The 138,509-nt window shown below is 41.7% G+C and overlaps 1 protein-coding gene and 3 pseudogenes across 3 annotated transcripts; 1 reads left to right on the forward strand and 3 right to left on the reverse strand.

The window, feature by feature from the left end:
• Positions 1 to 17,839: 17,839 nt before the first annotated feature.
• Positions 17,840 to 18,613, reverse strand: LOC122738971 (annotated as a pseudogene).
• Positions 18,614 to 19,033: 420 nt separating this feature from the next.
• LOC122738972 lies at positions 19,034 to 21,647 on the reverse strand (annotated as a pseudogene).
• NLRC5 (NLR family CARD domain containing 5) lies at positions 21,278 to 119,919 on the reverse strand. Of its 3 annotated transcripts, none has more exons than XM_043988811.1 (49): positions 119,683 to 119,919; positions 95,281 to 95,437; positions 93,940 to 94,246; positions 91,656 to 91,721; positions 84,585 to 84,653; positions 81,613 to 83,356; positions 80,430 to 80,513; positions 80,072 to 80,155; positions 76,906 to 76,989; positions 76,124 to 76,213; positions 75,524 to 75,583; positions 71,513 to 71,581; positions 70,902 to 70,985; positions 69,713 to 69,796; positions 66,465 to 66,554; positions 63,215 to 63,280; positions 62,095 to 62,166; positions 61,224 to 61,298; positions 60,345 to 60,428; positions 56,113 to 56,202; positions 55,130 to 55,177; positions 53,592 to 53,678; positions 53,006 to 53,089; positions 51,087 to 51,170; positions 47,659 to 47,748; positions 47,315 to 47,374; positions 46,180 to 46,263; positions 45,251 to 45,334; positions 43,772 to 43,861; positions 43,324 to 43,389; positions 41,613 to 41,696; positions 40,106 to 40,189; positions 39,114 to 39,200; positions 37,805 to 37,885; positions 35,392 to 35,520; positions 32,052 to 32,135; positions 31,663 to 31,746; positions 30,259 to 30,342; positions 29,812 to 29,895; positions 28,860 to 28,943; positions 26,887 to 26,970; positions 25,813 to 25,896; positions 25,555 to 25,632; positions 24,995 to 25,078; positions 24,815 to 24,886; positions 24,384 to 24,467; positions 23,898 to 23,981; positions 23,383 to 23,466; positions 21,278 to 22,842 (listed from the first exon to the last, which is right to left on the reverse strand). In XM_043988811.1, exons 3-49 carry the CDS (start codon positions 94,232 to 94,234, stop codon positions 22,767 to 22,769), a joined length of 5,682 nt encoding a protein of 1,893 aa, XP_043844746.1. In that variant the 5' UTR covers positions 94,235 to 94,246; positions 95,281 to 95,437; positions 119,683 to 119,919; the 3' UTR covers positions 21,278 to 22,766. The 3 variants fall into 3 exon arrangements, with proteins under 3 accessions (XP_043844746.1, XP_043844747.1, XP_043844748.1); XM_043988812.1 differs by lacking the exon at positions 119,683 to 119,919 and adding an exon at positions 106,847 to 106,982; XM_043988813.1 differs by lacking the exons at positions 21,278 to 22,842; positions 23,383 to 23,466; positions 23,898 to 23,981; ... (4 more) ...; positions 25,813 to 25,896; positions 26,887 to 26,970 and adding an exon at positions 28,103 to 28,736.
• On the forward strand, positions 87,711 to 89,264 carry LOC122742234 (annotated as a pseudogene).
• Positions 119,920 to 138,509: the final 18,590 nt, after the last annotated feature.

The raw sequence follows: 138,509 nt of genomic DNA on the forward strand, positions 1-138,509 counted from the left end.
ATTAGATATCTATATATACCTCCAACTTAATATCTCCAAAACAGAATTCATTGTTCTTCCCCCTAAATACTTCTCTTTCCCCAACTTACCTAATTTTACCCAGGTTCTCAACCTTTGAATCATTCTTGACTCTTTCCTCCAGTTTCTATACCCAATAAAGTGCCAAGATTTGCCATTTCTGCCTTTAGATTCATCACCTTTAACCCCTACTCTCTACTGACATAGCCACCACCCCAGGTCAATAGCCTCCTAATTGACCTCCCTGCCTCTTGTCTCTTTCCTATCCAATCCATTTTGGACATCATCAACTGCACAGGTCTGATCATGACAACACTCTGCTAAAGGAGCTCCAGAGACTGCTAACTGCTTCTAGGATCCAGTACAAACATTTACAGTCTTTTACAACTTGACTTTATCTCATCTCTCTAGGCTTGCTGAACAATAGTATTTTCCTACATTCCAGTGCAGCAGACCTTCTGACTGTTCCCTGTACATGATACTCCAACTCCTGTCACTGTGCCTAAGTTGGCCCTGATGCTTGTAATATCCTCCCTCTTCACCTCTGCCTCTTAGAATCCTGTCACCCTTCCTTCCAGGCTCAGCTCAAGAACCACTTGCTATTCTAGACTTCTGATCCCTTCAGTGGCTAGTATCTTTTCTTATACAAAATAAGTGAAATATTTCCTTTATGTAGGTTTTTGTAGCATATTTTCTGGAATACTTCTCCAACTTTTCACTTAGACATTGCAGGTCAGGTTTCCAGAGGCTTTTTACTTTAAGTTCAAGGTATTCTGTAGTTCCATGATCCTAAAACTATACATCATGAGCTCCCACTAGTAAGCCCACTTTTAGCAATCAGCCAGTAGTCACAAGTAGCTCAAATAAAAGCTTTTACCTAGGAAAGAACCATAAGAATAGTTGCAATAAAACATTCCCTCCATAAACCTGGGGCACATTCTCCCAGGAATACACACATATGAGAACTTATGTGACCAATTAAATTCATGCCTCTGACACTGGAGGGATTTGATGCCCTTTATCTTCCCATGGTGTCCTCATGTTTCTCCCTCTTGGGAGCATTTCTGCTGGGGAGATTATTCAGTTAGGTTTCCTGGGGCTATTTTTCTTCACTGCTCAACTCCCAACAGTAAGGGCTAGCTGTTTTCTTTTCTTTTCTTTTCTTTTTTTAAGTGAGGCAATTGGGGTTAAGTGACTTGCCCAGGGTCACACAGCTAGTAAGTGTTAAGTGTCTGAGGTCGGATTTGAACTTGGGTACTCCTGACTCCAGGGCCGGTACTCTATCCACTGCACCACCTAGCTGCCCCAAGCTAGCTGTATTCTTGATTCTGTCCACTACATTATGACACCTCACTTTCTTTTATCCAGACATCCTATAACTGCCTATTCATTTCCCAAGAGCCCTATTCTCTTTGGATGCTGTATTCCCAGCTGAGGTGGAAATAGACTAATGGGTCATCCCAAACAAAGAATATATTTGTTTGTTGTTGTTCAGTTGTTTCAGTCATGTCTGACTCTCTGTGACCCCATTTGCGGTTTTCTTGGCAAAGATACTGGTATGGTTTGCCATTTCCTTTTCCAGCTCATTTTACAGATGAGGAAACTGAGGCAATCAGGGTCAAGTGACTTGCCCAGGGTTACACCGGTAGGGTACTTACTGTCACTTGCCAGTTGTGTGACCTTGAGCTGATAATAATTTTTCCTCTCTAAGCCTCAACTTGCTTCTCTGTAAAATGAGATGACAACACTCCTATTACTTAATTCACAGTATTATTATGATGAAAGTGATAAGATGGGGGCAGCAAGGTAGTGCAGAAGATAGAGTGTCAGGCCTAGAGTCAGGAAGACCTGAGTTCAAATCTGACATTAGACACTAGCTGTGTCTCTTTGAGGGGGGCCAAGTGGGCAGGGATATATTAGGAAGTATAGATGATGTAAAAACAAAAGATAGCAATGAAAATTTATTTAAAGAAAGCCAGATGTGGGTGGGGCATAAGGGTGGAGAGAGGAATTCCCAAAAAAAGGGAATAAGGAGGCTCCAACCCAGTCTGGGAGGGAGCAGTGTGCAACAAGCCTTCTCAGGCTATAAATGGCTCTGTTGTTTATTCCAGGAACAGTTAGCAGTTCATTAGAGTTTATTGGCATTTTGGACTTAGGCTGGGAGGAGGGTTAGGCTTGAGAAAGGTAAACAGGAAACCAATCCACAAAAAAGAATGAGAATATTTCCATAGGAATCCAGTGTCATGTTCCTTAAGAAGCCTAGAGATTCCTCTTCACTCAATCCTAGAACAGGTATTGGTCCTATAAATGACTATAATCTACTCTCCATTCAGAATGGAATTTAGGAACTCTGGAAACAAAGACACTCGGAATGAAGGAACTTTTGATGTTGAGTCATTTCAGTCATGTCTGACTCTCCATGACATCAGGCAAAAAAGGACCTTGAATAGTCACGTTGGCTTTTTGGACCTCAGTTTCCTCTTTTGTAAAATGAGGGTGTTGGACTATAGAGTATCAAAAGTACCTGCCAGCTCTAGCATTCAGTGACTTAATGACTCTGGAGGGTTAGGTTCATGAGAGTTAAGTATACTAAAGTTCAAAGGAAAGGGAAGATGGAAGTTAAGGGGCCCAGGATTCCTATCTTCTCTCCTATAGGAACCATCCCTGTCCAAGAGTCCAAGCCTGTCAGTACAATAAGTCCCATTAGGATTGGTTCCTGGGTACACCACCTCCAGAGGTGTGGCATCTGGCCCTGAGGACTTTCCCCTTTGAGTCAGGTTGGGGGCACACCGATGACACCAAAGGTTAGGACCCAGTCAGCAAATTGAGGCAGGAAAAAGAAATAAGCAAGAGTGACATCAGGGTTGGACGTCTTCTCCAAAGCTAGTCAGGCAAATGCTTCTGATAAATGTCTCTTTGTCCATAGAAAGGAGCAGAAAAATGTCTCCCAGAATTTAGAAGTGAAACCTTGATCCTCCATCTTACTCCACACAGTTAAGTAATACAGATGTTCCCAACAACCCCAAAAGACCTGGGTTCAGATCAGACACTTATTAGCTGTATGACCCTGGGCAAATCACTTAACCTTCAGTTTCATTACCTATAAAATGAAGGCGTTTAAACAAGACAGGCTTGAAGGTCCCTTCCACCTCTAAATCTATCATCCTATTCATTTCTCAGACAAGTGGTTCTTCAGTCTCCACTCAAACTTTAAGCAGATCACTGGATTGAAGAGCTCTTTTCTATTGACCACTCTACATATGGCCAAGTTCTCTCCTGTAATTCTCAACTCTTCTTCTTGGGTCAGGATTCTTTTTTGTTATTTTCTTTCCTGCTAAAAACTTGAAGATTCATTCTAAAGTTACTTAAGACCTATCAGTGTCAATCTGCCACCTAGTGGTATTTATGGAAATTACATCCATGCCATTGCCAGCTTCCCAAGAGCAGAGTGCATTCATTACCTACCAGGTTCAGGGCATCATCCAAAGGTCATCCTTAGAGCTTAATGGCGCCTCAACTACCCCATGCAGTTGAAGACTAGAGCTCTATAGTTTTTCTCTTATCTTTTCAGGTTTATATCCTATTTACCCATTCAATAAAAAACTCACCCCAATGTAATGTTCCTCTTCAAGAACAAAGGACAGGGGGGGCGGCTAGGTGGCGCAGTGGATAAAGCACCGGCCCTGGATTCAGGAGTACCTGAGTTCAAATCTGGCCTCAGACACTTGACACTTACTAGCTGTGTGACCCTGGGCAAGTCACTTAACCCCCATTGCCCTGAAAAGAAAAAAAAAAGAACAAAGGACAGGGGCAGCTAGGTGGTGCAGTAGATAGAGCACCAGCCCTGGAGTCAGGAGTACCTGAGTTCAAATCTGACCTCAGACAGTTAACACTTACTAGCTGTGTGACCCTGGGCAAGTCACTTAACCCCAATTGCCTCACTTAAAAAAAAGATTTAATATTCTTAGTATTATCTGCAAGACTTCATAGTAAATCTATTTTCCAAATTTTGTTGAATATGAATAATATTTTAATTAAATAAATAATAACCTAAAAGAGTTTTAACATAATCATATATAACTTGATTTCAATGTTGGACTCTTTATTTGAACAAAGGTTTGCAGTTTTTGGCTCAATATCAAATAAAATCTTAAATCTGCCTCTGCATTGAGTCTATTTATGCATTTCGACTTAAAACAAATGTAACCCTCAGCTCAAAGCTCATTTGCACAAGCCTGTCATCATTACTGGAGACTGTTTATTTAATACTCTATGATTGTAAAGGGAGGAATTGATGAGAGTTTGAGAGAAGAGAGATCCTGGTATTCTGGCTTCCAGTTTGGAGAGGAATTCTGTTCATATTAGCTTCTTACCAGAGTCTTTCTCTCTCTTCAGGGTCCTCTGCTTGAAGAGAATCTAGAACTGTTTGTCTTCTCTCTCTCTCTCTCTCTCTTTTTTTTTAATGTATAAGGTATTTTATTTTTTCCGTTACATGTAAAGATAGTTCTCAACTTTTGTTTATACAAGCTTTACAATTTCAGATTTTTCTCCCTCCCACCCCTCCCTCACCCCTCCCCTAGACAGCAGGTAATCTGATATAGGTTATATCTATATATCTCTATACATATATATATATATATATATATATATATATACACACACACACACATATATACACATAATAACATTAATCCTATTTCTGCATTAATCCTGTTACAAGAGAAAGAATCAGAGCAGTGATGCAAAACCTCAAAATAGAAAGAAAAAAAAAAACCAACGGTACCCAAAACAAAAGAAATAATATGGTTCAATCAGCATCTATACTCCACAGTTCTTTCTTTTTTTTTCCTTGGATTTGGAGATCCTCTTCTATCATGAGTTCCCTGGAACTCTTCTGTACCATTGCATTGGTGAGAAGAATATAGTCCATCACAGTAGGTCAACACTCAATGTTGATGATACTGTGTACAATGTTCTTCTGGTTCTGCTCATCTCACTCATCATCAGCTCACGTAAGACCCTCCAGGTTTCTCTGAACTCTTCCTGCTCATCATTTCTTACAGCACAATAGTATTCCATTGTATTCATATACCACAACTTGTCCAGCCATTCCCCAATTGATGGGCACCCCCTCAACTTCCAATTCCTTGCTACCACGTAAAGAGCAGCTATAAATATTTTTGTACATGTGGGTCCCTTTCCCCCTTCCATGATTTCTTTGGGCAAAAGACCTAAAAGTGGGATTGCTGGGTCAAAGGGTATGCACAGCTTTATTGCCCTTTGGGCATAATTCCAAATTGCTCTCCAGAATGGTTGGATCAGCTCACAGCTCCACCAACGATGCATTAGTGTTCCAATTTTCCCACAGCCTCTCCAACATTTATTATCTTCCTTTTTTGTCATTTTAGCCAATCTGATAGGTGTCAGGTGGTACCTCAGAGTTGTTTTAATTTGCATCTCTCTAATCATTAGAGATTTAGAGCATTTTTTCATATGGGAATAGATAGCTTTGGTTTCTTCATCAGAAAACTCCCTGTTCATATCCTTTGACCATTTCTCAATTGGGGAATGACTTGGATTCTTATAAATTTGATTTAATTCCCTATATATTTTAGAGATGAGGCCTTTATCAGAAGCACTGGCCTCAAAAATTGTTTCCCAGTTTTCTGCCTCCCTTCCAATTTTGGATGCATTGCTTCTGTTTGCACAAAAAATTTTTAATTTAATATAATCAAAATCATCCATTTTGCATTTTATAATATACTCTATCTCTTGTTTGGTCAAAAACTGTTCTCCTTTCCAAAGATCTGATAGGTAGACTATTCCTTTCTCTACTAATTTACCTATGGTATCACCTCTTATGTCTAAATCATGTATCCATTTTGACCTTATTTTAGTATAAGGTGTAAGATGTTGGTCTATGCCTAATTTCTGCCATACTATCTTCCAGTTTTCCCAGCAGTTTTTGTCAAATACTGAGTTCCTATCGCAGAAGCTGGAGTCTTTGGGTTTATCAAACACTACATTACTAGTGTCATTTACTACTGCATTTCCTGAGCCTAGCCTATTCCATTGATCTACCACTCTATTTTTTAGCCAGTACCAGATAGTTTTGATGACTGCCGCTTTATAGTAAAGCTCCAGGTTTGGTACCACTAACCCACCTTCCTGTGAATTTTTTTTCATTATTTCCCTGGATATTCTTGATTTTTTGTTTTTCCAGATGAATTTTGTTATTATTTTTTCTAGCTGTATAAAATAATTTTTAGGTAGTCTGATTGGTATGGCACTGAATAAGTAAATTAATTTAGGCAGTATTGTCATTTTTACTATATTAGCTCTGCCTATCCATGAGCAATTGATATCTTTCCAATTATTTAGATCTGATTTGATTTGTGTGAAGAGTGTTTGGTAGTTGTGTTCATAGAGTTCCTGGGTTTGTCTTGGCAAGTAGACTCCCAAGTATTTTATATTATCTACTGTTACTTTAAATGGAATTTCTCTTTCTATCTCTTGCTGCTGGACTTTGTTGGTCATGTATAGAAATGCTGATGATTTATGTGGATTTATTTTATATCCTGCTACTTTGCTAAAGTTGTTAATTGTTTCAAGTAATTTTTGACTTGATTCTCAAGGATTCCTTAAGTATACCATCATATCATCTGCAAAGAGTGATAGTTTTGTTTCCTCCTTGCCTATTCTAATTCCTTTAATTCCTTTCTCTTCTCTGATTGCTAAAGCTAACATTTCTAGGACAATATTAAATAATAGGGGTGATAATGGACATCCCTGTTTCACCCCTGATCTTATTGGGAAGGCCTCTAATTTATCTCCATTGCATATAATACTTGCTGATGGCTTTAGGTAGATACTGTTTATTATTCTAAGGAAAGCTCCCCCTATTCCTAAACTCTCTAGTGTTTTTATTAGGAATGGGTGCTGTACTTTGTCAAAAGCTTTCTCTGCATCTATTGAGATAATCATATGATTTTGGTTGGTTTTCTTATTGATGTGGTTGATTATGTTAATAGTTTTCCTAATGTTGAACCAGCCCTGCATTCCTGGTATAAATCCCACCTGGTCATAGTGTATTATCCTGGTGATCACTTGCTGTAATCTCCTTGCTAATACCTTATTTAAGATTTTAGCATCAATATTCATTAGGGAAATTGGTCTATAATTTTCTTTCTCTGTTTTTGCTTTGCCTGGTTTTGGTATCACCACCTTATTTGTGTCATAAAACGAATTTGGTAGAACTCCTTCTTCACCTATTTTTCCAAATAATTTGTATAATATTGGAATTAATTGTTCTTTAAATGTTTGGTAAAATTCACCCATAAACCCATCTGGCCCTGGGGATTTTTTCTTAGGGAGTTCATTAATAGCTTGTTCAATTTCTTTTTCTAATATGGGTTTATTTAAGGATTTTATTTCCTCTTCAGTTAACCTGGGCAGTTTGTATCTTTGTAAATATTCATCCATTTCATTTAGATTGTCAGATTTATTGGCATACAGTTGGGCAAAATATTTCCTAATTATTGCTTTAATTTCCACTTCATTGGTGGTAACATCACCCTTTTCATTTTTGATACTGGTAATTTGGTTTTCTTTCTTTTTTTTAATCAAATTAACCAATATTTTATCTATTTTATTGGTTTTTTCATAAAACCAGCTCTTAGTTTTATTGATTAATTCTATAGTTTTTTTGCTTTCAATCTTATTAATTTCTCCTTTAATTTTCAGGATCTCTAATTTAGTGTCTAATTGGGGATTTCTAATTTGTTCTTTTTCTAGCTTTTTAAGTTGCATGCCCAATTCATTAATCTCCTCTTTCTCTTTCTTATTCATGTAAGCATTTAGAGCTATAAATTTTCCCCTAAGCACTGCTTTGGCTGCATCCCATAGATTTTGGTATGTTGTCTCATTATTGTCATTCTCTTGGATAAAGTTATTGATTGTTTCTATGATTTCTTGTTTGGCCCATTCATTCTTTAGAATGAAATTATTTAGTTTCCAATTGATTTTCATTCTACTTTTTCCTGAGAGGGGGAGATTCAGATCCCCCACTAGTATAGTATTATTGTCTAATTCCTCTTGTAACTCATTTAACTTCTCCTCTAAGAACTTGGATGCTATACCACTTGGCGCATACATATTTAATAATACTTCATTATCTATAGTACCTTTAAGTAAGATGTAATTTCCTTCCTTATCTCTTTTAATGAGATCTATTTTTGCCTGCACTTTGTCTGAGATAAGGATTGCTACCCCTGCCTTTTTTACTTTAGCTGAGGCATAATATATTCTGCTCCAGCCTTTTACCTTTACTCTGTGTGTATCTCTCTGCTTCAAATGTGTTTCTTGTAAACAGCATATTGTAGGGTTCTGGTTTTTAATCCACTCTGCAATTCGCTTCCGTTTTATAGCAGAGTTCAACCCATTCACATTCACAGTTATTATTACTGACTGTCTATTCCCCTCCATTCTATTTACCCCCTTTGTACTTTTCCCCCCTTCTTTCACCCTATTCCTCCTCACCGAGGTTTTACTTCTTACCCCTGCCTCCCCCAATCTGCCCTCCCTTTTTATCACCCCCTTCTCTTTTCTTTACCCTTTTCTCCCTTGCTTTTGTCCTCCCTTCTATCAGTCCCCCTCTTTCCCTTCCCCTTTTGTTTCCCTAAAGAATGAGTTAAGTTTCTTTATCCCAATGAACGTATATGTTATTCCCTCTTTGAGTCAAATCTAATGAGAATAGGGTTGAAACAATGTTCCCCCCTCCTTTCTTTCCCTCTATTATAATAGGTTTTTTCCACCTCTTCATATGATATAATTCATCCCATTCCACCTCCCCTTTCCTCTCCTCCCCATAGACTCCCTTTTTAACCCCTTAATTCTTTTGTATCATCACATCAAAGACAATTTATATTTATACCCTCTATATAAAGTCCTTCTCTCTGCCCAAATACATTTACAGTTCTTAAGAGTTATGAGTATTATCTTCCTGTGTAGGGATATAAACAGTTTAACCTAATAGGGTAACTTTTTTTTTCCCCTCTGTTTACCTTTTTAAACTTCTCTTGAGTCTTGTATGTCGAGATCAAATTTTCTATTCAGTTCTGGTCTTTTCACCAGGAAAGATTGAAAGTCCCCAATGTCATTAAATGTCCATCTTTTCCCCTGAAAGAAAATGCACATTTTTTCTGGGTAATAGATTCTCGGCTGCAATCCAAGCTCCTTTGCCTTCCAGAATATCATATTCCAAGCCTTGCGGTCCTTTAATGTTGAAGCTGCCAGGTCCTGAGCAATCCTGACTGTGGCTCCATGATATTTAAATTGCTTCTTTCTGGCTGCTTGGAGTATTTTCTCCTTCACCTGATAATTCTGGAATTTGGCTACAATATTCCTTGGAGTTTTCCTTTTGGGGTCTCTTTCAGGAGGTGATCGGTGGATTCTTTCAATGATGATTTTATCCTCTGATTCTATGATATCAGGGCAGTTCTCCTTAATAATTTCCTGGAATATGGTGTCTAGATTCTTTTTCTGGTCATGGCTTTCAGGCAGTCCAATGATTCTCAAATTGTCTCTCCTCGATCTGTTTTCCAGATCAGTTGTCTTTCCAATGAGGTATTTCACATTTTCTTCTATTTTTTCATTTTTTTTTATTCTGCTTGACTGATTCTTGGTGTCTCATGGATTCCTTATCTTCCAACTGTCCCACTTTAATTTTTAAGGCATTGTTTTCTTCAGTGAGATTATGCAGCTTTTTTTCCATTTGGCCAAATGAATTTTTTAAGGCTTTGTTTTCTTCAGCTTCCTTTTCCAAGCTGCTGATTCTTTTTTCATAGTTTTCTTGTTTTGCTTTCATTTCTCTCCCCATTTTTTCTTCTACCTCTTGCAATTGATTTTTAAAATCCTTTTTGAGCTCTTCCAGGAAGGCTTTTTGTTCTTGCGACCAATTCACCTTCCCTTGTGAGGCTTCAGATGTAGACAATTTGAGGCTATTGTCCTCATCTGAGTTTGTGTTGGCTTCTTCCCTGTTGATACAGAAGCTCTCAATGGAGAGGGCTCTTTTTTGCTTCTTACTCATTATTGCAGCTTATTTATTTATTCTTTAAGTTGAGGTCTGCTCTGGGGGCACCAGGGTCCCTGTTTTGGGCTTCTTGTGCAGGGGTATAGGTGCTGTGTGACCGGGCTTTTACTCTGAGGCCTTTATGGTGTGTGGAGATCCCCCGCCCTGCACTTCCTGTCTGGTTGCGCTCGGCCAGCCAGGCGCCAGACCCTGGCGTCTGATCCCGCCTGACTCGTTCGTCTCCCTCCCGGCTGGTGCAGGTAGGTTTTCCACTGTCCTTCTTGGCCACCAGATTTTTGAACCAGGTTCCGGGAGCCTCAGTTGTCCGGCTGTGGCCCGCAGCTCCTGCTGACTTGCCCCGACCCCTCGGCGCTGGGTTGCTGCCCTGCGCTGGGCCTCCCTTTTGTCCGAGTCAGACCGACCTTTTCCTGAAGTCTTCTAAATTATCTCTGGTTGGAGGACTGTGTCTCTCTGTCTCTTTGCAGGTTCTGTAGTTTTAGAATCCGTCCAGAGGCTTGATTTAATGTTGGTTTTGAGGGAATAGAAGGAGAGCTCAGGCAGCTTGCTGCTTCCTCTCCGCCATCTTGGCCTCCCCTCTCTCTCTCTCTCTCTCTCTCTCTCTCTCTCTCTCTCTCTCTCTCTTTTTTTTTTTTACAGAGCAATGAGGGTTAAGTGACTTGCCCAGGGTCACACAGCTAGTGTCAAGGGTCTGAGGTCAGATTTGAACTCAGGTACTTTTGAATCCAGGGCTGGTGCTTTATCCACTACCACCTAGCTGCCCCTGTTTTCTCTTTTGAAGCCAGAAAAAGAAGATCAAGAGCTCTTTGCTTTTAAGTACTAACCAATTCCATTCTTCATACAGGTGTGAAGCATTGGGTAATCAATCACCACCAATGATGAAAGTCATGTGCAAAGGGATTTGAGATAAGAGTTAAAAAAAATGACATGAAAATGCTTGGTTATACAAATGTATAGTGGAAAATGGTAAAATAATTTTATAAGCTCTCTTGCTGAGAGAAAGAAATTAATTTTTAGATTTTACCCTAAAACTTACGAGGCTGTTTATAATCCAATGTCCAGTGATAGCAATTAAACAATATATATATATATTTTTTAGTGAGGCAATTAGAGTTAAGTGACTTGCCCAGGGTCACACAGCTAATAAGTGTTAAGTGTCTGAGGTCGGATTTGAACTCAGGTACTCCTGACTCCAGGGCCAGTGCTCTATCCTCTGTGCCACCTAGCTGCCCCAATTAAACATTTTTTCATCCATTGTTAATTTAGCATCTAGAAATGTCAAAGATGTATCAACAAGATTGCAAATCCAATTTAATTTATTGAAATTTTCAGGAAATACTCACTGAAAGTCACTTCTAAAAATTTCAGATGATCACAGATTTCTTTTCTTGACAGTTTGATCCAAAAATAGTTCCTATTACAATGAGACATTATGCAATGTCACAAGGCACTCAGTACTGTTCTCGATAATGTGGTTCCAAAATTTTAGTGTCTTAATCATACTTTTTACTTTCTCTTTGAACATTGAATATGTTTGCATTTGGATCGTGTATTGATGTATTGAAGTTGTTAATTTTTGAAAGGATGTCTGCTAAATATGCTCATCTTCGAAGTCATGTCATATCATTTGTACACTTACTGTGATGAAAAGGATGGTCAGTGAAGAAGACAACTCTTTTCTCAATTCAAATATATAACTCTGGCATGGGAAAGCCACCTAACAACTCCATTTGTTCAAAGTAGAACATGTTCACTGCCCATCTCTGGTAAAACGGTAATTAAGAGTTAGTAGATCTTTATTTTACAAAATTAATTATTTTAATAGTCAGTTAATATAATGTTTTTAACAAATATTTTCATCATCTAACATACTTTTGAATTTTTATGGAATTATTAATGCCCAAACTTGTTTGTGTTGTACACTATATTCACATTAATTTTTTAATACATGAAACAATGCCCCTAAATTTCTCAGTCATTGATTTTTGGCCTATCTGTGCAAATTACACAAGAAGACAAATTGGCTTCTTTTCCTGTGGATTAATTAGATAAAAATGCCTTGTCCATTTGTATTTCCTGAAAACTGATGACCAAATAGCATATTCTCTTCTACTTTACAGAGGCAGATATCTTACAAGTATAAATAAAATGGCTAATTATAAACATCAGTTGCCTTATCTTATTGCAAAGTGTAAATGATACTTTAAAAAACTGGTTCCTAGGGCAGCTCAGTGGCACAGTGGATAAAGCACTGGCCCTGGATTCAGGAGTACCTGAGTTCAAATCTGGCCTCAGACACTTGACACTTACTAGGTGTGTGACCCCGTGCAAGTCACTTAACCCCCATTGCCCTGCAAAAAACAAAACAAAAAAAACCTGGTTCCTATAATAACCGATTAAAAAACATTAGACATGTTATGTATCCAAAGAGAGGGATATTTTTAGAGACAGGTATCTCTCATTTTTTAAAATAATGAACATTTGGGGCAGCTAGATGGCGCAGTGGATAGAGCACCGGCCCTGGAGTCAGGAGTACCTGACTTCAAATCCGGCCTCAGACACTTAACACTTACTAGCTGTGTGACCCTGGGCAAGTCACTTAACTCCAATTGCCCCACAAAAAAAAAAAAACAACCAAAGGACAAACAACAACAACAACTCCACCATCTGGCTCTCCAATCAGAGGGGAGAAGGCTGAGGGACTTAGGAAAGTAAAGAACTGAGTTAGCAGCATGGTGATGAGATCTGAAGTTTATCCTGGGAGGAGCATCTTATCCTCTGGAGTTCAAACCAAGCAGAGTTGCAGATGGAGTGTGGAGTGGAGTTAGAAGCTAACTTTTTGGGGGCAGCTAGATGGCACAGTGGATAGAGCACCGGCCCTGGAGTCAGGAGTACCTGAGTTCAAATCCAACCTCAGACACTTAACACTTACTAGCTGTGTGACCCTGGGCAAGTTGCTTAACCCCAATTGCCTCACTTAAAAAAAAAAAAAAGAAGCTAACCTTTCTTTGGAAAGAATGAATCTCTTCAGACATGATTTTCTTTTCTTGTACCATTGGCAAATCGACTACACTCTCACTGAAACTCCACTAAATGACTGATCTGTGCTGCCAACCAGTTCATTTGAAAATCTAACAGTTTGATTAGTAGTAACATAAGTGGAGGATAAGTTTAAGTAGGAAAACAGCCTTATTACTATAACAAAAGGCAATATAAGGTTTGTTTCTACAGAGTGCTGTGATGGTTCATAATAGCTTCAGGATGACTCTTTTTTTTTTGTTTTAGTGAGGCAATTGGGGTTAAGTGACTTGCCCAGGGTCACACAGCTAGTAAGTGTGTGTTAAGTGTCTGAGGCCAGATTTGAGCTCAGGTACTCCTGACTCCAGGACCGGCTCTATCCACTGTGCCACCTAGCTGCCCCTGGATGACTCTTGATACATATGGCCAATGATCATAGTTTTCTACTCTGACATTTGCACTACAAAAACATCTTGATCATGTGCTTAAACAACTAATGGGGTATGATTATACAGTAATAGGGGAATGAGGGAGCTACTTCAGTTCAGTGTAAATAATGCACCAGGACATCCAAACCTTGTAGTCATTTGGAAACAATTTGATGACAGGTTCAGAAACTGTAAGAACATACTATCCTATTTAGAAGTGGTAAGAATTTGATGTAATCACTGTATAAACACAAAATGTCTTATATTCACAATCAAGATGCGTCCAAATTACTGGTGAAACGAACCTATGATGCTTCAAAAATGCCCATACTTGTTGTTACAGAAGAAAAATATATTTGTAACATGTACAATTTTGGGGGGCCTTAAGGTGCCATTAAAGAATTTTTAGTGCAAATCCCTTTTACACATCCCCTAAATGTTCATGAATCACTAAATAGGAACCACAGATCTAGTTCAATCCTCTCCTTTTAAAGAGGAGGGAACTGAAGCCCAAAGGGAAGACTTAACTAAGGTTCATGGGATTTAGAGCTGGAAGGGAGCTCAGGGATCCTTTAGTCTAACCAGTAGGGTATAAATTCCTGAAATTGTCTCACTTTGATATTTGCAACCTCAGCACCTGGGACAGTTCCAGGCACTGAGTAAGTGCTTAATAAGTACTTGTTGATTGATTGAACCTATCCATTTTACAAATAGGGGAAACTGTGCCCCAGGGAGGAGACATCATTGGAAACTGGAAGGGATGTTAGGGATTATCTAACCAAAGCCCCTCACTTAACAGATCATGAAACTGAGAACCAGAACAGTTAAATGGAATGACTGTAGTCAAACAGGGAGGAAATAGTGGAAGTAGATTTGAACTCAGGTTCTCTAACTGTCATGATCCTCCAAAATCATTTTGGAAGCTTCTATTATAATAGTACAGTGTCATCCAACAAGTCATGCACAAAGCCACCGGAACTGACTCTTCCCCAGGTTCTGAGAATTCAAGGAGATGCTTCCGTGCCTTCTAGTAGTCCTCAACCCTGGAAGATCTCAGGTACAAGTCAAAGTCAATTGCGTAGGGAAGACACTTTTGAATTGTATGGAATAAAGCAAATAGGGGTCAGGTGGGAAAGAAATTTCTCATGGTCTCCCTTAATTGGCAGGAAGCAAAGGGTAACAACCTAGGGTGTATTGGGTGGAGCTCCCTGCTATGGGACCTAGGAACTTGATTCTATCTGTCCTTTATCCTTTGAATCCCCCTCTATAAGATAGACAGTGCATCAGTTTCTGATTCCGTTCACTGGGACTCCACCTTCAGTTCCTGGGATCCTCTTGCCTTGGAGACCAAGACTGACAGCTACAAATGTCCTACATCATTTGCCCAACATCGCTTGGGAAAGAAATCTAGAGCCATGGGGCAGCTGGGAGGTCCCCCTGTGGGAAATGATTAATTTCAGACCCCTCTTTTATTTAGACCCCTGGTTTATTTCATTAGCATTATTTAGTTGACTTTGAATTCACAGGGGGCAATGATTATAACTGTTGTACTTGTCTAATGATATACAGTTAGTCGATCTAGTGAATCCACTTGCTTAACCAATGCCTGATGAGTAAATGACCAAGTCCAGCGTGGCAGGGGTTTGGGGGGGTGACTCGATGGCATGGAAAGTCCCCCAGCTATTTTTGAATTGTACCTTTACCCTTGTTTTCCCTTTGCTGGGAAAATGGCCCCATGGCACTTGGCCATCGGGTCCTATGAGTACTTGACCAATGGGTGCAGGAGCTGCCTGCCAATCTATTTACCAACCTATTGCACAGCATAGGGTAATTGAAAGACCATCAACTCTGCTCATATTTGGATATCCTCTACAAGCTGATTTATTGTAAGCACAAACTGAAGATTCTCCTGGAAGGTCAAGATATAGGTCAATCAACCAATGAGACTATGTATTTAACTTTGCCTCTTTAGTATCATCTGGGTATCAAGCACTATGAAACTAAGGCTTCAGAGAGCAGGGTCATCTCAGATCATAAGGAAGATTTGAGGTTCACTTCATTAGAGGGGACCATTGATCCTTTAATAAAATGATATTGGCTCAGAGCTCCGCCTCAGTTTCTTTTATTGTAGATTGGAAAATTTTGGATGCCCCCCCTATACCCACACACATATCCAGCCTAAGGTACATTGCATATTTACCCATGGCACATTCTTTCCCCTGCCAACCCATATCCAACACAATTCAGTTAAATTTGACTCAACAATTTTTTTTGGCGGGGCAATGGGGCCTAAGTGACTTGCTCAGGGTCACACAGCTAGTAAGTGTCAAGTGTCTGAGGCTGGATTTGAACTCAGGTACTCCTGACTCCAGGGCCAGTGCTTTATCCACTGCGCCACCTAGCTGCCCCATAACAATTATTAAAAACTAACTATGTTGGGGCAGCTAGGTGGCGCAGTGGATAGAGCACCGGCCCTGGAGTCAGGAGTACCTGAGTTCAAATCCGACCTCAGACACTTAATACTTACTAGCTGTGTGACCCTGGGCAAGTCACTTAACCTCAATTGCCTCACTTAAAAAAAAAAAAAAACAACACACACAAAAAAAAACTAACTATGTTCAAGGCACTATCAAAGTCAAAACCATACAGAGCACACCCACTTAATCAAGGAAATGGAGGTCATCCATTTCTACCATTATCTTTGTTTTGAATTAATTGTATTCTTTGGATGACTAGAACAAAGGAAGCACATTTGTGAGAACTTGTGAACTATAGTTTTGGGTTGATTGTAAGATTTAGAGGTAAAGGGTCTTAAAGATCATCTACTCCAACTCCATCACTTTATAAATGAGGAAACAGGTCCAGAGAGGTTGTGACTTGCCTAAGGTCACACAGGTGGTAAGTGATCTACCCAGGATTTGAAACTTATTCTGAAAATCTAGCTTGCTTTCCACTACATGATGGAGTGCATCCTCAGAGTATCTTAAACCTAGAATAGTTATTGAAGGTACTTCTTCCCCAAGGTTAATCTTTAGGTGCTATACTGAAAAATTATTGTTAAATTATATATTTATATGATGTAATTATATATCATACATAATATAATATATTAATTAATAATATACTATGTTTTGTGTCTTTCTTCTCAGGGCAGAGCTTTCTGGATTGATGAGTCACAAAACCCACTACCGTTTATGTAACAGGCTCCAAGCCAGATCATACTTCACATACCGTCCAGCTGTCTGTTGCATCTTCATGCCATCTGTTTTTCCTGCCCAGCTTTCCACTTCTCCCTAGAGACTATAATCAAATTGGTACCATTGCTACATCTGGAAAGGAAATGTCAATGCACTCCAATCACCACCCTTGTGACTTCCTAGACCAATTCCAGGACAGATGTTGTCTCCCTCTATCAGAATGTAAGCTCCTTATGGTTATTCTTTCTTGCTTTTGTATTTGTATGCCCAGGGTTTAGCTCAGGGATTGGTATAAAGTAATGGCTTAATTAAAGCTTTTCATCCATTCATCCATTCATCCATTCATCCATTCAGGCAACATTCAGGAGTCTTTTGGGTTGGCTTTACCTCCTGGTGCTGACATCAAGGTAGGTGAGAACAAGCTGCTAGCTGCTGGCCATTCGTTGTTTTGTTTTGTTTTGTTTTGTTTTGTTTTTTAGTGAGGCAATTGGGGTTAAGTGACTTGCCCAGGGTCACACAGCTAGTAAGTGTTAAGTGTCTGAGGCCGGATTTGAACTCAGGTACTCCTGACTCCAGGGCCAGTGCTCTATCCACTGCGCCACCTAGCTGCCCCCATTCATTGTTTAAAAAAAAGAAAAAAGAAAAAAAAAAGAAAAACCCAAACCAGATAGTTGGTGTATACCAAGTTCCTTGCTATATTACTTTCTTTTTTAAAAAAATTAATAAAGTATTTTATTTTTTTTTCCATTACATGTAAAGATAGTTCTCAACCTTTGTTTATACAAGCTTTACAATTTCAGATTTTTCTCCCTCCCTCCCTTCCCTCCCCCCTCCCCTAGACAGCAGGTAATCTGATATAGGTTATATATATATATATATATACACATAGCTATATTACTTTCTAACTCTTCCCCGTGCGACCTCACCGGTAGTGGGGTAGCGTCTGTAGTAGGACTGTTCTCTTTGTCATGAACCCCTTGTGTCAGACTAGCCACTATGCCTCCAAGTACCTTTTCCCTACTTCATCTTTGGTTATATTGCCTCCTGGTATATTCTCCCCCCTATTCTCAACCCCCCTTTTCTTTTTGTTATCATGACATAGAGATGTTCACAATAGGATATTGTCTGACCACCAAGAGGCAAGTGGTGACAGCAGCATCCTGCAAGGTACCATCCAATGCAGACTTAGGAATTGAAAAGTTTGTGCTCATTTTCTCAGCTACATTTGAGCTGGACAATGGGTCAGCAAAATGTTTGAACTAGGCCATCAGGTCTTGAGCATTCTTCTCAGGTTCTTTCACGGATGTGTTAATCTGGCTGGTAGGCTTTGGAACCACTGTTGGCTTTGGGATGGATGGAAGGCTGTCTGGGCTCTCTTTCTAGCCTTGTAGGGATGACTACATATCATGCATATTTTTGTCTAGAATCTTTGAAGGGAGGAAACTTAATGATGAAGATGGCTTGGGTTCTATCTCTCCAGGTACAGACATGGCCATGGGGTGTGTTCTGCTTATTCCCAAAGATGCCTGTCTACTCTTGGTTGAAGTCCCCCTCATACAGGGAAGATGAATTGAGAATTTCATTTTAGCAGTTGAATGTCATCCTTGTTGGTCACTTCTGACTATAAGGTGCCTTTCTCTACCAGTTTTAGGTCCAACAGTTCATCAATGGCTCTTGAGCATGGACCATAGCTACATTTTCCCTTCTAAGGTGGAAAAAAACATTCTTTCCATCCTCGGTTAAGTATGTCAATTTCTTGTTAGGGTTTTCCTCATCTAATGCTGTCTGTGGATCTGGCTGCTCTGGATCCTCTTCTGTTTCTTGGCACTCTCCTTTTTTTGGCATTTTCAATTCATTTGTTTGAATTTGTAAAGCTTTTCTTTTCTTTTTTTTGCGGGGCAATGAGGGTTAAGTGATTTGCCCAGGGTCACACTGCTAGTAAGTGTTAAGTATCTGAGGCTGGATTTGAAGTCAGGTCCTCCTGAATCCAGGGCCCATGCTTTCTTTCTTTCTTTCTTTCTTTCTTTCTTTCTTTCTTTCTTTCTTTCTTTCTTTCTTTCTTTCTTTCTTTCTTTCTTTCTTTCTTTCTTTCTTTCTTTCTTTCTTTCTTTCTTTCTTTCTCTCTTTCTAGTGAGGCAATTGGGGTTAAGTGACTTGCCCAGGGTCACACAGCTAGTAAGTGTTAAGTGTCTGAGGCCGGATTTGAACCCAAGTACTCCTGACTCCAGGGCTGGTGCTCTATCCACTGCGCCATCTAGCTGCCCCCCCCCATGCTTTATCTACTGAGCTAGCTAGCTGCCCCAATGTAAGCTTTTCAACAGTGAGCTTTGTAACTTTGATGGATGACTGTCATGGAATATGAGGCTTTTTCCCCCAGAAATGAAGTAAGATACTTTGTTAGCACATGAGACAGGAGGTTACATCCACTCACTCAAGGAAGAAGCACTTTTGGACACACGGTTTTCTTGAATTTGTGAAAGTAGAGCTTTGCATGGAACACTTTGGCTTGGACCTTCAGAAACTTTGCTATCCGCTCAGAAAGGTCTGGGTCAGACTCTGGAGACACATTTTTCATCCCCAGCCAAGCACTCAGCATTGTCAGAGTACTTTATGTACTTTATGATTAGTCAGGTGTCAGAGGTAGAGCAGCACCAGCTTGTCTCCACTTCCCGGTAGAACTTACACAAAGGGCTCTGCAAGGCCAATCTTTGCAGAAAAGAGAAGTGGAGGCTCTGTCACTTGCATCACTTTCCTTGCTTGAGTTTGTCCTGGGAACCCTGGAAGTGAAAAAATCTCACCAGTTTGTTTTGTTTTATTTTGCGGGGCAATGAGGGTTAAGTGACTTGCCCAGGGTTACACAGCTAATAAGTGTCAAGTGTCTGAGGCTGGATTTGAACTCAGGTCCTTTTGAAGCCAGGGCCGGTGCTTTATCCATTGCACCACCTAGCTGTCTCCGTTTGTTTTCTTCTCATGACAAGAAGTGAATCCTCTTTTGATGTAGTTCAATCACTTTGAGAAGATTCATGTAGGTTCAAGTCTCAATGGAGTGGAATAGCTCAAGCTTGGTGTCTGGGGGTTCCTCTAAGGCTATAACATGTTTATCTCCATTTTCCTCCTTTTGCCTTGATAAGGGATCGTTTTCTTTTCCAGTAGTAGTCCTGCTGCATCTCATTCACAACTGACTTGTCTTGACTTTGGACATGTTAGTCATAACATTTTCTGGAGTAGCATCTGTATCCTTCCGTGTTTCTAAGTTCCTTTTGTCCTTTCTCTTTTTCAGTTGTTGACGATTGAGGGGAAGGAGCAGGAAAATAACAGGAAAGGAAAAATGAGATCACCTGGCAGTCCTATACCTCCACCTGAGTCTGTTGCTTCAAGGCATCCACTCAGTCCTCCATTCTTCTGTTTGTCCTGCTGGTGTCAGAGCAGTCTAGTAGCAGCTGCAGCAGCCCTAGGTCCCACATAAATGGGAGGAGAGGGGAAGGGCATAAAGGGCAGGAGAAGGAGGAGGAGATGGAGGAGGAGCCCTGGGTTACTCTTTGGATGGGGACCCTCTACCCCTATGCACAACCCACAACCCCATCTGGATTGGGGCCAGTTAAATCAACAAGTATTTAACAAGCACCTATTATGTTTCAGACACTGCCCTAAGCACTGGGGTTACATAGAAAGGCAAAAATGCTCCCCATATTCAAGGAGCTCACAGCCTAATGGAGGAGACAACATGCAAACAATGATGACCAAACAAAATACATACAGGATAAACTGGAGATAATTTCAAGGGAAAAGCACTAATGTTAAGGGGAATTTGGAAAGGCTTCATGCAGAAGTTGAGATTTTGCTGAGACTTAGAGGAAGCCAAGAAAATCAGGAGATAGAGATGAGGAGGGAGAGGCTCTAGAAACTGTGCTAAGGATACTCAAATGGATCTGGGATCTCATGATAGGGATGTTCCCTCCAACGATGCAGATTGCAATCCATCCATATTTGAACATTCTGTGTAACTCTTGTCATATGCTCCCATAAATATGCCACTGGGGGCCTACCCAGGGTACTGGGGGCTTTCTTTGACTTCCCTGTGTGTCTCAAGAAATGCCACTATATCACATGCAGTCAGTTAGTTATCCCTTGATCCAGCCCCACGACTGGTTCATCTCTGTCGATCCTATATTTCTTTGATGACATTGATTTATGTGTTGCTGACTATTTACACCCACCATGCACCTCTCCATCTTATCTGTGTTTAATTCTTCAAAGGCAGTAGTTTTCCATGCAGCAAATATAGTACGATGTTGCTCCTCAAAAGATGGTCCTTTGTTACTAGGGGAAGTCTGGAATCTAGGACCCAAAGATGTAATGTAACAGTGTCTGCCTTTAAGGGTGTCATCCTTGCCTACAGCAGCCCTTAATGAACTTCCCTTCTCTGAATTCCTGCCTCATAATGTGCTACTTACCACATATCACCTTGTATTTTTCAATTGTGGTTCTGTGTGTCTTATCTCTCAAAGAACAACCATCACAATTCTGACTTTTCACGACATCTTAATGTTTATTAACACATTAACACATTTGAGGTAGGTATTTCAAATAAAATATTTAGAGCTGGGGAAGAACTTGGAGGCCACCCTGTCCAACTCTTTCATTTTACAGATAAGGAAACTGAGGCCCACAGAAGTTAAGGTAACTCTGGGCCTCCGAATCATTTATCAGTGCACTTTTCATTTTAGCAAGTTAGTTCAAGTAATATAATCTCTATTTTATAGAAGTAGAAACCTAGCTTCAGAGAGGATCAAAAAGTTACAAAACAAATTAAAGGGGTCCTGAAGCCAAGACCCCTCCTCTCAGAACCAGTGTAAATCCACATGCCTGGAGGGTTTTTTGTGTACCCTCATACCTCATATTGCACTGCCCATGCCTTTACAAAGAAAGGCAAAAAATGCCTTTCTCTTGTGGCTGACAGCTTCCTGAGGAGGCAACATGAAAAAATGATGTGCAAACAAGATATTCAGTAGTTGTAGAAAAAGGAAAGGAAAGCCCAGAGGACCCTCGTAGGAAACCTAAACTGGTAACGTTACACCACTGAACAATAGAATTTCAGAGGTAGAAGGTCATTTAATCCAATCCCCTCATCATAGAAGGATGTCTTGAGCAGCACCTGATGAGAGAGCTGGGACTAGAAGCCCCGGCTGTCTGGACCCTGTGGCTGGTGCTTTTTTCTATATGCACACTGGCTGCTTAGGTCCCTGCTATCCCACCTTCCTCCCCAGCCCAACTGAAAGGTCTAGTAAGGAAGCTGGCTGGAGTGTTTCCCCAGTTCAGTCATCCTGGGAATGAAGTATATACATACTTAAATTTTTAAAAATACAGATATAAAAGAACTCAAACTGTTGCCAACTGATGCCAACAGGAAGCTGGTTATGCTTCTCTCCCTGCAAATACAGATTGGATCATAAATGTAGAGGAAGAAGAACACCTCAAAGGTTCAATTCCATCATTTTACAGACAAGGAAACATGAGGCTCAGAGAAGTGAAAAGATTTGCCTAAAGTCACAGAGATAATAAGCCTAAGAGGCTAGATTTGAACCTGGGCCCTCTAACTCCAGAGAGCCATTGCTTTCTTTCCAGAGTACCACTCTGGTCTCTTAGGGCTCTAAAATGTTCTAGTTAGAAGGGAACTTTACAGATCATCTACTTCCACTTATTTTACAGATGGGCACACTGAGGGCAGAGAGCATGAAACACTTGCCAAATTTCACACCAACTGGCAATGGGCCTGCCCCGTTCAGACCAACCCTTCTTTGAGGGATATTGTGGGAAGAGGAGGGATCTGTCTGGGAAGTCTCATTCCATTGACCCCACATCAGGGACATTCCAGGACAAGGAGAGGCTGCCCTGGGTACCCTGAGTGGGGACAGCAGCTGAATCTGGCTGGTTCCCCACTCTGCAAAGGGAGTATACATCCACCCTGCATGGATTGGTGAGCCTAAGGGAGGAGCCCTGGGCCTCTACTGGCGATGGTCAGGAGAAGTTCAGTCTGGGATCCTGCCTCTGGAGCAACTGGACTACATCCTTGGGGACTGGATTTTTCCACAGGCTGCAGAGAAGATGGATAGGGAGGGAATCAGAGGCCACAGAGCTCTTTGTTGTATTCCCCAGAGAAAATAGGGCCATAGGTTCACAGATTCATGCCTAGAAAGGAACTCAAGGGACATTTAGTCTAACTCACTCATTTTATGACCCAGAGAGGTTATAAGGGACTTAGTCACACAGCTAGTAAGTGGCAGAACCTGGACTCAAACCCAGGGCCTCTAATTCCAAACCTTGGGTACTTTACACCATACTTGGTTTCCCCATGATGCTGGAAATGGGGGCTATCCTGCTCTTCCAGTGGAGCCTCCCAGCTTGTCCCTTCTGCCCCATTTCTTCCTTCTCTAAGGCCGCATCATTTTTGGTGGAACCTGGCTTTCCCTTCTTATTTAGCTGAGTCCCTGACTTTTCCCATGGGAACTCCTTTATATTTGTTCAAGGTGGGAAGGCAGGTTAGCGCCATCTCCAAGCTCCACAAACTGCTTCACATGCTGCCCTGGGAAAAAGGGAAAGGAAGGGCTCCTGAGAAGCTAGAACCCATGTTTACCATATGACTTGAATTCCGGAACCCTCGGCTAGCCCCTTGGCCAGCAGCTGTGCTCCCAGGGAACCGATCTGATTGCCCTCCAAACTTTCCAACGGATGAGAGAAGAAAGAAAGAGATAATGGGGTGAGGTCAGAGGCACAGGTAAGAGAATGAAGTTATTATTCCCTCCCTTCATCCCAGACCTGGGCCTGGCTAGGAAGGATAAGGCTTTTTTTTTTTCTTGGTGGATTCCTCCTTGAGCAATCAATGCCCCTCCCCAGAATCAGGACACTCTGTTGGGATGAAGAATACCATCACAGGGGACCTCCCTAAGTGCCAGGGCAGAGAGGCTGTGGGAGAGTGACTCAGGGAGGCTGCGAGATGACCTTTGTTTAGAGGCAAGGGGATGGACTTGAAGACCCTTCATCCAGCCTATCCCAGACCCCCTGCTCTTTCATTAATTCTTCCCTGCACCTCTCTCATGAATTGGACCCTGCTTCCTCTTTCTCTCTCCCTTACAATGTCCCCATACTCACTCCAATTTCTTCAACTGGTGCATCTGAGATAGAGCATGGGCTAGCTCAGTGGCCCCTTCGTTTCCAAGGAAATTCCAGGCCAACCTGTGGAAAGCCTCAAAGATCAGGAGGAAGACGGAGGGAGGAGGGGTACAAGTGCTGAGGGGGGGAAAGGAGTCTCCCAGGATAGGAGAGAGTTCTGACACAAAGGGAGGAGAATGGATTTGGATTGGGGGGAGAGAAACCTAGGAATCAGAGGCTCAGGAGAACCCTGCATCCCAGGCTTACACTAACACCATAACAATCACTCCTATTGTATAAGAGTTTGCAAAGCCCCTCTGTATTGATGACCCCAATGCATTCTTACATCTTCCCCAGGGAAACAGGGCAGGGTTTATTAGTCCCACTGTATAGGTAAGAAAACTAAGGCTTAGAGTGACCTGACCAAGATGCCATTAGGGACAAGAACCAGTCCTAACTTTCTAGCCATGGGTGTTTTGTACTCACAGGATCTCCTGTAGGCCATGACAGAGAACCAGGCTGCTGACAAGAGGTTTGGCCATTTGGTCGTTAATCTTGCAGGATGTGAGGCTGAGAGAGGATAGGGAGATTTGGCTGGGAGAGCCCTGAACAGAGACCCCATCAAGCTCCCCTAGGTCCTGCCCAGCCACCCTAGTCATTGGGAGTCGGAGTTGGGAATGGCCTAAGGTGGAGAAAGCTGTAATTAGGGAGAGTCCAAGGCAGGTGAAGCTCCTGGCATCCCTGAGGGGCTACCCCTGTGAGCTAGGCAGGGGATGGGGTTATGGTCCTTGGACCTTGCCCAGAATGAGAGAAGCGGGGTCCTTGACCTCATGCCCCATAGAAGGCAGGTCTAGGCCTCTAGGGGAATAAGAAGGAACACAGCCTTTCCTCTAGGAAAACAAGGCAGGGGGACTTACTTAATCTTTCTGAGCTTCAGGAGTCCCTTTGAGAGGGGTAGAATCCCTTCGGCACAGATGTTTTCCGCCAAGCTGCCAGGTAGATGAGAAAGGTCAATGAGAGGCTTCCCCAGCTATACCTCAGCCCTTCTCCTCTCTCTCTCCCTCCTTCCCTTTCCTCCCCAGGCCCTCTTCCTTTACCTGATCTCTTCTATCCACTGGCATCCGGCAAGTGCCTGGCCCAGGCTCAGTGTTCCATCGGGGCCAATACGGTTGGAACAAAGACTGGGTGAGTAGAAAAAACAACGTGTAAGAGCTACCCGGGGGGCAGCTGTGGGTATAGGGACATCTGAGTGGATGAAGAAAAGCTGACAGACTTTCCCACTTCCAGCTCTCCTTCAGCCTGAACATTTACCCACAGATGACATCTCCCAAACAAGGTGACCCCTTTGTGGAAGTTCAATAGACATGGTTCTTCTGCCGCCTCTGAGGTTTCTCCCCTCCCTGGCAACCCCGCTCTTAGGCCCCTGGATCTCTCACTGCTGCACCCCATGATAAATGGAAATCACCTAAATCACTATTTCACAGAAGGCCAGTCCGGCTGGCTAGTCTCTCTTGGCCAGCAGCTCTGCCCACATCCTTCTGGCCCCATACGCTACCCTCTGCACCATCCTCCCCAGGAGTCGATGGGTATCCCTCCCTTCCTCTCCTCCCCCATTTGCCATACCACCATCGTCCCTCCCCCCAGCACAGACACTCACTACAAGACTCTCAAGTGATGCGGCAGGTTCTGGGCCAGCCTTAGGGCCATCGGGTCTCCCATTGCATTGGCCCCTAAGCTGAGAGGAAAGAAGCGACCGAGGTTACACAGGTTACACTCTGGTCCCTTCACTCTGCCCCTATCATGAGGATCCTGGATCACAAAAATCAGGAGGGATGGGAGAAGGGGAAGACTGGGCTAGGGACGCCGGTAAAGGAAATAATCCTCCCATCCCCCATTTTCAGGGGGCAAAACTCACTGTAACTCCTCCACTTGGACACAGAGCGCCAGTGCCTCAGCTAGCCTTCTGCCTCCCTCTGGGCTGATGCCATTCCACGAGAGGCTAAAATGTTCCCCACCCCCGCCAGAAAGAAGCCATGTCACACACATATGAAGTTATATTGCATAGTTTGGAGAAGAGAGGACCCAGGAAACAGAAGTCACTTCCTGTTCTACTCTCCCCCATCATTCCATCTCTTCCCCCCCACCCCCACCCCATATAGAGGGATACCCTCCCCCATGCTCTTCTTTCACATACATGGAAGTTACGCCATAGGTACCCTCTTCCAAGTTATTTCAGATCCACACCCCAGGACCCTTAGAGATATCCATCTTAGCCACATCCTACCCACTGAGGACCAACCCCAACCCCAACAAAATTTTCCCAGGCTCCTTAGCCAGATTTCAGTCTTGAGTTTCTGTACCTAAACCAGGCACCTATACTCTATGCCCTGTGTCCTCGTTTAGATCTCAGTGGAGCTCTCTTGCTGAGAGTCAGTCTGTCTAAGTCCTGGGGAAGCACCAGGATAATAAAATAGAAAGAACATTGGATTGAGAGTCAGAGGACCTGGGTTCAAATCCAAGTTCCACAACTTACTAGCTAGGTCAGTCATTTGGCTTCTCTTGGCCTGTTTCCTCATTTGTAAAATGAAGGGGGTGGATTATGGAGGACTCTAAGGTCCCTTCCAAATCTAAAACTATGATCTTATGAACCCAGAGTGGTCACCAACTTCCGACTATCTGGAAATGCCTGGTCCCTGCTCCCCAACTCTTTTATAATAAGCCTTTTGGTTTCTGGTCTTGGAACACTGCATGTGAATTCCAGTCTGCCACCAGAAGGAGGTCTCATGGATGTGAAGGGGGGGGGCAAGGGTTTTGGGAGTTGGGCTGAAGCTCCAAGGCCATGTAGCTGCTCTATGAGATTGGATTCCTCTCCTCTCCTCCCTCCCCACAACACCCTGGGGAGATATTCATCTCCTCATGAGCCATAGCAGTCCTGATTTGGGGGGATGTGGTGGAAAGGGGAAGTGTTAATATTTCCCAAGTTACTCACTCAATCTTTCTGAGCTTCAGCAATTTGGGCAGGATAGCTGATAAATGCTGCACCCCAGCATCTTCAATCTTGTTATGGCTCAAGCTTGGAGATAAAACACAGTATTACTCAGGCAAAGACATTCCATGGAGTTTTAGATTTAGTAGGCTTCTAATTCTATCCAGCAGATGTGTGCTGTTGGTTACCAGGGAATCTGGGCAAGGCAGTGGGGGGATGATCCAGTGCAACCCACGGCTGGAAGTACAAAGCAATAGCTGACATCCATGTAACTGCTAATGTAAGGGTTACGCATCACTTTTCATTGGAATAGGTACTAGACCTATGATTTTATTAGTATACAGCATTTCCAGAAAGAAAGGAAAGGGGGGAGGAAAGGAAGAAGGGAGGGAAAGAGGAGCATTTATTAACTGCTGCAGGTACAGTGCTAAGTGCTCTACAATTATGATCTCATTTAATCCCAGATGAAGAAACCTCTTCTACTATAGTAGATCAGCACCTTTTGTGCAACTTAAAATCTTAAAAGAGTTGCCAAGAACACTGAAGGGTTATTTGCATGTGTATGTGTGTACATGTATGTGTGTACATGTATGTGTGTACATGTATGTGTGCACATGTATGTGTGCACAGGTATGTGTGCGCGTGTATGTGTGCACGTGTATGTGTGCACGTGTATGTGTGTATGTGTATATAGATGACATATCATATGACTATGCTACTCACGGGGTATGACAGCACCATGTATGCATGTGGATCAGTCAATCAATGAGTATTTATTAAGCATCTGTAATATATCAGTCATTGTGCTAGGCATTGTGGATACTCATGCAAAGAATGAAACAATCCTTACATGCAAGGAACTTGCATTCTACATATATCTATATGAATATAAATATGTATATATACATGTCTATGTGTATATAAACACATGTAGAATGAGAGTTCCTTGCATACAAATACACATCTAAACATATACACATACATCTAACTATAAAGTGACTACAAACATATGTGTGCATATACATATAGATGTATATATTCATGCACATGTATTTATACATGTATGCATATGTATAGGAATGTGTATATATATACATATATGAAATAGTTAAGTACAAGGTAGTTTGGGAAGGAAGGCACTAGCAATTGGGAGGATCAGGAAGGGCTTCATATAGGAGGTGGGCTTTGAACTATATCATATCGGAAAAGAGGAGCTCTCCAACTTGGAGGTAAGGAAGCTTTTTGTTCCAGGCATGTGGACAGCCAATGCAAAGGCACAGTGTTGTGTGTGAGGACAGAGAGAAGGATAATTTGTCTGGACTGGGGAACGCTGGGGCGGGGGTGGGGGGTAGGGAGTGTCCACAGAAGCCGGAAAGATTGTTTAGGACCAGATGGTGAAAGGTTTTAAAAGTTAAAAAAAAGTTACAGAGTTAAAAAGCATTTCTATTTGATCCTTGAGTCAGTAGGTAACCCAGAGGGTTGGCTGAATAACAGAATCAGGTGGCCAGTTCTGCATTTAAGGAAAATGACTTTTGTAGCTGGGTGTAGATGGACCAGGTGGTGAGAGATGAGGCAGGGATACTACTTGGGAGGCTTCTGCGATGATCTAGGGGAGGAGATGTGGCCCCAAACTAGATTGATAGCTGTGCCAGTGCCAAGAACAGCATTATTGTCATCTCTGACTTTTATTGGTGGTGATTTTTCAGTCATGGACACTCCATGAGTTCCCATAGTCCCTTAACACCGAAACAACATTCCTCTGTTGCTCTTTGAGCCCCATTCCCTTATGCTTGCTCTTTAGGAGACTGAGCTTTCCATTCATTTTATAAAGATCCCAGGGGTGTTCAGGACTCCTACAAATGAAAAGATGTGGGAGGTGATGAAAGGGGAGACAGGAATCAGAGAAATGACTGTCTTCTGTCCCACACTTGGCACTTCTGAGTTTGAGAGGCTAGAAAAAGGGCAGATAGACTTACTTTAGATCTTCTAAGTTGGTAGCATCCTTGAGAGAATCTGACAGGTAGAAGCAGCTGTTGCTGCTGAGGCCACTGTTGCTCAAACTGTGGAGAGATTTGGGAAAACATCCCCAGCAGCCATTAGCTCAGGGCTTAAACTTGGGTGGTAAAGTCCAGATGAGAAGACTGGGGGTAGGGCAGGAGTTTGAGGGTAGAACAAGCTTCTTCATGTGGGTTGGATGGGATGGACATTACCAGTTTTCATGATGTCAAGATAGTGGATGGACCCTTGGGGGCCAAGGGACAGATGATACCAGGGCATTGAGGGAGCCCTTGAAGGGTGGGGTGGAGATGCAACCTGACATCCTCTGTTCTCATGCCCTAAGAAATGCAGAGGCAACCTTGCAGCTTACTAGATAACTTCCCAAACATTCACTGGAATAACTTGACTCTGTTCCTATTCTTCTCATTGCATAAATTCCTAGAGACCATAGCCAGGGGTGGAGAATAGGGCTGTCTTATCAAGGCAAATTAAGGGTATTTGGAGATTTACAGCTTGAAGGGATCTTGGGATCTAGTACAACTCCCTCATTTTACAGATGAGGAAACTGAGGCATCAAGAAGTGAAGTAGGGGGGCAGCTAGGTGGCACAGTGGATAAAGCACTGGCCCTGGATTCAGGAGGACCTGAGTTCAAATCCAGCCTTAGACATTTGACACTTATTAGCTGTGTGACTCTGGGCAAGTCACTTAACCCTCATTGTCCTGCCTCCCCCCTAAAAAAAGAAGTGAAGTGGCTTGTTTAAGGTCTCACAGGTGGTAAGTAGGAGTCAAATCCAGATCCTCTGACTTCAGATCTATTTCTGCTTCTGCTATACATGGCTACCTCTGGTCACTAAAGACTATGGGATTAGTGGGGTGAAGGTGGCTGCACTGAACTACTTGGGGGTCTAATAAACACAGGATGAACTTACTCAAGTCTCTGCAGGAGAGGCATTCTCTGAAGTTTCTTGGCTAGATTCAATGCCAGGTCATCATCCAGTTGCAGAGAACTGAGGCTACAGGGAGAGGAACCCAGGACAATTCAGATTGAGCACCTCAAGGAAATGTGCTGATATGATAATTTAAATGCTGTTTAACCAATATCTGTTCTGGAAAGAATTCTGCCCTTTTAGAAAAGTGTTATAGCTGAGAGTCTTGCAATTCCAAATTCTAGATTAGAGACAAATTGTAAAAGTTGTTCTTGCTAAAGGAACATTTGGATTGCAATTTCAGGGCAGAGAAGGCTTAGGGAAGGACAGGACCAAGGAGTTAGTCCACCTAAGAATAGTTTATGTTGAAGTGAGATAACAGGGCAGCATTCTCCCCCTCCCTCACCTCTACCTTCACCTCCACTGCCTTAGAAACATCACTCTACTTACTTCAGACTCTTAAGTTGGTTCTTCCGTTCCAGAGCTCCCATGAACATCCTGGTGCCTTCTACACCGAACTTATTCTTAGATAGACTGGAAAGAGCCAAGAACAAAGTAGGGGGTGGTCATGTCCTTGTACCACCCCCTACTCTGGGTCCCCAGAGGCCATCTCTGGGCTCTCTTCTGCATAAGATTTCTGGCTCTGGACCACAACTCCTGACCTCCTCCCAGAACTAGTCCACCTCTCTGGGACCCAGATGAAGGGAATGATACTGGCTGCTATGCTCTTGGGTCCATAGCAGCCCCAGCAGTATCTGAGGATGGCAAGGAGACTATGGCTGGGCAAACAAGGGGACTGTAGGCCTGGTACCTTTTGTACACTGGAATCTCCAATAGCAGGATATAGTGGGAAGGCAGGCTTAGATCCCAGAGGATCAGGGATATGGGCAAGGAAAGGGAGGGTAGAAGATCACATCTGGCCAGTATCTAGCAAATACAGTTGGCCTGTGTCAGCTTCCTGTAAACTGCTCTTCAAAGGACCTTCTAGCTAAAAGCTATGGACAGTGGAGCCAGAAATGAGAGGTTTGATATACAAGCATGTAGAAGTAAGGAGGGGCAGGGGATGAGTGTTCTCTTTTGAGAAATGGAGAATTAGGGGAAGCTGGATGGTACAATGGCTAAAGCAAAGACCCTGGAGTCAGGAGGACCTGAGTTCAAATCTGGTCCCAGACAATTACTAGCTGTGGGACCCTGGGCAAGTCACTTAACCCTGATTGCCTCCAAAAGAGGTGGGGAGATTGAGGTCCAATGAAGGGAGAGACTTGTCTAACAAGGTCACACAGCCTTCACAGACATTTTCTTTTTTTCTTTTTTTTTTTTTTTTAAGTGAGGCAATTGGGATTAAGTGACTTGCCCAGCGTCACACAGTTAGTAAGTGTTAAGTGTCTGAGGCCAGATTTGAACTCAGGTACTCCTGACTCCAGGGCCGGTGCTCTATCTTCTGCGCCACCTAGCTGCCCTGACATTTTCTTATACAATGTTTTACAACATTCCTTTGAGACAAGCTAAAGATGAAGAAACTGAGGCTCAGAGAGGTAAAGTCACTTGCTAAAATGACACAAAGTCACAGCAGATCAGTGATAGAGTAGATAAAAAGTAGATCACAAGTAGATCACAGTGACAGAAAGTAGCACTCGGGTCTTCTGATCCCTAGGTGCCTGAGCTTTTTTGTTCTACCACTTCCACAAACTGTGCCAAGGAAAGACACAGTGTCAAAGTCTGGGATTATTTTAAATACTTTCGGTTGAGTCTCAGAAGGTTCCACTGACCATGTTTTCAGATACTCCTTCCTCAGGACCTGCCCCCATCAGCATGGTGACCATACCTTTGTTAGGACCCATCAGCACAACTTACTCTAGCTCTTCCACAGTGTGGCAGTGACTCAGCCCAGATGCTACCTGGGATAGCCCCTCAGGGCTCACCATGCTGTCTGTCAGCCTGGCAAGGAAATAAGAACAGTAATGTTTGGTTTAGTGTTCACTAGCATGGGGAAAGGGGTTTGGGGAGGGGTAGAGAAGGGATCAGGGAGCATCCGAGGGTCATCAGGAACTGGAGAGAAGACTCTCTTTCCCTGAATAGACTGTCCCTTCCCAACTTTCTGGGATCATTCCTCTATAGACTATCTAAGAATCAGGAAGTACACTAGATGACTTTCAGTTCAAGTGTTTGGGAACAGCAGTATAAGACTGAGGGGGCTGAGCCAAGCTGTACGGGAAACATCATTTAAAGTTTTCATGTTGTACCTGAGGTTCTTCAGCTCAAGGAAAGACAAAAGCAGAGTCTTGAGCAGCTGGCTGCTGGTGTCACACAAGTGAACCTGGGACCAGCTGCGTGAGAAAATAAATTGGAAAACATTAGAGCTAGAAGTGATGCTGGAGGTCATTCAGTACAAACCTTTGTTTTAACGGATGCACAGTTCTTTTCACCATCCCACCCTTGCCTTTGTTGATAAAAATGTGCTCATGCCCAAGTCAGCTGCATTCTGCCTTCTGAATCACAGACTTTTATGGCTGAAAAGGACCTTGGCAGCCATCTTAGACTAACCCATATCCAAAGGAAATTCCTTTTAGAATGTATCCAACACATCCAATGGGTGGGGAAGGGTCATCTAGTGCTTGTTTGAAGAGTGGGGGAAATGACCATGCCTGGAAGCAGGTCATTCTTATCCTGGACAGAGCTAGTTACTAGAAAGCTTTTCCTGCCCCCAAACTTACATTTTCCTTGTTGTAACTTCTCCCATTGCTCCTAGTTTTATTTCTACAGGCCCCAAAAGAATAAGTCTAATCCCTCTTCCATATGATAGTCCTTTCAATGACAGCCCTTTAAATACTTAAATTGTCCCTCCTGAGCCTCTTCTCCAGGCTAAACACCCCAAGCTTCTCTGATCAATCCTTATATAAGATGGGCTCAAGCCCCTTTACCATCCTGCTGACAACATGTGATTTGACCTGGGCAGAAAACACTGATAATATCTCCTTATTCCTGGAACCTGTGACTCTCTCTCTCTTTTTTTTTTTTTTAGTGAGGCAATTGGGGTTGAGTGACTTGCCCAGGGTCACACAGCTAGTAAGTGTTAAGTGTCTGAGGTTGGATTTGAATTCAGGTACTCCTGACTCCAGGGCTGGTGCTCTATCCACTGCACCACCTAGCTGCCCTTCCATGACTCTCTTAATGTAGTCCAAGATGGCATTAGCTTCTGATGGTTCCCCATCACATTGCCAAGTCATATTGACCTTATACTTCATGAAAAAAAAAAAACACCCTGATCTTTTTCAGAACAACTGCTATCTGTCCATGTGAAGGTTATCTTTTTGTACCTAAATGTAAGGCTTTTACCCTCTCTTGAATCTCATCTTACCTAGATTCAGCACAATGTGCTAGCTTGTCAGCAGTCAGTTAACATATTTTAATCATCTACTATATTCCAAGCTCTGTGCTCAGTGCTGGAGATATAAAATAAGGCAAAAGACTCCCTGCCTTCCAGGGGCTTACAATCTAATGGGGGAGACAACATACAAACTGATATAGAGATATACACACATATATGTATATGTGCATATACACATACACACATATATGCACATGTATGTATATATACATATATATGTATGTGCATATATATACATATACACTTAACTGCCCCCTCTGTTGGCTTTTAAAACCCTTTTCTATCAGGGGCAGCTAGGTGGCACAATGGATAAAGCACCGGCTCTGGATTCAGGAAGACCTGAGTTCAAATCCAACCTCAGACACTTGATACTTTCTAGCTGTGTGACCCTGGGCAAGTCAATTAACCCCCACTTCCCTGCAAAAAAAAGAAAGCCAACAGAGGATTTTATATTTGATCCTGGAGGTGACAGGGAGCCACTGGAGTTTATTGATTGGGGTGGGGTTAGATCAACACTTCTTTTGGGATCCTGACTGTCATCCAGTGTGCTGGCTAGCCATCCTAGCTTTGTGTCATCTACCAATCTAAGGATCATGCCACCTATATCTTCGTCCAAGTCAACGATAAAAAGGTTAAACAACATAGGGTCAAACGTAGGTCCCTGAGGGTACTCTATTGGAGACCTCTGGCTAAGGTGACATTAGACTATTAACAATTACACTTTGAGTCTGATTCCTCAGCTAGTTCCAAATCCATCTAATTGCTTTTAACATCTGGTTCACTTTTCTCTGTCTTTCCCACAAGATAGTATGGCAAATATTTTGCTAAAATCTAAGTGTTCAGTTGTTTTTCAATTGTGTCCTCTTTTTGTCTCCATTTGGGGTTTTCTTGGCAAAGATACTTCAGTGGTTTGCCATTTCCTTTTCCAGATAATTTTGCAGATGAGGAAACTGAGGCAAACGGGGTGAAGTGACTTGCCCAGGGCCACGCAGCTAGTAAGTGACTGAGTCCAGATATGAACTCAGGAAGAGAAATCTTCCTGATTCCAAGCTTAGTACTCTATCCACTGCACCACATAGCTGCCAAAATCTAAAACGACATCTACAGCATTCTCCCAATTTGCTAGAATTAGTGACCCTGTCAAAAAAGGAAATGATGTCAGCCTGGCATGACCTGTCCCTGAGGAAGCCATGCTGGCTCTTCTTGATACTGCTTCCTTTGATAGATATTCATTGACCATCTCTTTTTTTTTTTTTTTTTTTTAGTGAGGCAATTGGGGTTACGTGACTTGCCCAGAGTCACACAGCTAGTAAGTGTTAAGTGTCTGAGGCCAGATTTGAACTCAGGTACTCCTGACTCCAGGGCCGGTGCTCTATCCACTGCGCCACCTAGCTGCCCCCCATTGACCATCTCTTAAATGATCCATTCTAGAATTTTCCCAGAAATTAAAGTTCACAGGCCTATGTGGTTTACAAATTCTGTTCTCTTCCCTTTTATGGAAAGGGTTAATGTGCTCTTCTCCATGGAATTAATTTTCCCATTTACCACGATCTTTTAAAAAATTATTTTTTCAATTGACAAAATTTTTTTTTCACTCCTATGACCTTTCAGATATCACTGACAGCAGTTTTACCACCTGAGGATATACCTTATCTAGGTCAGGTAACTTGAATTCATCAACTGGATGGTCTCTTCCTAGCTCCTCATTCTCAGTTAGTCATTTCTGTTCTGTCATTGCCAATGCCAAACAAACAAACAAACTCAAAACAAAACCCAGAAGCAAAATGAGATTTGGGCAGTTCAGCCTTCTCTGTTGTTGGTTATTATTGTCCTATCCCCTTTGGGATGTGGAAGTAGACCACGTGGGTCTTCCTGAACTTAATCAGTACTTTTATTATTTAATTTTTTTTTTTTTGCAGGGCAATGAGGATTAAGTGACTTGCCCAAGGTCACACAGCTAGTAAGTGTCAAGTGTCTGAAGCTGGATTTGAACTCAGTTCCTCCCAAATCCAGGGCAGGTGCTTTATCCACTGCGCCACCTAGCTGCCCCCACTAGTACTCCTAATCTCTGATACAACACAAGGGACAGACATTTGGAGCTTGTACCAAGGTCACTGGCTCACCTAGACCAGGATTTTTGACATAACCAAGGAGTAGAAAGATAAATGGGGACTGAGCCTTAGAGATATACTCACCTAAGCTCCTGTAGTCTGAGGTACTTTTCAACCACCTGACTGATGACAAAGGTCTGTCTGGCTCCTGGGTCATACTCGGCCAGTTTATAAGGAAAGGTCTGGCTGGCTCCTAGGTTACACTGGGCCAATCTGTAGGGAAAATGGGGGAAAGGAGATTCAGCTAAATTACACAAGATGCCTACTTTTTGCTAGGTACTGGGTATACAAAGACAAAATGATAGTCTCTGCCCTTAAAAAGCTTACATTTCTTTTACATAAGGTCTATAATCCTATGTCTCTCTTCAGCTCTTCTCAGCCTTAAGAAATTATTTCACTTCTTAGAGGAGGTGATTTACAGAAACACCTCCACGGGAAGGGATCATATGCAAATTCAGGAAAGTCATGGGTTCATTATGGGCTTCATCACTTAGCCTTGGGTCCATGAAGTTGTTTTTAAAAAATATTTTAACAATCGCATTTTAATATAATTGGTTTCCTTTGTAATCCTGTGCATTTTATGCCTTAAAAAACATGATTCTGAGAAGGGGTCCATAGGTCCAGCTTGCTAAAGGGTCATGACACAAAAAAGGTTAAGGATCCTTCTCTTAGTGGGTTTTAACATAAAGTTCAGGGTTGCTAGGACCTGTAAGCTCCAGATGAACATGTCAAGTTAAGTCTTTACTAATAGGATGTTAGAGGGGAAATCCCCCAACATGGACTTTCAATTATGGTCACCAAAGACCCTCTGGAATTTCATTTGAAAGTGAAAGGGGGCCAAGAGTGTCCAACTCTGCTCTGGGGAGGCTGGAGTTGATGGACAATAAGAGCCCAGCAGTTCTGGTTGCAAGGTTAAATCCAATCAGGTGTCCACACTAAGTCCTTAACCAATATGGTGAGCCACTGGGCCTGGGAAAGAGAGGATGAGGGAGCAGTAGGCTGCCTAAGGAAGGGCAAAGTGGCCCAAGCTGGAAATAGAGCAGATCAAAGCTTTGTGTTGATCAGCAATAGTATCCTGCCATGAATTGCTACTGTACTTCCAGCTGGTGAATAGGAGGAACAGTAGAAAAGGTAAAAGAAGGAAAAGAAGAGAGGTAGGAGGAATAGGAAAAGGAAGAAGAAGATGAAGAGGAGGAGGAGAAGGAAGAAGAGAAAGAGGAGGAAAAATAAGAGGGAGAGAGAAGAAAAGGAACAGGAAAAAATGGAAGAGAACGAAGAGAAGAGAAAGGAGAAGGAGGGGAGAGGAAAGAAGAGGAAGAGAAGGGGAAGAAAAAGAGGAGGAAGAGAAAGAGAAGAAGAGGAGGAGAATTAAGAAGAGAAAGAGTAGGAAAGGAAGAAGGAGAAGAGGGAAGGGGAAGAGGAAGAAAAACTTGAAGAGGAAGAGGAGAAGTAGGAAGAGAAAGAGGAAAAGGAAAAGGAGGGGGAGGAGAAGGAGAAAGAGGAGGAGGGAGAAGAAAGAAGAAGAGCAGGATGAAGAGAAAGAGGAAAAGGAGAAGGAGGGGATGAGAAAAGGAAGAAGAGATGAAGGGAAAGAAGAGGAAGAAGAGAAGAAAGAAGAGTAATAGAAAGAGAAGGAGAAAAAGAGAGAAGAGAAGAAATAGAAGGGGGAGGTAGATTTAGAAAAAGTTAGAAGTGACCCAGGCTGAAGATGCAAGCAGCTTCAATAAAAGTGTATCTGAATTCCTGCATGATAGGCCCCTCCAGTGTTGTTAAGTGAAACTGTAAGTTTGGGACCTTTCTCTTGTAGATCTCACAATGCCCTTGTTTGTATCACTCCAATTGACTTGTCTTATCTTGTATTGTAACTATTGTGTTTATGTTATATTCACCTACCAGACTATAGACTCTATGAAAGTAGAGTCTATGCCTCATTTAAACTTTGTATTTCCCCCAGAACCTAGCCTAGAGCTCTGCACAGAGCAGACGCTAAATAATTGTTTGTTGAGTTGAGTTGAGTTCCTTGATTTATAATTCTGTTCTATAGGCTGCAACTTCATCAGTGCATGCAATTGCCCACTAGGTGGGGACAGAGAGAATATGGATGGCTCCGTGCAATCCATCCCTGTTCCTGTGGAAAGAACTCAAAGTACATGCCTCATGGGTCAAGAGAATCATCTTGATATGGGCAAAATAGCCATCAGCTCTGCCCAGGGGATAGACTTGTCTATATAACTCTGAAACAGGGCACTTAATAATGCCATGGTATATATCAAGTTAATATTGACTTATCAAGGTTAATAGATGAAATGATCCAATCTCCATGCCATGGGATAAGAAGGACTTCTACTGAGTCCTGGGATGAAATTAACCATGGAAAGGGCTCTTGGGGCTTTATTTACCCCTGGGCTTCAGTCCATCCACCCCAACCCCACTCACCCTAGACTCAGTCTACCACAACATGGAGATGCTGAAGACCCACTGGACTACTGGAACTTACCTGAAAGTTGTGGCTGCAGAATTCTTTGTTTGCTGGGGAAATGCCTCTTCAATATGGAGGAAGGAATGTTCTCTGGAGATGCTAGGGGGAAGAGGGTTATGCCTAAGAGGAAGGGATGTAACTGGGGGCAGCTGAAAAGGTAGAGGGAGGAGAGTCTTCTATCTGGACCTTTATAGTTACATTATTATAGGATCACAGATTTTAAGTTAGAAGGGACCTCAGAGGTCATGAAGTCTAACTCTTCCTATTTTATAGATGAGGAATTGAGACCCAGAGAAGTTAAGGGACTTGTCCAGGGTCATACAACTAGTGTCTGAGGCAAAATTCAGATCCAGGTCTTTCTGAGTAATCTACATGTTATGCCATGATATCAGTGAAAATATATCAAGGATTAGATGACCTTGAATGCTGCTCCTAAGTAGCTCTATAAGTAATTTTTTTCTTTCAGTGTATGATCCTTGACTTCCTAGAATCATGGAATAATAGAGTTGGAAGGCACTTTCAGAATCTTCTAGATCAGGGAGAAGTGACTTGCCCAACATCACAAAGCTAGTAAATTATAGAGCTGGGTCTCAGTCCCAGGTTTTCTGATTTCAATTCTTTTCACGAGAACTCCTTGCCCACTCTCTCTATCTTTAATGATCAGAAATTCTAATTCAAAAATTTCAAATAAAAAAATCTCAAATTCAATTGCAAATCAATCCATTTTCTTCTTTAATAACGGTGCCACAAGAGGGTAAAGGGTTATTTTGTATCATCTATAATTCTCAATGCTCTTTCTGTTTGCAGTTCTCCCCTGTCCTCCAAAGAGAAGAACTAGAATCAGAGATGGAAGAGGCTTGGTAATTCTCTAGTCTAACCCCATCATTTTACAAATGAGGAAACAAAGACTTGTCCAAGGTCAATTGTTCAGTTGTTTCAGTAATATCTGACTCTTTGTGACCCCATTTGGGATTTTCTTAGCAAAGATACTGGAGTGGCTTGTCATTTCCTTCTCCACCTCAATTTATAGATGAGAAAACTGAGGCAAACCGGGTTAAGTAACTTGCCCAGGGTCACACAGGCCAGATTTGAACTTCTGAAGATGAGTCTTCCTGACTCCAGGTCCAGCACTTTACCCAGTGAGCCACTTAACTGCCCATAAATAAATCCAAATTCTCTAGCTCCAGATCCAGCATTCTTTCCACTGCATCATTGCTAAGGCACTGTCATTCATGGAACCATCCCCAAAGCTGACAGGAATGAATTTACATGGTGGGGTCTGATGTTAGAAACCATGGGTCCCTAAGTGCTTTCCCTGCTCCCTTACCTTATCTTGGTGATGTTGCCTGATGCCTGGACACTTGCCTGCAGCAGGGTGGTAACACTGGCTGTCTTTACCCATGGCTCTTCAACACTGTAATTAGAATCAGATATGGACTTCTCAGAACCAGAAGGGGACAAAGGGAACCTGAAGCCCATTTAACACTTTTTTAGTCCCTTTTTTGTTCTTGTCTATTTTCCTTGGACTTAGGTCACAGAGCACAGAAAACTGAGAAACAACTCTTTGGTGGTAGGAGTGGCAATAGAGTAGTCAAAGGAGATTCTAGGTTCTTCAAAAAAACGTGTTCTACTCATGGTGGGAAATGTTCTCCACATCCAGAAAAAAGAACTGTGGATTCTGAATGCAGATTGAACCATACTGTTTCTACTTTTTCTTTTCTTTTTTGATTCTTCTTTCATAACATGACTAATGCAGAAATGTGGTTTGATTGTACATATATAACCTATATCAGATTGCTTTATGTCTTGGGGAGGGGAGAGGGAAGGGAGGGAGAGAGAAAAATTTGGAACTAAAAATCTTATGAAAACAAATGTTGAAAACTATCTTTACATGTAACTGGAAAATAATAAAATACATTTATGATTTAAAAAAACTGTTTGGCTCTTCTCAGCAGTCCAATGATCCAAAACAATTTCAAAGAACTCATGATAGAAAATGTTCTCAACATCCAGAAAAAAGAACTGTAGGTTATGAATGCAGATTGAACCATAACGTTTTTACTTTTGGACTGTTTTTTCCCTTCTTTTTTGAGGTTTTTCCCCTGTGCTCTGATTCTTCTTTCACAACATGACTAATGCAGAAATATGAAAAAAATCAAACTAAACTGTTGTAGGTGCACCAATAAAAAACTCCAACAACTCCAGATATCTTGGTTCTGGACACTACAAAACAAGTCATGAGCTTCCATTTCCTGTATCCCACCTTTGATATACATCAAAGGGTTTCCCCAACTTAACTAATTCTGTGTGCAGACATACCTGATCCTCAGTATCCCTGATGGCATCCTTACTTCATTCAGGAGAAGTTGTAGCCCTGGCAGTGATACTGTATTATTGGTCAATCTAGGAATAGAGAATTTTGGAATGAAGCCCAAACCCAGACTGAGTGTAGGGGTTGAAGAATGGAAAACAAATTTTTCCCATGAACATAATAAGGACTGCCCCAGGGAGCCAGAGTCACCTGAGGAGAACTGAAGAGGGAGGGGGATATTGAGGCAGTGGTATATCTTCCTTGATTAGTTGGATCTGGCCCCAGGATGGGACAGTACCCCAGAAGGAATTCTAGTTGTTAGACAATAGGAAGAAGGATGAGAAGTAGTGGAGAAAGCACCAGGCCATCTCTTTAAGACATCCCTTGCCCAATCTTCCAGTGACATCACATGGGACGTTACCAGTCACAAAATAATAATGATGACAATGCCCCTATGATTGGATACTGCTTTACTTTTACCTATAGTGTTCTTTCACATACTATCACATATAATACCATTTTATCCTTAAAGCAATCCTGTGCATTAGGCAATGCAGGGATTATTATCCCCATTTTGTAGGGGAGAAAACTGAAGCTCAGCAATAGTAAGTCAACACTGATTGTGATTTTTTACTTATTGGCAGGACCACCGGAGTTCAATTTTGGGCTTGGATCCTTTAGCTGATGATGGTACAATCTATGGAAACCTAAAAATATCAGTTGCTCAGCTGATACTTCAGGTAGGTGGATAGCAGCTGGAACCCTGGACTAGAGCCACTATTCTGGGGTGCCACTGCTCTGAGTGTATGGACATAGTTGCTCCTTTAGGAAGGTGATCCCAGCTCTGCTACTTCTGTGACTATAAGCAAGGCCCTTTCCCTTTCTGGACCTCATGGACCTTAAAGATCATTCAGTCCAGCCTCCTCATAAACTGAGGCTCAGAGAGGTTGAGTGATTTGCCCATGTTCACACAGCTAGTAAGTAGCAGAGCCAAGATACCAACCAAGATTCTCTGACTCCAAATCCAGCAACATTTTGGGCAACCTGGCAAGGCTAGATCTCAGGATGTCTTCTGGGGACAGAGATCTGGGACTCAGCCCCCGCGGGACTCAGCCTGCTTTCTCCTCCTCCTTTGTAAAGCGAGGGATGTGGACCAGGTGATTTCTAAGTTTCCCAATAGTTCTAAATCTTTTGATCCCAAGGATACATTAGGTATCAGCAGCAGCAGAGCCCGCACTAGTGCTCAAGGGTTCTGACTCCTAGTCCAGAGTTCTTCCTACTACACCACATTGCTAGGCACACCCCATTATATGGCATAAATCCAATTCAATTCACCAAATATTTATTCAATATACTGTGCGCAGAGCCAAGAATGAGTTACTAATAAAACATGACTTTAAGATATCACTGATGTGTTTGGAGCCTATGAAAGCTTCCTAACTGGGAGCCCTTCCCTTCCTCTCAACTACTCCCATTCTCCCTTGCTCTGTTCAAAGGTTGGTCTTGGTGGCTTACATGAGATCAGTCAGCTTCAGCCCTTTCTCCATCAGTTTGGCCAGCCCAGTGATGTGCTGCTGCTGGAGGTTGAATCTGGTCAGCCTGAAAGGGGAAAAGGGGAGGGGGATCATGGTCAGGCTTATCAGAGCGACAACTCTGCAGCCTGAGAATGAGCTGAGTGTTTATTAAACTCCAACTGTTTCCTCAGCACTGAATGAAAAGTTCACTGTGGGTAAAGACCTGAACTAATGTAGAGAATGGGGCTGAAGAAGGCAGGAAACAAATGGGTCCTTGCCCTTGGGGAATGCAGAGGTTCCTAACCTGAGATCTATGAACTTGTTTTCTAAAACTATTTTGGTAAACATATTTCAATGTAATTGGCTTCGTCATTTTCTGTGTTTTATGCATTTAAAAACATTACTCAGGGGCAGCTAGATGGTACAGTGGATAGAGCACCAGCCTTGGATTCAGGAGTACCTGAGTTCAAATCCGGCCTCAGACACTTAACACTTACTAGCTGTGTGACCCTGGGCAAGTCACTTAACCCAAATCGCCCTGCAAAAAAAACCAAACCAAAACCCAAACCAAACCAAAACAAAACAAAAAAACATTACTCAGAGGAGGGTGCCTTAGGCTTCACCAGACTGCTAATGGATTCATGGTATAAAAGGGTTAAAAACTTCTGATCTAATGGAAGAGGCATCAAAACACTGACAAGACAAACACATGAAAAAGCTAAGATGACTATGATCAATATGATGATGATTCATGATGCCAGAAAGTGCCATTCTGGAGAGGTGATAGGTTTAGGGTGTGGAATAAGACACATATTTTTATACATAGTCATCAATGGTATTTGTTTTGTTTGTGCATATTTGTTACAAGCAATTTGTTTTCCTTTCCTTCCCAATGGGGCAGGGGAGTGGGAGGAGAAAAAGACATTTCTGTTAGTTATTTTTTGAATTCAGACAGGGGGTAGGGGAATGGGGGTGGGTGGGAAATGTCATCGCTTCCAGATGGGGTTACTATATTATCAGTTTTACACAACTGTTTTATACTTTGTTACAAGAGACCTCTCATGAAGTGGGAATAATCTACAATTGTATGAAATGTGAAAATAAAACACATCAATAAAACTTTTTTTTTAGTGAGGCAATTGGGGTTAAGTGACTTGCCCAGGGTCACACAGCTAGTAAGTGTTAAGTGTCTGAGGCCAGATTTGAACTCAGGTACTCCTGACTCCAGGACTGGTGCTCTATCCACTGCACCACCTAGCTGCCCCCAATAAAACTTTTAAAAAAAAGCTGAAATGAATGTGGTTTGAGTTATACACAAGGACTGATGCAACAAAGGACATTCAATGGGATGATCTAAACTAGGGAGTAACAGTCTGGGAAGGTTTCCTAAAAGAAGTTACAGAATCATAGATTTGGAGCTAGTGGGGGACCTTGAGGTGACAGAGGGTTGTGGAATCTAACCTTCTCATTTTCCAGAGAAAGAAACTGAGGCCCAGAAAAGAAAAGGGAATTTGCCCAAGATCCCCCAGATGGCAGAGCTGGGATTTGAATTCAGCTCTTCTGGCTCTAAATTCAGTGTTCTCTTCATTCTATTTTGTTGGCAGGATTTTGAAGGAAGAGAGATATGGTTGGTGAAATGGAGAGGAATTAACCAGCAAAGGAGAAAGTTCTAATTTCCCTTCCCCTCTCTGTCCACCACAATTTGGCATTACCTCAGGGTCTTTCTGGGCTCTTGGTCCTTGGTGAACTGTATCAAAAACTTCCGCTCTGGATCCAGGCTGCATAGAGAGAAGGGGTGAGCATAGGATAGAAATAGATTATGGGAACAAGGGATAGGATAGTAGGTTCAGGATGAACCACAGGACTTCAGATCTTTGATATCATCTAGTCTACCCTATCATTGTATATATGGAAAAACTGAAGTCCAAAGAAGGAAAAGCACTTGTCTAAGGTCACATAGCAAGTGTCAGAGCCAGGACTACAGCTGAGTTCTTCTGACGCCCAGTCCAACGGCCTTCCCATTGCTCTACAAAAACGTCAAGGCCCAAAAGACTGGGATAGGGAGGTGAGTAAGTGTTGCTCTTCCCCTTCCTCCCTGTACAGAGGAGGCCCCCAACCTCGAATAGTGGAAAAAGTAAAGTTGGAGGGTGAGTCACTCACCTCACTGAGACTTCATGGGCCTGTCTGCAGGTGGAGAGAGCATCAGTGAAGAGCAGAGCATCCTCCTGAGAGATGCTATTGTGGCTTAGGCTGCAATAAGAAGGAGGGGAGAAGGGACTGGAGCTGTGTGGTGGAGACCCTCAGATGTTACTGTCAGGAGCACATCCAAGGAAAATTTCCCTTCTGTCCCCTCCCCCATGCCTGCAGGATTCTTGGGATCAAGGATGCCAGTCCCTTAGCTCTAGTTCCACCTCGTCTATCATTGCCATAATAATAATAATAATAGGCATTTCTATAGTGCTTCCAAGTTTGTAAAGTACTTTATATGCAAAATCTTATTTGAGCCCCATAACAACCATGTGAAAGATATTACAACTATTGGTACAGATGAGAGATTAAATGACTTGCCCATGAACATACAACTAGTGAGTGTCAAAGGTAGGATTTGAATCTAGATCTTCCAGCTTCAAATTCAGCGCTCCAGCCTTTACAAAATTTTGCATCCAGTTGTACGCCTTTGGATCACCTCTGTGCCTCCAAATACCACCCACCTTCAGGAAAGGAGGGGGCTGGTCTTCCACTGGGATCAAATCATTACTAGTTTGCCAGGAGTTAATTGGCTTGATGAGTTGGAACATCATGTTAATGAAGACAAGGCTTTAGGTTCAATCCCTATAGGGGCCAGTAAGCTTTGGAAAATAGAGCTACTATTTATTGACTACAGATTACTGCCTTCCCCCTCATCAACCTTTGCTAGTCACAATTTAAATATATGGCTTGAAACCCAGGGGACTCAGAGAAGTGAAGATTCCTAACTATAATTCCAGCCTTACTGCTGGGGACACAGCTCATGGCAAGAAATGATGTAAGCTAAAGTGAAATTTCTGGATTATTGGTAAATTTCAATGATTCCCTACTTCCCTTGCTATCCATGATTATGCAAAGTCAGGGTCACAATAGAGGGACTGTTTGGATGGGATGAATAACAGAAACAAGACTTTCAGCTATAGCCAATGACTTGTCTCCCCAGTATCTAACAAGGATTCTTTTTTTACACAGTGAGTGGGAAGAACAAGGGATAAGAGGGACCTTAATTCTTTCTGAAGAGATACTAGAATAATACTTATACTTATAGCCTTCCTTCCTTTTTTTGGGGGGGGGGGCAATGAGCGTTAAGTGACTTGCCCAGGGTCACACAGCTAGTGTCAAGTGTCTGAGGTCAGATTTGAACTCAGGTCCTCCTGAATCCAGGGCTGGTGCTTTATGTAGCCTTCCTTTCTTTATAGCAGATTAAATTTTTTTCTTTTATTCCTTGTCTGGAGTTAGGTTCTTGGTCCAAAAACCTTGGGGTTTCTATCTAAAGACTGCCCTATAAAAGCCTCGAGTTGATGGTCTCTTTTTGCTCTTGCCAATTTCGACCACTCCTCTCCCTTTCTTCCCTCTTTGCCCTCCAATCCTGTAGGATAGTTGCTTTCTTACTTGAGAGAGCCAGAGAGATTCATCTGAGGTAAATGCTCCAGAAGATATCTGAGCCCTTCACCATCCAGCAAGTTTCCTGAGAGACTGCACAAAGTGGAAAAAGATTAGGTTAATTTTCATCATCAGCACCATCAACATCTTTATCCCTCTGCTTTAATAAATACACACAAAGAACACAACCCTTAGGAGTTATGAAAAACTGAATAGATAGATACAGACTTGCCTTCAAGGGGCTTATACTCTAGTAGAAGAGATGAGGAAACAAAATAAACAGGTAATGTCCCAGAGTGCTATCTGTGAGAAGGCCAAGCCCAGATGATTCTCAAAACAGACCCATGATAAGAACGTGCAGTGATACTCCCTCAGTACTTTTATCTTCCACCTCTCTGCACTCACATAAGTTGTCTCCCGTGTCTAGAATGTACCACAGCCTCATCTTTGCCTCCCAGAATCCTTGTCCACCTTCAAGGTTCAGTTTAGGTGTCATCTCTATGAAGCTTTCTCTGAACCTTCTCCCCACAAAATGCTCATGCTCTGTCCTTCTTCAATTTGCCTCCTACTATAGTTATTTGTGTATCTTTTGTATTTTTCCTAGTAGAGCTTTCCCTGAGCTCCTCAAGGGCAAGGATTGTTTTTATTTTTGTCTCTCTAGCACCTAGGACAGCTACCTTGCACATTCACCTATCTCTTTCTTCTTCTTCTTCTTCTTCTTCTTCTTCTTCTTCTTCATCTTCATCTTCTTCTTCTTCTTCTTTGGTGGGGCAATGAGGGTTAAGTGACTTGCTCAGGGTCCCACAGCTAGTAAGTGTCAAGTATCTGAGGCCGGATTCGAACTCAGGTCCTCTTGACTCCAGGACTGGTGCTTTATCCACTGTACCACCTAGCTGCCCCCCCATCTCTTTCTTAATTTTCCCCCAGCTCCAACTTACTCAAGGTGACTCAGATCTTTGCACTGCCCCAGTGTATAGCACAGTTGCTCCATGTCCATTTGGCTGATGCAACAATTTGTGAGTCTGTAGAAGGAAGGACAGATAGGAGATAGTTACAGAAGCAGGAAAGTCCATGGCCTTGATCCCTATCCTCTATACCCACAGGTTCATCACTCATCTCTGAGGTTGCTCCATTAGGATAATAAGAACAACAACAATTAACACTTACATAGTCCTTTAAAGTTTTCAAAGCACTTTACAAATACTATTTCATTTGATTCTCACAAGAATCCTGGGAGGTAGATGCTAATGTTATTCCCATTTTTCAGATAAGAAGACTGAGACAGTTAGTTAAGTGGGTTGCCCAGAGTCACACTGCTAGGAAGCATCTGAGGCTGAGACCACATTTGAATTCAGGTCTTCCTGATTCTAGGTAAAGCATTCCATTCTGGCACCACTTAACTGCTTGAGGATGCTATCTCAGACCAGAAATATGGGCTCCACATCAAAAATCTTTGGGAAACTCCTGACTATCAACTTAAACTCTCTGGCAATTTAAGCTAACCTCACATGTCTTCAGGGAAAGATTATTAGCATGGCTGAAGGTTCCTAAGGAATAAAAATATATAGCAGGAATGATCAACCCATGACCCTGGTGATTCCCCACAGCCTCTTTTAGGGATAGAATGAGTTAGCTCAGAGGGTGCCAGGCTGACCTGTAACCAAGGTGACTAAGGTTGTGGGTTTGGTCCATACTGGGCTCCCCAAGTAGCTTGGCTATGCCACAACCATAAGCTATGCTCCTAACACAGGCCACCCTTCTCACAAGTGTAAGCCCTTATTAGTGCCAAGGGAGGTGGCTTGGAGGAGGAAATTTGGGTGGTTTGGTGCATATCTGTCCCTAATGATGAAGACATAGCTCAAAGAAAGTGTCCTACTGATGAAAACTTCACTTTCCTTCATTATGGTTGGCATTATTATTTCACAATCAATAGCATATTTTATTCCCTTGATGGCCAGTCATCCTATGCCAGATATTTGGGTTCCTAGTGCCAATGACGTTGGGCACTACCTGGGAACCAGTCTTTATCCTCAGTATAAAAGCATTGAAATGGGCATGTCAGGGCTTTCTTACCCAAAGGACACTCCTTTCCTCTTGCCAGGAGTAAAGTACAGACAGGCAGACTCCTGGGACCTGAAACGTATTGAAGCACAGATCAGGACTCCTTCTATAAATGCCCCCTGGGGTAGAAATAGTCCTTTCAAGGAACCAGGCACAGGGGTAGAGAATCTGGGACTTGTAGTATAGATAGATATTCTCTCTTTTTAAAGAAAGGGTTCACAGAGAAAGTTCCAGGGTCTCTCTTAGGCCTACAAGGAAACCCCAGTTTAGGTGAGTGGCATATGATATCCTCAAACCTGACTATCACCTAAGAGGATTTTTTATTCCCATGGAATATGTCTAGAGTGATCACATACCTGACTTCCACCTTTCGAATTTGTTCACATAGGTTAATAGCACTGGCCAGCAAGAAGATGCTCTTTAGAGACAAAGTGGTTTGGCTAAATCTGTGAGGGATGAAAATAAAGGGAAATCAGTCAGGAGTGTCCTCATCTTAGTTGTAATGTGGCATTTTTTACGTCCAAAGATGATACTATTGACTGCACTCACCACTGGTGGGGAGACTCTGGGTACAAGAAGTTTCCTGAGAAACATGGCCTAGCCATACCAGATCTCAAACTGTGATAACAAAACAGTGATCATCAAAACAATCTGGCACTAGGGGGCAGCTAGATGGCGCAGTGGTTAAAGCGCTGGTCCTGGATTCAGGAGTACCTGAGTTCAAATCCAGCCTCAGACACTTAACACTTACTAACTGTGTGACCCCGGGCAAGTCACTTAACCCCCATTGCCCTGCAAAAAAAAAAAAAAAAAACAAACAAAAAAAAACAATCTGGCACTGGCTAAGAAATAGAGTGGTGGATCAGTGGAATAGACTAGGGACACAATACACAGTATTAAATAACAACAAAAATCTAGCATTTGATAAACACAAATACCCAAACTCTTGGGATGAGAACTCACTATTTGACAAGAACTGCTGGGAAAACAAAAGCAATATGGCAGAAGCTAGGTATAGACCAATATCTTACACTGTATATCAAGATAAAGTCAAAATGGGTACATGTTTTAGACACAAAGGGTGATGTCACAAACAAATTAGGAGAGCAAAGAATAGTTTTCCTGTCAGATCGATGGATAAAGGAAGAATTTATGACCAAACAAGGGATAGAGAGCATTACAAAATGGATAATTTTGATTATATTAAATTTAATTAAAACTTTGCACAAATAAAACCAATGCAATCAAGATTAGAAGAAATCAAGAAAGCGGAGGAAAAATTTTGACAGCAAGTACCTCTGATAAAAGCCCCATTTCTCAAATAGAGAACTGAGTTAAATGTATAAGAATGCAAGTCATTCCCCAATTGATAAATGACCAAAGTATATATAAATAAACAGTTTTCAGATAAAGAAATCAAAGTTATCTATAGTCATATGAAAAATGTTCTAAATCACCATTGATTAGAGAAATACAAATTAAAACAACTCCGAGGTACCACCTCACACCTATCAGATTGGCTAATATGACAGAAAAGAAAAATAATAAATGTTGGAGGGGATGTGGGAAAATTGTGACACTAATGCACGATTATTGGAGTTGTGAACTGATTCAACCATTCTGCAGAACAATTTGGAACTATGCCCAAAGGGCTAAAAAACTGTGCATACCCTTTGACCCCAGCAATACCACTACTAGATCTGTATTCCAAAGAGATTTTTAAGAAGGGAAAGGAGCTATTTGTACAAAAATATTTATAGTTGCTCTTTTTGTGGTGGCAAAGAATTGGAAATTAAGATGGGAAATGTCCATCAATTGGGGAATGGCTGAACAAGTTGTGGTTATAAGATTATATTGGGAGACTATTATGCTATAAGAAATGATGAGCAGGCAGATTTAAAAAAACCTGGGAAGACTTACACGAACTGATGCAAAGTGAAGTGAGCAGAACCAGAAGAACATTGTACACAGTAACAGCAATACTGTAGGATGATCAGTTGTGAATGACTTAGCTATTCTCAGCAATACAATGATCCAAGATAATTCTAAAGGACTCATGATGAAAAATGCTATCCACATCCAGAGAAAGAACTGGTGGAGTCTGAATACAGATCCAAGTATACTATTTTTCACTTTATTTTTTTGTGGGTTTGACCTGTGTTTTCTTTTACAACATGACTAATATGGAAATATGTTTTATATGTATTACACATGTGTAACCTATATAAAATTGCTTATCCTCCCACGGATGGGGGGGAAGGAAAAAATTTAGAACTCAAAATTTTAAAAAACAAATGTTAAAAATAGTTTTCACATGTAATGGGGAAAAATTAAATATTCATAAAAAACTGGTTTCCTGGTGAACTGAAAAGAACACTGGACTTGGACTCAAGAGATTTAGAAGAACTTAGTTCTAGTCCCAACTCTGTCACTTACTAGTTGTGTGACAGTAAGCAAATCACTTTACCTTTCATTTCTATTAGTCTCAGTTTCCTCATCAGCACAACAGATTTACAAATACCTACTCTCCTTTCATCACAGAATCGTCATGGATAATGTATATTCTCTGAGCCTCAGTTTCCTCATCTATCAAATGAGGATGATTGTTCTTCTCTTGAAAAACTGTTATATTATCAGCTCCTAGATCTGGAGCCAACCCACTTATTTTAGAAATGAAACTCAGGCCAAGGAAGATTAGGTACCTTGTCCAAGCTTATACAGATAGTAATCACCAGAAGGAGGTTTTGAACTAAGGTTTTCTAACTCCAGAGTCAAAGTTCTTATTATGCACTCACATTCTTTTGGCAGTTTTCCCATTTGTAAAAAGGCTAACTAGGGATAGGGGTATATAGCCTGTGCTCCTAGGACAGAGTTTAGCTAATTAGCTAGCCCAAGGACAAAGCAAGTGTCCTTGACCTCCTTACAAGTTTACTCTAGCCTGCTGAGTTAGCCAGCCCCTCCCCTTTCCTGCCAGAGAGGATTTTAGACTAAAAAGAGCTAGAAATGTGACAGCTCTTTTAGGATCCTCCAAAATAAAGGCTCTATAGAAATCTAGAGGATTATTATTTTTTATCATTATCATAATAGTTTAATTTCCTGTCATATTTTTTCAGTTCAGCTGGCTTTTTTTCCCCAGCCCAGTGGGGAGGGGAGGGGGATGTTCTCTGTATGTATTTTTTTTCTCTAACATTATGCCCATCTCTCAGCTCTGCAGAAAATATTTAAAATAAATCTTTTCATTTGAATAAGTCCAATCTGAAATTGGAAAACAGGGTTATAAATACAAATGAGGCCACTGCTTAGAAACACTTTCCTTGTTACATGCCTGATTATGACCTTTACAAATCCTGTCTGAAACATACTGCATTTATAAGTCCCCATTCCCCAAGTCTTTTCTGTTCTAGCTACCATACTCTATATTTAACTTGGTTTCCCAATTACCTTAGAGATGATAATGACAATGATACCTCCTATCTGTATAGCCCTTTGTAAGTTCCAAAGTCCTCCTATGTTCATTATCTCATTTGATCCCTTCCAACAACCCTGTGAAGGAGGCAGGACAAGGATAATCCTCTGTATTTTAAAGATAAGGAAATTTAGGCACAGAAAAGGAAAATGACTTGCCCATAGTTATAAAGTAAACAAGTGGTAGAACCAGAATGAGAATATAAGGTCCCTTCGCTCAATCTTTTAAAAGTAAGAATTATTAAAGAAGGGTATGTCATATGGCTTAGCCAAGAAAGGTTCCATGGAATTAATGAAAAGAAAGTTCTAAAAAACTTACTTCAACAGGTTCAGACTGTGGAACTGGGGTATATGGTCCAGTAGCTTCTCAATGCTCTTCTCACTCATGGTAACATGGGAGAATCTATGGAGGGAAAAATTCAGCAGCAGTTACATTATAAGGAGGACCAAAAGGAAGGATTGTGTTTGATGCAAGAGAGCAAAGGAGGTGGGATGGCTGTTACTATTACACCTGGAGAATTCAATTCAATATAGTGCCTACTGGCAAGGCAACTGTCTACACACACACACACACACACACACATACACATATTTGTGTGTGTGTGTGTGTGTGTGTATTTAAAGGAGGAAAAAGAAAATATAAGCAACCAGGGGGAGAGGAGGAAAGGGGATCAAGGAAAGCTTTATGGAGGAAGTGATTCCAGAGTCGAGACCAGAAGGAAGACAAGGATTCTGAGAGGAAAAGAAGGTATGGAGTATTCCAGACAAGGAGACAGGTTCTATGAATCCATACAAATGGGAGACAGGGAACAACCATCAGTTTAGTTTGACTGGGACATAGAGTTCATGAAGGAGATAGTATCAAATAAGACTGGAAAGATTGGTGACAGCGAGATTGCAGAATGCCTTAAATTCCAGGCTGAGTGTGTATTTTGTCTTGGATGCAATCAGTGGTAATGGGATAGCCATTGAAGGTGTGTGAGCAGAGGAATGATATGGTCTGACTCTTTCTTGCCTTAAGATAGATGATATTTTTACTAGCTGTATGACCCTGGGCAAGTCACTTTGCCCCATCAAAAAAAAAAAAAGATATGATCTTATCCAAGACAAATACAAAGGACTCACAAAGGAAAATGCTATCTACATCAAGATAAAGAAACGATGGACTCTGAATACATTCTTTTCACTTTGTTCTTTTTTTTTCTTTTGTTCTGTTTCTTCTTTCACAACTGTGACTAATGTGGAAATATGTTTTACGTGATAGCACATGTATAACCTATATCAAATTGCCCAACATTTTCAGAAGAAGGGAAGGAGAAAAATTTGGAACTCAAAATGTTATAAAAATGAATAGTAAAAATGATCTTGACATGTAATTGGGGGAATGGTGAGTGTTAGGACGTTGAGCTCCTCAAGTCTACTAAAGCCAAATTTCATCTCTTTTGTACTTCTGCCATGGGTGACTTGCTCCTCACACATGACAATGCATTGACATGACAACTATCCCCCATTCCTTGAATTCCTCCTCACCTCTGCCTCTTAGAATCCCTGGTTTCCTTCAAGACTCACCTCAAGCACCAACCACCAACCACCTTCTACATGAAGCCTCCTTGATCCCCACAGCTGTTAGTGTCCTTCCTTCCAAGCTTCCTTGTATTCATTTTGTATACTTCCTGTATAAACTTATTGAAATACATTCCGGTTTTCTCCCATTAGATGTGTTTCTTGAAGGCATTTTTACCTTCCTATCCTCAGTACTTATCAAGTGCCTAGCACATAACCAGGCACATAAGAGTTGTTTTATTAATGTTTGCTAGTTGACTGATTTGGCTGGTCCTGTGGGGATGGCTCCCCACAAGTCAGTACTATTAGCTAACCTTTTGTTGGCAGGAAGATAATACACTCATTCACAGCATCTTCCAAGAGGAGCATAACCTGTGAGTCAGGCAAAGCCTGGGTGGTGCTGGACACTCATTCATCCAGGCATCCCTTCCCAGCATAAGACTTTGAGTGAGGAGGCTTAGAGAAAGTGGTTGGAAGGATTGTGTTGGCCATGATGCCTGTAGCATAGCGTTAAGTAGGCTGGCATTCAGCAGCTACTTCTTTGGCCCCCCAGAACCAGTGGGACTGGCCAAGTACAAGACCACTTTGCACCCCACCCAGAAATCAGCATCTCTGAACTTCAGGAGAAAGGCAGGGTAAAGTGAACCTGAGGAAGGCATCTATTCTTCTACTCACTTGATCTCCAGCAGTCCCCGGCAGGTCTTCAGAATCTGGAGTAGCCTCTCTAGCTTTGGGGGATCCAGTTGACACTCTCTGAGACTGAAGTAAGAACAGCAGGGTCAGGGTCTGAAGTGGTTCCAGCTGTTGTCCCAGCTATCTTCTGCTGCCGTTTCATCTCACTACTGTGCTCACCCCGATGGGCTCTTTCCACTGGGGGCAATCTGTTTCTTTGCAAACATTTTTTTCTTCAACCCTCCCTCCCCACAAAAAAAACCTTTCTGTTTTCTGGGAAGACCTCTACTTATCATGGGTTCATCAACTTATAAATGAAAGAGATCTTGGAGACCAACAAGCCCAAAGCCCTCATTTTACAGATAAGGAAACAGGCTCAGAGGGTAAGTAACTTTTCCAGGATCAAATAGCTAATAAATGTCTGAGGTAGGATTTGAACCTGAGTCTTCCTGACTCCAAGTCCAGAATTCTATCCATTGTGTGACCTAACTGACTCCCAAACTCCACTTGGAGTAGAAGAGGTTTCTGGGACCCCTTTTAGTCTCTTTCAACAAAGGGAGAAGTCAGGGGAGAGGGAGAGGAACTGTACCAGAAGCTCTTGGGAAAGTGTGCGTCCCACTCCAGGGATTTCTGCTGAGTCTTCTGCTTTGACCATAGTCTAGAGGTACTTTGTTCACTTGAGGGAGGAAAATACTTTATAAGAAACTCTGTCCAAGGGGCAGCTAGGTGGTGCAGTGGATAAAGCACCGGCCCTGGATTCAGGAGGACCTGAGTTCAAATCTGGTCTCAGATACTTGACACTTACTAGCTGTGTGACCCCCATTGCCCCACAAAATTTTTTTTAAAAATTAAAATTAAATTAAAAAAGAAACTCTGTCCAGTTATTAGCCAACTAAGTAAGAACTATAGGATGTCAGAATGTTAGAGCTGGAAGGGATCCCAGAGGTCATCTATTTCAATCCCCTCATTGTACAGGTGGGCAAACAGGGGTGATGGGAAGAGACTGGTTCAAGGTCATACAGCTAGATGGTGTGGAGACAAAGCCAGCGGCTGTTCTCTCTCATCTGGCCAGTCCCTACAGTACCTGGAAGGGCTTTTAGGGAACAACTCCTCCCTCTCTCTACCATCCAAGACTTTTGGTGTCTGCATCATTTTGGTAGAGTGGTCCTATGGCCAATTCCCCATCTCTTCTGCGGATCTTTCATGGTCACCAGTGTCTTGGACCACATCTGGCCTTACACAGACCCACTCCTAGAAGTAGGTAGTTCTGTTTCCCCATTTCTCAATGCCACTTCCCATTCTTTGATGTGTCTTTGTCAAACTCTGGGCGGATCGGGTAAGTACAATAAAAACTTTGTTATATGGTGTGTGCCAAGAGAATTGGGATATGTTCATCCCTCAGATATTCTGATGAAGAGTTGTACTTGGCTTCAGCTGGGTTCACTTTTGATTTTAAAGTATCCTATCTCTTCCTCCCTAAGACTTCTTTTTTTTTTTTTTGGTGGGGCAATGAGGGTTAAGTGACTTGCCCAGGGTCACACAGTTAGTAAGTGTTAAATGTCTGAGGCCAGATTTGAACTCAGGTCCTCCTGAATCCAGGGCTGGTGCTTTATCCACTGCACCACCTAGCTGTCTCCCTCCCTTTAGAAAAAGCACCTAGCAGAGAAAGGGAAGGTTGGCAAATGAGTTACTATTTAACTATTTGACGCAAAGATAACGAAGTTTTTCAGTGAACTCACTGCTCTTCGATTCTGAGATGCCATAAGAAGTTATAATCAGAATGGAAATGGGTAAGGAACTTATATGTGTAATTCACTACTGTGTGACAAAGTCCTACTAGACAGAAATCTAACTTATCTCCTCCCAGCAGAACAGTACATAAAAATACTCTGATAACCCCTGGGTCCCATAATGGTGAACTCTGGTCGCATTCACAATTACTTTACTGGACATTAACTCTGTCAGAATATCAGGAATGTCTCCTTTTAGGCATCTGAAATGACAGAATATCTTACTATGTATGCTAGTAGAGTGAGCACCATGGGTCAATCTACTGATCCTGTGTATGTGTGTGTGTGTGTGAGTCTGTCTGGGGGATGGGTCAGTAGTGATGACCTTTGCCCTTACCTGGCTCTTCCAATGCATCTCACATGGATGGACTGTTTTCTTTCCAAGCTAGAATTCAATTAAAGTAAACATTACTTAAGTAGCTACTATGTGCAAAGCACTATACTTGGCATTGGGAGAAATGTTAAGTTTAGATAAACATTTTGTGGACTTGAGTAGTAGGTGGGTAGAAAACACATGACATATAAACTTAAAACCGTGATTTATAATAGAACCTAAGAATAGAAAAGAAACACACAAGTAAAAACAGGTGTAAACAGGGCCCTTGGAAAGGCCAGAGAACTCTTCCCCTCAGACAGCTAAAAACTGTCCCCTAAAAATGCAAGTAGCACAGTAATTCTGCTTCGTGATTTATATTTGGTTGGTATTTGAGGAAAAACCAAAGCAATGTGAATTCTGGAATCTAGAATTGGAAGAAACCTTCTGATGAAACTGAAAACAAGAGGGGGAAGTAACATGACCAAGGTCACACAGGAAGGTGTGCCATTGTGTCACACAAAAACGAGAACCCAGGTCCTCTGATTCCATTATACTGTGCCATTTTCTCCACTTTTTTGGTAGCTAAACTGTCATTTATATTATGATGGTGCCCATTACCCTGCTAATACCCTTTACTAAACATGAACCAAATCTCCATTATTTACATGAATAGAGTGTACATCCAGGCACGGATAACCAAAAACCATGAGTAATACAAAACCAATTTGTATTCATTCGAGTCATGGTCTCTTTGGTTGCAAGTTTCCTTTCCTAATTTGCACCGGTTCAGGTTAACAGGAATATTAGCATGTATTCCCTGAGTACATACAGGCTGGCTTAAACTGCCACAGATAATCCACGAAGTGAAAGGAGTGAGAATTGATCAAACTCTGCCCTATGTGACATCTGGGGAATCTGAGTCCTTCTGCTATCTTCCTAGGCTTATCTTCATCAAAGGATCCCAAATACAGGTGATCTGGGAAGAGACAGAGAGCCAAACTCACCTGATGTCTACCTCATGGATCTCCTCAAGGTTGGAGAAGGCCGAGGCTAGGCAGAACACAGCTTCCAAGGATGCTCTATTCTCATTCAAGCTAAAGAAACATGGGGAAGAGACCATTAAATCAGGCCTGCCCAAGAGCTAAAGGCACATTCTTGTTATATTCAGAGTAAGATTTTTTTTTTTTTGGTTATTCACTTCATTATGCAAAACTTCACAGTCCTTTGCTTTCCAGAGCTGCAGCCTCACTTCCAGGGCTGCAGCCCTGACCCAGAGTAAGATTTTTTTTGGGAGGTCAAAAAGAAAAACTCATTGACTGTCAGAGTAGAAAAGGCCTTTGAGATCATTAGGACCAACCATCTCATTTACTTATTTTTTTCTTTTTTTGGTGAGGCAGTTGGGGTTAAACGACTTGCCCAGGGTCACACAGCTAGTAAGTGTTAAGTGTCTGAGGCTGGATTTGAACTCAGGTCCTCCTGACTCCAGGGCCGGTGCTCTATCCACTGTGCCACCACCTAGCTGCCCCTCCTTATTTTTTTTTTTTGGTGAGGCAATTGGGGTTAAGTGACTTGCCCAGGGTCACACAGCTAGTAAGTATTAAGTGTCTGAGGCCAGATTTGAACTCAGGTCCTCCTGAATCCACCTATGCCACCTAGCTGCCTCCCCTCCTTATTTTTTTAAAATAAAAGTTTTATTAACATCTTTTGTTTTTCATGTCACACTCATTTATGTATATATGCTCCCCCCAATAAGTCCTCCACTGAAAGAGAGAAAAACAATTAAGCAAAACCGCCAAATCCAATGAAAGTTATCTGGCATCATACATGGTGTTCTATATCCAAAGTCAAGCACCTCTCTAGTGAAAGGATGGAGGTGACTTTCCTGACTTGTTCTTCAGGGCCAAAATCTAATCCCTTTATTTTAAAGATGGCCAAACTGGGGCCCAAAGGAGAGTATTTTGTTTGCCTTCACAAAGTAAATCAGTAATAAAGCCAGATAAAAGAGCCCAGATTTCTAGATGACCAGAACAGTGCTTTTTCCATGACATCACAAAGCTTTCTCTGAGGAACTCTCCCTCCCCATTGCTATTTTCACACCCAGTGACTTCCCAAAGGTAGTGAGAACTTCCCTCATCACAAAACAGCTCCTCATACAAGCTACTGCACCTCTAAATCCTGGGAATTTTCACTGATTGCTCCCCATGTCTGGAATACTCTCCCTCCCCCTGTCTTCTCTGGATTCCTTCAAGTCTCAGCTACAATTTTCCCTTTGGCAAGAAGCCTTTCCCTTCCCCCTTAATGCTGATGTCCCCAAATATGGTGCTGATACCTAAGCCAGGAAGAGCAAAAACAGAGAAAGAAAATTATAGACCAATTTCCCTAATGAATATCGATGCAAAAATCTTAAATAAAAGATTAGCAAGGAGATTACAACAATTCGATCACCAGGATAATACACGATGACCAGGTGGGAGTTATGCTATGTGACAATTGGAGTGACGCCCCCTGCTGAAGAGATACTGTAGGAAAGCTCCACCATGAGGAGAAGGCGTCTGAGGGCAAGCCTTGTGGCTTGGAAGATCAGTTTTTTGGTGTCAGGAAGTGACGTTTGCTCGTGGGTACTGTCGATCAAAGCTACCGGCCAATTAGCTTGGAGCTGTGTGTGCGTGAGGATGGGATGTTTCTGGTTGTCACAGGAGGCTTGTGGGATGAAGAAGGCTTGCTCTCTCTCTTTCACCAGGACCTCATGGGGAGTGGGGCTGGAGATGCTGGCTCCCTGAGATAGATAGATGTAGGCACTTTGGCCTCTTTCTCTCTCCTCACCAAATTCTTATGCTCTTTAATAAATGCTTAAAAGTCTAAACTCTTGCTAAAGCTTCTAATTCATTGGTGACCACTCATTAGATTTTTAGACAGCCTAGCTAGAATCTTAGCCACCTTACGTGCAGCAGCTATTCAACCAGGAATGCAGGGCTGGTTCAACATTAGGAAAACTATCAACATACTCAACCACATCAATAACAAAACTAACCAAAATCATATGATTATCTCAATAGAAGCAGAGAAAGTTTCAGACAAAATACAGCACTCATTCCTATTAAAAACACCAGAGAGCATAGGAATAAGTGGAGCTTTCCTTAAAATAATAAGCAGTATCTACCTAAAACCACCAGCAAACATTATATATAATATAATGTAATAGGGATAAGTTAAAGGCCTTCCAAATAAGATAAGGGGTGAAACAGGGATTTCCATTATCACCTCTATTATTTAATATTGTACTGGAAATGTTAGCTTTAGCAATCAGAGAGAAAAAAAGCAATTAAAGGAATTAGAATAGGCAAGGAGGAAACAAAACTATCACTCTTTGCAGGTGATATGATGGTATACTTAGAGAATCAACTAAAAAACTACTTGAAACAATGAACAACTTTCGCAAAGTTTCAGAATATAAAATAAATCCACATAAATCATCAGCATTACTACACATGACCAACAAAGCTCAGCAGCAAGAGATAGAAAGAGAAATTCCATTTAAAGTAACGGTAGACAATATAAAATACTTGGGAGTACACCTGCCGAAACAAACCCAGGAACTCTATGAATGTTGATGCCCCTTCTCTAGTGATTATTCCCGATTCATTCCATATCTATCTTGTTTGTACATATGTGTTTGTATGTTGTCTCCCCCAGTAGACTGGAAGCTCCCTGAGAGCAGGGATATTTGTTGTTATTGTTGTTGGGTTTGGGTTGGTTTTTTTGTTTTTTTGTTTGTTTTATTTTTGCCTTTCTTTGAATTTTCAGTGCTTAACACAGTATGTGTCACAGAATCAGTGCTTAATAAATGCTTATTGACTGACTGTCAGGACTTCATAGCAAGAAGGAACCTCCTCCAGAGAGGAAGCCACTCATCTCTAAGGACTCTTTCATTTCTAAATCAATGAGCCTGAGATTTATAAGGCCCTGGCCCCATGTTACCCACTATAACCCAGCACCTTATTACAGAGATTCAGTAACTGGGTCCAATCACATCATGCAACAGAAGCTGGTTAGACTCTACCACAGTGGGCAGCTAGGTGGTGCAGTCGTTAAAGCACTGGCCCTGGATTCAGGAGTACCTGAGTTCAAATCCAGCCTCAGACACTTGACACTTACTAGCTGTGTGACCTTGGGCAAGTCACTTAACCCTCATTGCCCCGCAAAAAAAAAAATAAATAATAAAATAGACTCTACCACAGAGGTTAGCCTGGCCTCTTCAACCCTCCCATGGATCCAAGATGTCATCGCTATGTAACTCCCTCTACAGAAGCAGATTGAAACCCAGCCACATCTTCTATTGGGCCTTTCTATGTTTTCCTATAAAACCTCCATAGATGACTAATATTGTAATTTTTCTATATAATGTACATACCATTGGTTAATATACATTGTAGAGGAAATTGAAAATAGTATCAATTAATAATCTAGTAGTAGGTAGAGATCCAGCTATGGAGTCAGGAAGACCAGTGCTTGTCTTGTATCCAATACACCTACTAGCTGTGTGATCCTAGCTAGACTGCGGCTCAACACTTAGCCTCTTAATAAGCCCCTCCGGAAATATTTTAACACTATTAATTACAGATAAGGAGTTGATTTGCATTGATGGAGAGAGTTTCAATGCTAAGAATTTCATATCCCAGTGAAATCACAAGTTGGGATCTCTTTCTCTCTCTTTCCCTTTCTCTCTTTCTTCTTTCTATATTGATATCTCCATATACACAAATCTATATCTATCTGTCTTTTTATCTATGGAGGGAAAAATAATAGATCATATTCAAATATGCTTTAAGGTTATAAAGTTTTGGGGTTTGGGGTTTTTTTTACAAATATTAATCTCATTTGGTCCTCATAAAAACCCTGCAGGGCAGGCAGTACAAATATTATTATCTCCACTTAACAGATGAGGGAATGGAAGCTTAGCAAAGTAATTTTCTCAAGACCACACAGTTAGTAAGACAACAGATCCCAGACCAATTCTCTTAATTACAAGGCTTTATCTGTGACTAAAAACAAAGAATAACAGGGAGGGTTCTGAAAAGGATTCTCTCCTTCCCCTTCCCTTCCTCCTCCCCCTTCCCCTCCACCACCCATGGATCCTGAGCAGAGGAATGTACTGCAAAGCCAGTATCTGAACCCAAGATAGCTTAGCTCCCTGCCCCATGCTGCAGCCAAACACACCTTATGTCTCATCACTTACGTCAGGAACTTCAGGGACCTCAGGCTTGGGAGAATGTGAGTCAGTTTCTCAATGCCTTTGTTACCCAGACAGTTGTTCGATAAGCTGAGAGGGGTGAATGGATCAAAAGGAAAGTTGTTTTATTTTTTTTCTAAATAAAGACTGTTATGTGAGAATAGAAGCAAAAGGGCAAGAAAATTCCCTCTGGGCCAGTCTTCTGCTCACTTTTCCACTTGGCTAGCCACCCATTGCCAATGGCCCATGACCAACCTCTGAACAAATAACACCACAGATATTGGGAAGATGCCATACAGTGACAGTAACTAGGGAAGGGGAGTGGGGGAAAGGTGCTGAGAAATGCTGATCATTTCCCCTTCCTGACTGGCAGAGGAATTTTAAAATAATAATCCATCATATCTGCTTAACCCTTTTTACCCTCAGAAGCACATTCAGAAAGAAACATTATCTTATTTGGTCTGAGGAGGTAGGCAGGGTTGGGATTATTATCTCTATTTAAAAGTTGAGGAAACACTTTTTAAGTGACTTGTCCATTGTCACACTAGGTACTAGTGGCATAGTTGGATTTAATGCTTGGGTTGCTAGGTCTCTGATACTAAGACTATTTCCAGATGTGGCAGCAGTCTGGTAGGAGACTAAAGGAGACAGAGGCTTTGGCTCATCATGGATGGGGTAACCGAAGGCAAGATTTCATGGTGTGGAGGGGCAACCCCATTGGCCTTAGGTGAGTTGGCTTGGGATTGGGCCATTTTAAAAATCAGCAATCCACAAGAAAGAGAGCCCAAAGGTACCTGTAGTTTCTGCTCCTAGACTTAGCAGGCTTGCACCCAGGCTCTTCCTGGCCTAGGGAGGATGTGGCCTGGTACAAATAAACAAACTCACTCAACATAGCTGTAGTTGTTCAACTCCTGACACAGCTTCTCAAGGTCACTGGACTGGAAACTGCAGTCTCTTAATCTGCACAGAACAAAGACAAAACCAGTGGTTTCTAACTTCCCACTCTAAGAGACAAAGGGGGAGGAGGTAGAGGAAGAAAGAGAGACCAAAAGAAAGAGATATAATGAGAAACATACTCAGAGAGAGATGGTCGTAGAGAAAAACAAGGAAAGACAAAACAAGAAGACAAAGAAATGAACCAGGGAGTTAGGCAAAGACCTTTGTTTTTTGGGAGGAGGGGTCAGTTCCTAGTTTTTCTCTCTCTCTTGTTTCTCCCCCATCAAAAAATAAAAATAAAAACAAAACCCAAATATGCCTAAGTCCAGCAAAACTAAGTCCCAAAGCACAGAAGGTTCAGAAGCAGAGTCGAGAGCTCTGGAACAAGGGAGGATGGATTCTAAGCCCTGTACCTTGGGCTTCTGGTTTCCTCTCAGCAAACAGGAAGGCAACCTCCACCCCCATATTCCTCTCTTCCACAAAAGGTAGTAACAATGCTTTCTAACCTTTTGGATACAAAGATGGCAGCAACGGACTTAACCGGTTCTATGTTCTGGGAAAGAAAACTGCAGACCACTTCAGAGTGAGAGCAGATAGCACCAATGTCTTGGGCCCCAGACCATAACCTGGGTGGCATCCCTGCTGGAGGGATGTGTCCGCTGCCACTGCTACTTCTCAATAAATTTTAAAGAGGAGCTAGATGCATTTCCATCCTGGCCAGTGACACTGCCCCTCCCACTCCCCCATCCCCCACCATCATCTAGACTTGTTAAAACAAGGATAAATGATTAGAAACATCACATCCATTCAAAAGTCCTACCTGATGACCCTGGCAGAAGGGGATGGTGGTTCAGGGCTGTTCCCGGATAGCTGGGTGTCTGAAACTGAAGCTCTAGAGGGACACACACAGAAAATAAGCTACACAAACTCTTCAGCCTGGCATTCAAGGCCCTCTATGATCCAGTTCCAAACTACTTTTCCAGGCTTCCCTCCTACTATTCCCGTACACATACCATATACCTTATACCTTATCCAAATTGGGCTCCTTACTATTCTCCAAATGCAAAAGGATCTTTGCACAGAAGAGACACTTTCTACTTTTAGAAATCTCTGGTCATCTCCCTGTAGCCTCTCCCAGTCTATTCCTCCCACCCCTTCTGTTTTTGATTAGCAAAGGGAAGATGGAGCCCCAAGACTGTGTGACTTGAGAGACAATAGTGAGTTATATCTAACCAGGGAAGTGGGCATATTTCTTCAATGACTTCACTCTGTACAAAGTGTATGCCCCATGGCCAAGGTCAGGAGCTTCATAGCTATTGTGGGAATTTGCCATATTTCTCATTAAAAGCTGAGAAGTCAGGAAAACCACTCCCCTCACAGCCACTGAGTGCTGTGGGTGGAAGGATCTGGCCCAGGCCAAAGATGATTTCAGCTGCTTAGAAGGGCAACGGCATCCAGTCTCATTTACTGAGTCCCCTCACACAGCGGGAGACCTCTGTTCTAATAGCAGAGTAGCCCTGAATGATACAAAGGTCAACAAACATGCTTCAGGTGGGCACTCATGCTGGTGTGCACACACAGACACACAGACACACACACACAGACACACACACAGACACACACACACATACAGACACACACACACATAGACACACACACAGACACACATAGACACAGACACAGACACACACACACACGCATAGACACAGACACACACAGAGACACACACACATAGACACACACACAGACACACACACATACACACAGACACACACACACAGACACACAGACAGACAGACACACACACACACACACCTTAGCAGGCACCCTCTGATGCCCCATGGAAACAGGGACAGAGATGGATAGCTGCAGAGCTCTCAAAAACAAAGAAAAAAGGAACAGCAGTAGTCACAGATCCTGAAACAACATCTGGGCAATACCTGGGTTGGGTTTGATCCTTCTCCTCATCCCCGGAAAATCTGAAGATGGCAGTTTTGTTCTTCAGGCTGCAAAAGGAAGGGAAGCAGCTGAATGAGGGGTTAGGAGACCGACTCAGTCACTGCCTTTCATAGAAACTCAGGATCGTCAGGGACCTGGAAAGCTTATCTTGTTACCTCCCTAAGATCACCCAGGACTGCTAATTTGCTTATAACTATCTAAGATTTTTAAAAATTTATTTTTTGTTGCATTTTAAGTTCTGAACTGTCTCCCTCCTTCCCCAAGATGCACTAGAGAAGGCCACCATATATATATATATATACATACATATATATATATATACATATACATATATATATATATATATATATAAACCATACTATGCATACTTCTATTTATCAGTTCTTTCTCTGGAGGAAGATAGCATCTTCTTTCATAGGTCCTTTGTAGTTGATCTGAATATCTATAATATGCAGAATAGTTTGTTTTTTCCCAGTTATTCTTTGAACAATATTGCTATTACTGTATACAACTTTCTCCTGGTCTTGTTCATTTCACTCTTCATTATTTCATGCAAGTCTTTCCATGTTTTTCTAAAATCCATCTGCTCATCATTTCTTATAGCACAGTAGTATTCCATCATAATCATACGCCACAATTTGTTTAGCCATTCCCCAATTGATGGGCATTCTCTCGATTTCCTAGTCTATGATTCTTAAATCTTTTTTTGACAGATGAACCAATATTATTGTCATAACCAACTCCGCTTGATCACCCAACTAGCCCACGGCCTTAGGAAAGTTCTTTATAACTAACTTAAATCCAACATACATTTGAAATTATGTGAAAATAGTGACCAAAATATTCATACCCTTTGACTCAGCAATTCCACTACTAGGTATATGCCCCAAGGTCAATGACCAAAAGAAAGGTGCCACATACACTAAAATATTTATAATGGCACTTTTGGTGGTAGCCAAGAACTGGAAACAAAGGAGATGCCCTTTAATTGGGGCATGCCTACATGACTATCATGGAATATTCTTGTTCTGTAAGAAACAAGTAGTTTGTTGAACACAGAGAAGCATGGAAAGACTTATATGAACTGATACAAAGTAAAGTAAGTAGTACCAGGAAAAAAATATACACAATGACTGCAACAATGCAAATGGGAACAAAAACAACAGCAACCAAACAGTGAAAACTCAATGTTATAATATTATCATGACCAAGCTTAGCATCAAATAAGACATACAAAGAGATATTTTCCCCTGCTTCATTGCTAAGATAGGGGATTATAGGTTTGGAATACTGCATTATGACAACAGTCTTTTCTAATATGTTGGTTAGTTTTGCTAGCCTTTTTTATTCTTTGCTATAAGTAGAAAATATAGATGATACCAAAAAATCAATAAAATATATTTTAAAAAATAAATAAAAATTTTTTTAATCTCTCATATATATTTAGGCATTTCCTTTGGTTCAGTCCTCAGAAGTTAAGAGTTTCACACTCTCCTCTGCATCCAACCCTCTATGGATTAGACCTCAGCTATGGGTCTCTCTGTCCTAACTATAGATAGTCACTGTTCATGGTTTGAAACTAGTTTTGAGGAAATGGAGGGTCCCCTTCCACTACAGATGAGCTTCTAAAACCAGATTTTTGCTAATACAATCCTCTTTTGAATGGCCAAGAGGAACTATGAAACATCATGCTCTAATTTATCTATTATCTGAATTTAGATTTTCAAATATTTCATTGAGTCTGCTTAAAGCAAGTTCTGTGTAGAAGGCTAAATATTAAGAATAATATGGGTTAAGATTGAAAAAAAGAGGTCATGCTAATCCACTGTTGGTGGAGTGGTGAAAACATCCAACCGTTCCGAAGAGCAATTTGGAATTATGCCCAAAAGTCCATAGAACTGTGTATACCCTTTGATCCAGCAATACCACTGCTAGGTTTATATACCAAAGACATCCCCCAAAAGAGGAAGAGACCTATTTGTACAAAAATATTTATAGCAGCTCTTTTTTGTAGTGGCTAAGAACTGGAAATCAAAGGAATGCCCATCAGTTGGGGAATGGTTAAACAAGCTGGAGCATACGATGGTGATAGAATATTATTGTGCTATAAGAAATGACAAGCAGGATGATTTCAGAAAGACCTGGAAAGACTTGTATGAATTGATGTATAGTGAAGTGGGAAGAACCAGGAGAACACTGTACACAGTGACAACAATATAGTTTGATGAATTGTGAATGACTTAACTATTCTCGGCAATACAACCATCCAAGACAATCCCAAGTGACTAATGATGAAGCATACTATCCACCTCCAAAAAAAAGAACTGATATTGACTGAACACAGACTGAAGCAAGCTACTTTCCACTTTTTTTCATTTTTTTCTTTTATTCAAGTCTTATACATAATGACTAATCTGGTAATGTTTTATATAATTGCACATGTATAATCTATATCAGATTGCTTATTGCCTCAGGGAGGGGGGAGGGGACGGAGAGAAAGAGGGATAAAATTTGGAACTCAAAACTTTAAATAAAAATGTTTATTATTTTTAAAAAAGAATCATGTGGGGCTTGCCCTGCCACCAACAAAAAGATGTCTCAAACAAATCAGTGTGGGGTCCAAAGCCTAAGGGAGAAGAAATTGAGCAGAATAAGAAAGATGTGAAGTGAGAGGACTTGGATCAGAGAGCTTGAACTGGAAGGAAACCTCCTTACCTCTGCCCTCATTTGACAGATGAGGAAAATAAGGCTTTTAGAGGTCAAGTGGTCTGCCATAGGTCACCCGGGCAGCAAGTAACAAGTCCTGTTACTCCAAGTTCAGTATTATTTTGGGGGAAGGGGCAATGAGGGTTAAGTGACTTGCCCAGGGTCACACAGCTAGTAAGTGTCAAGTGTCTGAGACTGGATTTGAACTCAGGTCCTCCTGAATCCAAGGCCAGTACTTTATCCACTGCACCACCTAGCTGGCCCCCAAGTTCAGTATTCTTTTCCACTGGACCACATTAGTTTTGGTTTCAACTCCAGGCTTTATTATTTGCTGCCTGTGTGACCTTGGGCAAATTTCCTCACCTCTAAAATTTAAGGAGAGGAGTTGGATGAGATCATCTCTAAGACAACCATAATGGAAGGGGTTGTCTTGTAGACCTGACCCTGTCCTGAAAAAAAGAAACTCCTAGCCATTGGGTGGGACAGGGAAGGTGGGAGGAGTCTCCCCCTGTGGGCTCACATTACCTGATATCTAGTTCCACTACATTCTTGCAGGCATTGGCTGATGTCAGCAAGCAATACACACCACACTCAGACAGCTCGTTATCACTGATGCTGCAAAAGAGAACATGGAAATGGTTACCAGCCCCTCTACTGAAAGCACCTCTCAATTTACAGATGCACAGATTTGGCCAATGGGCTTTTGTCATGTGAACCTTAGGGCTCTCTCTCTGGACATGTCTAGTTTGTCTCCCCATTTGGCCAAGGGCTCCTAAATGCTCTGGCCGAGCCCTCCATCCCAATTTTAATCCCTATCCATACCCATGACCACCTAGCAGAAAAGGCTTCTGGACTGTGAGTTCCTTGAAGGCCAGCCATGTGGCTCATTTCCCTTTATATCTCTGTACTACAGAAAGCTGTGTGGCAGGTGATTAGAAAAATCACAGATTCAGAGTTTCGAGGGACCTCAGGGGCTCTCTAGTTCAATCTGCACCTGAGCAGTAATTCCAGTTAGACCTCTTGAGGCAGCCCATTCTTCTTTTGAGTAACTCTAATTAGGAATTTACACACACACACACACACACACACACACACACACACACACACACACACACACATATACACACAATTTATACATACACACACACCTATGCGCATGTGTATATTTACTCACAAACACATACATAGGTATACATATATACACTTGCACACATGTGTATTTCTACATATATCATCTATCAAGCTTGAATCTATTTCTCTGAAAATTCTGCCCACTGCTTCTACTTTTGTCTGGGACCAAGCAAAACAAGTCTAATGAACACCTCTTTAAATACTTGAGGTTGGGTATCGTGATCCCCTCTAAACCTCCTCTTCAGGCTAATCCCCCCCAATTTCTTTGACTGAACTTCCCATGGGATGGTGTCCAGTCCTCCTCTGGATGTGGTCTAGTTTTCTCACTGTCCTTAAAATGTCCTGCCCAGAATTAGACCCCTGATTCCAGATCCAGTCTGACCAGGGCAAAGAATGTGGGAACAACTGCTTCTCTCATTCTGGATACCATGTCTCTCTTGATTCAGCTTTGGATCCCACGAGTTTTTGCAACTGTCATTTCACACCATGGACTCATATTAAGCCTGCAGTTCAGTGTAGCTGTCAGTCAGATCTTCTTCATCAGAACTGTGGTTTAGTTACACCTCCCTTATCTTGAATGTTTGTTTACTGGATGAATGAATGGTGAGGGAGCTTGGACAGAGTTAGCAAAAACAAAAGCTAGTGTATGTGTATATGTGTGTGTGTGTGTGTGTGTGTGTGTGTGTGTGTGTGTTTCGGGCAGGTGGGGCTCGTCAGCCTTGGCAGGCGACCCGCCTAGGGGAAGGAAACCCTGATTTTAAACCTCCGCTGCCTTGCAGCTATACCCATATACGGGAAAGGCTTCGGGAGTTAATCCCAAGGAAAAATCAGGAGTCGGAGTCCCTTAGGCAGTTGGATGTTGGACATCACATCCCTCTGGCAACTCCTGCGGTGGCACTGGTGCCAAACTGTATCGGCTCTGCCTCTCCTTTGGACCCACCAATGTCTCCAAGAGGAAAAACCTGCTGCATGGGCAACAGCTTATTTTCCATATTGATCCGCCCAGGTCAGTGCCCTGGAGAGGATACTCCAGCTACTCCTTACGGGGTAGATACAACACGGGATGCGGCAGTTACCGGTTATAAGTCACTCAGGAGCTGTGGCTCCCATATCGGACTGCACAGCCACACTGTGGCCTGTGGCTCTTCAAGGCGCTGATCCATGGTCATCCGTGACTGGTGGAGGCCTACTACGTGTGTGTGTGTATGCATATATATATATATATATATATATATACACACATGCACACACATACACATACATATATATATACACATGTATTGCTATAATATTTGCAAAATGCTTTACAAATGTTATCTCATTTGATCCTCACAACAATCCTGAGGGGTAGGTGCTATTATTTCTATTTTTCAGATGAAGAAACTGAGGCAGATAGAGGTTAAGTGACTTATCTTAGGTCATACAGCTGGTAAGTGTCTACAGCTAGACTGGAACTCAATATGTAAACAGTGTAGTGTTGTAGAAAGAGCACTGGACTAGGAGGTAAGATTCCTGGATTCTAGTCTCGGCTTGGCTGCCAAATCTAGGTGATCTTAATTTTTTATTCTCTTATAAAACTATAACCTGGGGGGGTGGCTAGGTGGCACAGTGGATAAAGCACTGGCCCTGAATTCAGGAGTACCTGAGTTCAAATCCAGCCTCAGACACTTGACACTTACTAGCTGTGTAACGCTGGGCAAGTCACAACCCCCATTGCCCTGCAAAAAAAAACCAAAACAAAACAAAACAACAACAAAAACCCTATAACCTGGGCAAATATTGCAAACATGAGTATGAGTATCTTCACACACACACACACACACACACACACACACACACACACACACACACACAAGAATAGAAAAAGAGGACTTCATAGGAAATTATTCATCTCTACTGTGTTCCAATTGCTTTTTTTAAAAATTAATTCAAATTTAATGTGCTGGTTCAAACTGCCCTGCTTCTCTGTGTCCCCTTCTGAACTTCCTTCTACTCTCTTCTGTGTATTTTTTTTGGGGGGGGGAGGGGGGCGGGGCAATGAGGGTTAAGTGACTTGCCCAGGGTCACACAGCTAGTGTCTGAGGTTGGATTTGAATTTCTGTGTATTTTTAAAAGGATCCTTTGAAGCTTTCTTTTTTGGGGCATAAATATCGCACTTCCATGTCCTCTCTTAACTCCCCCTTTCCCCCCAAAAGCCCTTATCTTAGGAAAGATCTACCCCTTCTCTAAGAGTTATTTTCCTCTTCTGAAAATGGAGGAATACATGATTTCTTTTTTTTTTTTAAGTGAGGCAATTGGGGTTAAGTGACTTGCCCAGGGTCACACAGCTAGTAAGTGTTAAGTGTCTGAGGCTGGATTTGAACTCAGGTACTCCTGACTCCAGGGCCGGTGATCTATCCACTGTGCCACCTAGCTGCCCCGGAATACATGATTTCTAATGGACCTTTCAGCTCTGACCCTAATCTAGGCTTGTCCACAGTTCTTCTCCTGATGAATTTTCAGGTTATTTCATTGTGTGATGTGAATTATATATTTTAATTGCACACTCTGCTCCTGACCAAGGCTCACTGAAAATTGCATGCCTCACTGCTATATTCTCAGCATCTTCTGCTCCCCATTATAGAACTTGGCCTGGGACCTACTTAAACTGTTTGGTGATCTGTAAATGAGGCAGAATCTCTGCTAGTTCCCGGCATCCTTCATCTTCCAGCTTGTTTCCTGATAAACTGAAACACAGACAAGAGAGAAGTGGTTAGTGCCTTCATCTCTCACCTACTTTCCTGATAATAGAGACACAGACAAGTGAGAAGTCATTAGTGCCTTCACCCTAGGGAAGGCTGAGGGACTTGGAACCATATGTTCATCTCCCCTGTAGCCACAACTTCCCTACCTGCCCCAGTAGCTCCAGATAGAGGTGGGAAGATCTACTCTCCGCCTATAACAGATGGACTTACTAGTACTCAGGCTCTGTCTGATCACTGAGGAATCTTTCCCCCTCTCTCCACGCCCTATTCTAAAAGGGAAAGGAAAGAATTTGGGCCAGAGCCAATTTATCAGGAAAGGTATTTCTTTTGCCCCTGGATTGTACTTTCCCTGAGAAAAGAATGGGATTCATGTCAGTGTTTGTTCTAAACTCTACCCTTCCTGACATTACATAGGATTCCACCAATCCCAAAGAACCACCCCTTGTGGCCTGTAACTCTCTCTCCTCTAAAAACAACCCTCTAAAAACACCGCCCCCCAAAAAACCTAAACCCCAAACAAACAACTTGGCAATCTTTCTAGTTTTTTGTTTTTTGCTGGGAGATTGTTCCATCTTGACTCAGGGAAAATGCTGATAAAGTGGAGGGTGAGACTAGGGTGTTGTAGGCTGGAAAAGCAGGGAGAATTGCATTCTGCTCCTTTTCCCTTCCCCTTCCCGTCCCCCTTCCTCTCCCCTCTAGTTGAGAAATGTGCCTAATTTGCCATTAATGTACTCTCTAGATTCTCAGGTAGTTGGGAACCAAGTTATCACCCACACACATCACCTGCTGAGACACAGCTGTTTGCTTGCCCTATCTCCCTGATCTGGATGAAAAACAGGGGCTCTGGAAGCAACAGCCTCACTAAGGCCACCTCCTCTGACGTCATTCTCTAGTGTACAGTACAATCTATAATGTAGAATGGATGCCTGGGGCTCCTCAAACCTGGGGATCCCGGGACAGCTACCCCTGTTGCCATTATGGCAATCCACCTCTGCCTCTTCCCATCCTTCTGGTCTCTTCCTCCAACTTCCCAACCTCATTCAGTCACTTGGGGCCCATGGGACTGGAGCTGGGGGGTTGTACTCACTCCACTTCTTCCAGGTAGGGCCTGTGCTTGAGCATCTCAGCTATATCCTTTGCATGGTGGACGCCAAGGTTGCATTTCTGAAGCCTGGAGGTTTGGGGGGAGATTTGAGGAAGGAAAGGGAGATTAAGGGAAGTGTCCCATCAAGCCAGGTAGAGATGATGTTCTTATCTGAGCCAGAACAAGCCACATGAGAACTGTCTCCTCACTACTAATACTTTACTGAGTCCAGGAAGAATTGTGCAGGTTACCCCTCAACCCAAATATCACTCCTACATGACTCCTCCCAGGGGTTCCACCCTTCTTCTGTTTGGGAGATCATCTATTAAGACTAGGTACTAAGGTATGGAGGCACTGAGGTCTGCCTTTGTAAAAGGAATGTACATACTGATGAAATTACTGATTCTTTTTTTTTTTTTTTTTTAGTGAGGCAATGGGGGTTAAGTGACTTGCCCAGGGTCACACAGCTAGTAAGTGTCAAGTGTCTGAGGCCGGATTTGAACTCAGGTAATCCTGACTGCAGGGCCAGTGCTCTATCCACTATGCCACCTAGCTTCCCCATAATTACTGATTCTTGAATTATCTATCAATTTTCTCAACTTCACCCTTCTTACCTGAATGTTAGCTTTCTGGCCTGAGTCACAACCTTATCTTGAGGTTCATTTTTCTTCACATTCTGGGATCTACAGAAAATAAACCCAAGAAAACTAAAGGAAAAACCCTTTAAAATACCTTCTAGAAGTCAGAAAGCATTAAACAAAATACCCCAGATCTAGACCCCAACCAGCCAACTTGCCAGGATATCAGGCACAAATAACCATAGTAATTTTCAAGCTTACATTGGTGACCAAGGGGGAAAATTAAAACACTCGGGCCTAATAAAGGTAGTGGTTAGGAGCTGCAGGACTCTACCTCTGGAAGGTAGCCAGAATGGATTTTCAGAATATAGCAATAGTAATATTGCTATCAACACTACCAATAATAACTGTTTCCATTTACATAATTATTATTAAGATGTTGGTGTTTAATTTGAAATAAAGAAGCCAACTCATTCTGAAAGAAAGCTCACATCTAGGAAAAGTTCCTTCAAAGATTCTATGATGTTGCAGTAGATAAAGCACTGGCTCTGGATTCCGGAGGACCTGAGTTCAAATCCAACCTCAGACATATGACACTTACTTACTAGCTGTATGACCCTGGGCAAGTCACTTAACCTTCATTGCCCCACCCCCTAAAAAGATTCTATGATGCATTTTGGGTAGCTATGCAGTGAATAGCAGTTACTTGTTCTAATCTTTCTAGAATTTTTTTTTTGCAGGGCAATGAGGGTTAAGTGACTTGCCCAGGGTCACACAGCTAGTGAGTGTCAAGTGTCTGAGACTGGATTTGAACTCAGGTCCTCCTGAATCCAGGGCTGGTGCTTTATCCACTGTGCCACCTAGCTGTCCCAAATTTTTATATATATGTGTGTATATGTGTGTGTATATGAACTTCTCCATCTAGATGAATGTTGTCCTCTTTCAAGCATTCCTTTGGAGTGGCCATATACTTATTCCAGTAAAGCTGGCTGATTCTGCTCAAAACACCTCTTTAGGAACTGCTGTCAATTCTATACATTCCTGTCCTTTTTAAACCTCCTCATAAGTAGCATATCTTCCTCCTTTATGGTAGGATTTGATATTTAGAAACAAGCCAAAAGTCACTCAGAGATAATTCAAGTGAAGTAGGTAACCAGGCTCAAACTGTTTTGACTGAAGGGAAAGGTGGGGATGAGGTGGAGCAGGGTGGAGGGGGAGCAGATGGGGAACTGTCAAGAGTGGAAAAGCCAATCAGTAAGCTTTCAATGCTTCTGCATTTGGCAGAATCTCTCAAATGCTTCAGAATTTGCAAATAAGGAACCTGGAGGCTTTTAGACCTTGTGGGATGGATTCTACCAGAATAATGCCAAAGTAACAATGTGCTTTAGATATGAGTATTTCCTTGGGTCTTGAGATCCCAGGTTCAAATCTCAGCTTTCTTTCTTACTGTCAGTGTGACCATGGATAAATCATTTTAATCTCTGTGAGCCTCAGTTTTCTTACCTGTAAAAGGAGGAGGTTGGCCCAAATGATCTCTGAGTGCTTAAATCATTAGCTGGAGTTTTTCACTGCTAATTGAAAATATCGTAGTACACTAATGGTTTCTATTTTCTTCATCCCCAATGGTATTTTGAAAGATTAGAACAAGTAACTACTATTCACTGCATGGTGAATACAGCATAGAAAATGCTCAAAATACAGCATAGAAAGTTTTGAAGAAGCTTTTCCTAGATGCAAGGTTTCTTTCAGAATAAGTTGGCTTCTTTAATTCCAAATTTAACACCAGCCATCATTCTAATAAGTAACTACCTGCTTGAAAAAAAACAATCACCACACCTTTGGCTTTTTCATCACTTCATTAGGATTAACTCCTTCTTGCATGATCACAGTCAATTTCTTCACTTGCTTTCACCCTTTTGTATCAGTCAGAAATTATCTCATTGACACAGCATCAGCCTCACAAGCTTCTGTTAACATGTCCAGCATCTTACTTTCTGACCCCACGTCACAGAAAACTTGTCATTACTTCTCTGCCCTTGATAGCAGTCAATAATACAGATGTGAGCATAAGACCTACACTTCTACAGAAGACCACACAACCATGGTTAGACTAGGCAAACTACAAACTCATGTTGGCTAATCTCAACGGGTCTCCCACATCTACATGCTAAGTCCTTTCCAGTTTTACTCCATTGTCCTCCATCCAAATCTTCTGCCCCCTCCTTGTTGGCAGAGGACCTCATATCTTCTACTTTACTAAGAAAACTGGTTCCAAAGGTTTTTCATGCCAGGGTGGCAGTGGGGATAAGCTCCCACTCTCTATAAAATGCTCCAATGGTGTGTGTCTCAAATAGCCTCTGACAACCGAAGCCCAACTCCTGGTCTTCTTGTGGCGGAACTGTTTCCACTAACAGGAGAAGGGGTGAAGGCGAGTCACTGGCACCTTAAAAACCAGTTGCTTCGAGCAGGTGGGGCTCATCAGCCTTGTCAGGCAACCCACCTAGGGGAAGGAACCCTGATTTTAAACCTCCGCTGCCTTGCAGCTATACCCATATATGGGAAAGGCTTCGGGAGTTAACCCTGAGGAAAAATCAGGAGTCGGAGTCCCTTAGGCAGTTGGATGTTGGACATCACATTCCTCTGGCAACTCCTTCAGCAGCACTGGTGCCAAACTGTATTGGCTCTGCCTCTCCTTTGGATCCACCAGTGTCGTGGAGAGGGAAAACCTGCTGCATGGGCAACAGCTTGTTTTCCATATTTGATCTGCCCAGGCCAGCGCCCTGGAGAGGACACTCCAGCTACTCCTCATGGGGTAGATACAACACGGGACTCAGCAGTTACCGGTCAGACTGCACAGCCACACTGTGGCCTGTGGCTCTTCAAGGCGCTGATCCATGGTCGTCTGAGACTGGTGGAGGCCTACTACTACTACTACTACTACTACTACTACTAAGAAAACTGAGGTCATTTGTTATAAACTCCTTCTTAAATAAGGCTTCATTCCTTCCTTTCCTCTTCCCTCAAGAACTGGCCACTCTGGAATGTACAGTTTTGTTATAGTCACTTCATGCAGTCAACAGGAAACTATTGGGCAACAGACTCTTGTGTTAGGAAGATAAAGAAGGTGCCTGCCCTCACAGAGCTTATGATAAAGTAGAGGAAATGGAACAAGTATACTACTAATTTTGAGACTGATAAATACAGCAAGAATCACAAACAAACAAAAAGGCTTGTGGTGGGTTGCATATCTTTCTCTGGTTCTGATAAATTCCCTTTCACAAAAAGGGTAAGAAAAACCAGTGCTGCTGTTTATCATAGCCCCATCGAGAGAATAGAGAGATCATCTCATCCATTTCTCTTTTTTCAGAAGTGAGAAAACAGGGTAAAAGAAATTGAAAGGTAGAACAAAGGTCCCACAGTTCCTCATGGACAACATCAGGGGGAGCCCCTAGCTCATTGCTCAACAGGGACTAAGATTTCTGCTACCTTTGCTCTTTGAATAGCCTTAGGTTTTCCAAATGGATTTGACTTTATGATCTTTCCTTAACCAAGGTTTTATCCCAGCTCACATGTAATTGCTAGGTATACTCAACCTTTGCTAGTTTAGAATAGTTAGAGAAATACAGCCTAAGTTAGTGAAAAATTTGAATCAGAATGTTTTTCAAAGAAATGCACCTTTATTATTTATCAACCTAGACTAGTCTGAAACATGCACTTACCAGCTAACAGTTTATCAAAGAGAGGTCCTGCTAGTTGCTTTAATGAAATATATAAGGGTCACTTGTTAATGCAGTTAAAATAGGTCATAGATTCTAGACCTTAATCTGGTTCAACCTTCTCATTTTACAGTTGAGGAAACTGAGGTGCAGAGATGAAGTGAATTCCCTAAGTTTACATGGGGGGATAGCACAGCCAGGATTTGAACCCAGGTCTTCTGACCTTAGATCCAGTGCCCCTCCATATGCCACAGGCTGCCTCTTTGGGACTAATTGAGGCCTGCAGTCACCTGGAAAAGGGGTGTCAGAATTACCCATGCCCTCCTCTTACTGTGGCATTTCCAGAGCCTTTCCTGAGGTTACAAAGAAAAGAACGATGATGTTTGTTTGCCTGTAAAGAGAAAATCAGAAAGGAAGAATAAAGTGAGGGTCAGACTGGCAACTCACAAGCACATGGCGACAATCATAATAATAATACTAGTTAACATCTATGTAACACTTACTATATGTCAGACACTGTGCTAAGTACTTTACAATTATAAACTCGTTTGATCCTCACAGTGGGGGTAGTAGGTGCAATTTTTATCCCCATTTTATAGATGAGGAAACTGAGGCAAACAGACCCCTGCCCAGGGTCACACATCTAGCAAATGTCTGAGGCCAAATTTGAACTAAGGTCTTTCTGACTCCAAGTCAGACACTCTATGCACTGAACCACTGAGCTGGTGTATGAAGTGATTCCCTGCGGTGCCCCTGAGTGACCAACCTTGTCATCCTTGAGGTCCAAAGCCCAAGCATACGAAACATGTCCCATCATCAGAGATCACTGTCTGCTTTCTTCCTAACCTCCATCCCCTGGCCCACCAACTTCTCCCTGGCCCTTGAGCCCCAACTTCTGAAGGGGGTCTCTGACTGAGAACACATGGCTCACCTAATCTCCAGGGTGGTGATTTGGGGGTAAGAAACTGCTTCCTTTGCCAAGTCAAGGACGGTCTGAACAGAAACTGCATTTCGGCTTAAGCTGTGGATTTGAGGCAGAGAATCGAGGTATCAGCTGAGCTTTGCAAAGAATGGACAACCAGAACAGAAATTCTGCACAGCCCAAACTTCCCAGTATCAGCTCTTCCTCCCAGCTCTATTCTCACCTTCCTACCTCAATGCATTACTCGTCTTATATGAATTTTGCATGTCTCACTGCTCAGAGGCTCTGAACATGTAAGTGCCTAGTGAATATCCAGTTTACTGAACTTCTGAAAAGAAGCTGTAATCTAATTATAACATGTCCCAAGTAATGTCACAATAGAAGGGTGGGGGACTAGAAAAAGAAGAGTAAGAGAATATGAACCTGTTCCAGCACTGCCCAGGAAATAACAACTTGATCTTGGCCCTTGACCCTAGGACACTTCCGTCTGGACCCTGCTCCTGAGCCTTGCCACTGAGGCTTGGCTAGGAGGAGCCAGAGAGGTCTCCCAACCCACAGCCTGCCCCACTGAGTTCAGAATCCTGCCATAAAATTCAGTGACAAACCTTGCCATTGCCTCATATTTCATTGGGAGAATGACCCTACTCTACTCCTGGGTTTTACCTGAATGGGTTCTAGGGGACCCTCAGATACTTGTGGTTGGTGGTGTGGAGGAGAGAGAGACGGGCACAAGCTGCTTATGATAAGCTTTGTCTACCTTGGCCTGAAATGAGTCGGAGGTAGCTACTTACTCAATTTTCTTTAATCGCTGCACCTTGTGGAGCACCTTGATGATCTTTTGACAAGAAGGATCATTCAATTTGTTGTCCTGCAAACTGAAACACGACACGCATCATTATCTTGGGGCTGTCTGATCCTAGGATTCTATTTATTGAGTATCTCAGAGCGCTCTGCCAAGCTCAGAAGAGGCAGACAACTACCATGACTCTCCCTGGTACAAGACACAAAGCCCAGAGAGCACAAGTGATTTGCCCACCCAGCAAGCAAGGCAGAGGTGGCAAATCCTCCCTCTCTCCTCTGGGCTTTGCTTTTCTCTCTGCCAATCTCATTTTGACTCAGTATTCTTTCCTTTTCAGGTTCATTAGGACAGTTTCCACTGAAGGGCTCCTTTTCTCACTCCTCAATTGCCTCACAGCTGGTCTACAGGGTAACAGGACTGAATATTCAGTTCTAGGCTTTCCCACAGTTTAAATGCAGTGGAATCACTCAGCACCAGGGATCTATCTAGAAGGTAAGTGAGGTAGGGCCAGAAAGACAATGTGTTCTAGACTGAACTCTATCGCTAACTAGCTCTGGGACACAAGTCTTTTCTTCTGTTAAGGAGAAACAATAACTCCTTTCCCAATTGCTTTGAAACACTGTTGTGAGAATCAAATGCAATACAGATGCAAAGGCACTTTGAAAAGTCCAAAGCTCCATACTTATGTAAATTATAGTTGTTATTAAGATAGTCTTAGGGCAGCTAGGTGGTGCAGAGGATAGAGCACCGGCCCTGGAGTCAGGAGGACCTGAGTTCAAATCTGGCCTCAGACACTTAACACTTACTAGCTGTGTGACCCTGGGCAAGTCACTTAACCCCAATTGCCTCACACACACACAAAAAAGATAGTCTTTCTTAAGCCATCATTTTCCAAGGTTGTGGGGTTTGGGTTTCTTTTTTCTTTTTCTTTTTCTTTTTCTTTTCTTTTCTTTTTTTTTTTTTGCGGGACAATGAGGGTTAAGTGGCTTGCCCAGGGTCACACAGCTAGTGTCAAGTGTCTGAGGCCGGATTTGAATTCAGGTCCTCCTGAATCCAAGGCCGGTGCTTTATCCACTGTACCACCTAGCTGCTCCCAAGGTTTTTTTTTAAAGTTTGAAGCACACCTATAAACTTATGCAAACACTTGTGGGACTTTATAATAAGAGCTGATATTTATGTAGGGCTTTAGTCAGTCAATAAACATTAAGTGCCTACTATATGCCAGGCACTCTGCTAAGTTCTGGGGATACAAAAAAGGGCAAAAGACAATCCCTGACCTTATGGAAACATAGTCTAAGGGGAGAGACAACAAGCAAACAAATATGTACCCTAAAAAGCTATATGTAGGATATATAGGAATTAATTCAAAGAGGGAAAACACTAGAATTAAGAGGGATTGGGAAAGGCTTTTGGATTTTATCTGGGATTTAAAGGAAGCCAGGGAGGGCGGCAGTTGGAGTGAGAAGGGAGAATGTTCCAGGCATGGGGGACAGTCAGAGAAGATGCAGGAAGCTGAGAGATGGAGAGTCTTATCTGTGGAACAGTCAGGAGGCCAGTGTCACTGGATGGAAGAGTACATGGTGGGCAGTAAGGTATAAGAAGACTAGAAAGGTGGGAGGGGGCTGGGTAATGAAGGGCTTTGATGGCAAACAGATGATTTAGGGTTACAAAGCATTTCACATATGGACTCCCAGCCCCTCTCATATGTAGACTTCATTGTATTGTTAAAAGAGAGGGAATAGAAACTTAGGGACTCACAGCTAACTGTCCTCTGTGGAGGTACTGAAAGACATAGTGAAGAGAAATTCTTTTCTGAGGAGTTAACTACCCTTGAAGAATGATTAAATGCAAGATGACAAGAGTTAACTGTCATCATTGAAGAATCTGAAGAAATTACTTTAGAGAACTGAGTTTAACTCTTCTTCTGTGGAGATTACCCACTTTCTGTTTTTGTTTTTTGTTTTTTTAGTGAGGCAATTGGGGTTAAGTGACTTGCCCAGGGTCACACAGCTAGTAAGTGTTAAGTGTCTGAGGCCGGATTTGAACTCAGGTACTCCTGACTCCAGGGCCAGTGCTCTATCCACTGTGCCACCTAGCTGCCCCATGATTACCCACCTTCTGAGACACCCAAACTGTCATGAAAGAAACAGATTGTTGAATTGTATTTTCATAGTTGAGGATTCAGCAGTTAGGGAGAGGTGACTAGCTGTGACTGGTGATGCATCTCAGAGCTTACACATTGCTGCAACATTTTTCTATTTCTCTTGTTATTTTACATTATTTGTTACTGTTAACAAATTACATGGCCAGTAACATTGACTTTTGTCTAAGAATATGAGATGGGTTTGATGTTGAAAGGAGAAAAATTTTATGGGGAAAGGTTTCTCTGATTTATATGAACCAGAGGCTTAGAACTAATTAATTAATTATTGAGATGGCGATGATTGCCTCTATTTTATTTATGAGAATTTATGAGGTAATTTCAGAATTTACCCCCTTTATTGCCTTTGAACCCAATGACAAAAAGAATAAGGTAACAAGTCAGTAGAAGGAATGGGGATTTGGTATATTTGTGCCTGAGAGCACCTGAGGGATGTTGTTCTCACTTTGTACCATCCACCCATAGCTTCATCCATGGAACTGCTATAGGTATCTTAGCATCCTTACTTGCTTGTGAGTGACTGAGCTAGTATTCAAATCTAGTTCTTCTACCACACCATCTCCTTCATGTCCTGTCATTGTGTTCAGCCACCTGTCTGTCTATACTTTCCCAATCCTGAACATATAATGCACATATGTATGTATAATCAATGTCCTTTCCACCACAGTGCTCACCCCTTTCACCTCCTGATTATGAGTTGGCCAGGGGAAGAAGGAAGCCCAAGCTATTCCGAAGTATGCCTCAATGGTCCAACACCCTGCCACAAGATCATGGCCAAAAATGAAAACCCTCCCCTCTCTTCCATGGGCCTCAGTACCCTCTGGAATCCAGTCTTATTAATTTTGACTCCCTGACACTCCCTTTTCAGGATTACACTGCTTTGACTGGAAAGAAGTATGCTGGGCCAGCCAGTGCGGAGTGCGGAGGATTTAGGACAATTTCATTCACCTCCAAAGTTTTGGATTGGATTAATACCATCCCATTGCACCATACTCACTTAATCTCTTCCAGCTGAAGACAGTATGTAAAGGCTTGTGCCAGGTGATCAATGCCTTGAACTGAGATGTTATTTCCAGTTAACCTACAGAAGAACAGACACTGACCTCAGGTGGGGACTGAGAGAATGAATCTTGATTGAACACCAGGACAGGACCTACCCACAGGCCAAAGAGGTCTGTGCTTGAGGGTCTGGGGGGAGGGGAGTAGCCTAATGTGTGCACCCTTTCCCCAGGGAAGCCAGGAGCAGCTTTGGATGAATACAATTCCCCATGGCCTGTCCAGGGATAGGCCTGGCCAACTGAAGGAGTATGTCATATGCTACCGGAAGCTGGTTGGGTTCTAAAAAAAGAGCTCACTCAAGTTTCTTCAGATTTCCCATTGTTGGCAATATCCTGGAGAGGGCTTCTGCAAAAGCATCTCTGCACTTCCTGCTTCTAACCCTAGAGAAGGCCCAAAAGAGAGAGAAAGCGGGAAACGGCTTAAAAGACTAAAATGATATAGCTGAAATATAAATCAAAATTATATAAGATTATTGACGCAGAGATGATAAGGATCCTGAGGCCCACCAAGAAGAAAATACATAGGGTTAAAGATGTAGAGGTCATCTAGTCCAATCCCCTTATTGTCCAGATGAAGAAACTGAAACCCTGGGAGATTAAGAGACTTACCTGAGGTCACAAGTGTATTAAGCATCAAAGATGTTATTTGGACCCAGGCCCTCTTATACCAAAGGCAGTATCTTTCTACTGTACCACACTGATGCCTAATATTTTTTTTTCTGGTTTTTTTTTTTTTTTTGGTGGGGCAATGAGGGTTAAGTGACTTGCCCAGGGTCATACAGCTAGTAAATGTCAAGTGTCTGAGGCCGGATTTGAACTTAGGTACTCCTGAATCCAGGGCCAGTGCTTTATCCACTGCGCCACCTAGCTGCCCCTGATGCCTAATATTAATTTATATTTCTGTCACTTTATGGTTCACTACTTGCCCAAAGTGAATAAGAGCTCAGACCAGAACCCAGGTTCCCTCATACCACACTGGAACTAGATTCCTGAGGCCACAGGGCTTATTCTTCATTTGATGGTTGAGGAAAGTGAGTCTTTGAGAGGTTTAGTGATGAGGCCCAAGGTTACTAAGGACATTAGGTACAAAGATCAATACTTGGGGCGGCTAGGTGGCGCAGTGGATTAAGCACTGGCCCTGGATTCAGGAGGACCTGAATTCAAATCCGGCCTCAGACACTTGACACTTACTAGCTGTGTGACCCTGGGCAAGTCACTTAACCCCCATTGCCCTGCAAAACAAAACAAAACAAAACAAAGATCAATACTTGTGGCCAAGGGTCCACATATCCCAAGTTTCTGGCTGGGGTTAGGGATGATACCTGTGACCACAGAGTTAAGAAATTAGCCTCCCCACAGTGATGGAACCGATGGCCTTGTTAATGCCACCCCACTGCACTAACCTGCTTTATCAGAGCACTCAGTCCCACAAAGGGCACGTCTCCCATAAGCCTATGTTTTATCTCTCTTCCTAACTCACCTGAGACTGTCAATTTTCTCACAGCCAGCTAGGGCATCGAGGCACTGGGGCTCCAAAGAGCAGCCGGCAAAATCAAGATGAACAGAAGCAGGAGCGTGATTGATGAGAGAGGTCAGAGCAGCCAAGTCAGTGTGGTTCAAAGGGAAATTATGGAATTCCAGACTGAAAGGAAGGTGGCTCCCAATCTTCTTAAACAGCTCGGGGTCCTGGGCCTCACCCACACAGTAGCACAGCTCTATCATCTTGGGGCCTGTTAGGTTTCGGGCTTTCAGATTCTGTAACTCTTGCCGGATGGCTGCCTGCTTGGTACCCAGCAAGGATTTATCCTGTTGTGACAAGTGACTCAGGAAGGGGTGGCAGGCCTGGGAGGAGAAGCCTGACAAAAAGGTGTGGAAGCGATCAAGGAGTTCTGTCTTGGCTTCGGTCCTCAGGGACCATTTGGACTTGAGGAAGAAGTTGCAGCACAGCTCGGCCTTATCTATGGTGGGGTTCACCATCAGATAGAGTGCCGCAAAGAACTCCTGGAGGCTGAGGTGGACGAAGGCATAGCATACCTCTTGCTTCCCGATTCCTGTCCTCACCCAGAAGGAAGACAGTAGGTTGTGGGTAACTGCGAAGGCCACTACCTGTTCAGGTATATGATCTGGGTAGAATACTACTTGTTTGGCCTTTAGCCCTTTGAAAGCTAGTTCACCAAGGCCTAGAAGATCCTGGGAGTCCTTGCTCAGCCAGGTGCCCTTGTCCCCAGAGGCCCCCTGCTTCCGGCTGATGAAGACATGGAGCATCTGTATATAGAGCTGGGTGACTGTTGTGGGGAAGGTCATAGTATTGCCCGGGAGCAGGAAGTGATAGAGGCAGATGCAGATGATACAGCACAGAGCTGGGAGAGAACACAGGCTCTGGAGCCAGGCATTGTCCCTGAGTTGGGTGAGGGCCATATCCCGGGAGGGTAGTCCATGGAAGAAGTTGCTGACATACTTCTCGATCTGTGACCAGTCAAACCCCCAGACCTTGAACACTGATGTGGCTGTTTCCAGCAAGAAGTCTGGGATCTTCCCAGGGCGTGAGGTGGTTACCACCCAGCAGCCTGGCAGGAGGGATCCACTACAGAGGCTAGAGAACAGTGTGGCAACAGGCAGAGGCAGGGTGGGATCTCGGGGGTCCTCAACACAGGACCCTGCACTAGGCCAGGTGCCTAGGAACTCGTCCAGCCCATCGAAGATCAGCAGAACCTGACGGGCATTCTCCTGCAGATGCTGGAAGATGGCGCCAGACTCATCATCTGCGTTCAGGTATAACTCAAAGAGAAGCTGGGGAAGGGTCAGATTTTGGGTCACTAGGTTAAGCTGGCGGAATTCAAAGAGGAAAACCTTGCTGAACTGCTCCAGCTCACCATTCGCCCACTTCTGGCAGATTCGATGCATCAGCATGCTCTTCCCTGCTCCTGGTTTCCCAATCAGGACTGTTACCTTGGTGCCTGTACCTGATTGGCTCTTGAATAGGTCTTGGACCTTCAAATTAGCCCCATCCTCTACCTGAAGAGGTCCTGTCAGAACACCATCCGATGGTTTCTCTGGGTTCTCCTTCAGCCAGGTTACCTTGCTCAGACGCACGACTGGGTCCACATAGATCTGGCTGAAGGAGAATCGTTGTCTTTGCTGGGTTATGGTGTCTTTTTCTTGTGTGCTTCCATACCTCCGCAGGACCAAAGTCCTCAGGTGCTTCTCATACCTTCTGATCAACTCTGCATGAGATCCAGGGTGGGGGAAACAGGGAAATTGATGAGTTTCAGTTTCCTCTTCATTCTTCCCCTCTAAGATCTTACTTGTGATTCTGCCACAAGTACAGGGGAAGAGTGGTACAGGGAAAATGAATTAATCTATTTCTCTCCCTATTAGCTTGCGTGGAAACACAAAATTTGAGAGTTGGAAAGAATCTCAGCAGCCAGCTAGCATAATTCATACCTCCCAAAGACCCCTCATTACAATGCATCTAACAACTGATCACAGAGCCTCTACTTAAAGACCTCCAGTGATGGGAGGACACCTTGCCCCTTTTTGATTTCTGCTCATTGCTCCTGGTTCAGGGCTCTTCCACATCAGTTGGGATGCCCTTAGGCAGGAGTGTCCTGGAGCCAGCTCTAACCAGCTCACAAGAGCCATCTATTAAATTTTTAGTCTGAGCATTTACCCCTCGGAATTTTGTAAATACTACAAATCAGGGCTTGGTTTATTGTTTTGTTGAATGCATAGACTTAAGAAAGTGATTGAAAAAAATGCTAATAATGCAGATTAAACTTTAAAATGTATGCCATTTGTTTTCTTTCTGGAGAGCAGGCTGTTAAACATCTATCAGCACACCACTGCCCTAGGGACATCCCAGCATTTTTCCTCACAACCTATATCAGGGAGGGGTTCTGGCCTTTAGTGGGGAGCCACCCAGACCCTCTTACCATGGAAACTCCTTCTAAAACAGCCCAGCAAGAACATTGTGTCTGCAGGCTGTGGGGTCAGGGGAATGGTTTGGGAAGAGGGGAAAATACCTTTTAAAGTAGGATGTTATAAAGCCATTTACTAGAAGAACTAAGTCAAGTCCCCAATACCTCAAGTCCTTATCCAAGCCTGCTCTGGAGAGTTCTTTCTAGAACAGGAGGGAATTAGGAAATAGAGATGCTCTGGGGAAGACATAAAGGTCTCCCACCTGCCCCAGAGCACTCCTCCTTCTCCCAAGGTCATATCTTATGAAGAAATGGCTATTCCCTATTGTTTGGGATCTTTTCAAGAATCACACTTGGGTCACTGTTTCATGTCAAGGAACTGGCCAGTGAATACATGCCTCAGGTAAGTGCCTTTGATAGATGAGCAGGGCTTCAGTGTGGTCTGGAGTCTCCAGTTTGTTCTCCTTCTTCATTCCTTGCCCCCTCCAGGACCCCCCCCCCCACACATACACAGTGGCTAACAGAGTCGACTCACCTAGCTGCTGCTGCCTGGACCATTTTCGACGAGGTGAAGAACCTATCTCAGAGGAGGGTCGCTTGAGGCCTAGGAGAGAAAGTGATGGCGATGTTGAAATGCAAGCCATGAACCTAGAGTTATGAAGAATCTCACAAGCATACTTTGAACCTCCCTGACCTGCTGGGAGTGTGGGGGGTGGGGTGGGGGTAGGGAGAGGGAGGAGGCAGGGGAAGAAAGCTTCCAAACTAAATTATGTAGGTCCAGAATACTACAGGAAACCAGGGAAGGCACCAGAAAACAGCAGAACCAACTCTCTTCTTGCTTTTCAGTTTGTCTACAAGAATTGGGGTCTAGGCTGGAGGGTGGGAGGTAACCCAGTGTGTCTGTGGTAGGCAGAGATCCGTGGCCTACCATGGCAATAAGAGGAGATCATAGTGGGACAATTTGAATGAGGAACTTGCCTATCTGACAGACTGGCAGAGCCCCTACAGGGGTTGTTTCTGCACCACCTCCCCAGACCCACAAAAGGCACGGCCTGTCGGTAGGAAGATGGGGACCATCACACTGCTTCCCCAACTCCTTCAGTCAGGAAAGGTTACAGTCACCTTGTTCTCTCTCTCTCCAAGTCTCTCAGTTACATAAAGTTCAGAGCAGGGACATGCAGGAGTGCCACTTATACACTTTCTAAAATGAACAAGAATCCTTTAAAAAGTGGTCATTCAGCCTCCAGTGGCAGGAAACTACTATAGCCTGGGGCAGACCATTTTACTTTAATAAGAAGTTTTTCCTTACACCAAGCCGAAATCTGCCTCTTAGAAGCAGCTAGGTGTTTCAATGGAGAGAACACTGGGCCTGGAATCAGGAAGGTGTGAGTTCAAATATGACCTCATACATTTACTAGCTGTGTAGCCGGGGTAAATCACTTAACTTCTTTGCCTCAGTTTCCTTAACTATAAAATGGAGATAATAATGACACCTACCTTCCAAGGTTGTTGTGAGATAAATGAGATAATATGTGTAAAGCACTCAGCACAGTTCCTGGCACATAGTAGGTGCTTAATAAATCTGTATTTCCTCTGTTCCCAATGTTCAAGCCTGTCAAGATCTCTTTTTGGTCGTGATTCTGAATCCTGACTGTCATCCAATGTATGAGCTATCCCTCCCCAGTTTATGTCAGCTGCTTTCCAGGCCATGGCTGCATCTCTGAGAGGAACACTGAGGAATAGATTGGAGAGGCCAAGCCTATGATCTAAACATTCTATTTTCCTTTAAGGAACTCCTTATTTCTGCTTTCTGGGGCTAAGTAGAACAAGTCTAATTACTCTTCCGTATAGTTCAGTTCAGTTGTTTTCCAGTTGTGTCTGACTCAGTGATTTCATTTGGGGTTTTCTTGGCAAAGATAATAAGAGTGGTTTGCTGTCTTCCCCAGCTCATTTTGCAGATGAGGAAACTGAGGCAAACAGGGGTAAGCAACTTGCCCAGGAACCAGGAAAACAATATACACTGTGACTATAACAGTGTAGATGGAAAGGAAAACCACAAAACAATCAAAACTGAATGTTGAGAATGTAAAAAGAACAAGCTTTGTCCCCAAAGAAAAGATATTAGAAGACGTCTCCCCCCACTTCTTTACAAAGGTGGGGGTTTACAAGGTGTGAAACACTGCATATAATGTCAGGTTTCTTTCAATGTGTTTTTTTTGTTTTGTTTTGCTAAATTGTTTTCTTAAATCTTTTTTAAAAATTCTTTGTTGGAGGGAAGGATTCTCTGGAGGGGGAGAGAGGGAAGCATATAGGAGGGATTATAAGCAATGTGAAAACAAGAGATACCAACAAATATTTTTTTAAATACCAACTCATCTGCTAAACTGGCTTAACAACTATTTATATTTTAATAAATTGCAGTACATACAGTCTCATGATAATTTTTCAGGCACTCCCTCTAAATTCCCATCAGGAAGGATTCTTGTTAATCATTTTCATTCGTGCTGCTTCTTGTTTCTATGGCCCCAGTTCAGCTTTTTTTTTTTTTTTTTTGCTTACCCATTATTAGTTTTTAAATTACCCATTATTTCTTAAAGGACTTTCAAGATTTTTATTTTTTATTTAATTTTATTTCATTTTTTGAGGGGCAATGAAGGTTAAGTGACTTGCCCAGGGTTACACAGCTAGTGTCAAGCGTCTGAGGCCAAATTTGAACTCAGGTCCTCCTGAATCCAGGGCCGGTGCTTTATCCACTGCACCACCTAGCTGTCCCCAGGACTTTCAAGATTAAAAAAAAAATTCTTATATTTGTTAGTTGTAACTGTGTTTTAGCATATTGCTACATTCACATACCACAGTTTACTTAGCCATTCCCCTATTGTTGGGCATTTAGGTTACATCTAGGTTTTTGTAATTATATATTATGCTGTTATGAAAACAGTTTGAACAGATAACTCTTTTTTGTTGAGTGTGTTTTTTCTTTTTTCTTTTCTTTTTTTTTTTTTTTTGCAGGGCAATTGGGGTTAAGTGACTTGCCCAGGGTCACACAGCTAGTAAGTGTTAAGTGTCTGAGGTCGGATTTGAACTCAGGTACTCCTGAATCCAGGGCCGGTGCTCTATCCACTGCGCCATCTAGCTGCCCCGAGTGTGTTTTTTAATAACACTTTCAGGGCATACTCTCAACAATATTTGCTTACAGTTGATATTTAGAACTCAGGTATACACTTTTACAATGATTCTTATTACATTTCATCTTATTAGAGTAGGATCACTGATTGGGACATTTTAACCAGTCAAATAAGTTTTTTTAAAAAATCCTTTGAGATGAAATCAATAGATTTGATTATCAAGGACAAAATTACTTTTCACAATCAAAATCAATGGCTTTAAAATTCAAAGAAAATAAACAGTTTGAGGAAAATTTGAAGTATTTGATAAATATCAGGCTTATCAGATAAAGACCTCATATCCAAAATCTATAAGGACGGATATATCCTATCGGTATTATTACTGATATATCCAAATCCAGCCTCAGACACTTGACACTTTCTAGCTGTATGGAGGTGCAAAGGGGATGGGCAGAGATGGGCTTTCCCACATGAAAGAGGCAGAATCCACAGTTTCAGTTTGAAGCAACTATTTGCAATGGGTTAACTGTAAGATGGCTGGGACTTCAAGGCATGACCAGATGACAATCCAGTCCAAGAAGAGACTTACTACAGCCACAGACCCCATTGAAAGACTTCAGCTCCAGTGCTTAGCCAAGGGGCTCAGCTGGTATCAAGGGTCTTGGCAGAGGCTTTTGGATCATGGATGATGATAACAGCTGAACGATCAACTTTTTGACAGGGCAATGAGGGTTAAGTGACTTGCCCAGGGTCACAAAGCTAGTAAGTGTCAAGTGTCTGAGGTTGGATTTAAACTCAGGTCCCCCTGAATCCAGGGCCAGTGCTTTATCCACTGTGCCACCTAGCTGTCCTCTGAATGATCAACTTTACTTTCTTTTTTTTCTTTTCTTTTGCAGGGCAATGAGGGTTAAGTGACTTGCCCAAGGTCACACAGCTAACAAGTGTCAAGTGTCTGAGGTTGGATTTGAACTCAGGTCCTCCTGAATCCAGGGCTGGTGCTTTATCTACTGTGCCACCTAGCTGACCCCTGAACCATCAACTTTAAAGAGTTTGTGAAAGGATTAAATGATTATGCTGTGGTGATGGAAAAAGAAGTGAAAGAACTCTTCAATCAATTTGATAAATATGGAAATGGGAAAATAGATTTTAATGAATTTTTCCTCACATTAAGGCCCCCAGTGTCCAGAGCCAGGAAGGAGGCCATTATGCAGATCTGGAAGTTAGACAAGACAGGCAATGGAGGGTTAACAATTAAGGATTTATGTGAGGTATATGTACAATGTAAAACACCATCCAAAGTTCCAGAATGGAGAGTGGACAGGAAACCAAGTGTTCAGAAAATTTCTGGATAACTTTGATTCACCCCATGACAAGGATGAATTGGTTACCCTGGAGGAATTTATGAATTACTATGTGGGAATAAGTGCATCAGAGGGGCAGCTAGGTGGCACAGTGGATAGAGTACCGGCCCTGGATTCAGGGGGACCTGAGTTCATATCAGGCCTCACACACTTAACACTAGCTGTGTGACCCTTGGCAAGTCACTTAACCCCAATTGCCTCACCTAATAATAATAATAATAATAATAATAATAAGTGCATCAAAGACACCGATATCCATTTCTTCATCATGATCACAACTATGTGGAAACTCTACATGTTTTCCAAGAGGACATTTTGTACTATTATGCCAGGATTGGTGCTTCCATGGACAGTAACACATATTTCATTCTTATCATTCCTTTTTTTTTTTTTTTTTTGGTGGGGCAATGGGGGTTAAGTGACTTGCCCAGGGTCACAAAGCTAGTAAGTGTCAAGTATCTGAGGCCAGATTTGAACTCAGGTCCTCCTGAATCCAGGGCTGGTGCTTTATCCACTGTGCCACCTAGCTGCCCCCATTCTTATCATTCTCATTGAGATTGGGACTTTTGGGTTCTTTCTTCTTTCTGGAATCAAAGTCTGTCCACGGGATGATTTTTGAAAGAATTTCATCACAATTAATCCTGACAATGATCATATATGTATGTGAACTTCTGAATGATTTGCCTTTTCTCTCCTAAACAGCCATTGGCAGTGCATTTCTCTTAAGGAAGTGCTACTGTTTCCTCACAAATAACCAAAAAACTAATTCAAAATATCAAGAGAGAAAGAACAGAGGCATGGACTTGGCTAATGTTCAAATAAAATAAACACATTTAAAGCATCTTTTAAAAACTAAGACAATATCTGTTACTCTACCCTTTCTTGGAGTCTAGGCTGGAAGGAATCAGCATGAGAACTGGGGGAAATAAGTTATATCTGTTTTACAAATTACTCTGAAACTAAGGCAGCTAGGGGGTGCAGTAGATAGAGTACCAGACCTGGAGTGAGGAGGACCTGAGTTCAAATTTGCCCTCAGACATATACTAGCTGTGTGACCCTGGGCAAGTACTTAACCCTGACTGTCTCACAAAAAAAAACCTGTGATGAAATAATGGGATTTAGCAGATACTCTATCCCCAAAATATCATTAAAAGGGAAAAAAGGACCTATCAATACAAAAATATTCATAGATGCTCTAGTTATAATAGCAAAAAAATCAGAAGTGACTTCTATGTACAACAATTGGAGAAAGATTAAGTAAATTATGGTATATTCATGTAATAGAATATTATAATGCCATTAAAAAAGGATACATATGAAATGTACAAGAAATAACCATATGAGGTGATAGTTAAATCAGCAGAACAGAACTGTATAAACACTAGCTACAACTACATACTTTTTTAAAGTGTTGGACAAGAAGAAAAGAAAAAAGGAAAACAGGGCCAAACAGTAATAGAATTTCTTACAGGTATAGAAAGAGAAGCAAAACAAATATTTGCTTGTTAGTTGTTTGCTAAAAAAAAAAAAAAGACTAGGACGGGGCAGCTAGGTGGCGCAGTGGATAGAGCACCGGCCCTGGATTCAGGAGGACCTGAGTTCAAATCTGGCCTCAGACACTTGACACTTACTAGCTGTGTGACCCTGGGCAAGTCACTTAACCCCAGTTGCCTCACTAAAAAAAAAAAAGACTAGGACTATTGTTCTAGTTTGTCAAGATGGACCTAGTTTCCATTTCTCTCATCTAACGTTAATATTTCTTCTTATTTCTATAGCATTCCCCTAATCTATCAGTTATATGACCTTGGGAGGGAACAGTAAGTCTGGTCCAGAAGAAAATAAGGTTAGTCTGGCTCATTCTTGATGAACCCAGGTTCCCTCTCAATAGTAGTTCAGCCTGCTTTTTATAACTATTTAATAACTATTTGCATCTCCATTAATTGATTCAACAAATCAAGTCTTCTAACTTTTCAATCATTCCCTCTAAGTCCTCAGCAAGATTCTCTGAACATTCATTCTCAGCTGGTCAACTGTAATTCAGTTGCTGCCTGATTATCAATGAGTCCATCCGTTGACCAATATATCATCTGCAGAGTCAGCTGTTCAATGAAAAAGTTATTCAGTTGACTAACCTTTAATCAATGGACTAACCAGTTAGTCTTTGAGGAAGCTGCCCAGGCCAGCTTGTATGAGGCAGAGCTACAGGTGTCTTAGAAGGACAACTTCCCCTACTGTAGGGTGTAGGCACAAGGCCCTGAGGTTTGGTGACACTAAAATGAAAACCAATTTCTTCAAGTGAAACCAGATGGGGAAGTTCTGGAGGAATTGAAGACTAAGGGAGATAGTTTCAAGCCCAGCTGATCCTACCTTCCTGTGACCCAAAGAAATGCTGGAATCTCTCAGATTTCCCAGAAACCTCTAGGTCAATGCCAGAAGATTGGCCAATGCATCCAGGGCCCATAAGGCAACAAGCAGATCTATACTTTGACACAATATTCTCTTCCTCTCTGTTTTTCCTAGAATCTGTCTGAGAAGAAAATTCTTATTCTCAATGAGTAAGATGTAGGTACATCTGTGTTCTTTACAGCCAATTCACTGGGAATTCCCTTCCAGGTCTGAGGGAGCCTGGAAGCAAAAGGAAGTTTGGGGGTGGGGAGAATTGAGGAGGGGGAAGTGTCTTGTCAGGGACAGTGAAAACTTGAAAGAAAAACAGAGGGATGGTTCTTGGAAACTCTTGACTGGCTCTGCTCTCTACTACCTCCTGACGGGGAATTGGCTCTTCTGAAGGTCCTTTATGTGTTCTTCCTGAGTGTTGTAAGCCCTAAGATCATGGGCTTTATGGCTGACTCCTTAAAGATCATGGAGTCCAAACCTTCAGTTTACAGATGATGAACCTAAAACTCAAAGTCACACAGGATCATAGATCTAGGGCTGGAAGGGACTTCAAAGGCTATTATGGATGACAAAACTGAGATTAAATGACTTGTCTAAACTCACATGAATAGAAAGCACTAGAGCCTTGATTTGAACCCTGGTCATCAGACTCTAAATTCAGCAATCTTTCTATTGTGCGAGATCTTGGTGCCATGACCACCCCTCCCACCACCTCAGACTCACCTGAATGAAGGAGCTGGGACTCAGGAAGGGCATCCTCACAGAGGTCTCTGTTCTGGCTCGGAACCTCTGAAAGAGTAGGGAAATTAGGCAAATGTCTTGTAGGTACAGTGGTGTACTGAGATACAGGGTACATTCTATCTCCAATATGAACATGTCCCTCTCATTTTGGTGTGGTGATACCCCTGAGTTTTCAAAGGCTTTGTCAGTTCAGCAAAAGTTCTAGAAGGGTCCAATAAACTGGAAGTGTTTCAAGTCAGGGCCTGGAGATGGACTGTGTGTCTGTGATCTAAGGACTAGCCTGTGGGGAGTCTCTCCACCAGAGGGTTGGCTGTGGAGATCTGTGAAGTTTTGTGCTAGGACTAGAGGGGCTAGGATCTGGGTTAGGGGTCATGGAAGAGGATAGAGTGTCTACATTGATAAAAATCATGGGTTCTCCATGGCTGGTAAGTAAAGGACATACTCAGTCTTAGGGAAAGGTGCCTGAGTGGACACCATCCTGGATGGGAAAAAAGAGTGGACTAATTGGAATGAAAGAATGTTACAGTGGCAAACAGGGCCTGAGTTCAGCCCTGACTTTGTCACAGACATAACTTATAGAACCTTTGGGCAAGTCACTTAAACTTTCTTTTTTCTTTTTCTTTTTCTTTTTTTTTTTTTAGGCAATGGGGGTTAAGTGACTTGCCCATGGTCACACAGCTAGTAATCACTTAAACTTTCTGACCCAAGTTTCCTCTTTGGTAAAATGACAGTTACAGGGGCAGCTAGGTGGCGCAGGGGATAGAGCACCGGCCCTGGAGTCAGGAGTACCTGGGTTCAAATCTGACCTCAGACACTTAACACTTACTAGCTGTGTGACCCTGGGCAAGTCACTTAACCCCAATTGCCTCTAAAAAAAATGACAGTTACAAATATTATGTTATTTGATACTCACAACCCTGGGAGGGAGAGGTGCTATTATTATTCCAATTTTACAGAAGAAGAAACTGAGGCACGAAGAGATAAAATGACTTGCTCAGGGTTACACACCTAGTATGGGTCTGAGGTCAGATTTGAACTCAGGTCTTTCTGATTCCAGTTGTGACATTCTATCCACTGCACCACTTAGCTAGCTGCCTCTTATCCAATCCTAACCTCCATTACTCAAAGTTACACAAATAATCAGTAGCCGAGGTGGGATTTCACCCAGTTATCTTGCCTGGCTTGAAACCTAGGGTTCTTTCCATTATACTGCTCTGCCTCTGTTCAAGTGAGGTTTCCTTCAGAGTAACATAGTGGATGATAGGGCATCAGACTTGGGAGTCAAGAAAACCTAGACACCTATCAGCTGTGTAATCTTACACAAGGCACCTAATTTCTCTGAGCCCCAAGTTTCTCTTCTGTAAAATGAGGATCCTAATAGTATTTACCCTACAGTGTTGTTATAGGAATCAAATGAGATCATGAATGTATAGTGCTCACTGAACCTGAGAGAGCACTATAAATGTAAACTCTCATTATAATAGCATGGTCGTTATTGTCATTTGGAATGCAGATTGGAGCTGTAGGTCCTCTCTGATCTGAAGGATCGCCTTTGCCCCTCTAGCAGTTAGTGGACTACAAGCTATAAGAGGAGTCTGCCTTAAAACAGGAGGCCAGGCATCAGCCACCCACCAGCAAAACATGGGGACAAATGTCTAAGAGCAGGATCATCACGGCTAAGTGATATAGGGTCTGGCATTGTGGGACAGGAGAAAGGCTCCCTGGCTTAGCACACATCAGCCCATCAAGACTCCCTAACATGGTCTGTCCTGTCAGGCAGAACTCTGGGAGACAGCCTCTCCTTTCCCCTTCCAAAATGCAAAAGGCCTCCTGGAGGGATGGGATGGAGACCCAAGAGATAAGGATCTATTCATTTTCTGGCTGATTGGATAAGAGTGAAATTTGGCACCCCATGAAACCAGGAATGGGAACCTGGGCTCCCCGGGGAGTTCCTGGTCCTGACTTAATATGGGAATCTGGGTAAGTTACTCCATCTCTCTGGGACTGAGTTTCTCCAAGGTAAGATGGGAGATGGGGGATAAAGGATAGACTAACTGAACATGAAGGTTCCCTTCCAGTTCTGCCATTCTGTGTTCTATGATGCATACCAGCTCTGATGTTTTATGTTCTATGTTCTAAGCTCCCACCCAGCTCTTCCATCCTAGGTCACATTCTAAGGTCTTTGTCACCTCTGCCATTCTGTTTTCTGATCTAAGATCTCTTCCAGGTCTGACATTTTCAACCTCTGCCATTCTAGAGTACTTACCACTGTCTGTACCCCAGACACTCAGGAGCATGGTCTCCAGGTCCAGGGGCATAGAGAATTCCCTCCAGACACAACTGATGAAGGTCCGCCATGTAGAGAGGCCATGGGCTCTCAGTTTGTTAAGAAGCAGGGAGACTTTCTGCGTGGGATCTGGGGCCTTATCCACAGGGGTCAAGTCTAGATCAGGCAGGAAGAACTTGGCCTTCAAGGTCAGCCATTCAAGGTCCCCACTGAGCAGCACTACCAGGTGGTAAGTCAGGCTTTCCACATCATCCTGCAAGCTTAAGGAGTCCATCTGGATCTGATACTAAGAGGACCAAAGAGTGATAGGTTAGCTGATGGAGCTGACAATACCAGCAGAGGATGGAGAAAACCCTTAGCCTGGCTATAACTCTTCTTATTTACCACATACAGAAGGCAGGATGGTAAAGTGTGCCAAAAAAAACCCCCAGATGGAGTCACGAAGAGTCAGACATGACTGACATGACTAAATCTTAAAGTGCTATCCATATGAGCATGAGTTACAATGATGAAGAAGATTGATGATGATGAAATGCCTTGCCCAAGCTTACAACAGAGAGCAACAAAAGAGGCAAGATTTGAGCCCAGGTCCCTTGATAACAAGTCCAGTGCTTTTTCTTAGATTCAGCAATGATCCACTAAGTGCCCCAAGCACTGGGGGGTGGGTTAGTGGTACACAAGGAGGAATAAACAGCATCTCTTGTCCTAAAAGAGTACACATTCTAGTTGGAATAATCAGACTGATACATATAGATAACAAGAGAGTACTTTGTTAAGTGCTCCAGGGAAGAGAACTGACAGTCTATGCCACAGGAGTTCAGAGCAGGGGGAAGTCACTGTAACTGAGGCTTCCTGGAGGAAGTAGCCAGGGATGCCACTTCTATTTCTTAAAGAATCAACCTATTTTTCAAGTCTCTTTGTGGCTGGCCTAAGAATAGACAGGGGCGGGGGGGGGGGGGGTCAGCTAGGTGGCGCAGTGGATAAAGCACTGGCTCTGGATTCAGGAGGACCTGAGTTCAAATCCGGCCTCAGACACTTGACACTTGCTAGCTGTGTGACCCTGAGCAAGTCACTTAACCCCCATTGCCCCACAAAAACAAACAAAAAAAGAATAGACAAGGGCGGGGGCAGCTAGGTGGTGCAGTGGATGGAGCACTGGCTCTGGATTCAGGAGTACCTGAGTTCAAATCCAGCCTCAGACACTTAACACTTACTAGCTGTGTGGCCCTGGGCAAGTCACTTAACCCTAATTGCCTCACTGAAAAAAAAAAAAAGAATAGACAAGGGACAGGGTGGGAGACTGGTTTGAAAATGTCCTACCTGGTTTGTAGGATGAGAAGATTCATCATAAATGTTCTAAGATCTCTGTCAAGAGAGTAGCAGGATGGAAATTCTCTGGGGCAGAAGAGCCTGGGTTCCAGATCCCGAGTGTATACCAGGACATGGTGTTCTGAGGACCACTCCACTATAGAGTCTCCTAAGGAGAAAGAGAGGAAACAGAGTTGGCTCACCCCAGAGGCCAGGGAACTGCAACAATTCCCCTGTCCTCTTCCTCAGTTCTACTCCCAGTGAGCTCCTTCCCCACCAGAGTCAGGTGGAAGTCACAGGTTGGTGGTTCTGGGAAGAGAGAGAATTAAGAAAGAGGGGTTTTCCTAGTGTGACTCCACTCCTTCCCCCACCACACTTAGCATTATGCCTGACACATGTTTAATAAATGCTTATTGACTACATTTAAATTAATTCATGTCAGGACATAAAAAATATTATGAATTTAAGTAAATTTTTTTCCAGTTCCTTCTTCAAAATCCCTATGAGGAGTTTTCTTTGTGTAATCTCAATCATTTTTTTTTTCATACAACTACAGTTAATATAAACTACATTTTCCTAGTCTGCTTTTTCCCCCCTTTACATTATTTCAAAAAGACCTTTCCCAATCTTTGTATTTGTCATACTCGGCCATCTTAAGTGAATGCTGATTCATTTAACCATCTCCCCTATTGCTTCCAGTTTTTTGTTTTTTTGTCTTGTGAAAATTACATATGGTGCTATTGAAATCTTCAAACAGCTTTTATTTGTTGTTTGTTTTGGGTATGTGTTTTTACATTTGTCTAGCTATGGGAATCAAATAGGGAGAAACATTTACATACTGAGGAATAAATAGGAAAAGGCCAAGCCCCATCCCTACCCCCACTCCCTTATCATCTGGGAATAACCTAGGTTCTCTGCTATGGGCCCAACATCTTCCACTTAAAGGCCACATCCCTGGGTCCTCAGGTTACTTAAGAAAAGTGCCCACTTCATCTTGTTTGAGGCAACCCAATGAAAAAAATCAACTTTTTGGTGGCACAGCAGAGTCCACCCTGGAATTCAGAAAGATCTGAGTTCAAATCTGGATTCAAATACTCACTAGCTGTGTGACTCTGGGCAAATTGCTTAACCTCTATTTGCTTCAGTTTCCTCATCTGTAAAATGGGGATAATAATGAGGATCAAATGAGATGATCATTGCAAAAGTGCTTAGCACAGTGCCTGGCTCATTGTAAGAGACACATAGATGTTAGTTCTTTTTCTTCTTACTAATGATAATGTTTGCAGTACAAGATTAGTTTCTGACTACTCACCCACTTTGAAAGTCCAGGATGTACACAGGAAATAAGCAGATAAAGAGGTGCTAAGTGAATCATAAAGCTCTTTCTACTGCTATTAATTATTTTGCTGTATGAAGTATAACGAAATGAGTTGTTGGAGGCTGTGACTGAAAAGACTGAGATCACTGGCTCTGCAGTAACAACATAGGACCATCAGCTGAAGAGGGACATAGCTCTCAAAGGGCTGAGTAAATGGGGGGTGGTGGTGGTGGTGCAGAATATGACAAAATCATGTCAGTGTTGGGACGGGATACATTGCTAAAATTCCCAAGACTGCAGACCCATAGGTAATCATTGGGTATTTTTTTTCTCTCACCTCGGACCCTCCCACGGGAGCCTCTGGTTAGGACAAAAGTCTTACTTTTCTTAGTTTTAAATCCATAATTTCTCTTTGTCAATAGGGTTAACCACAGGTACTTGCTAGTTTGGACTTACTTCTAGGGAATGAAGTTGGGGGAAAGCAATTGAGAAAAAGCACACCAGGAGAGAGAAAATTAGAACTGAGATATGTTGGCAGAGTGGTGTCTTTGGCTGAGGGCTTAGAGCTAAATAAAAAGTAGAGAATTACACATTCTTTTGCCATGACTTCTCAGGGCAGAAAATGTTTACTCATCTAAGCAATGAGTCAATAGTAGGACAGAAATGAATGAGAAGGGCTGAACAACCCTTCTCCCTACCTGACTCCTGCTTCATGTGTACAACAATTCACAAACCTTGAAATACTGTAAGAATGTCAACTATTTTTTTATCTTTAATCGTTACCTCAATTAAGATTGTTCATTTTAATACACTAAATAACTGCTGGGCTTCTGAAGAACAGCTTCTCAGCAGATGCCAAAGGAATTTGGAAAGGAGGGAAAGAAGAGGGAAAGGAGGGAAATGAAAGAAGTTACCCTGAATTGGCACCCATTATGGGGCAAAGCTCCTCCTGCTACTAAACTATTTTGTGGCCATCACTTTCTTCCTTGGAAAGTCTGTTGGCTTTGGAATTAAGTGATGGGGAAGAAATTTCTGAGTCGTACTATATGGAGATCTGGGTCCCAGTCTAGGCTCTGCCAATAACTTACTGGGGATCGTTGCAGGTTATTGCCCTTCTCTGGGCTAATACCACCTGTCCTGTCATCTCTGAGCTATTGTGGGAATCAAATGAGACATTAGACATAAAAGCACTTTAAAGAATACAAGGCTCTGAGAGATACTGTGGCAGATAAGGATATCTTCAGTGTCAGTAAGGTTTCGGTTCAAATCCTATCTCTGACACATACTAGTGGTGTGACCCCAACAATTACTTAACCATATTATGTCCCAAACTCCCTAACAGGAGTATCTGCTGATCTGTGTTCATAGAGAAAATTTCCTCACTGGGAACTCCCTGAAACAATGAAGTCACAAGTTATATTGTTCCCCCTCCCCGACCCCCACAAAAAAAGACTACAAGGTGTTGTGCCCTCATGTATTGAGCATGAGTGTTGGAGTAGAAGGAAAACTCTTGTGTCATCGATATGGTTTTGTGAAAAGGGAACCAAACTGAGAGTGGAAAAATCAGGGTCTTGTCACACATGAGGTGAGCACAGATGGTACTACTATTTTCATGAGGGGGTCTCATTACCTGCTGGGTTTTCCCCTAGGATTCCTTCCCCCAAAGTCATGGGTTATATGACCTTAAGTAAGAATGGTGAAAAAGGATGAACAAGCCCCAAGGTATAAAGAGAAAGCAGTGGGTGAGTCATCTGGTGCCTCTCCCTTTCAATGGCTAGCAGAACAGATGGAAAGGATGTATATATAGTGAAAGAATGAAGTAATGGGGAGGTGAGCAGTCATGAGACCACTGGTTCATAGACTCAGAGCTGGAGGGGAACTTAGAAGCCAACAACTCCAATGCCTTCATTCTACAGATGAAGAAACTGAGGACCACAAATGCAGGTAGTAAGTGGAGAGCCAGGACAGGAATCCAAGTCCTCAGTTTCCACAGTGCCACAACATGGCAGACTCTCAGATGCACAGACTAAGACATATGAAATGGAAAGGAACTATCCAGCCACCTCAAAACTACCACTTCCAGCTGGGTGACTGGAGGCCTCCAGGGGCACCCCCAGTGAGTTACCAGAACCCAATAAAGGCCCCTCAGACTGCTTCCTGATTCCCAACTCCTTATCTTGAAAGGACTCTTTAGAAGAATATTAGTTGACACATATATTAGTCTTTAAATTTCGCAGTGTTCTATAATATCTTATTTGAGTCATTATATTATTGCTTAGGTCACTTTTAGTCTAGTCATTTTATAAATGGCAGTTATTACCTGGGAATCTCTGAGTCAAGGTTCCTCTCCACTGAGAAACCAATTTGGTATGGAGGAAGGCATGGTCAGCTAGTCAGTCATTTAATCAGTACCTATTAATTTCTTATTATGTGCTGAGCAATGAGCTAAGTGCTGGTGATACAAAGGAGGCAGGAAAAAAATACAACCCCAGCTCATAGGATCAATTGAGGGGGAGGGCACTAAGATTAAGGCTTCTTCCAGCTGAGATGTAAAGGCAGCTAGACAAGCCAGGAGGTACAGCTGAGAAGGGAGAAAGTTCAAGATGTAGGGAACAGCCACGTTTCAAAATGCCTGGAGTTGAGAGACTCAAGTGCCATGCGTGAGGAACTGCAAGGAAGCTGGAGTCACTAGAATGCAGAATATGTGAAGGGAAGTAAGATACAAGAAGACTGACAAGGCAGGGAGGGGCCAGATTATGAATACTGTGAAAGTCAAACAGAGGATTTTATATTTGATCCTGTAGGTAATAAGGAGCCACTGAATCTATGGAGGAGAAGGGTGATATGGCCAGACCTTTGTTTTAGGAAGATCAATCTGACAGCTGAGCAGAGGATGAACTGAAATGGGGAGAGACTTGAGGCAAGGAGACCAACCAGCAGTGTGTGTGTGTGTGTGTGTGTGTGTGTGTGTATGTATGTATTTTGAGGGAGGAGATAGGGTTGGGGCTTGAAAATTTCAACTGTAAGTGAAGGCAGCAGTTTATCTGAAAATGATCCGCAAGTATTCTAGGAACCCAAGTTCAAGATGGGTCAGTCTGTAGTGTGTTATGATGATTAAAGAGCTGTGTAATTTAAAATTCTAAATGTGGGTTCTAATCTGTCCCCCTAGTTTTGGGGGGAAACTGACTAAAATCACTGATAAATGAGTTTAGATTTTTTAAGGGTTTATTGAAAGATAGTAAAAGAAAGATTGAGAAGAGATTTCTTATAGCCTGGAAATCCTTGCCTTCCTAAACCTCTCACTTCTGAAGTTCGCTGCCACCAAGTTGATGTCTCTCACCAAAAGATCCAAGAACTCTCTCCCCAGTGCACGCTTCCTCTTTCATGTTCCCCTTCCAGAAATGAGAGGTTCTTCAAGCTGATTGGCCAGCATCATTCAAATTCATTGGTTCACTGGACCCAAAGGTGGTCTCGATGTAAAGTTCAAAGTTTTTAGCTTCTGAGAACAATACCTTCTTAAGTACCCTCTTAAGTACCAGCCAGATGTACTTAAAATCTAGTAAGCCAGTCAGTAGTCAGTCACCTTATCCAATTCAATCAGTTTAAATCAATCTCCAGGTGGACCCCTGAGTATCTGCAAAATCTCCTCATCTACCACATTCCATTATCTTGACACAGAGCCAAACATGATCTTTTGACATGTTAAGAAATGCTTCCATTCTAGGATTGATGAGACAAATGCATATCTCCTTTGATCAATCAATATCCAGCAGGCAATGTTTTCTGGGCTCACCACTTAAGGAAGGGCATTAATTGATAACCTGGGGAGCATCAGGGGAGGAGGGCCAACAAACAGGATAATGAAGGGTCTGGACATTATGTCATAGGAACCCCATTTTAAGGAACTGGAGATGTTTAGCTTAAAAAAAAATACTTAATGGGGCAGCTAGGTGGTGCAGTGGATAGAGCACCGGCCCTGAAGTCAGGAGGACCTCAGTTCAAATCCAGCCTCAGACACTTAGGCAAGTGTGACCTTAGGCAAGTCACTTAACCCCAATTGCCTCACACACACACACACACACACACACACACACACACACACAAAACAAACAAACAAACAAACAAAAACAACTTAATGAGGACATGCTAACTGACTTAGAAGTATTTGAAGCACCCTCCTATGAAAGAGCAACTAGACTTAGATTGTTTGGTCCCAGATCCAGGAACAATGGTTAGAAGTTACAAAGAGCAATTTAGGCTGGATTAATTGTGGGGAAACCTTTGCTGATAACAGGAGCCATCCAAAGCAGGGAATGGTCACCTTAAGTGATAATATGTTCTCTTGAGGGAAGGTCTTCTTGCAAAGACTTGATGACCATTTGCTATAGAGTAGTGGGGTCAGGGGTTGGACCAGATGGTAACTAAGATACAACTCAAATTCTGTAATTTTGTAATTTTGAATGTCACAACAACCATTTATGGGAAGCATTACAAGAATTACTATTGGGACAGCTAGGTGGTACAGTGGATAAAGCACCAGCCCTGGATTTAGGAGGACCTGAATTCAAATCCAGTCTCAGACACTTGACACCAGCTGTGTGACCCTGGGCAAGTCACTTAACCCTCAATGCCCCACCAAAAAAAAAAAAAACCTAAAAACAAAACAAGCATTACTATTTTCATTGTACAGATAAAGAAACTGAGGCTCAGAGACAGAGTGACTCACCCATGATCATATAAGTAAAACTCAAAGCCTATGTTTGGATGTAGGCCTTCCTGATTCCAAATTCAGTACTATATTCAGTATATCACACTATCTAAAACATCAAAGGTAGAAGGGATCTTAAGAGAGCATCCTGGGGCAGCTAGGTGGTGAAGTGGATAGAGCACCGGCCCTGGAATCAGGAGTACCTGAGTTCAAATCCGGCCTCAGACACTTAACACTTACTAGCTGTGTGACCTTGGGCAAGTCACTTAACCCCAATTGCCTCACTAAAAAAAAAAAAAAAAAAAAAAGAGGGCATCCTGTCTAGTCCTCTCTTTTTACAGAGGAGAGAGGCAGTGACTTAACCAAGTTTATATAGCAAGTTAGGGTTAAACAAAGAGTGGAACCCAGAATATTGTCAGTTTAATTAGCCTTTATTATTTTTTTTATAATTTTTTTTTAGTGAGGCAATTCAGGTTAAGTGACTTGCCCAGGGTCACACAGCTAGTAAGTGTTAAGTGTCTGAGGCCGGATTTGAACTCAGGTACTCCTGACTCCAGGGCCGGTGCTCTATCCACTGAGCCAGCTAGCTGCCCCTAATTAGCCTTTATTTACATTGTCTACAACAGGCTGGGCACTACAGTAGACAGTAAAGATAAAATGAAGCGAACAGTCACAGTCCTCAAAGAGCTGGCATTTTGCTGGGGGGTGGGGGGAAATATATAAATGTACATAGATAAGCAAATACAAAGTAAATGCAAAACAATTTCTATTGGGAGGAGGGGGTAGAGTGGGAGAGCACTAACTAAATCAGGCATTTAGTAACTGCCCTTTATATTAGGTGGCTGTTGGACTGAACTTTGAAGGGAGTGAATGATTCTAAAAGGGAAGTGAGGAGGGGAAGTATTCCAGGACTGGTGGCGGATATTTGCAAAGGCAAAGATATAAGATATGAAATGCTATAGATGGGGAACAACCTGGAGGCCAGATGGTGGGAATCCAGAGTGCATGGCAGGGAAGGATGGGAATTTAGTCTAGAGAGATGAACTGGAGCCAGATGATAATGGGCTTACCTAAAGCTTTCTGAGCAGGGCAGTGACCTGTGCTTTAAGTATGTTAAGCAGCAGCAGTAAGGAAGATGGATTGGAAAGGGAGAGACCAGAGGGAGGTAGACCAATTCAGAGACTCTTGAACCAGAATTCAGGGACTTGAACCAGAGGGTGGTTATGGGAGTGGAGTAAAGAGGACAGGTTAAGAGATGTGGAGGAAAATATAACAAAATTTGGTGACTAAGCAAATATGGAGAATGAGTGAGTGTGAAGTGCTATGGATGACTCTGAGGTTGTGGACCTGAGTGACTATAAGCCAGTTTGCTTATAGTATACTGCCTCTCATGAATGAATATTAATTTTTTTAAAAGTAAAATTGTGGCAAAAATATTATTGCAATATACACATATATATTATACATATATGTGTACAGAGAGTTCTAACTTTACATAAACGGATCATTCAGCAGACCTCTATATAGAGCTGTATGTGGGGAAGGGAGGGAGGCAGGCAGGAAGGGGGCTGTGAGCCCATGGAGGGAGGGGGCTGGCACACCCAGACTTAAAAACATAACAGGAGGAGGAAGGGGTGGTGGGGCCAACCATGTTGGGACCTGGCCAAATGGAGAGGAAGAAGGTGGGGCAGACTCATGGGAGCCAGACACTAACACAGACAGGAGAGAAGTGACATTCAGGCCAGAGACAGACATGCACTACCCAAGCCTGGAGAAAAGATAGACATGCAGAATGGACATGTGGGTGGGTTGATGGAGCAGGGTAAAGGCCTCTTCACTCAAAGACTCTGGAGATCACAAGCCAATCCCCTGATCTATCTGGTGGTGGTAGTGGTGGCGATCCCTCTTACCTGTGTGTTCTGCTTTCATTTGGAGGGTTTTTTAAAGTTTTTTTTAGTTGTCTCTGTGTGTGTGTGTGTATGTGTGTGTGTGTGTGTGTGTGTGTGTGTGTATGTGGTGGTGGTGGTAGACCATGGGGGAGGGGTAGGAGAGAGAGAGAGAGAGAGAGAGAGAGAGAGAGAGAGAGAGAGAGAGAGAGAGAGTACTCAAGTGCAGAGTAGTGTTGTTGTTTCTCCTTCATTTTTGAAAAGGACCAATTATATCATGGATGATGTCTTGAGTAGTGTGTGAATTGGATTTAAGTGAGGCAGAGTTACACAAAGTGGTCAGCCTCACTTCGTCTTCCTGAGTCATCAAAGTCCAGTGGCAGGAGAAAAATCAAGATGACTGTGGTCATGGCCCAGGATGTGATGGATGGCCTTAGTGTCTTCAATGTCTGACCAAGCTTTAATCACTCTACAGAGCCTGCTTCGGTCACCTTCATGGCTATTGGAACAAATTGTTCTCAGCTGCCCATTCTGACAGGGGAAGTCTTCACATGTTTGGGACAGACATCCCCCTGACTTGTTGACAGGTTTGAGGTCTGTCAGTTATCCTCAACCTGGTTTAGCCCATCTGTCAAGATGGTTTAACTGGGGTTTGACCACTGTTCATGTTATAGCTTCTCGGAGCCACAGGTGAGAGTTGGGTGGCAGATGAATCCTGAAAGGTAAGGTAACGTGCATGGTTCTGAGAAAGAGGACAAAGCACATACGTGCTACATATGATTAAAAGGTATAAATCTAAGCCAAGAATGAATATTCTGTACAATGTAAAAACACCGGATGCTTTCCCAATAAATACAGGAATAAAGCAAGGATAGTCACTGTAACTATTGTTATTTGGAATAACGTTCTAGAAACACCACCAAATGGCAATAAAACAGAAGAAAGAAACTAATTACATAAAGGTATATAAAAAAGAAGCAAAACCATCCCTATTTGCTGATGACACGCTTTACTTAGAAAATCCTAGAGAATTAGCAAAGAAATTGAGACAAATAATAGGTTTAGCAAAGTGGTAGGATACAAATAATCCCTTTCCCCAACTTACAGAATTCCTGTGTAGTAATTTTTAAAATGCAGGTGGAAATGATTGAAGAGAAAGTCACATTTTAAAAAACCCCACTCTAAAATGGATAAAATATCTAGGACTCAGTTTACCAGGACACACTCAAAACCTGTATAGACACAAATGCAACATTCCTTAAAGAAATAAAGAACAACTTAAATAATAGTGCTCATGGCTGGGCTAACACTAATTTAATAAAAATGACAATACTTCCTAAGCTAATTGGCATATACCAATCAAACTACACAGAGGATGCTTTATAGAACTAGGCAAAAAAAAAATGAAATTCATTTGGAGGAATAAAATATCTAGGAGGTTAAAGGGAGTGATCAAAATGTAAGAAAATTATTTAATAATGGGGGTATTCAATAAAAAAAAATTAGAAACTGTTGCCATAGAGGAATGGGTCTCTTTCCTCTGATCCTTTCCCAATAAGACAAACCTTTCTGGGATGGGGGAAACAGAGATAGGGGAAAACACTACTCTTTCAATGTGTCTTCCTCTCATCACCCCACTAAAGACATCTTGTTCCCAAAAGTACACCCTCTATTTCTGCTCTGATTGTTATCAGTATCCATTCAATTACCTGGTTGAGGGTCCTCACAGAGGTAAACTCCTCCATGTGTAAAGAGGTTTGAACCCTTCAAAGTATTTTCACTTTGATTAAGTCACAATGAATAGTAATGAAAATTGGACAGGTATTATCATTCACCTTTTGCAAATGAGGAATTGAAGCTCTGAAGGCGGCATTGACTTGTCCAAGGTCACCTCAAGTGTTTGTGACAAAACTTGGACTGGGATGCAGGCCTCCTGTCTCCAGTCTCATGTTCTCTCCATGAGTACCTCCTCTACCCTTTAACCTAAGTTTCAACTGAAAAGAAGTGAGGGAAGGACCCAAGGGGAGTCCATCAAGATGGGTTAAGAAGAAACCAATTCAGTACAATTCAACTCAATTCAATTACTGTGTACAAGGCATTGTGCTAGTCCCAGGTAATATAAAATCAAAGCTGGCCTCTGCCCTCAACAAACATATTCTACTAGAGGGTGGTGCAACATGTAAACACGATAAATTACAAAGTAGCTTGAAAAGGAAGACAATACTAATAGCTTGTGGAATCAGGAAAGTAAAAATCAGGAAATTTTATTCTACAAAAGTGGAGGGGGTGCAGCTAGATGGAGCAGTGGATAGAGCACTGGCCCTGGAGTCAGGAGTACCTGAGTTCAAATCTGGCCTCAGACACTTAATACTTAACTAGCTGTGTGACCCTGGGCAAGTCACTTAACCCCAATTGCCTCGACAAAAAAAAATTTTTTTTTTAATTAAGAATGATAGCAGTGATCTAGCAGAGGGACCTATTTAATGGTTCCTCTTCATGGTGAGGGCAAGGGAGTAGTTGCGGCATGAGTCTACGTTGCTCAGCTGTCTGGCCTCTCACTCAAAGGATCACAGTTCCCCACTCCAATCTTATGCTCCAGCCTATTTCTTTCAAGATAATTCAGGTTTCTGGGTCTCTTTCATGAGATTTCAATCCATCAGTTTTTAAAAATTATAATTTTAACAAACATCAAATAAAGTGAGCATTTCTATCCACATAGCAGCTCAGAAGAGAACTGTATGTGAAACTGTGACTCTGTTACACAAAGTTTGCTTTTCTTTTAAGCTTACATAAATTCAATATATCACTTTCAAAGAGATCAGCTTTCTTCATACCAGTGGCATCTCTGCCAAAACCCTGGAATTGCAACTGAGTTCTCCCCTCGGGCCATCGTCTTGGGTATACTTAGTCCCCTTAGAGAACCAACAGCTTTCATTCTAATCACAACTCGAAATCCTTAAAGGCAAAGCCTTGGCTTTCCAAAGTTCCATCAGAAGTGGCCAGCCCTGGGCCAGCAGCCAGTGAAACAACTCTCCAATAGCACCTCACCCTTCTGCAATGAAACGACTCTCTCCAATAGCACCTTACCCTTCCGAAATGGCATAATATAGTAAATAATGGTGGTTTGTGTTCACGAGATGCATTAGGAAGCCCTTTGAACATATCTGATCTTTTGCCTCCAGTATTGTAATATAGCCTCTTCTCCTGTGCCTCCCGGACCTTATGACTGGAAAAAAATGATAATAATAAAAGCTTATTCAATTACTTTGTCCCAGCTCCCCAAGTGTGGCTACTCAGCTTGGAAAAGTTCAGATAAAATTCATGGAAGACTCTGAGGCTGTAGTGGGTAGGACATTTGTGGCAAAGTAAAAGATTTAGGTGAAAGATCAAAAATGGAAGAGAGGACGCTGAAGACAGTGTGCCAATAAAGGAGGCCAAGTGGAAACAAGAAGGTAAACATGGGGATTGGAACCCTTCCAACCATGACTGAACGAGAACTTTTGATGGCTTCCTCAGGACCCTGAAACTGCTTCAGAGACACCCAAGGGCTCCTTCTACTTAGTAATTTTGCAAACCTGTGTCAACTGTCCCCTCCCTCCACCATACTGTTCCCAGCAAAAAATGCAAACCCTACAGATTCAGTTGGCTTCCATAGATCTTTCTCACCTTGATATGGTGGGTACTCACGCTCAGAAGACACACTACCAAGAAGGCCAAATGGTGACTTGGAGCTGAAAATAAACAGGAGTCTCTCTGAACCAGGCCTCCAACCAGTCAGCCCAAGTGCCCTCCAATAGCTCTGAACTCCAACTGCCCACACTTCCACCTTTCTCTTAGCCCAGGCCCTGCTGGCTTGCCTAGGGACACGATGACTTAGTCAAACTGAAAGTGAAAGTGCTGGAAATCCCCTTGTTTATTAGCAGAAGACAAGGAATGGGGGGCTTCCAGGTGCAAGGAAGAATCAATATTTTGGTCTGGTCAGAGATCTTCAATGAGATCCCCTCAAATATTGAGGGGCTGATGTGACCTTAAGCCAGAAGGCTGGCCCCCAACCAGGAGAATCCTGAAGGATCTTGAAAGTGAGATCGGTGACCTCAAAGCCTGGAACCATGGAGAAACATTCTGGGAATTCAATTCCCAGGGTGGGGAGAAAGTGTCTGCCAGTCATTCTGAAACATATAACCTGCTTCTCATCCCACAGAAACTGTTGGTCAAAAGAATGGGCTTTAGAACTTTCCTAATTCTCACTTCCTACAACAATGGACATTAGACAATTTCCATCTTTGTTCCTGAGAACTGGGGGAGGCCAGGAGATATAGAAGTAAACCAGATTAAGAGAGTAAAGATCTAATAAATTTTAGTCCAAGATCTGCCACTATCAAGCTAGGTGACTTTGGATGAGTGAGTTCCTCTTCTTGAGGAAGTCTTTGTTTCTTCATCAGTAAAATAAGGGGAATGAGCACTTATCTAACCTTTGGGAAATGACCAAACATACTGTAGCATATGCAACAGATAGAATGGTATTTTTACCATAAGGGAAAAAAAATTGGAGAAGGTAAAGAAATATAGAGAGTTATGCAAAATGGAGAAAGCAGACTATAGAAAACTATTGAAACTGACTATAACAATATAAAAAAAATAACAATAGCAACAAAATCCTAAAAAAAAAAAACCAACCACAGAAGTAAAAGAGATCAGAAAGGGACATGGATGCAAATGAATATTTTTGCAATTATTTTGTTCAAGTTACCATATACATGTAAAAAGAAATTACAAATCAGAGTTTATGGTTTTTTTATTCATAACCACTTAAAATTGTATTTGAATGTTTTTGTTGACACAATGTATATACTTTCAAGAAAAAATATTTAAATGAGAGAGATTGTAATAGATTTGTTCTTTGGTTCTTTCTAACTCTGATGTTCTAAGGTTGTGTATTTACCAGCAATGAATATTCAATGGAGTCAAGAATATATTCTCCTCTGACTAAAAAGAACCATGAACATCAGAAGATGTGAGTTATTTTCCCAGCTTTGCCATGAATTTGCTTTATAAACTTGAGCAAATAATTTTTTTTGTGCCTCAGTTTTGCTCATCTGTTAAATGGAGATAATAATTATCATTCTACTACCCTACAGGAGTGTTGTAGCAGAAGCTAAGACTTGTGTAAGTTCTTGCAAAAAAAGAAAGTGCTAAATGAGTGCTAAGTAATTATGATCATTTTAGTTATTTTGGCAAAGGGGATCATGAAATCATAGATTTAGAGCTGGAAAGGAAATTAGTGATCCAGGGGTTCTTAACCTTTTTTTTTGTGATGGATCCTTTCTGGTGAAGCCTATGGATCCCTTTCAGAACAATATAAATGGCTAAAATACATAGGATTATAAAGGTGACCAATTATAATGGAATATAGTTATGTACATATGTACACATATGTGTATATATGTGTGTGTATGTATATGTGTATACATTTAAGACTAGGTTTCCCTATCTTACTCTGGCTGGAAGAGAAGCAGCCATCCTCTGCCTGATCCCCCTACTGATCGGCAGGGAAATTTTGTCTCACTCTGTTTTGTTTCCTATTTGTGCCAGTAGGCCCCTCCTTAGACAGGCTGGTGGGCCACACTCCTAGGGCTCACTATATTGGTACTGACTTAGTGAGGAAACCTGATCAACTTAAACTCCACTGTAGCTCAAAATTCAAGAGCTCAAGTTCACCATGCCAACCAAAATATTTTTATTTTCCTTTTTGCTTTTAAAAATTATTTTAAAATCTTTTAGAAATTCTTTTTTAAAAATTTGGGGGAGGGGTGTTGCAGGGTAATGAGGGTTAAGCGAATTGCCCAGGGTCACACAGCTAGTAAGTGTCAAGTATTTGAGGCTGGATTTGAACTCAGGTCCTCCTGAATCCAGAGCTGGTGCTTTATCCACTGTGCCACCTAGCTGCCCTCTTCTTTTAAAATTTTTAAACTTTTTTTCAGTTTTATATTCTCTTCCTCCCCTAACTCCTTTCCTGCCTATTGAGAAGGCAAAAAAGACAAAACCCATTACAAATATGAAGTCATGCAAAACAAATTTCTGAATTAGCCATGTTCTTATGGGGAAGGGGGACAGGAATAAGAATAGGAAAGAAAGAGGAAAAACTGTGCTTCAATCTGCACTCTGTGTCTATCAGTTGTATATCTAGAGGTGGACAACATTTTTCATAGTGAGCCTTTTGGAACTATGGTGTTGATTAGAGTTACTAAGTCTTTCACAGTTCCTGTTACTGTGTAACACTAATTTTTCTAGTTCTGCTCACTTCACTTTGCATCAGTTCATACAAGTCTTCTCAGGTCTCTGAAACCATCCCCTTCATGATTTCTTATAGCACGATAGTACCCCATTATATTCATATACCATAATTGTTTAGCCATTCTTCAACTGATGGTCATCCTTTCAGTTTCCAATTCTTTGCCACAGCAAAAAGATTTGGGTCCTTTCCTTTTTTTTTTTTTTAAATCTCTTTGAGGTATAGACCTAGTAATAATATTTCTGAATCAAAGGATAGGCACAGTTTAATTACTTTTTGGGTATAGTTCCACATTGTTTTCCAGAATGGTGTGACCAGTTCACAGCTCTACCACAGTACATTAGTGTACCTATATTCCCACAGCCCCAAAATATTTTTTTTAAAACAAGTTCACATAATCCAGGTTAAGACACCCCAGTTCTAGTCCAACTTCCTCATTCTAATGATAAGGAAATGGAGGCAGAAAGTGTTTAAATGATTTGCCCAAGAGCATACTGATAATAAATGTCAACTAGCACTAGAATCCATGTCCTCTACCTTTAAACTCAGTGTTGGTTTTTGGTTTTTTTTCCCCATCACACCACTCTAGCTCCCTATGATAAGGAGATGGGGGAGAGAATTATACATATTTGATGGCCATCATCTTCGGCTCTAGGGATCTTCCCTGGTATTCTGAAATGAAATCTGAAAGTGTGATATCCACATACCTCTCAAAACAGAAAATTTATCTCATTGCAACATTGAGAAATTTCATTTAAATGGGTGCAAGACTCAGAAAATGAAAATGAGTAAACTCATGAAGAAACCAACTGGGGGGGCAGCTAGATGGCACAGTGGATAGAGCACCGGCTCTGGAGTCAGGACTACCTGAGTTCAAATCCGGCCTCAGACACTTAACACTTACTAGCTGTGTGACCCTGGGCAAGTCACTTAACCCCAATTGCCTCACTAAAAAAAAGAAAAAAAAGAAAAAAAAAGAAACCAACTGGGAAAAAAAAAACACAACAAAAAACAAACCATGGTCCAGATCAAAGCTTCTTAAAAACACCCAAAAAAAAAAAAAGAGCTCCTTAAACTATGGGTTGTGACCCCATATGGGGTCCCATAACTGAATGTGGGGGTTGTGAAAAATTTGGCAACAATAAAAGGTTATGTATATGATTTACACATGAAGGGTGATACCATAAACAAATTAAGAGAGCATAAAATAGTTTATCTGTCAGATTTATGGACAGGAGAAGAATTTAGGACCAATGAAGTTATAGAGAACAATACAAAATATAAAATAGATAATTTTGATTATATAAAATGAAAAAGCTTTTGTACAAATAAAACCAATGCAAACAAAATTATAAGGAAAGCAGAAAACTGGGAAAGAATCTATGAAACAAGTATCTCTGATAAAGGCCTCATTTCTCAAATATATAGAGAACTGAGTCAAATTTATAAAAATACAAGTCATTCCCCAATTGATAAATGGTCAAAGGATATGAATATGCAGTTTTCAGACAAAGAAATCAAAGCTATATATAGTCATATGAAAAAATGCTCTAAATCACTATTGATCAGAGAAATGCTAATTAAAACATCTCTGAGGTATCACCTCACAACTATCAGAATGACAAATATAACAAAAAAGGAAGATATTGGATGTTGGAAGGGATGTGGGAAAACTGGGATGCTAATCCAACGTTGGTGGAGTTGTGAAAAGATCCAACCATTCTGGAGAGCAATTTGGAACTATGTCCAAAGATCTATAGAACTCTGCATACCCTTTGATCCAGCAATACCACTGCTAGCTTTATATCCCAAAGATATCCCCCAAAAGAAAAAGACCTATTTGTTATTTGTTATTTCTTTCTTTTTCTTTCTTTCTTTCTTTCCTTCTTTCCTTCTTTCTTTCTTTCTTTCTTTCTTTCATTTTCTTATGCAAAATGACTAATATGGTACACATATGCACACACATACATACATATAAACAACTGCAAAATACTTTAAAATTTTTTTATTGATAATTTGTTTTTCCTTTATTTCTGAATATATCCCATTATATTCCACTATTCAGTGAATAAACACTTAAAACAAAGAGTAAAAATAAAAGAGTAAAAAAAAAAGCAGTTCAGTAAACCTAACCAACACATAAACCATATCTGATGATACATGCAATACACTATATGCAGTATCTTCAAAGAAGGAAAGGAGATAAATTTTCTCAATTCTGTGGTCAAATTTGGTCATTATAATTACACAACATTCAGTTTCTTTCTTTTAAAAAATCTTTCCACTTACATACAAAGCATAAAGATTCAAACAATTGAAGGAATATTCATTGCTTGTGGTTAGACAATAATTTAATATAAATGATAATATTGCCTAAAGTAATTTATAGATTTAGGGTTATTTCAAACCCACATGGGGGAATTTTGTGGAGCTAGACAAATGTTTTTAAAAGTCTCATTTGGAGGGAAGAAAAGGGCACAAAAAATTTCAATTACATGAAACTGAAAAGTTTTCAGAGGAACAAAATCAGTGCTGTTAGAATAAGATATGAAGGTGTCATCTGGGAAATAATAATCATATCAAGTTTTTCATCAGTGTCTGATATCCAACATATGGAGAGAACTAACACAAATATACATGACCATACACACACACACACACACACACACACACACACACACAAGACCAAGAGCCATTCCCCAAGATTGCAATCCAAAATGTATTTCTCTAAGTATAGCAGTCATTCAGACAAAAGCATTCAAGGTTAGTTAAGACAATGAAAGAAAATGGAAGTGGGTAGTGAAGAAACTTTTACTGAAAGCATTTATTGGGTTGATCACTTTTAAAAATTGAATTTAATTGTAAAATGTTTAAATTAGTAGGAGAGGCTGCAATCAGCAATTATGTCCAGGTCTTTGGTATGCAAATAAGAAACCGGGGTGATGAAAACTGTTTCTGAAGACTGTTTTTCAAGTTATTTTACTCCTGCTGTTAAAAAATATTTCAAGAACAACAAGATCAGGTCTAAAGCATCACTGATTTTTGATAATATCCCAGGTCAAACAACTACAGGATGGGCAAGTCATAATGTTTTAATATTTTTTTGAAATTTACTTTTTCTTTATTTTTTTGGCCATTTATAAGATTTTATTTTTCACACATAATGTAAATTTATTTTCTGTATATACTATATATGATGCTATGGTATTATAAATTAAATCTAAAAAATAAAGGAGTTATTAAATATTTAAACCCCTTCATGACTCTTAGCCCACCCTATAGATTTGGTGAGAATGTGAGCATGCAAATTCACTGAGATGTGTATAAAGCTCTCCGCACTTACTAGCATATGCATGAAGATTGAAAGAAAGAGAAGGCAGTTCAGTCTATGCTGCTAAAATATTTTAAAACGAAATTTTCATCCTATCATCAGTATAGGTTTATCTTTAGGCATGATATTCAGTAATTTTTTTATTTTTGAATTCTACTTTCTTTAACTACTCTGTTACTTTGTAATAAATTAGTCAGAAATACATTTTTTATCATTTGCTGTTGTTACATTAATAAAAAGATAAACAACCTTGTTTAAAATTATACATTTCATATTTATATTAGACTAGGATTAATGACCATATTGTATATATAATGATAATGAATAATAATAATAAATTTGAATAATCTGACCACTTCATGGAATTCATTACTTTCACTAATTAGTATTTACCTGTGTATATACAAACTATTAATAGTAGCACTTTTTGTGGTAGCAAAAAAACTGGAAATAAAGTTGATGTTCACTGATTGGGAAATGGCTAAGTAATGGCTACTGTTATTTATTTTTTTTAAGAAGTGAGGAATATGAATACAGGAAGTCTTAAATGAACTGATACTAAGTGAAAAAAGTAGAACCAGGGAAACTATATTCATGACTATAACAAAGTAAACAGAAAGAACAAAAAGATGAAACTGAACACTAATTACAACAATTAAGTTTGGTCCTAGAGAAGAGCTGAATAAATGTTTGAGGAGGCATCCTTCTTTGCAAAGGTGGGAAATAATGGGCATAGTATATTGCATTTATTGTCAGACATAGCTGTGTTTGGATGATTTTACTAAATGGCTTTTTTCCCTTTTTATATTTTTGATATGAAGTATAGCAATATAGGTAGGCAAGGGGGATAGGATATATTTGGAAATGAAAATGGTATAAAAAAGGTGTTAGTAAAAATAAGATAAACTTTTTTTTACGTGGAGGCAGAGTATCAGGGAATGCCAAGATCTGGAGGAAGAAAAAGGGAAACCAGAGAAAATAAACTAGGATTAAAGATTTAAAAACCAACTTTCCAAAGGGCATCATGGGATGTCATCACACATTCAGCCCAACCTCTATCACCCCTTCCATATCCAGACATGGTGCTGGATAATGAGGATTCAAATCCAGAACAATAATGCAAGACCCTTCCAGGTTCTCCACCATTCAGGATAGACTCTGATATATTATTGTGTTTGTGTACAAACCATCCCAAAGATCAAAGGAACCTAATTTACAAATTGTGTCCTATATTAATTAAAATTAACATCTAATGTATGGTGAAGTGACCAGAACCAAGAGAATATTGTACACAGAGACAGCATTATTATTTGATGAAGAACTGTGAATGACAACTATTCTCAGCAATACAATGATCCAAGACAATCCCAAAGGACTAATGATAAAGCATACTATCCACCTCTTGGATAAAATGACTAATATGGTAATGTTTTACATAGTCCTACATGTCTAAACCACATCTGATTGCTTACCATCTCAGGGAGAGGGAAAGGGAGGGAGGGAAGGAGGAATAAAATTTGGAACTCAAAACTATAAATTAAAATGTTTGTTATTTTAAAAAATCACATCTTAGTAATATGTACTGAGTCAGAAGAAACCATCTAGGCACTGCTTGTCAAACTTCTGGTCCTATGATATGTAAATTCCAGACAAAATCCACATCTCCACAAATCCAGAGAAGTAGAACATCGAAAAGGTGCTAATAACTTTGGGATGATGGCTTTGAAGTTTTACAGATAACTTTGAGATGATTTGGGTATGTTGAATACAATAACCTCCAACATGGTACAGATAGAAATTGGTTTATTCCTCCCCCCAACAAAAAAACCCCAACACCCTATGAAAAAGAGACTTCAACCTCTTACACCTCATGCCTACCCCGAGCACTCTATTTCCATCAGGTGCTGCTGCAGACCCTCAAATCTAATCTATTTTATATGGGTCATACTCTCTGCCACTCCCCCTACCCATTCTCTTCCCCATGCTGCCTTCCTTCACCATTTCATTCCCCTATCCCCGTGCTGCCATCTGCCTCAGTATCTCCACTTTTCATTGCTTATCTTTGTATTTCCTTTTGTTATTGGTCCTTCCACCTATTGGGCCTTATTAAAGTATAATTGCCACCCTTTTCCCACTGCCAATAAGTGGTCTTTCATAGCAAGTACCCAAAGAACAGGGCACAACTGCCACGTTTCATAATTTTATGAATTAATTATCAGTTCCATTATTTAAACTCAAAAAAGGCTTGGGGTTGATCTTCATTTTCTCAGAAAACACAATTTTCCTGCCCAGTCAGTTTTCTTTAGCTAATAGAACTCTGCATTTAGCCAATAAAGCTAACATTGTGGCAATGAATTTACACCCACTTTTTAAAAAATTATAATGATGCTCATGCTTTCTAGCCCAGAAAAAGTATGGGTTTTTTAAATGAATACTACTGGTCATTCTGATAATATAATAATTCTCATTTGCCTAATGAGTTCAAACTCCTCTGCCTCATATTCAAGAATCTCCACAACCTGGCACCACCTTCCCTTTCCAGATGTATCCTATATTAATCTCTTCTACACACTCTATGCTACAACCAAATTCATCCACTCTGTCCTCTGAACATCAAATGTACCTCTATGATTCCATGCCTTTGACTGTGATGCTCTCCATGCCTTTCTCCCTTCTTTACCTGCTGAATTCCTTCCCATCCTTTTACATCCAACTCAAACTCCTTCAGGAAGCGTTTCCTTATCCCACCAGCTTGCAACATTCTTTCTCCTCAGAATTCACACAGCCCCTTCCTTTGGAACTCTATCATCACTTACTATGTAATATTATGTGTTATAGTTATCTTTGATGGTATCTCTGTCCCCCTCTTAGATCATAAAATCATACTTATTACAATAAGCAAGCTATAAGTCATGGAGTATGTCTCTTAGGAATTAGAAATTAGTATTGCTCAGATGATAATGGAGAAATGCATGGTGAGTATGAACAGGCTGAAACATTTGACAAATAAGGAATAATGAAGAGAATTGTAGGAAAGGTTAATCATTGAAGAACTGTGCAACTAAAAAAATGGGCTGGTCATGTGGCAAGAGCAAGGAAAACCCTTGGCCAGTTCATGTGTTCCACTTCTATCTTATCAACATCAGGAAAAATTGATCCCTTTGGAATATTTGGCCAGCCCCCTGTAGTGAATGGGAGAATGTGGGCAAAAGTTGTTATTGTTCATCTTTTGTAGGATAGAAAGGTATGGATGGGTTATCATCTACATCTTTTAAGGGATTGCTTGTACTTATTTGATCACATATGCATTTAAATATTCGAGGTTACTAGCTACTTCAGAACAGGAACAATGTCTTATTGTTGGTTTGTATTATTCTCAGCTAGGGTAGCTAGAAGGCACAGTTGATAAAGCACCAGGCCCAGAATTAGACCTGAGCTCAAATCTGGCCTCAGACACTTACTACCTGTGTGACCCTGGGCAAGTCACTTAACCTTGTTTGCCCCAGTTTCCTCATCTGTAAAATGAGCTGGAGAAGGAAATGGCAAACCAGTCCAGTATCTACCAAGAAAACCCCAAATGGGGTCAAGAAGAGTTGGACACAACTGAAACGACTGAACAAGAACAAAATCATTTGGTGAGGCAATTGGGGCTAAGTGACATGCCCAGGGTCACACAGCTAGTAAGTGTCAAGTGTCTGAGGCCGGATTTGAACTCAGGTCCTCCTGAACCCAGGGCCAGTGCTCTATCCACTGTGCCACCTAGCTGTACCCACACATAATATATTCTTACAAATGTTTACTGTATAAACATTTACTGTATCAACAACCCATGAGGTCATATGTATATCTTATGTAGATACACATATTACACATTATCCCAGTTTTATAAATGAGGAAACTGAAGTTCAAAGAAAGTACTAGAATTCAGGTCTCAATTCCTAGTCCTGTACCCATGGATGCCACCCCAGCCTCTAATTTGGGTGTTACAGAGTAGATTTCCTGTCATCTTGATGTTTACTTCAGTCTCCCAAATGCCCACAAGAGCATATTTCTCTAAGGGCTCACTAGGAAAGGGTTGGGATGGGTAGGTAGTAGAGAAGTAGGAGGTTAATATTTGCTGACTAGCTGATGAACTGTTGACTGCCTATGACTGGTGACTGACTTTATCCATAGGAAAGATGAGAGAGTGGGAGGCATGACTATGGGAGCATCTTCTCAAGGAGTCTTTAGATAACTTGAGGAATTTTATATGAATTTTCCTTGTTTTGATTGGTTTATTCCAAGCTGAAAGAAGAAAGGATAATATATGGCCTACCTAAGTGTTGCACCAATATCTACCAAATGTTAAAGGAAGCAGAGTAAAGGGGCAGCTAGGTGGCGCAGTGGTTAGAGCACCGGCCCTGGAGTCAGGAGTACCTGAGTTCAAATCCGGCCTCAGACACTTGACACTTACTAGCTATGTGACCCTGGGCAAGTCACTTAACCCCAATTGCCTCACTAAAAAAAAAAAAAAAGAAGAAGAAGCAGAGTAAGACCTCAAGAGAATTGGGCATGTCTTTTATGGAAATTTTCTAATAACAATAAAAATATGTATATATATATATATATACACACATATATATGTCACTTTATACATTAGCTCATTTTATCCTTCCAGTAACCGGGAAGTGGTGTTATTTTTATCCTGATTTCACAGTGGAGGAGAGTGAAGATCAGAAATTAAATGACTTAAAAAAAAAAAGAAATTAAATGTCTTGCCCAGCATCACATAGTTGGTAAAAATCTGAGGTGGGATTTCAACTCAGGTCTTCCTGACTTCTGGTCCAACATTCTAACCACTAGGACATTTTACTTCCAAACAGATGAAAAGTAACAGACAAAAATGATCCAGGATAAGTAGTGAAGAGGCTGTGACTTGGATTGGTGAAGAAGTAGCCACTTGGATGATAAAATGGATCTTTCAGAGTTTTGTAGGACTTATTCCTAGTTCAGGAGACCATACACATCCCATTTTCTCTACTAATTTATTCTGGTGACACTGGAAAGGATGCCAACACCATGACTCACCCATGATGAACTACTCTACCACTTTCGTTCTTCCCAGACCACTCCTCCAACACTCAGGCTTCCCCTCCTCTTTACACTTATAATAAATCTAGAATCACAGACACCAAGTTCAGCACCTCAAAGCAAGAAGGTTGTACAGTTATCCCTTCCACATCATGGAGATTAGGAGCACAGTGCTCCCACAATTTGGAAAATCCATGTAAAATTTTTGTCCCTCCCTTAATACCAGAGAAGTCTGAATTACTATGGTATTAAAAGATAAAATATATTGGGGCAGTTAGGTGGCACAGTGGATAAAGCACAGCCCTGGATTCAGGAGCAGCTGAGTTCAAGTTCAGCCTCAGACACTTGACACTTACTGGCTGTGTGATCCTGGGCAGGTCACTTAACGCTCATTGCCCCACCAAAAAAAAAAAAAGATAAAATATGTTGAGAGTATACAATTATATATATATATATGATTGAAAAAAAAGAAAAAATCCAAGGGGAGAAGTTGGGCCAGTTTTTCCCCCTAATCCTGCCTGCTTTTTCCCCATTCATAAATGGAATTCTAATGTGCCTGGTGGTCCTAATCTCATTTCTATGTGGTTGGTATGGAAACTGCAGTGTGTGTGTGTGTGAAATCTTTGAAAAGTTATAAAGCTCTAAGTATATGTTATTAATTGTGCTGATGGTAAATAACCCGCATTTTGGCTGTACAGGTGGACTGGTCACCCTTGTCTTCCAAGGATCCAGAGTCCCCAAGAGGAAGGCAACCTTCTCTGTTTGAAGATCCTAACTCCCTTCATCTGTAACAAGAGTTTAACAAATAGATAGCTAACGTTTACAGAGTAATTTAAGGTTTGCAAAGGGCTTTATTTTTATCGTTTCATTTGATATTTCTAAAACCCCTGTGAGATAGGTGTTGTTATTATAACTGTTTTTACAGATGAGGAGACTAAGGCTAAAAGAGGTTAAAGGACCTGCCCAGAGTCACACAGCTAGTAAATGTCTGGAGGAGGGGATTAAAATTCAGGTCTTCCTGGCTTCTAACCCTCTTATCTACTACACCAGGCTGGTCCCTTCCAACTCTGAGATTGTGTCTTCTAAGTCCCTTCCAACTCTGACCCCTCCGTGTTCAAAGATACCTTCCAGAGCGAACAATTTTTTTTTTTGAGATTACTCTTGTAACATAGCTCAAATATGGGTGTTTTCGAAAGCATCTTTTCATCCTTAAAAGACAGAAAAGGACTAGGTGGACCAGTGGGAAAGAGGAGGGGCCTCTTCTCTCTTTCTTGAAAGCCTGCTTGCTCCAGTCCTGTTCTGTCCTCTTTACCCATCTGACACTAAAATACGAACCTATCTTTAGGGACACCAAAATATGGAGTCGGAAGAAAGAACCTTTCAAGATTGATCTTGAAGAAGCCGCGATGTCCATTCAAAATAACATAAAAGCAAAGTAAAGTGGAGGACAGGGACCCAGTCCTAACTTTGATCCACTCTCCTTACACTGGCCTTACCTCAGAGGAGGAAGGTCAAGGTGGGTTGGACTTCCAGATGCGCCCTTAACTTTGCTAAAAACAAGTACTCTCAATGATGTGCGCTTCAGAAACCTAAAGTTCCTTCCAGGAAACACTGGAAGTGAGTCCCCAGTCCAGACCCTCTACCTGCAGAGAAATGTTCTCCAAAGTAAGTTCTCTCCTGCCCCTGGGAGCTCCTCCGATCGGGAAGAGGGATCGCTCACTGTGGAGACGTTTCTTTCCTAGAAGAACTCCCCCAATTTCTGCTCCGCATCTCTTACCCCCAGGACTGCCTCTACTGGGCATCTCTTACCCCCAGCTCGGGTCCTCAGCGTTCCGTCCTCGACTCAGTAGATAGTGACTCAGACTGGATGCGTGAGAAGGGAAGCGCGTCTTGGGGGAATGGAAGTCCGCTTTCCAGTCAGCCCCCCGGCCGGGCAGATGCACGTGGCCCCCAGCAGGACTCACCGAGCGCGCACTGCCCCGGGCCTGTCAGATCACTCCCTGCCCCCCTCCACTCAGCGGCTGGCAGCTTCAGAGACTACAACTTCAACAGCTCCCGACTGCAAAAATGAAACTTCGCGGCTCTAGAGCTGGCTGATAGCCGCTACCCAAAACCGAGCTGCTGTCGGGAAGTCACGTGGATTACTATTTTTCCCTTGACTGAAGTACGCGGCTTCTCCCCATCCCCCGAAGTTACTGTTTCTTGTTTAAGTTTTATGCAGCAATTGACTTTGCTCCCTTATTTGCTATGTCTATTTTCTATCTCCTGGGTGGGGCTGGGAGCTCCAAGAGGGCAGGGCCCGTAAGGCACCGAGGTGTACTGGAAAAAGGAGCGAACAAGGTTTTAATCCTGGCCAAGTTTCTCAGTGGCTGCATGATCCTGGGGAGCTCATTTAGCGCAGTTCTGAACCTCAGTTTCCAAATCGGTAGAATGGGGATAATACCCGATCATTGTAGATATATAACTGGAAGAGACTTTTTTTTTCTTTTTCTTTTTCTTTTTTTTTTGCTGGGCAATGGGGGTTAAGTGACTTGCCCAAGGTCACACAGCTAGTAAGTATCAAGTGTCTGAGGCCGGATTTGAACTCAGGTACTCCTGAATCCAGGGCCGGTGCTTTATACACTGCACCACCTAGCTGCCCCTGGAAGAGACTTTTAAAATCAACCCATCTGACACCCTTATTTTGTAACTATGGAAACTGAGGCCAATAGAGGCGAAGTGATCGCTTAAGTCTTGAAGACAGTAAAGAACAGAACCAAGGTGTGAACCCAGGTCTTCTGTCCCGCAAATCCAGAATTCTCTCCTCTATACCACATATTTTTGAGGCAAAGAGTTTTGGAAGCCATAAAGCACCATAAATGTGAATTATTTTTCTGAAGCCTGCATAGTGCCCGGTACATTGTCCGTGCCCAATAAATATGTTGATTGTTATAACAACAAAAAACCCACTACATTTTCACACCATTCTAACTTCTTTCAAAGCAGTTTCACTTCTATTATATGTGTCATTTGATCTTCACTATAATCTAATGAGATGGGCAAGCCCTCCTCCAGAGTCCTCATCATGATGGGGGGGCGGGTTAACACCCAGGTCCTTAAAAGCTTTGCCCAAACAGCGAAAACCCTGGTAGGTCCCACCAAATTTGAAAGGATTTGGATATAGTCTCAGTGATGGACTGTAGGTCGGTTGTCTGGGGACAGTTTTAGCTGGCAATGGGTTGGTCACAGGGTGATGAGTTTGGGGGCTAAATCGACTCTGGATCTACTACTTCACTGTGGGCTTGTGGTCTCCCCCTGGTCACATTAACAAAATCGTGGGTCCTTGAAATTTTTTTTTTTTTTGCGGGGCAATGAGGGTTAAGTGACTTGCCCAGGGTCACACAGCTAGTAAGTGTCAAGTGTCTGAGGTCGGATTTGAACTCAATTCCTCCTGAATCCAGAGCCGGTGCTTTATCCACTGTGCCACTTAGCTGTCCCTGGTCCTTGAAATTTTAAAGTATGGAAGAATTTGATATCATTCTTCAAAGCATGGTCTGTGCTGAGCTAATAAGATCTGCTTATTTGGGGGCTAGTTGCTGAACTACATCTATCTCAGTGTTCTGAGATAGCAGTTGCTTATTTGCATAAGACAGCTGCTACTGAATTTTGGAGTGAACACAGAACAAGAACTGTTTCATTGTTTGGTGTTTCAAAGTTTATTTGTATATGAAAATTGGAGAATTTTGAAGTTAATAACACTTGGTCTTTAATTGTGAGAGATCCCCTCTGTAACTCAGAGCAAACCATGATTTTGTTTGTGTGGGCTAGGGCAGACCACAAACAGGCTCTGATTTAGTAGACAGCTCTCCAAAGTCGATGTAGCCCCCAGTTCATCCCTCTGTGACCAACTAATTGCCTGAGCCTCTCTGAGTATTTTATTATTGCTGGTCAAATGTATTTTACTATGCCTTAGTGAGAGAAAATGAAAGTTGGGTTCCTATGAGATAAAATGAGGTCTCTTGTAGAGAAGACCCAGCTGATGAACCAGGAAGAAAGGTAAAAGAACAGACTTCAGAGATGTGTCCAAGAGAGGTTGTAACTCTGCGCTGTCACTTGAGGGGGCAGATTTGGTTGGCCAAAAAGAAACTGAGCTCCTGTCTCTATTGTCATCTGCTGCTTAGAAGAAGAGGAAAAAGAATCTTGGCAAAGGAGCAGAGTTGGAGAGCCTTTTGCCAAATTTAAAAGTACTGTTGTTGTTTGGCCTTCATTTTTGAAGAGGACCAATGAAAATTTAAGTGAGGCAGAGTAGGACAAAGTCATCAGCCTCACTCTCTCTTCCTGAGTCATCAAAGTCTAGTGGCAGGACAAAAGTCAAGACCACTGGTCATGGCCCAGGATGCAGAGGATGACCTTGGTGTCTTGATGCCTGATCAAGCTCTAAATACTCCACAGATCCTGCTTCAGCCACTTTTCTGGCCATTGGAACAAATTGTTCTATTCCACCCATTTGGCTGGGGAAAATCTTCACACATTTGGGCTAGATCTTCCCGTAACTCATCAACAGGTTTGAAGTTTGTAGGTTACCTTCAACCTGGTTTAGCCCATTTGCCAAGACAGTGGCCAGGGTGTGACTACTGAGCATGCTATAGCTTCTTGGAGCCACAGGTGAGAGTTGGGTAAAAATGGAGACTAAAGGCAGATGAAGAGCCCTGAAAAGGGCTCAGCAAGCCCTCACACCAGAGGTGTTAGTCCTCTCTGAACACCCCAAATACCCCTGCCAAATTTAGAAGCATAGAACTACTTCAGCAGAACACTACAAAACATCACCTGGCTAGGTGGCTTAGTGAATAGATCACTGGCCCTGGAGCCAGGAGAAACTGAGTTCAAATTGCACCCCAAAAGTAAGCCACAACCCCAATTGCCTTAAACATGCAGGGCCATGTCCAGTGGTCCTGAAATATATCTTGCCACTGGATCCAGATGGCCTTGGAGGAGAGAATGAGGTTAGTGACCTTTGCACAGCCCTCCTTAATTTTTTTATTTTTAAAAATTTTTTTGGTGGGGCAATGAAAGTTAAGTGACTTGCCCAGGGTCATGCAGCTCGTAAGTGTCAAGTGTCTGAACCCAGATTTGAACTCAGGTCCTCCTGAATCCAGGGCCCTTGCTTTATCCATTGCACCATCTAGCTGCCCCCCCAAGTCCTCCTTTCTTAAATCCAATTCAGTATAAGTCGTGATATCACCCTGATGTCATAGTCCTCCTCCAGAATGGAAGACAACAGCAATAAAACATCAACCAAGTTGGAAGTGGAAGATACCTCAGTTGCTGTCCAGGAGCAAGTCCAGCTGAATAAAGAAATTCTTAGAAACAAACCATTAGGATCAACTGTGTTATATTTAGCACTTCTCAGCAATACAGTGATCCAAGACAATTCTAAAATACTCATGATGGAGAATGCTCTCCACATCCAGAAAAAGAACTATGGAGTCTGAATGCAGACTTCTTTCACTTTTTTGGTTGGTTTTGTTGTTGTTTCTTCTTTCTTGTGTTTTTTTTTCCTTTTGTTCAGATTCTTCTCTCACAACATGACTAATGTGTAACATGATTGTAATGTGCAACCTATATCAGATTGTTTGATGGCTTCAGGAGAGGGGAGGGAAGGGAGGGAGGGAGGGAGGGAGGGAGGGAGGGAGGGAGGGAGGGAGGGAGGGAGGGAGGGAGGGAGGGAGGGAGGGAGAAAAATTTGGAACTCAAAATCTTACAAAAATAAATGTTGAAGAGCCAAGATGGTGGAGAGGAAGCAGCAAGCTGCCTGAGCTCTCCTTCTGTTCCCTCAAAAAGAACATTAAATCAAGCCTCTGGATGGATTCTGAAACTACAGAACCTGCAAAGAGACAGAAAGACACAGTCTTCCAACCACATATAATTTAGAAGACTTCAGGAAAAAGTCAATCTGATTCGGGAAAAAGGGAGACCCAGCGCAGGGCAGCAGCCCAGTGCCGAGGGGGTCAGGGCAAGTCAGCAGGAGCTGCGGGCCACAGCCGAACAACTGAGGCCCCTGGAACCTGGCTCAAAAATCTGGTGGCCAAGAAGGACAGTGGAAAAACCTACCTGCACCGGCCGAGAGGGCAGGTTGCCAGCTGTAGGGCCACGAATGGGACAGGTAGGATTGGGTACCTGGCCGAGTGCGCTCAGACAGGAAGTGCAGGGGGACAAACTGCACACACTATAAAGGCCTCAGAGTAAAAAGCCGGTCACACAGCACCTATACCCCTGCACAAGAAGCCCCAAACTGGGACCCTGGTGCCCCCAGAGCAGACCTCAACTTAAAAAATAAATAAATAAGCTGCAATAATGAGTAAGAAGCAAAAAAGAACCCTCTCCATTGAGAGCTTCTGTATCAATAGGGAAGAAGCCAACACAAACTCAGATGAGGACAATACCCTCAAATTGCCTACATGCGAAGCCTCAAGAGGGAAGGTGAATTGGTCTCAAGAACAAAAAGCCTTCCTGGAAGAGCTGGCGGGGTGGCTAGGTGGCACAGTGGATAAAGCACAGGCCCTGGATTCAGGAGTACCTGAGTTCAAATCTGGCCTCAGACACTTGACACTTACTAGCTGTGCGACCCTGGGCAAGTCACTTAACCCCCATTGCCCGGCAAAAAAAAACCCAAAACAAACAAACAAAAAATCAATTGAGAGAGGTAGAAGAAAAAATGGGGAGAGAAATGAAAGCAAAACAAGGAAATGATGAAAAAAGAATCAGCAGCTTGGAAAAGGAAGCACAAAGATTGACTGGCCAAATGGAAAAAAAAGTGCATAATTTCACTGAAGAAAACAATGCCTTAAAAAATTCATTTGGGGGGTGGCTGAGTGGCACAGTGGATAGAGCACCGGCCCTGGATTTGGGAGTACCTGGGTTCATATCCAGCCTCAGACACTTGACACTTGCTGGCTGTGTGACCCTAGGCAAGTCACTTGACCCCCATTGCCCCGCCAAAAAAAAAAAAAATTCATTTGGCCAAATGGAAAAAAAGGTGCATAATCTCATTGAAGAAAACAATACCTTAAAAAATTCATCTGATCAAATGGAAAAAAAAGGTGCATAATCTCATTGAAGAAAACAATGCCTTAAAAATTAAAATTGGACAGTTGGAAGATAAGGAATCCATGAGACACCAGGAATCAGTCAAGCAGAATCAAAAGAATGAAAAAATAGAAGAAAATGGGAAATACCTCATTGGAAAGACAACTGATCTGGAAAATAGATCGAGGAGAGACAATTTGAGAATCATTGGACTGCCTGAAAGCCATGACCAGAAAAAGAATCTAGACACCATATTCCAGGAAATTATTAAGGAGAACTGCCCTGATATCATAGAATCAGAGGATAAAATCATCATTGAAAGAATCCACCGATCACCTCCTGAAAGAGACCCCAAAAGGAAAACTCCAAGGAATATTGTAGCCAAATTCCAGAATTATCAGGTGAAGGAGAAAATACTCCAAGCAGCCAGAAAGAAGCAATTTAAATATCATGGAGCCAAAGTCAGGATTGCTCAGGACCTGGCAGCTTAAATATTAAAGGACCACAAGGCTTGGAATATGATATTCCGGAAGGCAAAGGAGCTTGGATTGCAACCAAGAATCTATTACCCAGCAAAAATGTTCATTCTTTTTCAGGGGAAAAGATGGACATTTAATGACATTGGGGACTTTCAATCTTTCCTGATGAAAAGACCAGAACTGAATAGAAAATTCAATCTTAACATACAAGACTCAAGAGAAATTTAAAAAGGTAAACAGAGGGGAAAAAAAAGGTTACTCAATTAGGTTAAACTTCCCTACACGGGAAGATAATACTCATAACTCTTAAAAATTGTAAATGTATTTGGGCAGAGAGAAGGACTTTACACAGAGGGTATAAATAGAAATTGTCTTTGATGTGATGATACAAAAAAAATTAAGGGGTTAAAAAGGGAGTCTATGGGGAGGAGAGGAAAGGAGAGGTAGAATGGGATGAATTATATCATATGAAGAGGTAAAAAAAACCTATTACAATAGAGGGAAAGAAAGGAGGAGTGAACATTATTTCAACTCTACTCTCATTAGATTTGATTCAAAGAAGGAATAACATATACATTCATTGGGATAAAGAAACTTACCTCATTCTTTAGGGAAGCAAAAGGGGAAGGGAAAGGGGGAACTGAAAGAAGGGAGGACAAAAGCAAAGGAGAAATGGGTAAAGAAAAAAGAGGGGGGTGATAAAAAGGGAGGGCAGATTGGGGGAGGCAGGGGTAAGAAGTAAAACGTCGGTGAGGAGGAATAGGGTGAAAGAAGGGGGGAAAAGTACAAAGGGGGTAAATAGAATGGAGGGGAATAGACAGTCAGTAATAATAACTGTGAATGTGAATGGGATGAACTCTGCTATAAAATGGAAGCGAATTGCAGAGTGGATTAAAAACCAGAATCCTACAATATGCTGTTTACAAGAAACACATTTGAAGCAGAGAAATACACACAGAGTAAAGGTAAAAGGCTGGAGCAGAATATATTATGCTTCAGCTAAAGTAAAAAAAGCAGGGGTAGCAATCCTTATCTCAGACAAAGCACAGGCAAAAATAGATCTCATTAAAAGAGATAAGGAAGGAAATTACATCTTGCTAAAAGGTACTATAGATAATGAAGTAATATCAATATTAAATATGTATGCACCAAGTGGTATAGCATCCAAGTTCTTAGAGGAGAAGTTAAATGAGTTACAAGAGGAATTAGACAGTAATACTATACTAGTGGGGGACCTGAATCTCCCCCTCCCAGAATTAGATAAATCTAGCCGAAAAATAAATAAGAAAGAAGTAAAAGAGGTGAATAGAGTACTGGAAAAGTTAGACATGATAGATGTCTGGAGAAAATTGAATGGGGATAGAAAGTAATATACCTTTTTCTCAGCAGTACATGGCACATTTTCAAAAATCGACCATGTATTAGGGCACAAAAACATCATAGTCAAATGTAGAAAGGCAGAAATAGTAAATGCATCCTTCTCAGATCATGATGCAATAAAAATTACATGTAAGAAAGAGCCAGGAAAAAGTAGAATGAAAATCAATTGGAAACTAAATAATATCATTCTAAAGAATGAATGGGCCAAACAACAAATCATAGAAACAATCAATAACTATATCCAAGAGAATGACAATAATGAGACAACATACCAAAATCTATGGGATGCAGCCAAAGCAGTGCTTAGGGGAAAATTTATAGCTCTAAATGCTTACATGAATAAAAAAGAGAAAGAGGAGATTAATGAATTGGGCATGCAACTTAAAAAGCTAGAAAAAGAACAAATTAGAAATCCCCAATTAGACACTAAATTAGAGATCCTGAAAATTAAAGGATAAATTAATAAGATTGAAAACAAAAAAAACTATAGAATTAATCAATAAAACTAGGAGCTGGTTTTATGAAAAAACCAATAAAATAGATAAAATATTGGTTAATTTGATTAAAAAAAAGAAGAAAACCAAATTATCAGTATCAAAAATGAAAAGGGTGATGTTACCACCAATGAAGTGGAAATTAAAGCAATAATCAGGAAATATTTTGCCCAACTGTATGCCAATAAATTTGACAATCTAAATGAAATGGGTGAATATTTACAAAAATACAAACTGCCCAGGTTAACTGAAGAGGAAATAAAGTCCTTAAATAAACCCATATTAGAAAAAGAAATTGAACAAGCCATTAATGAACTCCCTAAGAAAAAATCCCCAGGGCCAGATGGGTTTATGGGTGAATTTTGCCAAACATGTAAAGGACAATTAATTCCAATATTATGCAAATTATTTGGGAAAATAGGTGAAGAAGGAGTTCTACCAAATTCGTCTTATGACACAAATCTGATGGTGATACCAAAACCAGGCAAAGCAAAAACAGAGAAAGAAAATTATAGACCAATTTCCCTAATGAATATTGATGCTAAAATCTTAAATAAGATATTAGCAAGGAGATTACAGCAAGTGATCACCAGGATAATACACTATGACCAGGTGGGATTTATACCAGGAATGCAGGGCTGGTTCAACATTAGGAAAACTATTAACATAATCAACAACATCAATAAGAAAACCAACCAAAATCATATGATTATCTCAATAGATGCAGAGAAAGCTTTTGACAAAATACAGCACCCATTCCTAATAAAAACACTAGAGAGTTTAGGAATAGGGGGAGCTTTCCTTAAAATAATAAACAGTATCAACCTAAAGCCATCAGCAAGTATTATATGCAATGGAGATAAATTAGAGGCCTTCCCAATAAGATCAGGGGTGAAACAGGGATGTCCATTATCACCCCTATTATTTAATATTGTACTAGAAATGTTAGCTTTAGCAATCAGAGAAGAAAAGGGAATTAAAGGAATTAGAATAGGCAAGGAGGAAACAAAACTATCACTCTTTGCAGATGATATGATGGTATACTTAAGGAATCCTCGAGAATCAAGTCAAAAATTACTTGAAACAATTAACAACTTTAGCAAAGTAGCAGGATATAAAATAAATCCACATAAATCATCAGCATTTCTATACATGACCAACAAAGTCCAGCAGCAAGAGATAGAAAGAGAAATTCCAATTAAAGTAACAGTAGATAATATAAAATACTTGGGAGTCTACTTGCCAAGACAAACCCAGGAACTCTATGAACACAACTACCAAAAACTCTTCACACAAATTAAATCAGATCTAAATAATTGGAAAGATATCAATTGCTCATGGATAGGCAGAGCTAATATAGTAAAAATGACAATACTACCTAAATTAATTTACTTATTCAGTGCCATGCCAATCAGACTACCTAAAAAATATTTTATAGAGCTAGAAAAAATAATAACAAAATTCATCTGGAAAAACAAAAAATCAAGAATATCCAGGGAAATAATGAAAAAAAATTCACAGGAAGGTGGGTTAGCGGTACCAAACCTGGAGCTTTACTATAAAGCAGCAGTCATCAAAACTATCTGGTACTGGCTAAGAAATAGAGTGGAGGATCAATGGAATAGGCTAGGCACAGGAAATGCAGTAGTAAATGACACTAGTAATGTAGTGTTTGATAAACCCAAAGACTCCAGCTTCTGGTATAGGAACTCAGTATTTGACAAAAACTGCTGGGAAAACTGGAAGATAGTATGGCAGAAATTAGGCATAGACCAACATCTTACACCTTATACTAAAATAAGGTCAAAATGGATACATGATTTAGACATAAGAGGTGATACCATAGGTAAATTAGTAGAGAAAGGAATAGTCTACCTATCAGATCTTTGGAAAGGAAAACAGTTTATGACCAAACAAGAGATAGAGTATATTATAAAATGCAAAATGGATGATTTTGATTACATTAAATTAAAAAAAATTTTGTACAAACAGAAGCAATGCATCCAAAATTAGAAGGCAGGCAGAAAGCTGGGAAACAATTTTTATGGCCAGTACTTCTGATAAAGGCCTCATTTCTAAAATATATAGGGAACTAAATCAAATTTATAAGAATCCAAGTCATTCCCCAATTGAGAAATGGTCAAAGGATAAGAACAGGGAGTTTTCTGATGAAGAAACCAAAGTTATCTATTCCCATATGAAAAAATGCTCTAAATCTCTAATGATTAGAGAGATGCAAATTAAAACAACTCTGAGATACCACCTGACACCTATTAGATTGGCTAAAATTCCAAAAAGGAAAATAATAAATGTTGGAGAAGCTGTGGAAAAATTGGAACACTAATGAATGCATTGTTGGTGGAGCTGTGAACTGATCCAACCATTCTGGAGAGCAATTTGGAATTATGCCCAAAGGGCGATAAAGCTGTCCATGCCCTTTGACCCAGCAATTCCACTTTTGGGTCTTTTTCCCAAAGAAATCATGGAAAGGGGAAAGGGACCCACATGTACAAAAATATTTATAGCTGCTCTTTATGTGGTGGCAAGGAATTGGAAGTTGAGGGGATGCCCATCAATTGGGGAATGGCTGGACAAGTTGTGGTACATGAATACAATGGAATACTATTGTTCTGTAAGAAATGATGAGCAGGAGGAGTTCAGAGAAACCTGGAGGGTCTTACATGAGCTGATGATGAGTGAGATGAGCAGAACCAGAAGAACATTGTACACAGTATCATCAACATTGAGTATTGATCTACTGTGATGGACTATATTCTTCTCACCAATGCAGTGGTACAGAAGAGTTCCAGGGAACTCATGATAGAAGAGGATCTCCAAATCCAGGAAAAAAAAAAGAACTGTGGAGTAGATGCTGAATGAACCATACTATTTCTTTTGTTTTTGGTGCTGATGTTTTTCTATTTTGAGGTTTTTCGTCATTGCTCTGATTCTTCTCTTATAACATGACTAATGACTAATAGGTTTAATGTTATTATGTATGTGTGTATATATATATATATGTATATATATATATATATAAAACCTATATCATATTACCTGCTGTCTAGGGGAGGGAGGAGGGAGGGGAGAGAGGGAGAAAAATCTGAAATTGGAAAGCTTGTATAAACAAAAGTTGAGAACTATCTTTACATGCAACGGGAAAAAATAAAATACTTTATTAATTAAAAAAAATAAACTTTGAAAACTTTCTTTACATGAAATTGGAAAAAATGCCATTAAAAAAAGAAGCCATCAGGGAAGCAGCCCAAGAAAATGTCTCATTCAGATGAGATGGTCCAGCATAGCATGGATTAGCTCAGTTTAGCAATGGAAGCATTTTCCCTCACACACAGAAGCTCTTCCTTACCAAAGAACTTTTTTTTATGGCGAGTTCTTTTTTTTGTTGTTTTTTTGTTTTGTTTTGGTTTTTTGGTGAGGCAATTTGGGGTTAAGTGACTTGCCATGGGTCACACAGCTAGTAAATGTCAAGTGTCTGAGGCTGGATTTGAACTCAGGTCCTCCTGAATCCAGGGCCAGTGCTTTATCCACTGAGCCACCTAGCTGCCCCTGTGGCGAGTTCTTGAGACAGAAAAAGGACATTGAAGTCCCCAGTTCCAGGGTTGTGAATTGTTCTGGCCACATGTATTCTCTACCTATTTTTACTACCCTGGAACTTTAAAATTTATGTCCATTCTCCACAGGGATACTGTGTGTATTAATGGGAAAGTGTAATCCAAGTTTAGGGATGAGATGGCATGCAAATTCTACGCGTTTGATTTGTATTTTAAGATGTTTTAGTTAAGGCTAATTGAATGTTGGTGACTGATTCGTTCCTGGAAAATACACCAATGAGGACTGATGAACTACTGTATAAGTTGGAAAAGTTATCCACAAAGGTTACCCCCAGAACTCAGAATAGTGAGTTTTATCAGCTGCCCTCTTTCTAAAGAAATCCCAGTATGTCTTGAGGAGGGAGGTGGAGGGAAAATGAGCCACAGAGAAAAGAGTAAGTCCCCCTGGAAGGTAACTGTTAGTAATGGCATCTGCTACACTGTCACAAAATACTTGGGAGTCTAGCATTTGTTGCAAGGGCCGTTTCCCACACATAGTGTGGGAGTGGCATCATATGTGTGACTCAAATAAACACCTCTAGCCTCTTCTCCTTTTCACCCTTCTGCAAGGGAGACCTTAATTTCTGGAAGGAAAGGAAACAGGAAGTTAAAGCCAGAGGCTGCCATTCCACTCTCCTTAGAGAGAGAATTTGCTTGCCATCTCATCCCTAAACTTGGATCACAAGCTCCCATTAATGTACACAGTATCCTTGCGGAGAGTGGACATAAATTTAAAAGTTCCAGGGTAGTAAAAGATGGGTAGAGAATAATAGTGGGGAGATATACATCAGGACAACTGGAGATGGCCCCAGATGTATGAGGCAATTGGGGTTAAGTGACTTGCTCAGGATCACACAACTAGTAAGTGTCTGAGATGAGATTTGAACTCAGGTCTTCCCAAATTCAGGTCCAATGCTCTATCCATTGGGCCACCTAGCTGCCCTTCATGACCCCCACATTCAGTTATATGACTCCACCTGAGGTTGCAAGTTTAAGAAGCTTTGGTCTTAGGGATATGGTTTTCAGGTACAAGCTAATTTCTGTGTGATGTTTCATTAATGGAGGAAGCAGGATCTCAAGCCTTATATTTAATACTTGAATCTCTTCCCACTGGAAAACAGTTCTACAATGAATATATACACAGCAATTAGCCAAGAAATCCATTTATCCAAACTGGTAGAAAAATGGAACTCAGAAAAAGTATACATAGAACATATATCAGATAATACAGAGTGAAGGAGCTCTCCCATGGGGAGCAAGGTAATGACTCAATTAAGAGCTGGAGAGTCCTAGATTTCACCCAAGGGGAAGTTCCTTGAAGTCTCTAGTGTAGCATGTTAGACATAGGGGCATGATGGAGACTGCCAGTTCCTCTCATGTTGGCTTCCTCCCAGAGTCTTTTCCTTCAGCAGCCTGAAGTGGAGTTGGCATCTTCCACCTTTTCTCCTAAAGCCAAAAGCCACAAGTGCCCAGTGTGACAAGACTCTTGAGCTTGAAGAGGACTCAAGAACTTGTTTCTGTTGCTCTTGCCAACTCTGCCCTGCTCCTCATGCAGGCACAGAGCATTCATATGTACCAATGAGGAGAGAATCCCATATTGATGGGCTTGGGGTCTGGGATTACCTTGTATTAAAATTATTGCTGGGGGGGGCAGCTAGGTGGCGCAGTGGATAGAGCACCGGCCCTGGAGTCAGGAGTACCTGAGTTCAAATACGGCCTCAGACACTTGACACTTACTAGCTGTGTGACCCTGGGCAAGTCACTTAACCCCAATTGCCTCACTAAAAAAAAATAAATAAATAAAAATTATTGCTGAACCCACATAGTTCACACACAAGTAATTCACATGACCCAAGTAATTGTGCATGAGAATGCATTGAAGGAAATGGACATGTTTAGAGAAATGTCACCAAGGACCCTAGCATTCCCCCCCCCCCCGATCTTTGCCATGACTGGCTGTGCTGAGCAGCTTCTAGCATCCCCAAAAGGCAATCTGGGAGGGCAAGCTGGAGAAGATTTGGGGAGACAATTCACTGGAAAGTTCCATTGATGAATGTTTGACAATTTTCTTTGCATTTTGACTATATTATGCTTCAGTACATTGAATGGTTGAGTTCTCTGAATGTGGGAGCTAGTTTGAAGCACGAGATACTAGGTTCAAAAATGGGGATAGAATAGTAGCAGAGCCAGAGGCTTTGGTAAAATTTTCCAATAATTTTGAGTCAGATGTCACATTGTTTTCCAGCCAAACTCCAGCCAGTGTGTGTGTATACAAATATACATATATTATATATAATACATACTTATATGTATCACACAATAGACACTGGTATGATACATGTGTTTATGCATATGTGTATGCATGCATGCATGCATGTGTGCACACACATATAAAATGTATTTGTTTATTTATTCATCTGTTTATTTACATATTTCTTTTCTTTTCTTTCTTTCTTCCTTCCTTCCTTCCTTCCTTTCTTTTCTTTCTTTTCTTTTTTCTTTCCTTCTTTCTTTCTTTCTTCCTTCCTTCCTTCCTTCCTTCCTTCCTTCCTTCCTTCCTTCCTTCCTTTCTTTCTTTCTTTCTTTCTTTCTTTCTTTCTTTCTTTCTTTCTTTCTTTCTTTCTTTCTTTCTTTCTTTCTTTCTTTCTTTCTTTCTTTCTTTCTTTCTTCTTTTCTTTCTTTCCTCTGCCTAGAGCTTCTTCTCAGAGCAGGGGAGTTAGCTGTTTAGAAGACTCTTCCTGAACAGACTGTGGAAGATTACTGGTGGCTGGATTCGCTCCCCACCTAGTGGGCAAATTGCATATTATGCTTCTTCAGTGATGGTGAATTAGTAGAGACCCATTTCCTTCTTTAAATATCTAGGCCCTTTCCTACTAGAGAGTGCATCTGGCATTCAAATTACCTGTCATGACCTAAAAAATAACTGACATTTTTGTTGTGCTTTAAATTCTTGTAAAGTGCTTTACATACAGAATATCATTTAGAACCTTATTACAGCTCTGCAAGGTAGGAAATATTAGTGGTTTTTTTTTTTTTTCTGTAGGCTTGAAGGAGGCAACACTCAGGCTGATGTGGGCTGCTACTACTACTGCAGCATCTCAAGTGTTGCATTCAGTCTACACCTGTGTCATATAGTCTAGCAGGGGGACATAAGACTAGCATATATCTAATAGAATATAAATTAGAATATGGTAAGCACTTAAGAAGATTATAAAATTCTCTAAGACAGAAGAGAGATTACTTGCATCTGATGGGGTTAGGAAAGACTGCCTGGAGGTGTTGGCACATGAATTAAGTCTTGAAGGATGAATAGAATGTCAACAAACTTGGATCAAGAGGAAGGACACATCAAAAGCAGGGAACAGCATAAGCCAAGGCTAAGAAGCAGACAACATGACTGGTTGGAGTAGGACACATGTGGAGAGTCATATTCAGGATATTGTAGAGTACCAAGTACTTTCCCAGGGCTGAGGTGAGTGGGACGTTTAACTTTACTTTAATCCCTCCTAAAATAAATTAGTCAACAAATGTTTACTACTTTCTACCTGTGTCAAGCAGGTTGCACTGTGGGAAATTAAAAAAAAGAAAAGGTTAAGAAGACCATATCCTTGCGCTCATGGAGTTTGGAGGAGCTAAGAGAGATACATATGTAGCCTGTGTATACTGGGGATACTTATCCCAATTTCTACTATCACTGATATGTTGGGTCCCCTACAGCAAGGTTACATTTTCCCCTTAGGATTCTAGGGGTACTCCTGAGGTGTTGGAGTATTTCTTCTATGACATTGGCTAAGACTCCATTCTGGTGTGTCTTTTCCAATGTTATACCTGCTAGTTTCAATTTGTATCTCCCTTATATGATTGATACCCTCCAGTAATTAGTACTCCCTTATTATTTAACCAATTAGCTTTTACAAAGGGATATTTATTGAGAAGATATAGCAAGGGGGGCAGCCAAGTGGTGCAGTGGATAGATCACTGTCCCTGGAGTCAGGAGTACCTGAGTTCAAATGTGGCCTCAGACCATTGACACTTACTAGCTGTGAGACCCTGGGCAAGTCACTTAACCCCAATTGCCTCACCAAAAAAAACCCAAAAAATGAGAGAGAGAGAGAGAGAGAGACAGAGAGAGAGAGACAGAGAGAGAGAGACCGAGAGAGAAGATATAGCAAGAACAGAAGTCACCAAACATTTCACCAGCATCTGAGGCTGTACTCTCCCCTATACCCTAGGGGTCTTAAACTGTGGGTCCCAACCCCATACGGGGTTGTGTAACTGAATGCGGGGGTTGTGAAAAATTTGGCAATGGAAAAAGGTTATATTCTGTAGTAAAAAATATTTTCTATACCTATATACCCAGGGTCACGTAAAAATTTATCTGGCAAAAAGGGGGTCATGAATGGAAGCTCTGTCCTATACCACCTCAGTTCTTGGGGAGAGTGGATTCAGAATAAAGGCATTTGCTATGAATATTCATCCCATCAAATTCACTTTCAAATGCAGAACAGTCAATGGACAAAGTCATTCCTGAAAACTGTGTCTCAACTGCTGGGTCCAATTTGCTGCCTTTGTTGGGTCCCACAGGTCACTCTTCAGATCCTGGCTGGTGCTTTTAGTGGAACATCTAGTCCTCTGACCTTTGGAATCTCACAAGGATGCAGCCTAGTTTGATAACAACAGCAACAACAACAGAAAGAAAGAAAGAAAGAAAGAAAGAAAGAAAGAAAGAAAGAAAGAAAGAAAGAAAGAAAGAAAGAAAGAAAGAAAGAAAGAAAGAAAGAAAGAAAGAAAGAAAGAAAGAAAGAAAGAAAGAAAGAAGGAAAGAAGGAAAGAAAGAAAGAAAGAAAGAAAGAGGAATGAGCTAAAAGAGGCAGAGAACAGAGACCTGTATTCATAAACTGGCCTGGGGGGATGGGGGGGTGGCAGAGATAGGCAGATGGGAACAAGAGGCTGCTGCCCCCACTACTGCTACCTCTCTCAACAGCAGGGCCCTGTTGTCTTGGCATCATAGGCACTTTGGGTGAGAGATTGACTGAGACTCCTCTCCCACCTGGAGAAGGTCTGAAGCAGCTCATCCTACCTGCTCAAAAGAGAAGGATGTTCTCTGTGCTATTGCCCCAGTGGGACGATCCAACTCCTTGCTTGGTAGCCAATCAAAAGTCCATCTGTTTACCTCGTAGTTAAAAAATCTGAAATCGTCACTGCTGTGCATGCTCTGGAGGCCTCACGGGGATTGCATTAGCAGAGCACAATGCACATGCTCATAAAGGTTGGACTCTGTGGCCAGTACCCATTACATATGTGACAAGATTAATAATGATGCCAGGTAGGGTGTATTCGGGCCACGTGACTTCAAAGGAAGGAGAGGTACTACAGGTTAAAATAGAAGGGAGAGCTTTTCAGAGAAGGGGTTTAAGTTGCACCTTAAAGAAGAGGTAAGAGGGCAGCTAGGTGGCACAGTGGATAAAGCACCAGCCCTGAATTCAGGAGGACCTGAGTTGAAATCCAACCTCAGACACTTGACACTTACTAGCTGTGTGACCCTGGGAAAGTCACTTAACCCTCATTGCCCCGCCAAAAAAAAAAAAAGGAAAAAAAGGAAAGTAAGGTTTGCATAGGTAGGGTGGAGAGTAAGAGAGTTCAAGCCTGAAGTAATAACAATAATAACAAACATTTCTATAGTACTATGTGCCAGACACTGTGCTAAGTACTCTTCAAATTGACAAATCTCATTTGATCTTCACAACAATCCTGGGAGATAGGTGCTGTTTATATTCCCCATTTTACAGATGGGAAAACTGAAGCAAATAGGGTTAAGCAACTTGCCCAAAGTCACATAACTAATGTCTGAGGCTAGATTTGAAATTGGGTCTTCCTGACTCCATACCCAGCACTCCACCTGCTGCACCACAAGACTGAGAAGTCTTGGGTTGGGAAGGGGATACTGAGAACAAAGTTATAGAGACCAAAACAGTATAAAACAAACTTGTAGAATAAATATTAGGACTCTCTGAGCAAAGGAGAAGGCTCATTGTGGGGAGGAATAGGAGAAAAAATGAGCAAAGTATGAGGTGGTGACTTTTCTTTCCCTCACCCTCCCTATCCCTACTATTCCCTTGGGAAGCACACTGCCCTACCCTACCCTACCAGTGCCAAATAAGTCTTTAATCATTTGAATAATCTTAAAAAGTTGACACAGGGAAGGCTGGGAACACGTTGGGGCATTTCATGCAGCCCCCAGACTTGTAGAAATTCTCCTTCCATGTCTGCCCAGATGCCTGAAAAAAGGTAATATTAGGTTTTGGAGTCACCATATCTAAACGTAGTTTCTGTTGGTGACTGACATAAGTTTGGAGATAATAGTAATGCTCATTTTTGTGGGCGTGGAAAGTGGTCTGGATCTTTTCAGTCACTGGTGTAGGGAACTTCTACCAAAAAAGCTCCCTCTATCAGTTCAAATCGACAAATGCTCTGCAATTTACAGGTTTAGACTATTGTCAAGATGTTGATAGGCTGTAACTCATGCAGGGTCATATAGCCCGTATGGTGCAGAAACAAGTCTTGAACCCAAGCCTTCCCGATGCCTAGGCTGGCTCTCTATTCATCATGATTCATTCATAATTCACACTTATAGTCTGTAAGGCAAGTACCAATTATTTGGTTAGAGGGAGGGGAGTTCCTGATTTCTCCATCAATCCTCTGTCAGTAGATATTGTTAGGAACATAATTAACACATGGGAGATTTCCAGAGTAGCAGCTCCCCCCCTTTTTAGATACTGGGTTGGAGCTGGGGCACCGGAAGGCAACAAAACTGGAGTATTCCTTTCTGTAGTGGTGGAATAATGCCCACAACGAGGAATGGTTATGGGTTGGTTGGCACCCCTCCCCCCAGTTGATTGTCATGTATAACTACACTATGCTGAAAGACTGGAGGAATTCTACTTTTGCTATTCTCATGGTTGATTTCCTCATTTCTAAAATGAGAGAATTATGAGTGATTGTCTCCAAGGTCCTTCCTGGCTCTAAATCTATGTTTGGATGATAGTGTCTGAACAATGACGATGTGTGGCAGTCATGACTACTTTTGGGAAGCTGTATAGAACTATAGGACATGGGACAGCTAGGTGGTGCAGCCCTGAAGTCTGGCCTCATCCACTTACTAGCTGTTTGACCCTAGGCAAGTCACTTAACCCTGACCACCTTTAAAAAAAAAAAGAAACAAAAAGAAACAAACAAAGAAACAAAAAAGAAGGACTATAGGAGGCAGTAAAAAGCCTTGACTCTGGACTCAGAGAACCTTGGGTTCACATCCTACCTCTGATGTGACCTTGGGTAAGTCACTTAATTTCCTTTGACTTCAGTTTCTCCTCTGTAAATTGAGGGGGTTGGACTAAAGAGCTAAGGTCTCTTCCAGCTCTAGATCTATGACTCAAAGAGGAGGAAGTCTCTTAGAGTTCTTCCAAATCATCCCATTCCTTGCTCAGTAAGCTAGAGATAGTGCCCGCTAGGAACTCTACATAGCTCAGGACCAAAACTGATTGAGGCCCTCCACAGGTCTCTAGGGATGGAATATTCATCGGAAGATGTCTTTATTTTCCATGAGCTTT

The sequence above is a fragment of the Dromiciops gliroides genome, chromosome 2 (assembly GCF_019393635.1).
Source record: "Dromiciops gliroides isolate mDroGli1 chromosome 2, mDroGli1.pri, whole genome shotgun sequence".
In the NCBI taxonomy this organism is placed as follows: domain Eukaryota; kingdom Metazoa; phylum Chordata; class Mammalia; order Microbiotheria; family Microbiotheriidae; genus Dromiciops; species Dromiciops gliroides.

Bases quoted from the DNA above. Each gene is read 5' to 3' on its own strand.
- NLRC5 (XM_043988811.1), bottom strand. From the start codon at position 94,234: ATGGACTCCTTAAGCTTGCAGGATGATGTGGAAAGCCTGACTTACCAC. The intron at 55,178-56,112 runs GTGAGTTTGGCT...ATTGAATTCTAG, and splicing joins ATCCATGAGGTAGACATCAG to CTTGGAAAGAAAACAGTCCA. The intron at 37,886-39,113 runs GTAAGGGAGCAG...TCTTCCCCCTAG, and splicing joins GGCAACATCACCAAGATAAG to CATCTCCAGAGAACATTCCT.